Raw genomic sequence first — 144,179 nt, 5'->3', positions numbered from 1 at the left:
AAACCAGCTATTTTAAAGGGACCAGGGTCAATATAAATGAAATAAATGAAAGCTAAAATAAAATATGTCAGAAAATTTGCCGAAAGGTTATTTTAAGATGGCATGTTAAAAACAATAATGGGCCATTAGGCTGTCTCGTTAAAGGCATTAAAGTCACAGGCACAAAGTATGAGTCACATGGGTGAGATTTTTCACTTTATATATAAAAACTTCAATATTGAATTTCTGGCAAAAGTAAAATGTTATCATTTCTGTGTATATTATTATAAACACTTAAGTTAAATTGTAGGCAGAAGAGAAAGCAAAGTATTAATGCCTCTAGAAATATGCTATCAAAATGCTACACATTATAATTAATATTACACTACAGACTTTAATGTAATTTTTCTTTATAATTGAGTATTCATCTAAAGAAGTCTTGTAGCTGATCACTTCATAAGCAGACTTACTGCTTTTTATAAGCAAGCATCTCCTTGTCAAAAGCGTTAGTCATTAATTTATTTTTAAGACAAACTTTGAGCACCTCCAATGACTTAGATGAGGTACTAGGTAATTTAATGATGTATAAAAAAATGGTTACCTCACATTCTGACGTGGAGTTAGAGACAGGTCTTGACATGTGAGGCATATGCCCCATGAGCTCGGCTTCGTCTGTTTTGTGCACCGCCGAATCTCCACGACCCACAAGAAAATCTAACCCATAGAAGAAACCGAAAATGTATCTGTTCAAAGAAGAAATTATCAATGAATTCTTATTGTTTTGAAAATTGCTTGAACAGTAAATTCTTCCAGCCCTTTTCTGACTGTTACCCTTGGTTTTGGAGCCTATACCTGAACTTATTAATTTATTTTATTTAATTCTGCAATAATTAGCATTGAAGAACTCTTGTTCCTCTTAACTCTTTATGGCTGTTGATAGTAAAGAAAAGATATTTTTAAGGGACGTGGAACTCTGAATTTGTTCGGCTAGAAAATCGCCTTTGCTTTTTTGAATTTATTCATTTGCTCTTTTGTTTGTTTACTTATTTTCAGTTTCAGACTGTTATTGGCCTGGCATCAAGAATAGAATAAATTAGGCACAGGTACTGGCACAGCTGTAGGTAACTCTCATTTAGGTATAATGCTTCATGAAACTTAGCCAAGCCACCAGGTTCTTCCTAATGGGAACTCAGGATCTTTAGGTGGTTTTGGTGATTTTAATTAAATATCATATATCAGGGATACCATATGGGAATTTTTTTTGCTTACCATATTGATAACTGCCATGCACTGACTATTTAATCACTTTTTGAACATGCTGCATTGTCATTTTTTTTAATCTTTAAAATTAACTGAAGAAAAACTTCTTTATTTTCCATCCGGCAGTGCTCAGGAGTTTTGAAAGGCGCTGTCTCCTGGGCCCTGTGCTGGGACACTTCTGAGTCGCAGTGGGCTAGCTGTCCTGGGCGTACTTTGGAGCCATAACACAAATTTGTATCTGAATGGGGTGCGGGGAGGGGGAGTTTGGAGGGTAAAAGGAAAGAAATAGAGTATAGCAGAAGTTTCCAGATGTTAGCGCTTACAGATGCTTTCATTACAGGACACTCATATAAATGATGACTGTGCACAGAATGAATGTGCAAAGGGAGAAAAAGATACCAGATCACAAGGCATGCATCTGTACTCAGAAAATCACGGGCGAGCTTATGGAAAACAACTGTTGGGACTTTTGCGATTTAATCCCATTGACTGGATCACTGAGCAGGACATTTTTCAACTTCCAGTTTTTATGTTTTTGGCTGACTTAGGAAATCTCATAGTTTTGCTTTGTGACACGATGCTTTTAGGAAAACCTGTTATTTCTGCTGCTCTGCACTGCCCTGTCTCTAGTGAACTGCTGGGCTTCGGTGGAATTGAGAGTTTCAGTGCAGAAAGCAAACGCAGGGAAATAATACCATGTTCTATAGCTGAAGTACTGGCGATGACAGTCCATTCCGGTGTTGGTGGCTGCAAGGGAGAGGGACTGCCACCCAGCGTCTCACTGTGCCTCTCTCAGGCAGCTTCTGAACTGACAGTTCGGAGGGAGGGGTGAGAAACAAGAAAAAAGAAAGATTCCTTTTCCTTGAGGGGGAACAAATAATTCAAAGTATCTGCGAAAACTTCGGTATGGTAATTCCCTATTCCAAACATACGTAAGTCACAGGCAACCTTATTCTTTGGTTTCTAGGCATATTTTTGAGTTTAGCACAATAGGGAGAAGAAAATTGGAGGTTAGTGAATCCAGAGGGGCAAGAGGTGAAGAGGACTAAATTTCAGTCAAGACAACAAGGGAAGTACAAAGAATACAGTTTCTCTTTCATGTGCTTTGATCGTCTTTCCGTTTTTACCCTTAATGAATACTTTCTCAAAACTAAAAATCAAACGCTGCATTCTATTAAGTTGTGCTCTTCCTCCTAGAGAATTCTAAACGCGTAGTGCAAGTTTCTCATCTACCAATATGACTCTATATTTTTAGATGTATAGTTCACACCCATATACGTGAAAATGTATATTTTGCTTATGCTGGGAATCAGTGATGGGCAAGAGAAGAGGCAAAGGAACCCCATACTGAAGACCCAAAGGCCAGTGTTAAGGTTCTTGCAATTGCTTTTGCAGTTCTAGTGACTGCAACTGACCCAACTCAGTGTGGCATATCAGAAGGTTTGTGGTGGTGGCATGAAATCACATGTGTGCCATGAGAAGCTGGGAAGAGTAAGGCAGGTCCATGTTTGCAATTGTCTGCCTGGTAGCACAGAGAAAGCGTCTTGCCCAGCTCCTCACAGCAGCTCCTGGGAGGTAATGGGCTGAGAAAGACACTTACTGAATGGGAGAGAAGTATATCATGTTAGCAACTGAGGTACACTGTGTGTGCATGCTCAGGGTGAAAGCTGGCTTTGCATTCTAGCTGATGTGCCTACAAGACCTCTTATTGTTCTGATTGGAGAATAATGAAATAAAAGGAGATGTCATCCCAGATGCCTTGATTTGATTTTACTAGCCTGCTTATGCCTTACACAAAGGCCACATACATATGCCCTCACGGTACATGAACACACATTACTACTCCAAGCTATATTATCATTCTTGATGCTAGTTACACCTTGCTAATTTACAGATGGGACCTTTGGCATGATGGAAAGATGCTAATGTATACATGGTCAGCGACTGTACTCACTACAAATTATCTCTCTCCAACTAAATGATTTAAATAATCATATTAATAAATACATGATACTCGTACGTACAAGTCACCTTTTCTCCCCGACTGATGGCTTTGATTAGTTTGACAGACTAAGATACGCTAATGATACAAATTAGGAGCAAGAAGAATTAAAAGGGTGTTTAACTCTGATGCCAGGCTGTCAATTTCCTATAGTGCTACCAACTTACAGATAGATGATTAAAATTGTTTCGTTTAGGAATTTTGAATATTTTAAAAATTGAATGAGTTTCTGGGGGAGGAAGAATAATCCACGCTTAGCTAATTAGACAACCTATTTGATTTAACAATAGACCAGGATTATTCTTTGAGCCTAGAGATCATCTTGCATTACTCTAAGAGCCTGATTTTACAACTGTTGCTCACTGTGTTTGTCTCTTCCTTAAATTTGATAATATTGGTACATTTTCTTTAATTACAAGTGTATAAAAGGAAGTGGTCATTTACTTCTTAACTTGTTTCTAAAGAAATTATTTCTAAAACATGATGCTAGTGCCTAAATCTAGATACATGAAATATGGTTCATTTCACTGAGGGGCTAAGAATTTAGCAGAACAAAGTGATACATGCACACAACCAACAATATTTGCTTTTGCTGCAAATCATATATATATATATTGTAGAATCTTGTAAGTGAACATAACAGTATACACAAAGTACTCTGATTGCATGGCAGCAATATGGAGCTTGGATTTTTCAGTCAGGCAGTGTAGTTTTGATCCCCAATTTGATCACCGTATTACTCCATCTTGAGAAGTTTATTCAATTTATTTGGGTCTCCATTGTAGTATCTATGTCACAAGGAAAATAATAATATTCTCAGACATGTGTGACTATTAATTGAGCTAATGCATATGAACTATTTAGGACAGAGACTGGTGCATAGTAAGTGTTTTTATGATACTCAAGGGTTACTCTATCAAATGTATCCTTCTTAGTCCTGTCCACCAGACTATAAGTAATTTGAGGTCAGAGATTATTAACCTCACTAATCCAATAAGAGTTGAATAAATATTTATTAAATGAATAGACAAATGGATGGATGAATGTTTGATGACTGGTTGGTTAAATAATGTTTAGTTGTTTAGAGGTTCTAGAAAGATCTGCATTCTCAGCTCTACGGGACGGTGAGCTTCTTTATCTGAGGATATAATATTAGAAAGCATGCAATAGGGGCATAGAAGAAAGCAGAACCTCTATCTTGACTGTCCAAGTAGTTGAACCAGTTCTGAGGGTTACTGAAGTGACACACCTTCTCATTTCTAATACAATAAATATGCAGAAAATAAAAATGCTGGAAGGAAAGAAGTCAGTAATAACAATCTACACTTTCTAAAAACAATCCGAGGCTGCCTAAGTAAATTAGCCCTCATCAGTGGGCATAGCTGAAGCAGGATGGAGCAATGGAGAGAGCTCAGTGCAGGAAGTCAGAGCCTTCTCACTCGATCCCATATGATAGCTCCATGGGCCACGGCAAGTTGCTTCTCCCTTCCATCATTTGTAGATAGGAAATGGAGGACTTAATGATCTTCAGTTTCTTATAAGTATAAAATCCTGAGCCATTTCATTTCATTTTCTTATTTATTTGAGTTTTAGAGGAATGCATTTGCTTGTGTCCTTCTACCACAGGTAAAGGATTGTTAAAGTAGGTGGGGTGGACTTGAAGAAAGAAAGAGCGGATGATATTTACAGCCCAGATGGAAGTTTTGTTTTTGTGTGAATTTTTTATTTACTATAAACCAAGTTTAGTGAGTAATTATAAAAAAAAAAAAGTTAAGATATTCTGAACCACCATACTTTCCCAGAAAATATAACTAGAACTAAAATTTTGTTATTTAGCTGGACAAATTGCAGATTGGTGTTTTTTTGTAAAAGGAATTGCACTCTGATTCAATCAGTTAACATTTACTAAGGTTTCAAATAACATAAAATCGTGGATACTCTTATTCATTTGAGTTCATACTTTACCAGGCACATTTACATTTGTGATCTCATTGTTTCTCACAGCTAAACAAAAATATCGATACGTTTAATATGTTTATTGCACCTCCAGATCAACTCTCCACTGTTCTCCACCCATTTTTCTGCTCTAACCCCTAGGGACCATATGAACTGACTTCTCTGCTCTGTCAAAGGTTCGCAGAAGAAAGGACGGAAAGTAAAATCAGATTCCTTATTTCCATGATTCTTTCTTATAGGGTCACCTACAATTGGCTGGGGTCTGTTTATAGACTTTCTCCTCTACCAGGTTCTTCAAGCCTAGCTGTGGCAGGAAGCCAAGGAGACAAAGTTTTTGTTGAGGCTTCAGGAATGTAGAGGAATCACAGGGTGCTTGAGGTTGAAACAATGTAACGATGTATTCCCCCCTAACAGGGATTCAGTGGAATGAAACAACTTGTTCATCATAGACATGGAAGCCCTATAAGTTATAGTAGGGTATCCAGGTAACCTTTACAGAGATAGGTTAAAATATAACTAGCATTCTGGCTACACCTATAGTGACCTAATAGCTCTCAGTGCAACACTTCCTGGGTATTGACTCCCCTCTAACCCTGTAGTGAATGTATAAAAGCCACGGCCCTGCTGCACTCGGGGCTCAGCCTTTGGATAGGAATACGCTGGGCCAGTGGCGGCCCTAATAAACGCTGCTTCTCGCCAAACGTCTCTGTGCCCCGATTCCTTGTTTGTAGTTCCTGCAATTCCTGCAACATAAGGATGGAGAAAATTCTCATGTTCTTTCACTATTCCCCGAGGTTCCCCTATGCCCCACCCACACTTGTGTGATTAATGTGTTTTTAAATAAATTGTAATCAAGTTATCCAAGTCTAAGCGTGCCATCTCCCATGTCTTGTACACTAAGGAGGCAAATTTCAGCCTTGCCTAAAGCTGTTTTTTAAAATAGATTGTCTTCCACAGAAGACATGACTAGATCATTCCAACATACAACCTTTCTACATGCTTCTGAGCTTCTGTTCTTGTCAATTAAGCACTTTGTTATTCTCACCATGTGTCTTCTGAGAAATACATTGGACATTCTGAGGACAAAGAAAGCAAGAAAAGGTACCTCCTCTCACACATCTCCCAATCTCATACAATAATACACACATGCAGCAGCAATATTTGTATTAGAAAAGTACTCCAAACACCAGATTTGAAGTGTAAAGACCTACATGAGTTGAAATCTGGGATCTATCACTTACTAGATGAGTGACCTTGAAAAAACGACTCAAAGCTCTGAAGTTTAGATGTTTTTCCACTATAAAATAAAATTACTTGCTCGATGTCATATCAAGTGGACATTTAAAAAGCATTCTTAAATACTCTGTGTGTGTGTTTATACATTAATTAGGTATATTGTAAGGTTTTGTCACCAGAAGAATATGTAATGATCAAAAAGTTTTAGAAAAACAAGTCAATACACATTAAATAACAACTAATACTGTCAGATTCTATGTGATAAATAGCTACAAATGTCAGGTACAAGCATTAGCATTTCAGTGGATGAAAAGTGATTAAAAACAAGTTTGAAGTAGAGGTGAATTTAAGATCAGGCTTATAGAGTGGGAATAAAACTTAATTAAAGCTGCAGAATCAGATGTATTGTAGAGAACTCCTGAATGCTACTTTCCCAAAAACTGAGAAATGGGGTGATTTATCTCAGCTACCTGGGCCTACTAGTCAGAATTTAAAATATTGTATTTGGATATCAAAGGCATCCTTAAGTTCTTTGTGTTGCTACTGGAAAAGCCCTTATTAGACAGAATTTTAAATGGCTTCTGATGAGGAAAGTTCTTAAGGAGTAAGAGAAATATTCTTCTTAGGTGTACTTATCCAATTGATACAGACTATTGATGCTATCAAGGACGATCTTACACTTCAAAAATTTGTCATGAAAATGGCATCCCTCACAATACATACAAATAAGCCCCTTTGTCCTGATCATGATGATGAAAAAGATTCTGATAAGGGTGATGACAAAGAGCAATATTTAATATTCAGTAAGTGGTTTTCTCAGCAAATGGCATATTGACCAATTTATAGGTCTTATTTAGTCATCTCAGGAGCCCAAAATATGACAATGATATCTGTACTATAAATTACCCTAATTTTTAAAATGAGAAGACAGAGGGCACAAAACATCATAGTAAGTCATATAGCAAATGAAAGTTGGTGCCATATTTCAAGTCCAGAATCAAATCCTGAAGCTGGCCAAAGCCTTGTAGTCCTTTATTCAACAATGTTTAAATGTTAATTCAACATCTACTATAAGCCAAGTTTTATTTTAGGCACTAAGAATATGGTAATGAATAAAGCAGAGAACACCCCTGCCCTTAGGGAGTTCACAGGAATAAGAGACTGACTTATAAACTAAAAAACATGAGTATAATAATAATGTAGCCATTACAACCAGGGACTTGAAATTAGAAGAGATGAATTCAAATTATCCTCCACCACTTTCTACCAATGATATTTAGAAAAGAAACTGAATCTCTCTGAAATCCAGTTTCCACATCTACAAAATAAAAATGATAACTAATTTCAGACAGGTTTGTTGTAGGATATGAAGTAATACTTATAAAGAGGCTGGCATGAGGCTTAGAATAAACACTTGAGGAAGTTATTTTTAAGCACATTATAGCTATATGCACAAAGATATGAAAGCAAAAGTGAATACATATACACACCCCCAATTTCCCCCTCCTTAGTTCATCCTGCTTATTTCCTGTATTCCTAGTGTCTCTTTAAAATATGATTTCCTGCAGGGAGGCTTTAAATACTAATTAATTCAATTCCCACAAAAATTCCTTCATTATGCTCATCAACACACTAATTCTTAACTCACAAGCCTTACCATCCGCTTCAATTCGTTTTGTTCGCATTCGGTGATTGTTAAGCATGCTCTTTTATATTGGCTCAAGAAAGAACACCTAACTCAATTAGGGCAATGAAGTTTTCTGGTGGATTCTGAGAAAGAAGCTAGCCTTGTGTCTAATTCTTGACAATGGTGTGGGAGAATGTGAAGTTTAAATCTCTGCAGTCATTTTGCAACCAGGAGAGAAGCCTGTTTGAAGATGTGGCTGAACCTGAACGAGGCACGCGGAGCGACAAAACCCTGAGCAGTTAAAGCAAGATAATCCTGATTTCCACCCAACCCCCAGATCTTCCGGTTATTAAAGCCAAGAACAAGCAAAACCCACCCCTTTATGTGTATCATTTAAGCCAGTTTAAGTTGCTTTCCTTTTAACTGAAACATAAAGAATACTAACACAAATACTGTTCCATCACTACAGGGTAGTGACATTGAGGAAGAGTATATTTCTCATGCATTTTATTCAGCCAAGCAGCACGGTAAAGACCAGGTTGAAGCCCATATATATGCTGCAACCTGTACTCTGAGCTGACAACATCTGGCTTATGGCATTAACAAGGTACAAACTTATAATAGCTCGTGAAATAAGAATACCGATCACTGGTTATGAAGTCATTGTGGTGTCTAAACACCGCTTACTAATATTTAGAGAATCAAATGCTGCCATTTAAAGTCTCAATCTTGAGGTTCCTTTGCCTTTTGCAAATAAAAATCAGGACGAGGAAATAGCAAGATAGCACACTACCAAAGAAATGGAAACAATTTCAGAATGTTTTGGCAGAGTCTGATTTCTTTACAATTTGTTATTTTTATTATTAAATTCTTTGTTCCCCCTTTTTTCAAAAGGAATATATTAATCATGTTATGGAGTTGGCATTATGTTTCTTACCTGCAAGGGAGCTGTGTGGTGTTTGTGGGTACGTTTGTTTTTGCTGCAGTGTCCTAAACACACCAAAATGCAGTTCTGATATGGGTTGATGCACCTAATTGTGAAAGTTGTTAAATGCATTTTTTTTTCAGTTAAATATGTCAGGGAAGAAATATGCAACAAATAATAAAATGGACACAAACACTCATCAATCAAGAGCTACCTGCCACTTCAGTGCTACCAGAAGGGCCCTGAGGGTGACAGAACAAATACGTGTTGGCAGGCCAATCAAAGCTTTAGAAATAAAACAAAATGTTTCATGCTGGCCCCTCAACTCTCTAAGGCTGTGACAGCCTGGCTGCAATTTCATTTTTTGCATTAGTTTGGAGTTTCTTTATTAAATCATTTTCATTCTGATCCTTCGGCTGTCACATACATGTCAATACTGTTGATGGCTATAAAAAGCCGTGTATCCGTAATCTTTGGAGAACAGTGGTTTTTAGACATATTTGAGATTTATTTTAAATCTCAATGATAATATCGGCATTTTTTTGTTACTCTTTCAGATGGTAAATTGTATAATCACAACATAAAAAAGTACTTAAAAACCAAAGAAAAGAGACCAGAAAAAAGCAATTTTTAAAACTCATTTCACCTCTATTCTTATGCCTATAAGCTGTAGATCTTTTTAAAAGTTGTATAAATATAAAGAGGTATAACTCAACAAAAATGCTAAGATTAACATCTACATGGCTCTTAATTTGCTTTGGTTTTGGTTTGAGAGTCCCAAATGTTCATGTCGAATTTATTTACAATGGAATGGCTTTCTTTTATTGGTTCAGTCATAGATTGTCATTTTAATAACAAAAGCCTCAGCATGATTTGTAAAGTTTTAGATCTGCCGTTGATCTAGTTTAGGACATATGAAGCATGGCAGTGAAAGGAAGGGATCTTGTTAATGCATAAGGATGAATAGAAATTTCCATTTCAATTTTCATTTCAAGCTGGGAAAGCAGATGTATTCTAAGACACAGCGCCACTGAACTGAATTCTTCTTTGCACCCAGCATTTTTCTCTGGAGGCAAATATCCTTTTCCTTTTTTCCTAAATAATTCACAAATTGCTTCTGCATGGAGGCCAAAGAGGGTCAGAACAAAATTCAATTACCTCATATCACTATATTCTCCTCTTACAAGGGAATACTGAGGTATGAGATCTGCTTACTTAATAGTACATATAAAGGTTACATGCCAAACAGATGATTATAAAATTTGGAGTCATAGGAGAACCATCAAATATTCTGTAGGTTATATTTTATTTAAAAGGGTGTGTTCATTCTTACCTTTTATTTATCTAACATAGCATTTCTTCATCAAATCCCTCCAAAACTGCTCTTTTCCAGGGTTTTCCTAATTATCTATGGCTACACACTGAAAGTAAATCATGCCCTGTGTCACATTGGGTCTCATTGACAAGTCACATCGTGTCCTATCACTTTAAAGAGTTCAGTGTGACAGATCAGATTCCAGAGTGAAGACTGCATTATCTCGTGGCACAATAAAACATGAAAAGAAATAGATTTCTTATCTGAGTTTTCTTTTTTATTTGCACTTACACACACCATACGGATTTTTCCATAAGATTCTCGAAGTTTATTAGAGTGAAATAATTCTATGTATACATTCTTCTAAGCATTGACTTTTCTTTTTTCATTTTTTGGTAAAATAAATATCAGTGATTCTAATATACATAGAAAATATACTTACAGTTGGATTTCTGGAGGCATTACCTTTAAAATTAGAAGCGGGATGTCTCTATACATATTGTACTGGAAATCCCATTTAGTACAAGATAATAATAGAAAACTGAAATGGAAGTGAAACACACCCATAATCGTTCATAATTGATGGACAATACAGTTAATCAAGTTTGATGGAACTGAGAAAAATTTCTGAAATCAATAGCATTATTTTACCACAATAAAATAATAAAGAAGTACCACTTAATCAAAATAACATTAAAATCATCCCAAAGTGTAAGATTTCTGGGAATTAATGAAAACAAAGAAATGCAAATTCTCTATGGAAATAAGTATAAAATTTTATTGGAAGGCATTAAAAAAGGGCAAATAAATGGAGAGATTATAACATGAATCAGAAGACTCAAAATTGTAAAGATGGCATCTTGCCCAAATTAAATAAGAAATTAAATATAATACAATTGCAATCTATATGGGAAGATTTTTAATTAGATTCTAACTCATACCAACATGTTAAATTCCAAGTGGATTAAAGATGTAAATGTTAATATTACTGCAATATAATATAGAAGACATCTTTATGACATCAGATAAAGCAATTAAATTTGATAACATTGAATTTTAAATTTGTATATTGTGAAACAATCATGCAAACAAAAACAACCATCAACCAAATGAAAAACAAAGGAAAGCCTGGGGAAAAAATACTTGTAACACTTATACTTGATAAAAGTTCAACGTTTGGGGAATATAAATCTCCTATAAATGTATTAAGTGAAAAAGGAAAAATAACCCTTGTCAGAAGCAAAATGAGCAAAAAATATGGAAAGGTAATTTATGGACTAAGATAATCGAATTGACACTATGTCAATGTGAACATAGTGTCAACTTCACCAACTTCACTAATAACCAGGAAATGCAAATTAAAATTATGAGGTACCATGAAAGCTGTATGATCAGGAATAGTTAGGAAATTTGAAAACACTAAGTGTTGATGAAACTGCAGGGAAAAGAATCTCTTCTGCATTGCTGGAATAGAGCGATGGGGTGCAATTCACTTGGAAAGTAATCTGACAATATGTAATAAGGTTATAAAATTGCATATCCCTTATTATTTAGTAATTTACATTCCTGGGTTCATATGGAACATTGTTCGAGGGAATGTATCTCAGCACGCTAATTGCGTGACTGTTTATAATAGGGGCAAAATGGAAGCCACATAATTATTCCTCTGTAGAGGAATATGTAAAAGAACGATTTAAATATATGCTTTTAACAAAGTGCTGAATAATAAAGAATAATTAAAATAAATGAGCTAATTCCGCATTCTGTATAGACAAATCTTAAAAATATATTTTTGAGTTCTAAAAAGAAATTGCAAGGTTGTATTTACATTATACCATCTTTCAATATTTTAAACCACAAAAACAATAGCGCAATTGGTATGAATGTGTGCATATATCTTCCAAGTGATCAAAACATATACCAGATTGAAATATACTGATTTCAGGTGAGTATTTCCCTGTAGGGACTGAGGAAGTGGGTAGGGATGGAAGATGAAATTTACTGTACCTGTCAAATTTGATGTCTTTGCATGTAACAGTAATGACAAATGTTAACATCTATTTTATTGTGCTTTGGGGTATATTGGTAAGAGGGTACCTGCACCCATTTCCAATGTGTGTATGTGTGTGGAGCCTTCCCCACATCAACAAGTAATTCTCAGGGTGTGTGAGAATTTAACTCAGTTAAGACACTATCTACCCAGAGATAGCATCAGTAAGGGTTTCATCCTCTATGACACTCCCACTCTCTCCCTTGGCAATCTGCATGCCTGTCACAGGTTGTTACCTGCACTTCTCATCAATCGGCTATAGATCAGACGCTTCCATAACTTCCTCCTTGGACTTTATATGCCAGTCGAAAGTTCAGAATGTTATCTATACTTAGGACCAAATGACTATAAATCAGAGGTTCCCAGGACCTCCTCCATGGGTTTGATTAATTTGCTAGAACACCTCACAGAACTCAGGGAAACATTTTACTTGCTAGATTACCAGTTTGTTATAAGAGTATATAGCTCCGGAACAGCCAGATGGAAGACGTGAATAGGGCAGGGGATAGGGAAAGGGAAAGAGTTACCATATCCTCTCCAGGGACTCCTGTCACCTAACACCTCTACATGTTCACCAACTCAGAAGCTCTCTGAACCCCATCCTTTCGGATTTTTATAGAGGCTTCACTACACAGGTATGATTGATTAAATCATCGACTACTGGAGGCTGAACTCAATCTCCAGCCCGCTCTCCCCTTCCCCGGGATTCCAGGATGGGACTGGAAGTTTCAACCTCCTATTCACAAGGCTGGCTCCACTGACCACTAGCCCCCATCCTCAGGTGCTTTCTGTAAGTCATCTTTATCCCTCTCAGCACTTAGGAAATTCCAGGGGTTTTGGTAACTATGAGCCAGTAGCCATGAATGATTTCCAATATATGGAAAATATATTTTGATCATCTGAGTGGCCAAATATGTACATATATTTTATAAATTACAGTATCATAATTAAAATAATGTTTCATGGTCATTTGAAATAATTTGGAATAAAAAAAGTATGTGTGTGATAATGCAAAAAATGAATTAGTGAATTGCTAATTAGCTCACATATGGCTTATTGTGCCTAGACATTATTCACTTATTTTGGTGCAATAATTTAAGAGATATTGACCATAGACAAAATGGAGTGTATCTACATGTGTATGGAAGGGAATGTGATGGTGAATTGAGAAATGTATTTAAGAGTATTTCAGTACCTACAGTATACAGATTTCCTATATAACTGTGCCATTAATGTGCACATATGTAGAAATCAAAGAAGTCAATTACTATATACCAAATCAAACAATGAAAAACACTGAAGCTAGCATTTAACCTAATTATCTTCATTAAAATACCCATGGTCTTTCCTTTCATCCATATTTCTTCCCTTAAAGGATTTGAGGTAATACAGTATAATGGAAAGAAGCTGAGGGATTAGAATTATACAAAACTACACCCATATAGTCTTAGCAAGAAAATTCACAAACATTGTTTTGAAAACCTTCTACAGTAACCAAAAATAAAGAAACACAAATTCAACTACTGTCTGTAAGACACCTAGATAGGATTCACCAGTGAGTAACAGTTGCAATGAGTACAAGTTAGTTTCCTGTGGCTGCTGTGATAATTAGCACACATTGGGTGGCTTAAAGCAAGAGAAATCTATTGTGTCACTGTTTTGGAGCCCTGAAGTCTGGAATCAGAATCCCAGGCCCATAACCAAGGTATGGGCAAGCCGGTGCTCCCTCTTGAAGCTCTAGGAGAACCCGTTCATTGCCACTGTAAGGTTCCGACAGTCGCCATTATTCCTTGGCTTGTGGTTGCATTGCCCCATCTCTGCCTCTCTGATGCAGCACCTTTTCCTCTTCTGTCCTGTGTCAGATTGCTCTCTGCCACTCTCGTATAAAGATTCTTATGGTTGCATTTAGGGCCCACTGGGATGATCTCTCCATGTCAAAATTACCAGCTTCATCATGTGTAGTCCTTTGTGGTGACATGAGTAACACTCATCAATTCCAAGGATTAGGGTGTGGATACCTTTCAAGGGCCATTATTCAGCCCACCACAGGTATGAAAAGACATTTGGGTACCTACTGTTTCTACTTGCCCATCATCTCGTCATCCTTGTCACGGTCATTCCCATTCCATATAACACTTCCTCTCCCCTACTCAATATAAATTTTATGAACGGAGTCCAAACACAGCTCTATGCTTCTTGGGCACAGGATTATACCATGACTTTGGTTTATGCCACATTTTTATGATAGGCCACGTTTCGTGAGTCCAAGTTCTAGACTCATGACCCTGTCTCCTTGGGCTTCACTGTCTGATGTTTTACATATGGAGACAGTGAGAAAGGCCCTCTTTTCCTGGAATCTGGAACTAACCCTTAAGCCTTGACGCTGGCAGTAACGAATTTCACCACCACAGGGAGGAAGCATATTTAGAGGAGAAAAGAATGGAACACATGCTTAGAGAATCTGAACAGAGAGATCTCCTGATGTCCACTCTTGCATCTGCCCAGCTCCATTCCTGACTTTCTTAGCTCTGTGAGAGGATCAAAATCCCTTTTCTGGCTTCAATTAGCTGAATTGAGTTTCTGTCCAATACCTGTCATGGACAGAGTTGTCCATACTGTGGTATAAGGAATGGAATTTCCAGTGAATATACAACTGGATGAGAATATCGCGGTGGTCCCTTCAAATTCTGCAATTTCTGGCTTCCAAATAAACTAAAAAAAAGACCTTAAAATATTTTTAAAAATTGGTCATTAAATATTGGTAATGACAGTTCTAACACTGTAAGTGCATATAAATTTTCTGAAACAGTTGAGGTTTAATATAGTTGTTACCCAGTCATGACTGAAGAAATAGATACAATGTCAAATATAGAGGAATCTCAGCATATTTTTGCTATACACAATATTGCAATGATCATTAGAAGCTATCTAAATAGGCATCCATAAACCAGCTTCCAAATAAATAAGCAAATAAATAACTAATATATGTTCAAACAAAATCCATCAGTCATCCTTGAAATTCCTAAAAATAGCTTAAAACTTTTGCAAAATTGCTTCAAAAGATTGATTTAAACTCTATGTTCTTGATTAATACTTTCTTTAAACCTCTCATTTCTTAAAGTAAAATTAAAAGAAAGTTCTAGAATTCTATAACAGAATTCATAAAATTTTCTGTGCTTGGGTACTATGTTGTCCAATTCAATAAACATATTTGTTTTATAAGTATATATTTTTTATACTTGATTTAAGAGTTATTAACATAGTTAATTTGTAGCCATTTCTAAAATAAAATAAAACTAAAAATGCATCAGCCCTTGGTCTGCAACACAACTTCTTGTCTTAAAATTGTTCCTGCGGGAACATCAGATCTGATATTCATCATTTCAACTTAACTAACTTTTCTGGGAAAGCAAACCTCAGAATATTTGAAAAGTGATCAGAAAATATTACTTTTAAAACAGTTTTAGCAAGTATGAGTAAGATTCCACATTATGAATGAAATTACTAGAAACCCACCACTGTGAAGAAATTAGACAAATAATCAATAGGTCTTAATAAACCAATAGTTGTTCTTAATCATCTAATGGATCACCCTGGAGATAATTAGTCCAAGAGTTTTAGTATGATGCTAAGGATCATGATATTGAACTAGATATATGCATGTAAGATTTGTAAAGGGGAATAATTCCCCACACTAACACACAGCAGCTCTCGTCCTTTACACAACATGGAATAAAACTGCTTTGATCACTGAGAAAGGACACTGGACAAAAGATTTTTTCAAAGGTGGATCATTGTGTCAGACAGTTTGACCACTCATGCCACCTCTTCCCCTTTACTAATAAAAATCTTGATTGGATTAAGATATCCAAGTTTTAGCGCACAGCTAAGCCATGGTTATACTCAATCATACACACAGTTCCTAAAATGGGAAATATTTGGCTTAAATTTATCAGTGTGTTCTCTTTGCATGACTACCATTAGGGTACATATATGACCCAAACACTCCAGTTAGTGAATCTTAGAGTTTTCCTGGCAATGCTAAGACAAAAGTATTCATCTCTTTCTTTGCATGCTGAAGTACGTCAATGTGAAAATTGGAGCTACCTGCCGTGAGGAATGCCGCTGAGGTTTAAGCTAACATGCAAAATTAAGATACACAAACACACAGACAGAAACGGGAAACTGAAATGTACTAACCCTGCCATTTTTCCTCTTTGGACAACCATTTATGAGCTGACAAATGAGTCAGATTTTCCATGATATGTAGCTAAAGCCATTTTATCAGTTACAGTCACCAACAATTAAGTTGCTAATAGCTTTATCTTTAGGGTATAAAGAATAAAACCTAAATGGATCATCACCCACTGTATTGATACCTAAACAATAGTAAAAATATATCAAAAATAGGAAAAAAGTTGTATTTACTAGAAAGTCAAGTAGGGGGTAGAATACAGAGGGAATTTATTTTATGAAATATTAGCCTTGTTAATGTATTCACAAAGGTTCCAAATAATAAGGGTCTATTCCTTAATAAAATCTCTATGCTAAATCTCTGGGAAAGGCCCCCCCAAATTAATAAACAGAGCACCTTTGTTTTACCTAATGTGAAGGTCTTCTAATTTAAGGACTATTCGTCAGGTCTAAGGACAAAGGTTGTCAGTTCTTAGAATAAAAGAAGAAATTTATAGATTCCTTTAGAAAAGTGGTCCCTTAGAGTTTTAAGAACAGAAATCTATTAAGACATTTTACTGAAACATTTATGTTGGGATGAGACAGAAAGAGTAGAATCACAGGCATGTGTATAAAGAATCGTGTATTTTCAAGCCTCAGAGGATTATCTGTTAACATCCCCTTTGGTATAAATATTCTCGTGATTACTAGAAACTGCATGTATATCTTATCTCTCAACTTTGAACAGGTAGCACAATGTAGAAGGACATGTCCTTTCTATTTTCTGCATCCTTTTCTTGGTCCATGAAAAATGAATCTTTCCCAATAACCTCTGCTGTTCCATGGTACCTTGGATAAAAAATTTCCACCTTTCCCCAGCTTTTACAAGCTTTAACCCCTCCCCTAGGTAGCAGTAGTGACTTACCTACTTCTCCAAATCACCATAGAAACTAATATTTTTGGGCCATGTCTGAACCTGTATTTATTTTTCAATTCTTTCAGAATTCTTAGAGGCCAATTCACATCTTCAAGTTACAGCAGAGAATTTAAATACACTTTGGATCACATAAAACTTAGCACTTAAATGTTCACATTCTAAATACTAAATGAACTTTGTTGATGAATAATAATTTGGAGAGAAAAGAGATATCTTAAGAATATTGATAAGACAAAATGATTATTTATAGGAAATAAAAGATAAAGATTAAAGAATGTCTAAAGAGAGGAATAAGAGGGTGGCATGATTTTAATTCAGTGATACTGTATGATGCTATCTTTGGCACAGCATTAATAGTGTTGAAATTGATCTCTTTGTGTATACTTTGTTGTTAATTATTTAGATTATTATAGCAGCTCCTATGTATTAACTGCCTATTCTGGTTCACACATTTAATTCTATTCAAATATTTCATTTAAGTCTTACTACAGCCTACAAAAAAGATATCACTAACTACATTTGCTAGATAAAATGTGAAGGTTCATTTTTTAAACTGTGTAAGTTCTAAAGAGCTAGTGGGAAAAAAAGGCAAGAATTAGTTTTCAATGCATAAACTGTAACTATAAATTATACATTTTACTACTTAATAAGCACTTTTAATATCCCATGGAAAAGAATTTTCAGGGTTTTGAGAGATTCCTTGCAAAAATGGTTGAATGTTCCCTTGGTACTTTAAATTAAAAGATCCCTGTAAAATGTGTATTTTTAATGAAAAAGCATTACTTAATAGGGTTTTTGCCAGACTTTAATTATAAAACTTGAAAAACAATGAACATATAATTTAATAAAACCACTTACTCTACTATTACCAAGAAGAAGCAAGCAATCCATGTTTTGTCTGTGTTTGTTTCAGTATTTGAATGGTATTTGTGGAAAGAGATAATATTGAATCATGAAAATGACACATTCATCTTGCCTGAGTCATTAAATATTCAGTTAGATTAGCAAAGAAATGAAACATCTTTTTCAAATTTGTCAGGCTTATTTGGCATAATTTTCCAGCCCAGATTCCATAAAGTACAATAACACCCCCCATAAAGCCATGGCATAGAGGATGTGTTCTCCTCACCTTTCTCCAAAGATTTCTTATAAAATTATAAGCAGTTTCAGTTCACGGTCTTAGTACCCTAATCTTTAACTCATCACACTTACTTATAATATTCCTTCATTCTGCTGTGCCTCCCTTTTCCTCTCTACTTATCCAAAACTTACCCACTTGTCAAGTTAAGTACATGCCATGCCTGGAAAAATTCCTTAATAATCCTTGCTCAGAACTACTCTTTTACATAATTTATATCATACATAATAACACCTTTCTAAATTAGAACCATTGTTAAAAACGGGCTTAGTTTGGTAATGTCTTTAACAATGCTTGTGTTGACAAAATGCATCTTGATCACTATTTTCAGGCCACAGTTTCTTCTAAATGAACCTCTCTGATCAATAGCTATGGTTTTCCCATTTGGGAATAGCATAGTAAACGGTTTTATTAAATTATATGTTGATTGTTTTTCAAGTATTATAATTAAAGTCTGGCAACATTCTTAAATATTTATGAGAATCTTAAACATACAGAAATATTAAAAGAAACATACTGTAACACCCATAAACCTAACATCTAGATTCAATAATAGCTAATTTTTCACTGCAAAATTATACACGTGTATAAAAAGCAAAACTTATTTCCTAAAACATTTGATAATAGGTCTCAGATGTCAGATATCTTTTTCCCTACATCACTCATCATGCACCTTCTAAGAGTAAGAATATTTGCCTACATCAACATCCTATTATCATACCTAAGAAAATTAGTAACAATTTCCTAAAATCATCTAATATCCAATTCTTATTCAAAATTGTTTATGCCTAATCATTTAAAATAAAATGGATAGGATTGCAAAATAGAAATAAGCAAACCCACCATCATGATAGAAATTTGAAAATACTTTTTAGGGGACAAATAAACAGCAAAAATCAGTATGAGTTTAAAGTATTTAAAATAATCAACAAAATTGACTTAATGATCTACAAAGAAAACTACAGTCAATAATGATTAAATTTACCTATTTTTCAAGCACTCATGAAAACAGAAAAAAATTTATCATCCACTACACAAAAAAATAAAAAATAAAAAATAAATCCCAACAAACTTTAAAGAACTGAAAACATGTACACTCTCTTGCTGATAGAATGGAAATTTGTAGAAACAATAAAAATTCATTGATAACCATTCTAAATATTTGGAACCAAAGAGACTCACATCAGTACATTATCTGACAAATAAGAGATAACTTTGCAAAGCAGAAAATATTTTGAAATGCATATGTATTGGAGAAATAAAGAGCATTGAAAAGTCAATTATTTAAGAGTTTCTGTAAAAAGTTGGAACACATAATTAAAATCTCCAAAAAGTCAAAAGAAGGAAACAATAAAGCTAAGGGCAGAAATTAATGAAGAGGAAAATAAAAATAGAAAAAATTCAGCAAAGCCAAATTCTTGCTGTTCGTTTTAGGAGATTTATGACTGATAAACCCACACAAAAATTGACCAAGAAACAGAAAAAAGGGCACGAATAATGTCTATGAAAAAAACTGAGAACACTATAGTTTTGGTAAAGGCAAAACAAAGAAGGTAAGAGTGTGGCAGATTGATTGCAAAAATGCCTTCTATCTCCATTTTTCCCTCTGTCTTTGCTTTTGTTGATGCGACATTGCATCTCTCCCTATAGAAAGGTTGTCTATTTCAACATCCTTTAAATTGGGTCTTGTCTTGTACTTTTCTTAGCTAACATAATGTGGTGGAAAATGATAGCATCTGAGTTCTAAGCCTCAGTCTCAAGAGGTCTTCCCTGATTCCACTCTCTCTGTGGGTCACCACCACCTTTTTCCTGATGAACTAGCCCAGCTGGTCTGAACAGATGAAAGACTGTGTGAACCAACGCTGACGAAGGCTTAAGACACAGCCCAGGCCCCAGATATATGCGAGGGTCCAGTTAAGATCAGCAAAGCTGCCCAGCCTAATACAGCTGGGCCCACAAGCATGAGTGACCCCCCAAAGTGGTTTAAACTATAAAAAATATGCCAGGTTGACATGCAGAAAAAGAAAAGCCAATATAAATAAGTGAATTAATTAATTGAATAGATAAGTGGAAAGGCAGAAACAAAATTCTGATTTGCAGATATCACATTTTTACACAGAAAATACAAACAAATCTACATTTAACTACTAAAATTAATGAATTGATGTATTCACTGAACACAAAGTCACTGCACAAAACACAATGTTTTTGTTTTTAGGCCAATAAGCCTTAAGGTAACTTGTTTCACAGAGCTATTGTGGGGATATATTACCAAAGAAATTTGGATTTGCAAGCAGCTTTTATGCAAAAAAATTTGAAAATTTAAGTAAAATTTCTAGAAAAATACAGTTGTTCAAAATTCATAGAATAAAAAATCTATTTAGTCCTATTGTAATTGAATCTAACTAAAATAACCCTCCAGGTATAACTCCAGTTGAAAAATAAATAAATAATTAAAATATGCCAATCATAAATCACTTTTTCCATAAACGTGAGTGGGAATGTTCTGGCTCTTTTTATGAGTCCAGCATAATTTGATACCAAAACCCTAAAAGATCAACATCTCTCATGAACAGATACAAAAATGTTGAAGAAAATATTATCAAAAAAAATTCATCAATTAATAAAATAGACATTATGTCAAAAACAATCATATTATATTTATTCCAGGACTTCAGGGTAGATTAAATTTTTAAAATAAATCAATGTAGTTTTCTAAGTTAACACAAAACAATGAAATGAATTATAATAATCATCCCCACACCCATTCATAATTTAAAAAACAAACAAACAGAAAACTAGAAATAAAATAAAACTTTCTTATTTTGGTACAGGGCTTCTATTTCTTAAAAAAACAACAAATTTAGTGGTGAAAAGAAAGATTCTGGGTTGCAGAGAGAAACAAGGATGCTTCCTGGGACCTGGGAATACATCTTCCTGGAAGTCCAAGCCAGGGCAATAATCTAACTGATAATAATGCTACTGATGATGTCAGAAAAAAAATCTCCTTATGTGTAGACAGCATGATTTTTCTTATAGAAAATTCAAAAGAATCCACTTCCACACTGTTAGAATTAATGGACTGAGTTACTTCCCTGGACTGAACATGAGGTTAATAAAAAAACTGGAGTCACATATACCAGTAATAGACAATTAAGAATTAGTTTTAAAAATTATACCATTTACAATATTGTCAGTCTAACGTAGGTTAGGGGAAACTTTGTGTAGAAAACTTTATGTAGAGATGTTAGGAAATTCTCAGATTTTATATTTGATGTAATAAAAATCCTTGTTGGGTTTTTCGAAGAGGGTGGAAAATGACAAGATAATTCTAGAAGCTATGTGGAAATGCAAAGGGGGAAATATAGTCAAGGGACCTCCGAATGAATGCTAATTGGAAATTTTTAACTATGTTTTAAATGAAAACGTAACAACTCACTAAATAAACAGTGTACAATTGGAACAAGGATTGACATATAGACAATGGAATAGAATAGAGTGTTTAGAAATAAGCCTATAGAAATCAAGAAAATTTATGACAAAGGAGATACTGAGATCCGTGGAGAAAACTCAATCTTTTCAATAAGTTATGCTACCTAAACTGTACATGTATATGAAAACAACAAACTTTGACATTTATATCAGACCATATGCAAATTTCATTCAAGATGGACTGCAGTACTAAATGTGAAAAATAATATAAAGGTTTTAGAAGGAACCAAGAAAGAATATATTTATGACTGCAGCAGATTATGATAGTGTCCCATGCACATTCCTCAGCCCACCTCTGAATGTACCTATACCTATTTTTGACTGGTTCTATACACACTCAGGACTTTCTGCCTTAACCACTGTGTATCCTGTCTTCCCTGAGTCAGGGTTCTCTCTAGCAATGTTGTGCAAGGTGATAATTCTAGTCCTGCTATTCTGGTTTTTTTTGGCTAAGAAAAATCATATATGAACCTCACACTTTCAATATTCTATTGACATTACTTCCTAATTTACCAACTGAGTATATAACTTAATGCACTGACAGTTAATTTCAAGTGTCAACTTGACTCTTTCATAGGGGTTCCAAGGGTCTTGAATAAAACAAAACAGGGAGGAAGGAGAAATTCATGCTTCTACTTGCTGTCTGTCTGCTTTTGTTGGTACATCAGTCTTCACGGGTTCCTCAACTAGGATTACACCATCAGCCCCTCTGGTTCTCAGGCTTTCAGATTCTGGCTGGACTTGAGCCACCAGCTTTCCTGGGTCCAGTTTGCAGATGGCAGATCAACAGGATTCTCAGCCTCTATAATCACTTGAGCTAATTCCTCATAATAAATCTATCCATCTACCTATCTAGTCTATATCTTTCTGCTTATACAGCCACCCCCCCATATATATATATATATATATATATATATATATATATATATATATATATATATATATATATAGTAGTTTCAAAATTACATGATCAATATGGCTATTAGCAGTAAACTATTAAGTGTCAGATTATTTTGCAGATGAAGAGTACTCTGGTGCTAATACTAGAATTAGAGCATGATGTGAATCCACCTTATGTAAGTGAGGCAGAAAAAACGATCTGCAAGGAGAATAAATAATGAGGCAGATTTAGAGCTATCACAGAGCATATCCTTGGTTCATCAATGTCTTTCCAAGTTCTTGTTTCTCAGTAGCCCTCAGGCCTATTGCTTGACTTATCCTTGAGTATTATGAAATATACATTTTAATATTCCAACGCCACCCTACTTCATTTTCACCCATTGCTTGTTTTTATTTTTGCTTGAAAGCACTCAATTCCTTCATAAAGTAATAAACTCATTTTAGTGTTGAAAAATCTAAGTATTAAGGCTGTGTGAAACTAGCACAAGTGTCACAAATAGCACAAGTATGAACTAAATGGAGGTTTGTCTATGAAGTCCTCCCCGTTAAGAACTGTACTATACTGATGTAATCCTTTAAAACATCTGATATTTCTTATTTGCCTGCATGATCTCAAGAATTCATTTCTAAGGCTTGATCATCTTGACTCTGTGGTTTTGAGCTAAGGTCAGTACCAGAATTTTCTTCCTGCAAAACATTACTTGACCAGTTAGGAAAACATGTCTTATGAGCAGAAGTGAGTATGTTGGAAACTTCAAAATAGGTCTGTTCCTGATAAGACCAACCACAGGAGTTATCAGAAAATGGCTAGATTTTGTATTCAGAGAGAGTGAGAAAGAAGAAGAAACAAAACTCTCCTATATTTGCTTGATTTTACCCCAATCTCATATGGGAATTTTAGCAAATTTTTGTCTCTGGATTGTAAAATCAGAAATCTGGTTATGGTGCATAACTGAGAGTCTATGTAAGAACACATAAATTATAACAAACTGAAATGTTCCTAATTTAAATCTAATTCTAATGCATACAGTTAGTCCAAAACTTGTATAGTGACCATGACATGAATAGGAGTCAAACATTCCCTCTGAAATAAATCTATGTTCAATATTTTCTAGCATCTCAAATACTAACTTCTAAGGGTTAATTTTACCAGTGCCCCATTAGGTCAATTATCTCATTTTGATGCAATTTTATAAAGTTATTATAATGCTGCAGTATTTAGAGAAGTATTTTTCTGATATTTAAAAAATTGCATTTGCCTTAGCTAAAAAGCAACTTGAAAATACTTGTCCACAAATGATTCTTTAAAAAAGTTTTAACTTAGATAGAAGTAGTTACTAGCGAAAAAAACATTTAAAAAGCATGCATTTCTTTCTAAGAAAGAAAATGTATGTAAAGCAATGGCCAATAAGAGCAGCTGTTACACAAAATATGTGTGCCTTATTTCCAAAGTCCATCACTCACCTTTTTCTGCAGCAATTTCTAACTTCATTCAGTAGATTTTTTTCTTTACTCTCAAACTGCCTACTCTACTTTATCCCCTAATAAATCGTGAGGTTCAGGCTCAAGGCAGATTGATTAAGAATTAGAATATACTCATAATATTTTATTATTAAAATTTCAGCAAACAATTAAAAATACTGACTTTTAAAATAATTGGAAATATGAATTTTTAGTATATAGTAACCATAAAGAGTATATAAAATACAATCATATGATTGATATGAGATTGATGACTTTTGAAAGGGAATGACTACTTCATCGGCAATAAGAACCAAATTTTGTGGATTTATTCCAGGATTAAACACCTGCAACATATTCTGATAACCAAGAACAGAACTAGGCTGAAGCTAAAGTGGAGCCTTGTGTGATCATTTTCAGCATTATAATTTCCTACAAAATTTGAGTGATTTGCAGAACTGTGACAGATTTCCCATGAATAGGACAGCAGCAAAAGCTTTGTAGATTCAAAAATAGTTTTGCTGAGGCAATGAGAAGTAATATACTATCAGATTAGAAGCCGCTCATGTTTTACTAAACTCTTCATATTTTAGAAGCTGAGAAAGAGTTGGTCTCTAAACATCGCAAAGTCCTGCTTCCCTTATCTTACTTTTTAAAATTTTGCTTGCATCATCTTTTAATTGTCTTAATATCTCTCCTTTGACCAAAAAACGATCATTGTCTTTACAATTTAATAATTAAGTATTGTCTATTACACAGCAAAAGTTTAAAAGTGTCATTATCAAAATTTGTGAATTTGCCCTTCTGGGATGATTTGAAAAAAAATTTCTACCCTCGAATATGAAAGAATCAGGAAGAAAAAAATTCACAGAGCCCTAGAGGGGTATCAAGTCAGCAGATGGAGACCTGAACCATCATTTTGCTGAAGGACTATGGGAGGGTTTTCAAGTATGTTTCATAGGTTTAATCTAACAGGACCATTAACTGAAAATCCATATTGACTGATTTCACACAGTATTGTTTGTATTCATGGACTCTGATATATATCAGTATCCCACTAAGACACCATCTTTAGGGGACACCAGAGTCAGGGTGGTTTATGTTGCTTAATCAGTAGCAGTATGCTGACATACAGTAGTTACTGGTACACAAGTGCTTACTTAATGAAATTATTAAACTGTGATAAAATGTTGAAGAAAAAAGGTGATGAATACAGAGTATTCTTTATAAAAGGATAGTAATTTATACGTTAATCCTCTGAGTAATGGTATTTCATAATACCATCTACTATTTCCAAATTAACATGTTATTCATGATAACATATATAGCATGCTTACACAATGAATTTTAGAACATTGCAAATAAACACAAGAAGGGAAACTAGACTCGAAAATCCCTGTTTCTTCTTTAATTTTTAAAAACTGTTTGTAGCAGCTGGACTTTTGAATACTTACCACAAGGCTACACTTTGTAAGTATGTTTTGCACCTCTGTCAGATGTTCATAAGCACTGCTTAGTTCAAATTTTCATTACTTAATAAACTTAGTGATGAGTTTAGTGTTACTATTTTACTTTTTTGTGTGTCAATGGTATTTTTGTTCCTTTATTACTTCATTACTGCTTTCTTTTGTGTTAAGAATTTCACATTAATTAATTTTTTGTTTTCTATTAGAATTTTTTTTGTTAGACACTTTAGTTTTATTCTCTTTTTAATTACATTGAAATTACAACAAACATTCGTAACTTACTATTGTATAATACTACTTTTGCTGTGTCCCAAACAATGCAAAAACTCTTAGGAGAGTTTAATTTCATTTGTTATTGTATTATTGTCATATATTTTATTTCTTCATGTGTTTTAAACCTCATAAAGCATTGACATTCATGTTTTAAAGTTAGTTTTCTCTCATATTTTCACATACATTCATTCTATGCTGCTAATTCATTTCACACATCCACGCTTCTATATTAGAGAGTTATTTTAGGCTAGAGAACTTTCTGAATGTTTTTTGTAGTACAGGTCTCTTGGTGACACATACTTAGCTTTTTTAAAAAACATCATATATCATTTTCATTTTTAAAATACATGTAGAAGAATAGGGCAGCATTTTTTTTTTCCTTTACCATGGTAGAGATGTCAAGTGTCATTGAAAAGTCAGCCATTTTTCTTTTGGTCTACATACATAACATCACCTGAGAGTGTCCTACAAATCCCTCTATTTTTCCATTCTTCTTGTTCTTTTTCTTCCTCTGTGCTTAAATTAGATATTTTTAGTCACCTGCATGAATTTGCAAATCAGATTACTTTCAGGTTCTAGGCAACAGTTAAAGCCATCCAGTGGATTTTAAAAATGGAAATATAATTGACATATACTGAAATATATAAATATTAAGTATACAGGTTAATGAATTTTGTGTATATTCATGTAACCATACTTCACATCAAGATATGGAATGTTTCCATTATCCTGGAATATTCCTTCATTGTACACAGCCTTCCTTCTCTTAGCCCTTGAAAGATAATCATTTTTATGACTTCTATCTCTAAATCAGTTGGGTGCCCCCCTACCCTGCTTTTTGCTTTAAAATAAGTTGAGTCACAAATTATTCCTACCACCTGGAAAATTTCAATAACTATAGTGCTTTCATTATCCAAGCTATTATGTGTAGCAATATTTCAACCCTTTTTATTTTTGAATAGTATTGCACTGAATAAATATACAACAACTTATTTATGCAATCTAGTGTTTTTTAGTTTTGACCTGGTTGTTTTGAGTAAGTGCTCTATTGTGAATAAACTGACCATGAATTGGAAAAATGCGCTTATTTTTATTAGGTACACAACTAATAATGGAATTGCTGTATCAATTTATAAAAAACTTCCAAATATTTTACAAATTACTTATACTTTAGAAGTTTCCACCAGTGATGTATGAAAGTTAATGTGGTTCTACGTCATTGCCAACCTTTGACATTTTTCAGTCTGTTTAGTTGACCCAGACTGAAAATATGTTTTAAATTGTATTTTAATTCTAATTTATAAATTTAATTTACATTTCCCTGATGATGAACGATGATGAGGAATAATCTGATTGGCAATTCAGATATTCATTTTTATTTTTTATTTCTTTTTCTGTCTATTCAAAATCTTCTGTGCATAAAAAAAAAGTTGTCTTTTCAAACCATTTGGTATGAGTTGTTTATGTACTTTGGATAAAAGTCTTTGTTAGATATGTGTTCTGCAAATAGTTCTAACAGTATTTCCCTTGAATTTATTAAGTTAATGGTATTTTGGATGAGCAGAATTTCTTATTTTGATAGTCAAATTTATACTTTTTCTTTCTATTGTTTGTATATTATTCAAAAATATTTACATTCTCTAAAGTACAAAGGTATTTTCATATGTTTGCTTACAGGAGTTTATTGGTCTAACTTTGGCATTTAGGTTTTTGATCCATTTCAAATTGGTTTTTGTTTATGGAGTGAAATAAGAGTCGAGGTTCATGTTTTTACCATATACTTATGTACTTGCTATAGTGCCATTTATTTAAAATACTTTCCTTCCCCCATTGAACAGTAGTGACACCTCCGATGAAAACTGAGACCTATCAAATGAGTTCTTCATTGCAGATACTGTATTTTCCAGTTCTAAAGTGTCCTTCAGTTGTTTTTAATGTATTTAATTCTCTTTAATTACTCCATCTACTAGTCTATTGTGTTCATCTTTTTTCTCTGTTTTATTTACTATAAAATTTACATTTTATTATTCATAGATACTAAAAACTACTTAAGATGTAATTTTACAATTAAACCTGTATAAAACAGAAATTGATTCTGTTATCATTGACATTAAGTTCTTTCTGAATCTGAGACTACAGACAGCCTTCTCTCTTGAATATCTATCACTTGTTTCTTTTTCATTCATATGCGCAGTGTTGTAGGGTTGTACATAGTGTTGTACTGCACGATGGCTGTTGTTAAGACTCTAGGTCATGTTATATTCCTCTAAAGATTATTTTGTTTTCCAACAGGCAGTTAAATTTCCTCAAGGCTTGGTGTTAAGCTTCTTCTGGAGTAGGTATACTTGAATTTTGTCCTTACCTTTTAGGCATAGCCCTGGTTCCAAGAGCTTGACCACTTCATCCAGGTCATTGCACTCTGGTTGGGCTGGAACTCTATCTCCACAGCAGTTCACAACTTTGGAAAGCTCTGTTCAGCTCTGCTATGCCTCCCGGAGACCTGCCTTGTATACATACAACTTATCAGTTAGCCAAGGATCTGCCGAAAGTTCTTACACAGAATTTTGAGACATAGCCTTTGCAGCTCCCTTCTTTTTATACACTGCTCCCCAATTTAGCTGCCTTTAGAAAACCTGAATAGTAATCTCTGCTTTCCCATCCAGTAAGACAGTTCCTCTCAACTTAAGCTCCCTATCCAACTTGGAAAATGGTTTCTTAGAGAAAGTCAAGGTAATTGTGTGGCTTACTTTTGTGCTGTTTTCTTTTCCTCAAGAATTGTAGCCTTCTGTCATTTGCTGACTAATGCGTAAATATATATATTTTGCTTTAAATAAATGAATATATGTATTGCTTTATATACATCTCCAGTATTTATAGTTGTTTATAACAATAAAATGAGGCTCCTGTAACAAGGATAGTACCACCTACTCCATTATGACCAGAACCAGAAGTCCCACGTAGTTTTTTTAATAAGAGTAAAACATAGTTCTCTTTAAAGTTTCATAGCTTAATCCATTTCTAACTTTTTTATAATTCTAATATACTAGTGGAAAATCTTGAGTTACGTTATTTGTTTCTTTCTAGAATCCTTGGAAACTATGGAAGAGAGTAATAGCTTTCCAAATGAACTAGGACTTCCACATACACCCGAGACTCGGTGTGCCTCATTTCTTCACCATTTATTTGTAGACCCAGCTAACCTTGCAAGCAGACATAGTTTCACTTTGAAGTAATAAAAACACCATGTTCACTAGAAATTACATAGAGCAACTAAATCTTTTGTAGCAGTTCAAAATAGTCATGAGATGGAATAATACTTGGCTACTGACAATGGACCCTGGATTTAAATGTAAAACTCAGAGGTGGTCTGCTACATATTCCTTTATGTGTTTCCTCAGCCACACAACTGAGACTTTCTAGGATTGGAAATATAGAGATTTCAAGCTTATTAAAAAAGGCCCAAGTGTAACAGTCAGTGAAATGTAACCGATTTGGAGGAAACAGTCACCCTTTACAAATGCTGAAGGGTTTAACCATGTCTTTAAAATTTACTAATATAGGGGATGTCTGTGAGGATCCTGCAAAACATATTCAGTAGGTTAAACTACTGCTTATGGTCGAGTGCCAGTAAAGGATTATTTTTGATGTGGCAGGATGCTGTTGTTATAAATTATGTGCTGGACAGGGAAGAGGTTACAAAAGTATAATTATTTTTCTAGCTTAAGAGGCTGTAGGTTTTTCTTGCTAGCATGAGCAGTTCAAGGATTCAATACTTTGGCTGTGGTTTGAGTTCTTCATTTCCTGCCAAACTTCATGTTCAGAACAGGCAAAAATACATCTATTTTGACTGTAATTATGCCAAGCATTTTTAACAGCCTATACATGACACATAAAGAAAATGTGAAAGGGAGATGCTTACTTAATTCAGTTGAAGACTTAACTAGGAGAACAATTCTATCAGACATTTAATATTGCATTTTATTCTCATTAACTCTTTTTTTTAATAGAAAATAATGGCACACCAATTGTATGTGATTATGAACAGCTATTTGTGGAACTGCATCTTGCCTCTATACTTAACTACATTTTGTTTGGAGGTTAATATTATATTATAACTGTAGCTTTTATTTGAATCCATTCTTATAGTTTTCATCTCTCATTACGACTTAGATTGCTTGCTCATAGATTCTGTGTTTGTGATTCTCTCTACTTCTTTTTCTATTTCTAGGCCTATTCTCCAGTGCTGCATTATTCTTTTTGATGACTTTAAAGGCATTTAGGGGTAAAGGGATAGAAATAATTCATGTTTGCCACATGCTGAAGGCATTGATAAACAATGTATTTATAAGCTAAATAAAAACATGCCCAATATTTTGTGATTCCTAATGAGTACATTTGATTTTTATTTAATTTGCCTCTCTGTCCTTTATACTCTACCCTGCTATAAGATCACTGTCATTACTCTAACCTATCCAACTCAAATACTGCAAATATGCATTGAAATATTTGTCACAGATATCCACCATCTGCATTGTTCAGTATATTTCATCATGTCATGTTTCTTCCTATTCTGCAAAAGAATATAGAATCATACTTTTACTTACAAATGTCATAGAAATAATGCATTTTATGTAACCAATAATAAGGCTCAAGAAAGATGTGACTAGATTCATCCTTCCATTAACACTCTTACCTGATAACAGTATGATTTCTTTAAAGTCTAGCCCTATTCCTGGCCTAATTGTTTCAATTATTTAGTCATCAATTGCAAAGTATTTTATAGAGTTAATTTAAGTTATATCGGCTAAGTCTATTTAAACTAATAAATCATATAGTTGTGTTTTTATTATTATTCCTTTTTACCTAGCAATGAAGTCAATATGATACTTCATAAATTGAAACCATGCTTTCCTAACATGTTCTGATATGCCAACCAACAAATGGATTCTTATTTTTATTCATGGGATTCTGTGACCAATAACTGGCTGGTAAAAAAATGTGTCGAAATCAATCAAGTTGTAGATACATGCTCAATAGATGGATAGAGAGAGTCACTAGTTCTGCTCATAAAATTGGGCTTTCCATCTAAAAACGGGGACTGATTTTCTCATTAGAGTTCCAACTATCTCCGTGTTTGGTGAATCCTCCAGGTAATATATGCAGTGAAAAGCATTACTAGGCACTAGGAAACAATAGGCTTCTATCAATCAACATATATTTGAATATGAACAGCTTTTAGGAAAGCTTTAGGAGATTTTTTTTCACTGACATTGATGTTAATTAAGTATCATAATTTAATGAACCAAAAAAAGATTGACATTTGTACAATTAGTCTTCACATGGCACACAAATTTGATACTCTAAATCTGAATTCAGACAACTGGTACTGCCATTGTGCACATAGAACTATGACACCAGCCTCCAAGTCTCCCATTATATTCCTAACCATGGTGGTATAAAACAAACGAAACGAGATGAGGCTTTAGGCACAATATTCCTTTTACTCAGTTGAGAGCAGTATATAGAACGAATAGGGACACCATCAGTGCTGGCACGGCTTACTAGAAATCCAGGGCATCCATAGTGAGATAACAAAATAATTTGTAATGTGTGTTCCATTATATTTGCAAATGTTTTTACACACCTTCTCATGTATTTCAGATTCTGGCTGATTTCTTTGCTTTTATATGTCCCAATTTCCACACTAATTATCCTAGTGGGGGACTCATTCCCTCTGAATTTTTAGTCTGCTTTTGTTTCGAGGGGTAAAATGTTTAGCTTTGTTGCAACAGTCTCTAGAAAGGGAATAGAGTCACATGATTGGCTTATTCCAGGGTTCTTCCACTTCACATGGTAACACATAAATTAGTTTCTGATATCAATTTGTGGAAGTACAACTAACATTTGACTGTGGAGTGGAATAGACTAGACTAGACTAGGACAGAATAGAAAATACTGCAGTGATAATAATACAAAATAATACAAAAATAATAATGCTTTGGTTTAGACACTTAATATGTGTGTCTCTACCTGCAATAGATTGTAGTGCAACATGTTTATGCATTTATCATCACATTAGAAATGTTTAAAAGGCATTTCCTTATTCTAATCAGGGCTTACTCCAGGAGACAAGTAGTGTTCCCAAACTGTATGACTGCTACATCAGGGAAACAGCTGAAACAGGTAAGGAGAAGACAACCCACAATATTAACTGTGATGAAATTGTAGCAGGACTCCATTTTATAACCCCTTCCCTTAAATCATGGCTGAGACAAACAAATACACCAAGATCAATGCCCTTAAATCATGGGTGAGACAAACAAATACACCAAGATCACCACAGAAATTAGGTTACTTTCTGTGAAAAAGATACAGGGAATTTTCAGATATAAATAAGGTTTCTATTCAGTTGAATTTGTGTTTAAACAGAGTTTATCTTGGGTGGGTCTGACCTAATCAGGGGAGGGGGCATTTAAATGAAGATATAGAGGTAAAAGATAAGTAGCAGCAACAGATGCTCTTAGGTTGAAGAAATCAAATTCCCATGCTGTGCAGAGGACCATGTGGCAGAGAAAAATGAATGGCCTCTAGGCTCCAAGGGTCTCTATCCTACATCTACAATGAAATGAATTATCTATTTTCTCACTAAATTTCCCAAATCAAGAAGAAATCCAATTTGTTTTACCATAAAGCAGATTTTGAATTTAGAGTAGCTGTGTGATTTTGAGCATGTGTGATTTTTGGCATGAAGTTCCTTCACCTAGCTGAGCTTCTATTTCTACATTTCCTCAGTGGGCAGAGCGGGGCTGTGCCTGAGAAAGAGGGAGATGTAACTACATTCCAGAGTGGGAATGAGGACATGAATATAAATTTATTTTAAAATTACTTAGTAGACTGTTCTAACTTTGTTAGCTCTCTTTATCATGTAATAAAACAGTTTACAGTTTAATTTCTAAAGTAAAATGGACCAATACTTTCAAAAATTCAGTAAATCCTTTGGAATGCAATTTTTCACTAATTGAGGATTTATGATGATTTAAATACAATGAGACCTGAAATAAATGGGGAAAAAAGAATATGTTATGAATACTAATAAAGCAAAGAAGATATCTGGAAGAAATTCAATATATTTTAAAATAGATTTTGCTAAGATAAGGCATTATTTATAATAAAGTAATGTTATATAGATCAAAAGATCTCTAACTAGCAATTTTTCATTGAATATTATTATGGAAACTTATGTACCTATCCTTGTATTAAGAATAACTTTTAGTAAGTCTAACTGATATTTCTTCCATATAATTGATTTTCCAAATTAATATTTTTATCTAATGTAAAGCAAATCAAAAGTATTTAAACATATTAAAACATCAAAATGTCTAAGAAATTTTTGAACAAATCTATCTCTAATCTCTAAATAATCTTTTGCCAGATTAAAAAATCATATTCAGAAAAGTTGAACTCATAGAGAAAGAGAGTAGATTAGTGGTTGCAGGGAGCTGGGGTGGGGGTTGAGGGGTGAGAGAAATGGGAAGATGTTGGTCAAAGGGTCAAATTTTCATTTACAAGATGAGTAAGTGGGATCTAATTAACAATACCGTATTTTCTACTTGAAGTTGCCATGAGAATAGAGCTTTAATGTTCTCATCACAGGAAAAGACAATAATAACTATGTGAGGTCATTACTTTTTGAGTTAATCACTTCACAATATTTTTTGTGTATCAAATCATCACATTGTACACCTTCAACTTACACAATGTTATAAGTCAATTATATCTCAAGGAAGCTGGAAAAAAATCAGTTCTCGTGGCTTAAAATTGTATGTAAAAAAGCATCTTCTGATAAACAGTCTGAATTTAAAACTAGAAACAATCCATGATTACGGATCTCAGTAGAAGTTAATTATGCACTTACATTGCACATCTGCACTAGATGAAATCTAACACTTCCATTAGTACAATAGAAGAGGAAATGCCTGCTTTTGCAAATCTGAATCAATGACATCTTTTTGACACTATGTATCTTTATGCATTATATACTGCTTTTATTTTTCAGGGATCATGGTGATAATGGCCACACAATTAATATTCCCTGTCACATCCATGAGAATATTTCTTGTCAAAATTTACCACAGTATCTGTTGTACAAAAAAAAGAATTTACTTCATAGAACCTGCTTTTAAAGCACCAAATGACAGGTATTTTTTTCAATAACCTGTTACATCTACTGTTTCTATATTACATCATAACAACATCTATGCCCATATATTTTTTTTCATATTTTACCTTATTTTGAATTTGCTTTCTTTCCTCTAATTCTTTAACAGTTATCCTTCATAGAATGAATAGAGAATATTTTTAACCAAAGGAAAGGAACAATTTTAAGATATTTAAGAGTTGACCTGGAGGGAAAAAATCTTGGATTTCTCTACTTCTAATTTCTCCACTTCTAATTCCAAAGCAAGGAAGTCCATATTAAAACATTAAATGGAAAAAAAAAGGTGGTCTGAAGAGCAACAAGGACTATACTGCAAATGAATTCCAATCACAGGAGATTTCAAAATAACTCACAATTGTGTGATTTTTGAAAATTTCTAGCTGCCTTAAAAAATTATTAAATAGGTGTGCAAACCAAATTATTCACTATGGTGTCTTCCATGGCCTGGGCTGCCTTCTCACTGGAATTTTTCTGGCTGCAGAGATGAGATGCATTCTGAGAGGGGCAGTCGAAGATGGGCTGAGCGTGGGCACAGGGTTGCCAATGACATCAGTGGAGGTTTTACGCCTGAGGGCTGAGATGACTGGAGCAGAAGGATGTCTACAGAATTAGATCTGGAAAATACAGAGGATGATACAGTGGAAGAGAAATATAAAGGGCAATAAAGAGAAAACGATAGGGGCCAGGAGTGAGAGTCATGTTTACCTTTGTCCATATATATTGTCCATATATGTAATTATGTTGAAATCTCTTCTTCTTAGGATGTCTCAAATGAGTTTAATACTTCCCAAAAGCAAGTCCTTGGTTGAGAACATTCCTTGGATCACTAATGAATTTTGGATGTCTGAATCCTCCACGAAATTTACACTATAAAATCCTTACCATGATCAATTACAGAACACTGGAGTAGACTAGAAAGAAAAAGAAAATTGGAGAGAGAAACAGAATGCCACGTTATTTTGGGCACATTCCTATATTGACTTGACTCCATTTAGTAAGTAGGCTTTGTTTTGACATAACTGCGGGCATGTTGCTCACACTCGAGTATTTTAATTTTTATTTGGCGACTTTGGATATTTGTTTCAGAATGGAACCTCTGAAATACGATTAGTATCTAACCAGATGATAACATATTTTTTTCCAAGTGAACAACAGCTCCATAGAGGAGCATATTAATTGCTATTTGTCACAAAACCTGTTATATTTACAGCAGCGGTTCTCAAACTTTTTGGTTACTTGACTTCTTTTTCTTCTTAAAAATTAGTGAGGACCTCAGAGAGCTTCTGTTACTGAGGGTTGTTATCTATGAATATTTCCCATAATAGAAAAAAATAATGGAAAAAAATTTTAAATATTGTTTCAAAAAAATAAAACAAATTACATATTGAAATAAACATTTTATGAAAAACAACTATGTTTTACCTAAAAATTATGAATGACATTTGCTTTTCATTTTCACAAATCTCTTTAAGTGCCTGATGGATAGAAAATAACTGGCTTCTCATACCTGCTTCTGTGTTCCGTCTGTTGCAATATGTTGTTTGCTTGAAGATTAGGAATAAACGCTGACCTTAAACAGATATGGAGTGGGACAAAGAAAAATGTTGAAGACCCCCGAAAAGGTCTCAGGGCTCTACAGGGGCCCTCAGATCACATGCTGAGAACCAGTGCCCCACAGCTATCCTTCACTTTTCTCTCTTTCTTAACCCCTTTACGCTAATTTCCTTTCCTGTCATACATATTTTTCTTTCTCTTTCTCTTACCTAGTGTTTCCCATCTTATTATCTATTTAATCACCCCTTCCCTTTCTGCCCTACACATCCTTTCTTTTATTTTTCTTCCTCCCCTTGAACTCTTTCTACCTGATTCTCTGCCACTGATCTATGAAAATGAAGCATTTCTAAAAAAGAAATTATCCTGGGGTATATTGGAAAGATGTACAGTATTTCTTACTCATTCCTCCATAAATGTTCTCTGTAAATGGCAGTATCTAGTCTTACATACAAAACCTAAGGTAAGTCATCCTTGATCCCCATATTCTCTCAATTTCTACAGAGAGTCTCATTACTCTCCTTCCAAAATATATCCTAAATCTCTCTACTTTTCTTCAGCTCTGCGTTTTCTCAGTTCAATGCCAGTTTCATCCTCTTGCACCTCATTTGTGATATCCAGCAGTGGGCTAACTGGTTTTCTTTCTGTCCATCTGCCTGTTTCACCACCACCACCGTCAGTTCTCCACTCAGTGGCCAAAGTGTGATCGCAGCAGATATTCTTGCTGACCCATGTCCTTCTCCTTTTCCAGCTGTTGTGAAGATTGGCTGATAACAATATGAGCTGACCCTTTTACCCTCTGAAGAACTGACTGACAATAAAGAGGAGTTGCCTTCCCGAAGGCTCTACCCTCTTACAGTCCATGACAGGAAGTGGCATGTAGGTGTATATGTACCCGTGACAGTAGGGTAAGAAAGCCTGGCCCCCGAACTCAGGAAGTAACTCTCGTGCAATGTGTGCCCAGAGCTCCCCTGTGGGGTCACACTAAAGCTAGGGACCACTGAGACCACATTCTTGCTTCGCTCACTGCCATTCTCCTGAGACTCCTAAGGGGCTCATGCTTTGCTTCTAGGGAACCCAGCCTAAGACAGTAAAAATCCAATTTTCTTTATCAAATTATGTTCTTTCTGCTTAAAACTTTCCAATGAATTCAAACATCTTTGTTACTGCCTACAAAATACTACTTTAACTGGTGGCTACCTATGTATCTCTGGGGAAAACTGAAGTTCCTACGGACGGGATCCTCACCTGAACCTAAACTACTTGATGATGTGATTGTCCTACCGCTAGGTTGCTGCTTCCACACCCGTAGCGACTAAGCTGTTACTGACTGAGTCACTAACAAAGCGCTCTGCCCAGGGCTCTGGGTGGAGGCAGACACGGAGGTGGATTACAGACCTGCAGACTATTGGATGCAGAGGTGATTCTAATGCTGGGAGAATGAAACTGGGTATAAGCCCTTTGACCACCAGGATATTCCATTGTCATTCATTGGTCTCACTGAATCCACAGTGAACTTGCCCAGGGCTGAAACCCTCAGGCAAGATAGCATCTGACATCCTTTCCTGTCTGCCAGCTAAGGAGGAAAATCCTTCCTCTAGACGTTTGCTCTTGCTGCCTCTTCAACCTGGAATGCTCTCCCCTGGATCTTTGTAGAGCTGGTTTGTCATGTTCAGGTTTCTATTCTAATATTACCTTCTCCTGGAGGTTCGCCTTCCACCTTCCCTTCCTCAGTCATTCTGTTAAGTATTTTATATTTCTCAGAGCATTCATTACTATTGGAAATTCTTTTTCACTTATTTTTTTATTTTATCTCTACTAACTAGAATGTGAGAATTAGGTTTTCTCTGTGTGGATCACTGCTGCATCCGTAACGCATAAAATGGTGTGTGTCACATCGCAAATGTTCAACAATGATCTGGCTTGAATTCATATCGAATGTAATATTTACACAATTAATTTTAAAATAATATTTTATTCTATGATAAGTCATTAATTTACTCACCCATTCATTCAACAAATACTTTAGAGCACTTATTTTGCAGAGCACTGAATTAAAGGTTATAAAGTTTAGGAACTTGTGACAGACACCACTCATTTTCTCTAGGATTGGTTCTCTTCTTCCTGGGAACAACACCAAAAAAAACACTATCTTTTTTAGTCTCCTGTGTCACTAGAGGGATCCATGTGATCGAGTTCTAAATGGAATGAAGTGTGAATGAAAGTGAAATGGATTTCTTCCATTCCAAAACATTAAACGGCCGGGGTGCCTCTTCCAGCTCCCTTTCTGCTCCTCAGCTGTCCGGGTGCAGGGAAAGAAACAGCCATCTCTGAGGTGACTAGGAAACAGTAGAGCCAAAAGATGTCAGGAGCCGAAACACCTGGGTCACCGCTTGGAGAAAAGATACCCATCTTAGATTTGATGTCAATAAAAAATAAACTTTCATTGGGTGAAGCTTTTGAGATCTGTTTTATAGCCACAGGTGTATATATATATATATATTGGTATCATTAATCTACAATTACATGAAGGACATATGTTCACTAGGCTCCCCCCCTCACTGAATCCCCCCCACATACCCATTCACAGTCACTGTCCATCAACATAGTAAGATGCTGTAAAATCACTACTTGTCTTCTCTGTGATGCACAGCCCTCCCCGTGCCCCACACACACACTATACATGTTAACAGTAAGGCCCCCTTTCTTTTTTCACACCCTTATCCCTCCCTTCCCACCCATCCTCCCCAGTCTCTTTCCCTTTGGTAACTGTTAGTCCATTCTTGGGTTCTGTGATTCTGCTGCTGTTTTGTTCCTTCAGTTTTCTTTTGTTCTTATACTCCACATATGAGTGAAATCATTTGGTACTTGTCTTTCTCCGCCTGGCTTATTTAACTGAGCATAATACCCTCCAGCTCCATCCATGTTGTTGCAAATGGTAGGATCTGTTTTTTCTTATGGCTGAGTAATATTCCATTGTGTATATGTACCACATCTTCTTTATCTATTCATCTACTGATGGACACTTAGGTGGCTTCCATATCTTGGCTATTGTAAATACTGCAGCGATAAACATAGGGGTGCATCTATCTTTTTCAAACTGGAGTGCTGCATTCTTAGGGTAAATTCCTAGAAGTGGAATTCCTGGGTCAAATGGTATTTCTATTTTGAGCATTTTGAGGAACCTCCATACTGCTTTCCACAATGGTTGAACTAATTTACATTCCCACCAGCAGTGTAGGAGGGTTCTCCTTTCTCCACAACCTCACCAACATTTGCTTTTGTTTGTCTTTTGGATGGTAGCCATCCTTACTGGTGTGAGATGATATCTCATTGTGGTTTTAATTTGCATTTCTCTGATGACAAGTGATGTGGAGCATCTTTTCATGTGTCTGTTGGCCATCTGAATTTCTTCTTTAGAGAACTGTCCATTCAGCTCCTCTGCCCATTTTTTAATTGGATTATTTTTTGTTTGTTTGTTGAGGTGTGTGAGCTCTTTATATATTTTGAATGTCAACTCTTTGTCGGATCTGTCATTTACAAATAAATATATTCTCCCATACTGTAGGATACCTTTTTGTTCTATTGATGGTGTCCTTTGCTGTACAGAAGCTTTTCAGCTTAATATAGTCCCATTTGTTCATTTTGCTTTTGTTTCCCTTGCCCGGGGAGATATGTTCAAGAAGATGTTACTCATGTTTATGTCTAAGAGATTTTTGCCTATGTTTTTTTCTAAGAGTTTTATGGTTTCAAGACTTACATTCAGGTCTTTGATCCACCTGGAGTTTACTTTTGTGTATGGGGTTAGACAGTGATCCAGTTTCATTCTCTTACATGTAGCTGTCCAGTTCTGCCAGCACCATCTGTTGAAGAGACTGTCATTTCCCCATTGTATGTCCATGGCCCCTTTATCGAATATTAGTTGACCATATATGTTTTGGTTAATGTTTGGAGTCTCTATTCTATTCCACTGGTCTGTGGCTCTGTTCTTGTGCCAGTACCAAATTGTCTTGATTACTGTGGCTTTGTAGTAGAGCTTGAAGTTGGGGAGTGAGATCCCCCCCCACTTTATTCTTCCTTCTCAGGATTGCTTTAGCTATTTGGGGTCTTTGGTGTTTCCATATGAATTTTTGAACTATTTGTTCCAGTTCATTGAAGAATGCTGTTGGTAGTTTCATAGGGATTGCATCGAATCTGCATATTGCTTTGGGCAGGATGGCCATTTTGATGATATTAATTCTTCCTAGCCAAGAGCATGGGATGAGTTTCCATTTGTTAGTGACCACTTTAATTTCTCTTAAGAGTGTCTTATAGTTTTCAGAATATAGGTCTTTCACTTCCTTGGTTAGGTTTATTCCTTGGTATTTTATTCTTTTTGATGATATTGTGAATGGAATTGTTTTCCTGATTTCTCTTTCTATTAGTTTATTGTTAGTGTATACGAAAGCCACAGATTTCTGTGTGTTAATTTTGTATCCTGCAACTTTGCTGAATTCCAATATTAGCTCTAGTAGTTCGGAGTGGAGTCTTTAGGGTTTTTTATGTACAATATCATGTCATCTGCAAATAATGACAGTTTAACTTCTTCTTTACCAATCTGGATTCCTTGTATTTCTTTGTTTTGTCTAATTGCTATAGCCATAGGTATATATTACCGTGACTAAAAATAGAATATCAACAGTAGATATTCTTGTCTCTAACAGTTCATCATTTAGTAAAAGAGAAAGTAAGGAAATATAACTGAATTAGCTATCTACTGATGCAAGAAAATTATCTCAGATTTGGCAGATAAAACAGGAAACATTTATTTTCTCTCTCACAGTTTCTGCGGGTTGGGAATTCAGGTGGCTTAGCTGGGTGGTTGTGCCTCAGGGTCTCTCGTGAAGTTTCAGCCAGGCTATTAGCTGGGGCTGGATTCACATCTCAGGGTTCTGTGGGAAGAGTTCCTCTCCAAGCTCACTGATATTGGCAGTTCTCAGTCCCTCACTATGTGGGCCTCTCTGAAGAAGGTTGCCTGAGTGTTCTCATGATAATGGTTTTCCCCCAGAATGAGTGATTCAAGAAAGAACGAGAAATAACATCCTGGAATAAAACCACAAGTCTCTGTAACTTATTCTTGCAATTGACACACCGTTATGTATGCCGAACTCTATTCACTAGAAGAGAGTAACTAAGTCTAACCCCCCTCTTGGGGAACTGAATTAAGTGGCGCTTGTTTCAAGGACTATCATGGAATTTATGCACATATTTTTAACTACAGCAAGGTTATGTATGAACAACTGCATAATAGTCACATAGGCAAAACATTCTAAGGATTCCTAAGTTTATGAGAATAAGTGATAAGCAAAAGTTTCAATGAAAAGGTGGTCATTCATAATTTTTGATGAATGAATATTGGAATAAAGTCACTTTAGGCAGAAGATATGTTGAAAGATAAAAAAAAAAAATGCAGACTACAATTGAAGGATGGATAATAGTTGGGCCAGGACAAAATTATATGTGGGGGAGGAATATTTTGATTTGTGACCTGGTGCTGAGGGTAGAAAGCCACCCATTCCTGCTCTTCCATGATTTACAGATGGCCAGAAGAGAACAAAGAAAATCTCTTCAAAAACTCACGGCTTAATCGGCAGAGCCCTGCTCTTACAGCAAGTGAAGCATCTGTGTGAGATGTGAGTTAGGGTTCCACCCAGCCGCCTGCTTCCCAGCGTCTTACAGCATGCATGGTACTAAATGTGGATGCATCTGTCTCACCAGCAGAGAAAAATCACTACTTTCTCTTTGGAGCTTGCACTCCATCTACTATAACATCCGGTTACATTTCAATGAGTAACTCATTTTATTGACTAATACATATCAAAAGTATGATAAGTACTCTTATGGTCGCTCCTAGAAACAAATGCTTTATTAAAGTGCAACTATGTTTGGATAAACTTCTTCGCCAGGACTATGCTAATACAAAATGAGGCTAATAGGTTACTCAGATAAACAGCTCAATCAGGGGCCAGGGGTGGGAAAGGGGAGGTGGACGCAAACTAATTAACTGACAATTTTCAAACTGATCAATCCATTAAGTCAAAAGCCCAAACCAGTTTATCCCCCAGATTGAAGTTTTGTTTGAACTTCATTAATTGTAAACTTGGAGAACAAAAGAAGAATGACCACTACAGTTTGGAATTCTCAAATTAAATTAAAATTATTCCTCATATCTTGGGAGGAAGAAAACATATTACTTTCATCAAAGTCTGTACAATGTATAACCCTCATGATGAAGTTAAGCTCCTGAGACCTTTTATAGAACAAATATCTCCAGCATTTAACTTGCTGTCACAATGGATTCCTCACCATCAGAATACATGTTATAAGACGCACATGATTCGCTGTTTGCAAACAGGAGAACCCCCAAGTCTTGTAATGACTAAACTGGGAACATTTAGGTCACCATATTAGATTGCTTACCTGTTTATGTAATACACAGTCAGAAAATATGTTCTGACAGTTTCAAAAACAATACCATTATTTTTGAAAATTGAGGATGACATACCATTTTATGATTTTATAAATGTAATAAACTATAAAATCTATCTAGGGTGGGATTCTGCCTTGATATTCAATTAGCCTAACCAAACTGGGTAAACGCAATTAGTCACAGTTTTTGCAATCTCAACCATTATCTGTCAGACTACGTTGGGGATCATTTCTGCTTTTATAGTTGGGATAAATAAATGTGGCATAAAACACAGCAGGGCTTCCTTCTGTGCTAGCTAGACTTGCATCTCCCATGCACACTTTATTATTTAAACTGTAAAGGCCTTTTGTGTCTTCTGTATAATTTTTAAAGATGGATGACAAATCTTTAGCAAGTAAAGGAAGGTGGAGGGAAGGAGAAAATGTGTGCCTATATTTAATAACAATCAGGTGAAGTGTTCATTTAGAAAGTATCTGCTTTGTAATGCTAATCAGGAATGTGTGTGGCCCACTCATTATCAATGTCTGATGCTGACTAGGCACAGTCCCTAAAGGTTATCTATCTACTTGTAACAATGGCTACATTCTAGGGAAACAGTGTTTTCTCATAGTTGTAAAACAAATTACTATTGAGTTTATTTGTGTTCCTTTTCCTCACTCACTCACAAGTTTGAACTGATAGCTCTCACCATTAACTTTTGAGAAGTAATAATTAACCCAATGATCTAAGACCATCACAAGGGTCTCTTAAGATGCCACGTCTCTCTTCCCAAACTCACACTGGTTTTTTTTGCCTCATGTTTTGTTTGTTTCTTTAACAAATTACCCATCAGTTTGACAGCACTGCTTAGGAAACCATCCAACACTCTTTAAGTGGTTAGAGCAATTGAATGCAAAAAGCACAGTTTAAAATCTCAGATTCTATTTTAAAGAAAGGAAATATAACTTCCTAGGAAGAATAATATCCAATAAAGAGCATATAAATGTTAAGATAGTTAGTGGTTGAGAGCTTCAAATATAGTTCCCAAAACATCTTTCTTGCATACTAACTCTTCTTTTCTCCAAGTTGCTCATTTTCTCTAAACACTTTCTCATTCTCTTAACTGCTTTAAAAACTTAGTTCATATATCATGTCAATTTCTGAAATGAAGAAGACATTTCAATGATATCTTACCTTTAGTTTTACATTATTGCTTTGACACAGCCTATTCCTTGTCTAATTTAGAAGTACACAACCACCCTGTGGAAAAATCTTTTGGTAATCCCTTCATATTCCCAAAGAAAATGAAAGTCACAGCTATTTCCTGACTTGTGCCAAGTCCCACAGGCATTCAACCCTGTGATTAGAACTCAGCCCCTGGCCTCTTTCATTTCAGTTCAGCTTTTCTCATGACAGTGTGTGCCAGAATCAAAATGTTTCTTCACAATCTGGAAGACTAATTTTTCTGCTCATGTCATAATGTTTCTTTGTGAATAATGCGATGGACTGAATTGTGTCCCCACAAAATTCATAGGTTGAAGCCCTCACCTTCAGTGCAGTAGTATTTTGGAAACGAGACCTTTGGGAAGGAATTAGGGTTACATGGTCTCATAAGGGTGGGCCCACACATGAGATTAGTGGCTTTGTACGAGCAGCAAGGGAGATCACACTCTCTCTCTGCCATATGAAGATGCAGAGGGGCCATCCATGAACCAGGAGAAGGGCCCCCCCTGGGAGTCAAATGTGCTGGCATGCTGATCTTGGACTTCCCAGCCTCCATTACTGTGAGAAATAAATGTCTGTTGTTTAATCTATGCAGTCTATGGTATTTTGTTACAGCAGCCAAAGCAGACTAATACAAATAGTTACATAATTCACATCTTCACAAATATATTAGTTTAGAGATACGCTCCCTTTTACCCAAATTTTCCTAAGACTTGAAATTTTGTACAATTATGTGAGATTAATTTCATGCCGCTTATGCTGATCTGTCTCTCCTTTTGTCTGGCTTCCTGTTGATGTACTATTCACTTTATCTTTTGTTGTTCTAGTGGTTCCTCAGGAGGCCTTCCATAGGATTGATGTAAGTATTACAATTTTTGTAGAAGTAACTAAGTAACATTGAGTCAATAAGGCCTTGGCTTAAATGCACAAATGCAAAAGAATCATAAAAATAAAATTAGTTGGTTTTCTCATTTAATTAGGAAAGTTATTCTTTCCAGGAAATTCAGTAGAAGTTAGTGTACAGAAGATGCATTAGACTTTGCAGAAGAACAAATGGTGTTTTTAGTTAAAAAGCAAAAGAATGTTGTCATACCTGAGGGTTTTGGCCCTGGCCAAGTTCACTATGGTGAGACTGAGGAATGACAATGGAACATTCTTGGGGTAAAAGGGTTTATTAACCCGGCTTTATTCTCACAGCAGTAGGTTGAGCACTAGAATCACTTCTGCATCCAACAGTCGGCAGGTCTGTAATCCTCCTCCATCTAGGCCTCTGTGCAGAGCACTGGGCAGAGCTCTTTACATAGTGGCTCAGTCAATAGCAGCTTATTGCCTATGGGTGTGGAAGCAGGAACCAGCAGCAGACCAGTTACATCATCAAGTAGTTTAGGTTCAGGTGAGGATACTGGCCATAGGGAACTTCCATTTTCCCCACACTCCACCCACCCAGGACTCTCGCCTCACAATCTACATGCTGTCAATCTCCCACAAAGGTCCCTGGGAGGGAAAGCTGGAGCAATATAACCGGCTTCCACACAGCAACAGAGGATAACAACAACACAGAGATAATAACAAAAATTATGATGCGATAACATTTTTATACAGGTAACAGAAATTATTATATTCCTCAAGCCTGAGGAGGTCATTCCAGCTGCATTCAAAACCAGTTCTCCTCACATGAGTTCATGACTCACACTTAGTAGTGGAACTGATAGGGAGCTCCATGCACCCGGCAAGTAGCATTTTTTTGCTAGAGTGTGTGCCCAATCCACAAAGTTCTTACGGGTGATAAGACACATGTTTTAATGACACCAACATAGGCAAATCTTGTCCATTAGGTAGGATGCATGCAAGAGATGGTCCTGTGATAGGACTGTGGCAGGAAGGGGAACCCATTCAGGTCTAGCATTCTGAACCTTTACTCCTCTCCCTGTGGGGGTTACTGAGGGGTCCATAAATAGTGCTACTGGAGGTGCATGCACTGACCATATGATAAAACAAAACTCCCTGGGAAGATGCTCCTACATTCTGGCCATTTAGGATAGACTACTGTAATCTTTGGAGGCCACTCTGCTGTTACTCCAGGAATACACAGGGGGCCAGCTTCCAGGCCTTGTACTCAAGGTGTCAGAAGGGCCAGCCATCTCTGATCCAAGGGTCAAAATGTCCAGGGCCATGTCCTCTCAATGTAGTCTCCAGGGTTTAGTGCAGTTGGTACAGACCCAACCTCAGTTTCAACAAATCCTCCTTAGTTTGTATGTGCAGTTGTAAAGGGAGGCATTCTTGTAATGCATATCCAGTAAAGTACGTACCTTGATCACCCTCAATTACCTGTGGTCAACCATAGGCTGCAAAGAGATGCTCCAGGCTTCATTTGGTCATCTGTTGGCCTGCACAACACATAGAAAAAGCAACCAGAGGTCCAGTAACTGTGTCCACACAAGTCCTAGCATACTGGTACCCTTCTAACACAGGCAGAGGCCCAATATTGTCTATCTGCCACTTGACAAGGGATATCAGCACCTTAGCTATAGTCCCATGTTGCTGTGAAACTTGGTGTAAGTCCCCTTTAGAGCACACAATGCACTCCTGCTAGGCTCTGCTGACTTCTTCAAAGGTTAACAGCAAGCCCCACCAATTGGCTACAGCCCAAATTGTTTTCCGCCCCCCATGCAACAAATAATGATGTAACCATTCAGCCACATGAGAGGCAGAATTTCCTTCTAGCCAATGCACCTGGGTCAATGTGTCTGTTTTGTCATTCCCTGGGGATACCAAAAGCAAATGGCCAGTCACATGTTATATGGTAACAGTCTGACCAGAGGCCCATAAGTCTTGCCACAATTCTTGCTTCCAAAGGGGTCAGTGACCAACCAACCAATTGGCATGGTGCCATGTCAGTAGCCACAGGGTCAAGCCCCCATAGACGGCCCAGCTGTCAGTGCAGACAACTACAGGGGAGAGCTCCTGGCCGATCACAAGCCACTCTGCCTGTAAATTTTCCCACTGACTGCTCTTCCTCATCACCTTCCATCTATATTATCTCAGTATTAGGACAAAAAGTTATAGCCCTCCATTTCAGGTGCTGCCCAAGGCTGGAGCCATCTGTATACCATGCATCTTCAGGTATAGGGGCTCTTCTCCCCTGACAAGGACTCTCTGCTAGTAATGGCTTTAAAGTAAATTCTTCATGCTTTTCACTAGTATATGTCATTGGCCTTAATAAATATTGGAGTTTTTCACTCAAGGAACTAGTAAAGAGGGCACTATGCTAGTGTAGGTATGTACCCCACTTGGCCAGTAATAGGCATCTGTGCCATGCCACTCCATGGCTTTTGGATACAGTCTTGTACCCAACCTGCAGAGGATAGGTGGTTATTAACTTTATCAGATTGATTCCAGTGATGGGTTCTGTAGCCAGAAATAGCCAGAAAGGTGTGGTACCAGGCAGCCAATTATTTTTCTACTAATGTGTACTGTACTTCTGCTTTTTTCCAGAGTTGTGACCAGAATACAATAGGTTGGTGCATTCGTTCAAGCCACTGCCAGAGACCTCAGCCATAACCATCTTTATTTACATGAACATCCAGCTCACAGGGCCTTGATGGGTTTATCACACTCAAAGCCTACATGGCCTTGACTGTCCATTTTGCTTTAGTAAAGGCAGATGTACATGTCTCATCCCAGGTCCACCTCCTGACACCCTTTAGTACCAAACGGCATAAGATCTTCAGAATTTGTGCTAAATGCGTAATGAACATTCTCCAGCAGTCTAAAAAACCCCAAAACTCCTGTAACAATGCCACAGCTGTAGGGATAGAAAAAGCCTGGACTTTATGTATGACTGCTCCTGTTTAACTTTAGTTTTACCAGACCAGATGACCCCCAAAAATTTGACTGACAAACCAGGTCCCTGAAACTTCATGCTTTTCACAGCCCATCTTTTCTATTGTAGATGTTGCAGCAGTATAGGAGTTGCCCCTTCTAAATCTGCTAGAGAATCAGATGTGAGCATGATATCATCAATAGAATGGCACCACCACAGCACTAGCATTTTCCCCCGTGCTGATAAGTCCTGGGCTACAAGTCCATAACAGGTGGAGGGACTAGGGAGGGACCTCTGTGGAAGGACAGTGAGAGTCCATTGCCATCCCTCCCATGTAAAGGCAAATTGTTCCTGACTTTCCTGTTCTATGTCAATGGAAAGAAGGCATTAGCAAGATCTACAACGGTACCTTGCAGCTCACATTCTTACACTGCCACTTGTGCTCTTCACAGAGGTACATCCTTCTCCTTCATGGCCTTTACCTCTTCCACAGTACCACCACTTCATTTTCTAACAAATCTTTTACTTCCTCCATAGTACCTCATAGTTTGTGTTCTTGTGTTGGCTTCTCTTGTATCAATGCCATTTCATTCTTCAACAAATCCACAGCACATAGCAGCTCATGTTCTTGTGCTGCCATTTCTCACGTCTCTTGCAGGAGCACACTGTAGACTTTTTTAATACTATGAGCAATAACCAACCATGGTTCCCGCTGCCTCACATGCACTCTATTTCTCAAAGGACCTTATCATGCCATGGGCTACCTCTATACCTCAGGTGTCACCTCTACCTGTGCCCAGTACTAGGGTGAGTCCCAGCCCTCTAGAACACCAGCCACCTCAGACCACATGCCCTCTGGGGTCGCTCAAATGTTTCCCTATCCATAGGGGCAGCTGCCAAAGTACCCCTCCCACAAGGGCAGCCTTTCCTGTTCTTCAGTCTACAGTGAATCTTGCCAGCTATGCCAGTTGTCTTTTGGCCTGAGGATTTTGGCCCTTGTCAAGTTCACAATAGATTCAGTGAGACTGAGGAATGACAATAGAACATTCCTGGGGTAAAAGTGTTTATTACCAGGCTTTATTTTCCCAGCGATAGAACAAGCACTAAAATCACATCTGCATCCAGTAGTCTGCAGGTCTGTAATCCTCCTTCATCTCTGCCTTCACCCAGAGCAATGGGCAGAGCTCTTTATGTCGTGACTCAGTCAGTAATAGCTCATTGCCAATGCATGCAGGAGCATTAGCCTAGCAGTAGACCAGTTACATCATCAAGTAGTTTAGATTCAGGTAAAGGGTTAGAATCAGAGTTAAGAACTTCAATTTTCCCCACAAATGTTCAAAAACTTAGATAAGTCCTAAATAAAAGCTAAATATATAAAAGGAAATGGAATATTTTCTTTACCATCATCGCTACATTTGATCTTGCCTTATAATTTATTTGAATTCTTATCTCATTATGAGAAAAACGTGATCATATTCATAAAAAGAATGGACACCTCTGAAAGATTTGATTCTCTAAAGCAAACACTGAAACCGACTTTGGGATTCAAGATGTTCATTAGGAATTGACACCACAGGGGAGAGAAAGAAGTCAGACTCTGATGCAGGACTCACCAAGTCGCATCAGAGCTGACCTGCCTTAGGCCCAAATCGCCCAGCCTTTTGCCCTCATCTCACTTAGCCTCTAGATGGGGGATGCTCTGGGAAGGTCAGAGTAGCTCTCTGGAATTAAGACACTTCCTGGAAGAGCTGACTGCTGGAGATGTCTGCTGACTGCAGCCCCACCCACAGCTGAGCCGTATCAGGCTGGTACAGCTCAGGCCTCAGATTTTACCACAGCACCTAGAGAATTAAGATGACCCATTGCCATTACAGTGTGGGTGAAGGGAAGTTCTGAACATCCTACATGGTGTCTTGTCTCAGAATATCCTGAAAAAATACACTGATCTTGTGGAAACCACTGGGATGCTCCGGCTGCTTGCTGCCATGTCCACACCAAATCACCCAGCCTTCTAAGGTCACCACCTGACTACTTCAGAAGAAACTGATTCATCATGGAAGACCACACTAGCATTCTATCTTGCCTGCTCATCCTCTGGTCACAATGTGTGGTCAGTTAGGCGCACAATATTGTTAATTCCCTCTACCACACACTTTACCTGGGGTGAGCATCACAGGGAAAGAATCTTAATAACCAAGTGTTCACGCTCTCCTTTGCAGAGAGTAACTATGTTAGGAATTGCTTGATTACCAGCAGACATAAAAGATGAAATACTTAGAATATTTTAATCCTAAAATATTCAAAGAATAACTTAAACTGAAAAGCATTTGAGAAATACAAAATACTGTTTTTCTTTGTTTCTTTTTTACAGAACCAAATCTTTATCACCAACTTTCCTTTGGAAGAACATCAATTAGCATAACACCAGTCCTCTCTCTAACTCTATACATTCAATCCTTGGCAGATGGAGTGATTTAAGGAATCTGTAAATTTGGGAAAGAACAGCTACACCAATGTGGCTCTACTCTGCTTTTCTCCCCCTCTGAGGAAGCTGCTCAAAGAGAGCATAGATCATGCTGTGCTCTTCCAGGAGAGGCCCTCCACAGGGGTCTGCCTCTGAATAGAGAGTAAGGACCGACCTGATTCTACAAATGTAATCACATCCTAAACCTGACCATATCCATCTTGTATAATTTCCTACTATTTCAGCATGCAAATATGAAAGAAAGTTCTCTGAGAGTCTTCCTCCAAAACTCCCAGGAACTATAATAAGATACACAAAACAAATGCAATCCTAATCTGTTTCATCACAATGAGTTAGAATTATTTTTAACGTCAATAAAAGAAAAACGGAAAGTAACAAGGAGATTTGAAGGGAAAAAAATATTTTTTGATCCTGCCGTTCTGAAGCTCCTTCAAAATCTGCTTAGACTTCAAGATAATTGAGATTCTTATAAATAGTATGACTACCTGACAATAAATAATATAAAAACCTTAAGTTTTTCATTCTCCTATGCCAGATATCATTCCTCTGGTTTCTTTTTGTTGATTTATTCGAGAAAATCTTTTTAAAAACTGGCTTAACCAAATGGGCATTGTACAGCAACAGTTAGGAACATGGAATAAATAAATTAATACTATGGAGTTGTGTATTAGAAAAAACAAGCAGGGCTTGTCCTAAATGTTTGCCCCATAGCCAGGTTTACTTTAAGCCAGCATATGAAAGATTTTGTGATGAGGCCCAAAAGCACAAAAATACCAATTAATTATGATGATTAGATATGTCTTCATTAGTAGTCTATAAATAAATCATGCACAGCATTATGCAGTCAGCTATCCTGGAAAAATATTCTTCCAGAGGGCTGTGAAAACAGCTTAATTAATTATAAATGCTCTGCAACTTATCACATATTGTATTTTGAAATGTTAAAGCATACATACATATACGCATGTTATAAGTGTGCAGAGGTATCTGTCAAACTGTTTCAGTGTTCCTTTATGCTACTTAGCACCAAATGCTTTCCAGAATCAAATGGAAGTTTGTTAAAAATCTGTATTCATTGTTGAAAATAAAAATCGTACTTAAAATGCTTATATTTCCAATTCTTTTCATCTTGTGAAGTGGCAGTGTTTCTCTTTGATATTTCACTTCTGTGCTTCCAGAAACGTTTTGTGACTGTGCTCCTCTCTTCCCACGCCGCTCCCTCTGTGCCCTCAATATATTTTCTTCATTTATTCGAAAGAACTTCCTGAACATGTGTTACTGTTATTGAAAACATTTTAATTACATTTGCAGTTAACCTTTTTGTGCAGGATATCCCCCAGTTCCTCCTCCAGATCCCCCTTCTCTGCTTACTAGATCCCCAGGAAACTGACCCCTCTGAACCACTTCCAGCAATCCCTACCCCTCCAGTTTCCTGTTGAGCTCTGCTGATGGGGATCCCTGGCTAATGGGGATCCCTGGCAGGAGATCAGAGGTGGCTAGGGGAATTTACTCCCCTAGCACCATCCCTGCAGGTTGACTGGTACCTCAGCCAAAGGTCACAGCTCCTAACAGCTGACTCTTGCTGACAGATCTCTCTATGGCTTTAGTTCTTTCAGAACTAAGGATGGTAATAGGCCTTTCCATGCAACTCAGTCTGGGAGCTACATTATCCCTACTGGCTTCCCCGTACACAACCCTAACTTTTGTAAATAGTCCTTTTATTAATTCATCTCGAATACCCAATTTGAATATGTAATCTGTTTTCTTCAGGAACTTGATTGATACATGATTCTTCTTGTAAATTATTCAAACAATGTAAAAACAAAGAAAGTAAAACATGACCATCTTCATTATATTTGTTGATTGTGAATGCTGAAAATACAATTCAAATTGACTTCAGCACCCAGATTTCTCTACTCTCTGAATCAGTGCATCACATGAAGAAACAGAAGCAGAAGAGGCCCTTTTCAGAGCTAGTTGGGATTTAAATAGGCCCAAACAGGACTTCAGGGTACCACTGGGGACACTTTCACATCTACTACCCTGGGAAGGAGTTCATTTCAGTCAGGGTCCTGTCACTAGACAAAGTTAAATGGATTATTTTAATAGAAACAGTGTTACATAAAAATCGTTAATTAGATATTGAAGAATTAAAAAGGCAAAAGCAAGAATTAAATTATTATGGGAGGACTGTCTGCAGGCTGCAGCTGTCATCATAGGCTAGCGGTGCAATGGTGCAAAGTTGGAGGAGAAGCCGCACGGAGCTGAAACTTAGACCTCAGAGAAAGAGGTCTGCTTGCTAGATCCCCAGGAAACTGACCCCTCATAACTTGACCTATGCTAGTGTCTCTTAGCTTGGAGGAGAAACCTCATGGGACTGGGACACAGCCATCTGAAGAGGGATACTGCGCAACAGCAGCCAGGGCTTGAGTTTCTACAGGAGCGCATCGAGGCTGGTTCTGCAATTGTTGAAACACTGAAAACTCCATCATATTTTACTGAAACAATCTCCTGTTGCCAGGAGGAAAAAGTGAGAGGAAAAGAGGGTGATGCTGATAGGGACCAAGAGCAAGCAGACAAGATGCAGCAGGTCCCTCCTCCTGCGCCACCCTGACAGCCCCCTCGACCGTGCTCTATTGGCCAAGATTCACAGAGAGGCAGCTGACAAAGCAAAACTATGATTTGCATATTTCCAGCCCTAGCACCACGGAATGGAATCTGGAAGAGAGAGTTTGAGCTGAGAGGCAACGATACAATAACTGGCCGAGTAAATGGCCAGAAAAATCAACTACATTCCTTTCCTAGAAACACGGTTTTAGAATCTCAGCTTTATACCAGCCCTGTGGGAGATGAGACTGTCGTAACAACAGAAAAGTTTTAGTCCTATTTCTAATAGGGAAGTTAATGGGATATAGAAAGCAATTGTAATGTAATACAAGGAATACCATGATAGATTAATAATATGATGCTTTTGGAGTGGAATTTAAGTTAGCCATGTACGGTCAGAGAGTGCCCCATAGGGGGCGATGTTGAGATTGGTGTTCCGTCAAACCCGGAGAAGCATGTTTCGGCAAATAGGAAGGTCAAGCATCAGGAGGCACAGGTAAGTTCCATCAGAGGAGTTTGCTGGTTCGAACACAGGCACCACAGGCCCCGCTACCCCTGCTTACCTCTGTACTAGACCTGCTGTCCCTGGGCCCTGCTGCCATGGAAAGAACTATGGTTAATCAATTTTTGACAAATCCTTCTTATTTGTATTGCTTCTCCAAAATTAAACGTTAAAAATACAGCCTCCACTTGGTGGAACCTAAGTCGGTTGCCGTATTCTAGATGCCTAAGGAAAGAAAAAAGGGTATTTGACCCTATTTTTTTGATCTTGAACCATGGCTCCTTCCAAGATCCTCATAATAGGAAGTTTCTTCCCAAAAAAGGTAATCATTTGTTTCATGATCCCAACATATGTCCACTGGAAATTGTCCCTTTGGCAATCTAACATTCACATAAAATCTTTTATGACAGAAGAAAAAATAAACCTCCTGTCTAACACAATGCAACCTTCTTTCATAACAACATTTTTCAACAGTACCTCAAAAGGGGAAAATTCTTAAGTCTCTTCAGTCACTGCATTTAGCTCCAAGACCAGAATCCTTAAGGAATATATATATATTTTGGTTCTAGTTTTCTTGGAGCCAGTCTTGATATTCACCAAAGCACATCTGAAAATACAAACTGAACCATCACTTATTCCTGTCACAGGAGTGACTGAAAGGAAAAGAAATGAAAAGAGAAATAGATTATGTGCCCATATTTCAAATAATCCGATTTGCAGCGAACATGTGCGTGTGTGCATCAAGATAAGACAGTCATCAAGATAAGACTTTATTTTCACAATGGTCACAGAGTTTTATATATATATATATATATATATATATATATAGACAAATATGACTTCTATTTTTCTCTACACATTCTGTATTTCCTTTGGTATCAGCTGTTATGGAGTTCTTTAGCTAGTAGGGTACTCAGCTGTTCATTCCAAGGAATTCTGAGTCTTGCTAGGCCTGTCTCCGTCTTTCACAACTAGACATGATTGCATAAAAATTCTCCAGGGACCAGTTGGGTACCCATTCTCCTTGATACATCATTAACTCTTTTTTCCTGATTTTCAGGATCTATTACCTCATCCAATAAAGTAAACATCTCCTCTTTTTTTGCCTGTTCATTCATTGTCATAAGACTTTAATTTGTCTAGACGACATTGTTTACTTCCATGTTACCATGGTTGAATTCCCTGGTAGAACACTTCTCCTTCGGTTATTACTAATTTCTAAACTAGCAGCACCCTCATGATTTCAGGGCTGGAAGGAAAAAAAATGTGACTGACTGATTTGGTCTATCTGGGAGAGGTGCTAATTCCAGTTTTGTTCCTTAGATTTGGGACCCAGCATATCAGCTATGTAAGGAGTAGTAACATATATTGGTCAGTGTTTTGAATCATAGGTAGCACCCTATGATCTGGTGCCATAATCAATTCTTCAATAAAGTATGTGACAAGACTAAAGTAACCTAAGGGCATTATCACACTGTTTTGCTTCTTTCATGGGAAATTGAGTTCCTTGCATGGAAGAAATTATGAGGGATACCAATGCTGAATAAGACATTCAATTGTCTAAGATACTCATGACAATGAAGATTGAGGTATGGTGGATGAAGAAATCAAATCTAAATCCAAACCCAGAAAAGGTATATAATCCACATTACAGGTACTCTCTATGATAAAAGACCTAAAAAAAAAAAAAAAAAGCTATCAACCAACACCCAAATGAATGGTACAATATTATGGGTACAGATTTACAACTTTAGGAAAAATATTCTCATACACTGGTAAGGGGGATCCTGTGTTGTTGCACTCGTGCATAGCATCTAACTTTATCACCATAGCTACTTCTTTCCCTAAGTAAGTTCTGAATTTGCTGTGGAAGGGAGATAAACATTGAGAGATCAGCTTCTCTGGTCCACTTAATTACTGTGAGTGGAACTGTCCTTTGAGTTAAATGTAGCGTAGACATTCTTTATGTTCTGAGCCCGTTTCAAGAAATTCTCTCCTGACTCTGCCTTCCCCAAAAATCATTGTCATTAATCCCCCAGTTCAGTTCCTTTGAGATTCCTTATTCTCTAGGAAAACCAAGAGCCACTCTCCATAAATCCTGGCAGATCTTTTCTTGAAGCAGGGTGAAACAACTGTCAAACTCTACTGGATATACTAGCATTAGAAAAAAAGTATTTCCTATGGCATTATTTTGCTCCATGAACTCCAAAAGAGGTCTTGTAGGTCATAAAGAGAATCCTCCCAATAGGCATGATGGATCAGTATATACCTAAGTCCTGTGGATAGGCATTCTCCGAAGAGTTGGGCATTTCACTTCCCCAGGAAACCTATATCCTGGGAATTGGATTTAGGTGTCTCCAGAGAGAGGTATGAATAAGTTTCTTTATGTTCTTTAGTGTCAAGGGACTATCAGAGGGAATTAGTGTTTAGAGTGCTAACAAACACTTTTCCTCCCAATTCTCTCATTTTCACATGAGAAAGAAAAGTTCTCAATTCAACTGACAGTCTAATTTTACTATCTCTAAGACCACATTTTGTTTTTTACCCGGCTCAGTCCCTGCAGCAACAAAGATAAGAGATTCTTTTATCTTGATCCTAGAAACTCCCTGGATTTGAGAGAGTGCTATGAGCCTAGAATTCAAGGATTTTAACTTGTCATTCACTTTCTTTAAGCTGCCCATTGATGTTCGAAGCAGCTGCCCCTTTTCTAAGTCCATAAATTCCTCATGTACATCCTACTGTTCTGTGGTAGGAGCAACTCAATTCCCAAAAGTAAAGCCTGCAATAAGCGCTTGATGCCAGGTGACCACAGGCAATGATTTGATTAGCTTTTTCACTGCTGCTCAATTCCCATCTTGGCATTTAAGCAAGATTTTGACTGGTTTCTGACCTAGCTGTGCCAGATAAACAATTGATGGTCTCCACATCCCCTTGCAGGTATCTAATGCACCCCATTTCCTTGGTAATAATTTCTCAGATAGGGTTCTCAGTTGTGAGCAGCAAAAACAGATCTAGTTAATAACAGAAAAAAATATATTTGTTGAAATAATGTTGGATAACTCAGAGAATTAGCTGGCAGGATGGAAGACCAGCTAGGAAAATGGGCAGAAAACCACAGAAGCTTTGTAGGAAGAACCACAGCCAAAATTACTGAATAAATGAAGTTGTCTGGATGCCCCATAGGTGCCACTGATCGGCTGCTGGTAATTACCAAGGCCGCACACACCAGAAAATGAGTCAACATATCCAAAGGGCATAAATCTAAATACAGATCATTGGTAAGCATGAGAAAGAAACCACAACAAATACAAGAAAAGCAAAAGTTCATCTCTGTCTGTAATACACAAGGGTGTGACGCAGGTTTCATTTGAGATTACGTGGAAAGTGGTATTAAGAGATAATTAATTAATGTGCCATCTTCATCCGATATCTTCCATTATGGTCAATTAGTTGTATGATGCTGAGAAAGTCATGTGTCCTTCCTATGACTTGCTCATTATTTCTATGATGAAGGTAAACGTAATGGCTACCTCCTGAGAATGTCATGAGGGAAAAATGAGTAATATACACGAAACACTTAGAGTTGAATCCAACACATAGAATGCATTTTATGGGTAGTTAGTTAAGTAGTAGTAGAAGTATTGAGATAGGAGCATCATCAGAATCATTCTGAATTTGAAGAAGAAAATACTAGTATGTAAATACAAAGAGAAAAGAGCATTTGGGAAATTGTAACTGTAATTTAAAAATGCCATTGGAACGACGTGGACAATTAAGTCCCTCCCACTTTTCATCTTATATTTAGCAATTAAGTCATAATAAGTAAATAAATATTTCGGGTTTTTTTGAGCTGATACACTTGTTAATTGAAGTTTCTTTATATAAATAGTTAATATGTTGGGAATAGAAAGAAAATTTAGTTAAGCATATCTAATAGGAACTGAGCTAATAAATACTTGATAAAATATTAGTGGCCCTCCCACTAAAATGAGAAGCAAGATGGCACTATGACTATTGCTTGGGTTCCCAGGTAATGTAATCATATGAAGTGATACACATATAAGATATTTGAGTGGCAGAAAAATATGAATCTAACAAGAAAATGATTGTCTATCTCAAAAAGCAAGAGAATTAATAAAACAAAAATTTTTAAACTTATACCTAATGAAATAGACCTAAAAAATGATTGAATACATCCACAACAATAAAAAAATTGATGGCTTCCTTATTCATATACACAAGATAAAACTACTAGAAAATACAGTGGAAATATGTAATAGAAAATATCATGTAAAATAAAAGACAAATTCCATACATAGTGGTAGGAAAACCTGTAAAGTTCCTATGCATAATCTAGCAAGGATGTATTGAACATAAGCAGAAGAAAGAAAGAATACTTTTCTGAAGATATGAAATAAATGAGAACTGTTTTTTCTGGGTTATCAGCTTCAATCTTAATTTCTTATTTCTCCTTAATCATTCCTCTAATCTAAATTAGTCTATATGTGTAAACAAATTCCAAGCCAAATATATTTTCCATAAGTTGAATTTGACCGACTCTTTCTAAAGTTTTTCATCTGATATATTTTTGGGTTTTGCTTTGTTTTATTTTTGCCTTTCCTGGTGCAGTATTTCTCAAATAGAGGTATTGCTGACATTTTGGTTAAAATTCTTTGTTAATATGTTAACCTCTCTGGCCTTCACTTAGTAAATGCTAATGGCACACACCTCAGTCATTGTAACACCTTAAAATAGCCCCCCATATTCCAAGCTTGAAATAGATTTTATGTATATTTACAAATCTTGCTTATCTTAAGCATGATCTTTAAAACCACTGGGAAAAAGATATACTATATACTGAATAGTGTCAAAAACAAAATCAAGTCAGAGATCCACCTCACCTCATACCAAACACACACACACACATAGTGTGTCCAAAGGTATTAAAACATTCAATAAAAAATAAAAGAAACACATTTTTCATTTCTTTCTTTGTGCTTTTATGCTTTGATAAAGAAGTTCTGCCTGACCTCTTACTAAGTTGACTTGGAAAGAGCAACTTCCCTACTATCTGCTCAAATTGTTGTGTTAAAAATGCAGGAAAAAAAATAAGCACAGTGTTTACTGTGTTATTAATACTTTAGAATTGCAATAGCCATTTCTGTTTTGAAATTGGATCCAGAGAGGAAACAGCCCATCCACCAGAGAGGAAAAGTTTAAAAGTTCAAACTATAATTTTTTAAGTGACCACTTCTTTCTCCCTTTTCTATGTCTATTGGTCATTTATTAACTTCAAAAAGGAAAGGATTAAAAAACTACAAAATGGACTGGGCTGGGAAACAGGAGACCAAATACCAAAGGGTCATTTTTAATCATCAAAACTGGTCTTCAACTAATGTAAATTGTTGATTTTAATGCATACAAAATATTTTTCAGTAAAATATACATTGGATTGGAAATTCAATACTGTAAAAATGTCATTTAACAGCAGATTAATTGATTTTCATATTACCTGAAGTAAAGTCCTACTGTGTGTGTGTGTGCATGTGCGTGTGTGTGTGTGTGTGTGTGTGTGTGTGTGTTTTAAAAAGTTCTCAAACTGATTCCAAACTGTTTTCATTGGATTCTGTCACTATTTCTTTTTTATCTGGGATTAATCTTTTTTTCTTATAATTGTACAGAAGCACTCACTGGTCCAAACTCAGTAAGTGGACATGAGACAAAGAGAACAGCTGAGCGAGGCTTTAATGACGGTCTTGCAAGATCAGGTGTCTGGTGGGCATGCACACCTGAGGCTGCTGGCTCCAAGTAATTTATTCCTTAGTATGCGAGTCCCTCCCCTGCTTCCTCATTGGCTGAGTACTACAGAACTCACATTCTTTCCCGGACGTCACCTAAGCCAATTATATCCATATTGGGCCTTCTCTGACATTTGTCTTAATTTCATTGATAAGTTTAAAAAACTCAAACAGATATAGCAAGGTCCTTACCAATCCCCCCCAAACCCCTCTCTCAGCCTGAACAGGATCCTGGCATATTTTCCACCACAGGGCCCTTTGTTAATATCTTATTGTTAAAATGTTTAAACCTCTTGGTGGGAATAAATCACATTTAAGTTTTATGCTTTTTCTAACAATATTATGGGTATAATTGTTTGTTCATTTCCTTCTTTCTCTGCATGCTACTTATCTTTTACTGTTTTATAGCTTGGCATTATACAGAAGTTTTAAATACAGAACTATTATCATTTCCTAATTTTTTCTTCCTGTGGAAGATATCATCTCTATTAAGGTACTATAAATACTCTCCTATAGTTTTACATGCACATATTATTTAGATAATTTCAGCATTTTATTGAGTAGATCATTTTGCAAATATAAAAAAAATATTTCTAGTAATACATATTGAATTCCTAAGTATGACTATACTCAGTGGCATGCTTAAACATGGACTCCATATTTAACTTGAAATGTTTTAAAAGCATTTCTTTAACTTTAATTTTTTTATAACAAGCTGTTCTTGAGATACTCAGCTATAGAGTTGAGATATTGAAGTTACCATTGGGATTATATAATAATAGACTGAGTGTGAGAATTCTGAAAAATGTGATGTTTCATGCTGAACCACCCACTGTGAGACTAGGTCCCATTTGAAAACAGAAGCTTGTATTTGCAGAGCATTTTCCCAGGTTGGATTTGCACTCTGTGACTCAGGATTCTTAATTCTCACCAAAGATGACTTTCCAATGTGGGAGAGCACAACAGAAAACATTTTTAAAATAATACGTTCTAGCAAATTAAGTTAACTGACTTGCATGTCTCATCTTTCTTTTTTAAAATCAATTTTAGATCTATTTCTTTGCAGAATCCTAGACTGTGTTTAAATGTTTCTCAAGGTCATGCATATACCTTGAGGAAGAACTTGGACTCCAAGTTCACAGAGAACTTGACCTTAGTTGTGATAATATCATTCAACAGGTTTATGCATTCAGGAAAGTTACATAACCTTCTAAACTTACATTTTCTCATGTAATAGAGATAATAGATAGTAATATCCACCTTATATAATTGTGGTGAGAATTAAATCAGACATTGCATATAAATGTTTATCTCATGCCTGATACCTAGAGAAGACTGAGTAAATATTAGCTATTACATTTGTCAATGCAACCTCCTCCTTCAGTGGTTTCCCTAAAGATATTGCAGATAAAATCCAACTGGATGCACACTCCTAGCATTCAACGTCAGTTCCACCATATGCTCAGGTCTACACAAAGCTACTGATAGAGTGAATTCCAAAGTTGCAATTTAAAACAGATCTGCTTCGTTGTGTGCATGACAATATACACAAATATACATAAATGCTTTTCCACAGGCCTACCTTCCAGATGTGTACAGCTGCTGCAATACAGATAGAGACTGGATTTTGTTGCAAGATTGACTGCACAGGTGGTATGGTTTGAGGCAATCACAGTAGCTGGCTTCTGTGAAAACTAAGCACAAATTAAATATATTTCATTATGAGGCTATGCTTGAGATTTTAGGAAGACTAAGTGTCAACGTATTAACTTCTGCCTTTGCTCCTTTTAGATCTCAGCTTCAGGGCAGCCCAAGATGAGAATATTAACAAGGCATGCCCATCTATGTGTACACCCTCTGTGAGACCCTTGACCTTACAAAAGTAAGCTTATTGAGAGAATTATTAAACTGGCCCTATTCAGTATCTTTTGCACATTACATGTGTGCATTTTTACAAAGGGAATATAAAGCCTGACTGCAAAGCATAATCATCAATGGTAATAGTTACATTTTCATCATATTTATGCAATAAATAAGTTTGTCAAAACTAGAGCTTGAAATCTGTAGTGTGTTTCCCTCTTGTATTATCTCTTCTGCTAATGAGGCTGGCTTTAGAAAGCTATGACTATCAGTCTCAAATAAAAATTAAAAGTCAGTATATTACATTTCTCCTTCTTTTCCTTCTGCATATTACATTGCTCCATAAGCTCATTAATGCTGGAATCCTCTCTCTCCTTCGGTACGATTTTCCTCTGTGGTATGATGCTATGAATATTTATGGTACAATAAAAATAATATAATAATAGGCATTTTCTCAACTTGTGTGGCGTGTATCTTCAGACAGAAGCTGGGAGGCAGTATTTGGTACCTCCCACTAGAGAAGATCTTTATGTCCTGTGAAATAGCTGGCTGTCCCAAAGACCTTCACTTCCAAGTAAGTTGAATGGCTCCTGTACTGAAAAATTCTGAGAAGACTTCTTTTCTGCCTCCATATATAGTTTTGACTATCATCATCTCTGAAACATTGCCAGATTTTTCTTGCATTGAGTAAGTTTTAATTGGTATCCTTATTCATCCTTCTTATGTCAACTACTACAATTCATTCTTTTATAGCCACCTTAAATCTTTAGTCTCTAAAATTCCAGGGTCCAGAACACTCCGAGCAGACTATTATCTTGCTCAGTGAAGCAGGACCGCTTTACCCTCACTCCTTCTCCATCACCTTAACTGACTGGATTTCTTTTCAATTATAAATTTAACTCAAAATTGTTTTTTTTTCAAATATTTGCCAAACTTTCTCATTCCAGCCTATTTCCTAAGCCTGATGTCTGCTTCACTACATATAATGCTCCTAATTCTATGACTTTCAATATTGCCATATACCACCCTCCCATTTATTCTTCACAGCCATTCTTCTTATTTTATTATTATGCTTAGACTTTGTTCTATTTCCCATTAATAATTACTGAAAAGTAAGTTTTTTTTTTATCCTCACAACTATTAAATAAATTCTTAAGTTTGCATCAAATGAACATCTTGGCATTTTTATTGTAAAAATCCCAGGAATTATTTTAAGGTTGTAGGACATCTCAAAAACATGTCTTCATCATTTGCTCTGTGTGTGTGTGTGTGTGTGTGTGTGTAGGAGCAAGAAGCGAAAAAAAGGGAAAGATAGGGTCAAAGACAGACACAGAATATGCACTTTAATACCTTTTTACAAGGTAATGTTGGGAGAAATTCTGCATGGGTCTCACATTTCTGTACATCTTTGAAACAGAGGCACAGACCTTTTTTCTGGACTATTATTTCAAGGGTGTTAGTATAGAAAACAGCTGGCTATTAGCTCTCCCTCTGGAACTGAGAGCAGAATTTTTTTTGCTTTTTGTTTTGTTTTCTTTATTTTTTTGTTGTTCTTGTTGCTGTCATTGTCACTAACAGTCCAGTATAATAAAAACATGTTTCCCTTTGGGTAAAAATCAGGCATGCTTTCTACCTACTGTAAAAGGTTTGGTTTCTCTAACTTCATGTTTTCTCTCTTGTATCATAACCGACTACATATATGGATGGTGCCTGAAGCTCTTTAGGCCTCCCTATGGGAACTGGAACTTGGGGAAATAGTGAAAATACTGATACTCTGGCTATTACAATCATTGGAAATAATAAAGTCCTTTATCTTTTATCCAAGGGGTTTATTATTGATTGACTGGTTGTTTTCTCTGAACATCCGTGATACAGAAACAGAATAACTTGTTAGGTAAAATCTCAGACCTTTCCATTTTTCTGAGGCATAGAATGCGGCTGGAGGCACCGTTTTCGGCATGTGGAAAGATTAGGGTCCCGTGGGCCGATTAACAGGAGCAGAGGAAAGGTTCATGTAGGTCAGGTGGGTAATAAAGAGTCTTCCATTTTGTTGCCTCTTAATTAATTGAAGAGATGGTTTCTGGAAAAGCACTAAAAAGTATGTGTAAAGACAAACTACCCAAATGACGCCCTGGGTGTGACTGATTGTCTTGTAAGAGGGGAACTGGGCTGCCCTCTAGCTGGTGATCATTCTCAGGTCTGCTGCTCTGCAGTGACTGGTACTAAGAAATGAACTCTTTTCATTCAAAAGAGATGTACTTAGGAAAAATAATAAAGGGAAATTCGTGACCACTGTGGACAGAAATCAGGCAAACCTTCAGAATTCTAGTTAGTTGACTCAGGAGATGAGATACAGGGAATATAATGCTTGAGTTGGGGCATATGATGCCTGTTAAGGAACAATGGCAAATAGATGACTTTTCTTACGTCTTAGGCCCTTCTGTAGCCTAGCATGCCAGCACTTGATCGTTTCAGAGATGACAGTAAATTGTCTCTGAGTTTTTGCAGTAGATCCTGGCTGTTATTACTATAGTGGTGCTCTGTCCCTTCCAGGGACACTTCCATGAGGAAGACAAGCTCCTCTGAGAAATCACAGACAGACATTGACAGGTGCTTGGGCTCTTCCTGGATAAGCTTTACAATCCTGATGAAAATGACCCAGAAATGAAATAAAATGGACCCAGAGAAATCTAGATATACATATATTCAGTAAGCCACGCCACCTTGGAAAACTCCCACAGCCCTTATGTTGAAACCAGGCAAGAACTTAGCTGTCATTTTGGTAATGGAACTGTAGATGCCCCAGATGAAGGTGGAATCCTTTAAAAAGAAATTGTTACAGTGTATGTCAAATCCAAATCAGCCAAAGGGAATAAATCCCATAGCCTCAAGCAGAAAGCAATGTGGCTATGGTGGCTGTGTCAGGGAATCCCCAAATGTAAAACAGAGCATGTCAGGAAGGGCAATCTTGCTGCTCATGCAGGTCTTTGTCGGACTGAAAGCATTGGAGGTTCATTTGGTTGAGCTACACACAGTGACATTCTGCACACAACTGAAAATAAATAAGCCTCACCTCTGACTCCTTCCTGTTTACTACCTGGCATTCAGCTGCTTTGCGAAATGAATTGTAGGTGTCCCTGACCCCAGGAAGAACCAAAGGCCATATGTACCCATCCAGGTGTGCTGGGAAATTTGGAGGAAGAAAGAAATTCAAACTTACATAATTCTGTTGGAGAAATGTACCCAAGTCACAATCCTCCCTGGTTCCACTCTGGGGTACTGAGATTCAGGTAGTAAGATTTGGGCTGGGTACAAGCAGGGGAAGGGGACCTAATACGTCCTTGGGAATGAGGCCCTTTGGGCAAGTTCATTGTAATATTGTGGTTTCCACTGTGAAGGTATATTAATGTTTTATATGTGCGTATTGTGAATGCTTATAAACTCCAGAGTGGGTTATCCCAATCGGCAAGTGCTACATGTAGAAAATTGTTAGTGGGGCACATAACCACTTCCCATCTTGTCTTCCTGTCCCTTCCAGGGTGGTCCAAGAGAAGCAAAATATAACCCAAGGAGAACGAGTGGAAAATCACAACCTTGCACCTTAAAGATAACAAGAGTAGGTTGTAATGTCAACACAAGATGGCAGATGGAGGTTTACAATGGATTACTGCCAACAGAATCCAGTTGTTGCTGCAATAGCCCCATTAATGAATTCATTGCACAGACCATTGGCACTTGGTATGCTCTATGAACACGGCCAATGCCTTCTTTCCTTTCCCATTGGTGCCCAAGGACCAAGCATAGTGTGTCTTCAAGCAGAAAGGCACTTAATGCCCCTAGGAGTACCAAAGCTCCCCTGCCATTTATTGACAAATGGGTGAGTCAGGATAACTCTGATTCTGCCTTCTGAAGTCTGAAATTTTCACTAAATACATGATGACCTGTGTGTCGTCAAGTCGGAAGCCTCAGTATCAATGGCCTTGACTGTAGTGCTTTCTACTGGCGAAAGTGGCTGATAACCTTCAACAGAGTTTAGAGGCCTGCTAGTCTGTGTAGGTGTACATCAAAACTTTCAACCCTTCTGTCAAGGAAAAACTATGTTCTCTTTGCCACTCCCTAAGGAGATATAACAATTTACTGACTTCTTTGAGTATTGGAGACAAGTGGTCGTTTTACTTGGGACATAATATTGCCTATTACACAAATAAGCATTATTTGAATGGGATCCAGACCAAAAGCGTGTGTTGAAAGCTATTCGGTGAGCTTTGCATGTTCTCTGTAGTTCTGAACTCTTTGAGCTACAAGCCTCTGTGACTCACGATTTTACTGATTCTGTCTCTGGCAAAGGAAAGCTCCCTGTATTCAGAGATGACCCTTGGGGTCTTGGATTTGTTACCTCCATAACACAGTTACTAGGCAACTCTTTGGGGAAATCTTTACCCCCCAACTCTACCAACTGAGGCAAAACTACTGGCATAATAGGGCTCTTGAGTCACAGGGGTTGCCCTAAAAATCCTGTGCTTGGTTCACTGATAGTTCATCTAAAACGAAACCTCATGTTGTCCACTGGACTGCTGCAGCTGCTCAATGCAACACAGCTGAATACCATGCAGAACTGAACATGGACATGGTTATTCAACTCAGTAGACCAGTACTCCCCTTGATGAGCATTGTTTTATGGTTACTGTCTCTTGAGCTGTTGCCAGTGCTTTAAACTTTATTCTGCCACCTGGTAAACCACAGACTGGCAGATTAAAGACATCTCTCTCTGGAACCACAAACTATGGAAACAAATCATGCTGCCTACTGAACCATCTGGGTTAATCATGGAGATGCCCACAGTGAGGGCCTCTGCTCTAATGAGACCAAATGGAATCAGTCTGCTCACTGAGACTGCCCTGCCCAGATTGCCGCTGTTTCTGCCTAGATTCGTCCTCAGACTAGACATGGCAATGCATCTATCAAGGTAGATTGAACACCAAGTAAAGGACCCTTTATTTTGATTTATTTTATGATTTAGTTTATGATGCACAGTCTACCACTGCATGTCCGATGTATGAATCTGACCATAAGTGAATGTGTTTTCTTGCAGGGGAAGTTACACTGGGTGTTTCACTCCCCTGCTCGTAGCACATGGACTGGATCAGACTATGACCCCGTTAGGGGAGTTGGCAGTACCTCCCAGCTGTGGCATTTTTCATATTATAGCACTGCTGTTCCATGGTCTGATCAGCCTAATACGGAGGCCACTGTCACTCTTCAAGTAGTCTATGTCATGTGTTCAGCTTTATGGGCTATACGTTCATGCCTAACATTGGTGCATCTTTTATCAAAAAGTCAGACAAGAATGGGCTTTGCCAGTTTATTCAGTGGACTTCTCGTGTTGCATAACATCCCCAGGCACCTGGTATTGTGGAACATTGGAAAAGCCTCAAAACTTGACTCAGAAAGATTTCTGTCTATTCCTCCTTCAACTCTTCCTCATCTATACACCTTATAAAGCAGTTTGGACACTGAATACACAGTCCCCAGAAATGGATCATCTCTTTTTGGTTGCTTCCTCCTAAAAGGATAAGGAGATCATATATATCGCTTTTGAAATTTTGGGATTCTGCCCTGACCATCATTGAGTGTGATACTTGTTACTTTTCCCCAATAGCAACCCCAAGCCAGCTAGATTTGTAAACCCTTTGGGTAGCAGCCTTAGTCGAAACTTAAGGAGAAAGACACCTGGATTTCTAGGGTAGATTCAGATGCTTTATGAGATTTACTTAGCTGGTTGGCTCTGGGACAGTTGATGTTAATACTGCATATTGCCTCATCCTGCTACTCAAAGTCCTATTGATAGTAACCTTAATTAAATGTAGTATGAGACAAATTTAACAGATTTTGTCCTAATCTTGGGGTCATATTAATCAGTGTGTCTGATAAAGTGGTGTACTCAAGAAAATTTTCCAGACACCAGGACAGTGTTGAATCAAAGGATGAATACCATTAGAAAATAATTTTCCATGGGTCTTGCATGTTTATTGTCCAATATGGCAAAGATAATGTTTCCCTTTAGAGCAAAGATCAGTCAGGTTTACTGCCCATTGTAAAAGGCTCAGTTTACCTAAGTGTAGAATTCCACTCCTGTAATACAAAGCACTGTGTGAGCAAGCACTGGTCCCACTTAGCATTGTTCAGTGGGCCACCAGCATAAGTACTGATTCTCTGACTACTGCTATTGCTGTAAGTGATAAAGTCCTTTGCTTCTGACTCAGGAGTCTTGTGTCTTCTGCCAGCACCCATGAAACTGTGACAAACTAACTGTAGAGTAAAATGTCAGACCCTTGTAAGTTCTTGGCATATGGATTATTAATGTATACTTATTATGAAGTCACTAATATTAAGGAGGAAACTTTAAAAACCTTAAGAGAATTTTAAGAAAACTTTTGTCTATAGATCTTATAGGTAACATTTTCAAGGGATATTGGACTTTAAAATAATTAAGTGAATGAATGAATGTGATTACACAGAAAGTAATTCAGCGCTACCCTGAAAACAACTTCTGGTTTCCACTAAGGAGATTTATTTTAGTATTTTAGAGAAACTGATGAAAGGTATAGAAAATACCCAATGACATAAATTGTGTTTTGACATTTGTAGGTAGTTTGAAGTCTATGGATTGTTTAATTGAGAACTGTTCCTCTAAGTAAAAGTACTCCTCCTGTGGAGTAGAAGATGAATATTCTGCTCCCAGGCTAACCTGTCACCTTGTAGGAATGACCCAAATATCCTCTCCCTGAAGTCTAAGAAATGCAACATAATGATAGTCAAAACACTAGAAGACTAGAAGAACTACTACTGAGTAGATGGGTATAAGTTGATATATATATATATATAAATATATATGGAGTCATATGACTCAGGTAAATTTTGAAATAAATTTTAGCTTCATACATTAGAAACAGGAAACGAAAAAAGCTTATTCCAAAGTTTAAAAGTGTATACAATATCTGACTAATGAATTTGCTACTAGTTGTTCTTTTCTATGGACATTCACACAAAATTTCATAGGTCCTTTTGCATGAAGTTCAAAATATCAGGTAGCAGACAAATAGAAAATCAGTATTCATTTGGAGTGAGTTATATAGCCATTCCTCAGGCTTGAGAGTTATTTAATGAAACACAGCAAAGTGTGGTTGGTCAAATCTTAAGGAAACATCTTTCTATGCCTTATTTCTACAGCAAAATAGGTCAACATTTGTAATTCTAAAGTTCCATTCAGAAACGTGGGTGGGAGGGAGACTGTTCTTGGAAAAAATATTCAAAATTTTCTTCTTTGCTGGTATTAGAAAAGGTAGGCAAAGGTTATTAGTTTGCTGTTACTCAGTCCCTGCTGAGTACAGTCAAACATAAAAAAAAGAATAAAGAAAGGAAGTCAGCTTTCGATCCCAGTTGCATGCTGATGAAGCAGTTAGTGATTAATTGTTGCTCCTAGTAATTGTAATAATCATATTTCAAAGAGAGAGAGAGAGGGAAAACATTTGGACTTTAAAATGTTTTTGCCTGAAAATGTAATTTCTGCAATATTTTTGGACTTCTTGAAAGGAGATATAAAGATCTTAATGTAAAACTAAAAGAAATATGAATCCCAAGATTGGCTCAACATCTGGTATTGGTTTTAAAACCCCTCCTCTGGCTGTCAAAAATCAGCAGTCTCCCTCACACCAGCCCTCTAATTTTCTGATATATTTTTCTTTACAATCAAATTTGCTTTATAGCGAAGACAGCATAACACAGAATCCAAAATGACAGCAACAATTTAATATGCATTGCCTTATTTTCAATAAAGCCAGTGAGTTCACATTTACTCCCCCTAAATGGTGTTTACACTTTTTAATTAAAGGTTATGTGTCAATCAGCAGACTTTATCATATTCCAAATTCTAAATGTGTATGGCCCTATGCCAAGGATTTGGGGCATTACTGCCTTCAAGGAGTGTACTTTCTAATGGTGGAGTTATAGCATATACAGAAAATGCTAACAATAAACCTGGTACACATAATGCTACAGAAAGGCTTCATGAAGTTGTAAGTTTGCATTTAGAGAGTACTTAACATGTTCAGGCCCTCTACAAGGTTTATTCAAAAGTAATCTCTACAATGACCCTGAGATAAGAGTACCATATCAGTAAGAAATCAGGATTGGTGATGGAGGTATGGCACTCCACCGCATTTCATTAGATGCATAATGAAAACTAATAATACATGAGCAACTATATTTTTGATTCTACACAATCAAATGAGGCCACTGGGAAGTTCAAATTCTAGAAGGTGTGATGAATAGTCAGCAAAAAGGGCTGTAGCACTTCCTTCTGTGCCTGTACATATGTGCAATTCTTCATGATAAAAAATGGAATCTGTTTCTTCTCCCCTTGACTCTGGGTTGGCTTTGGACTTGATTTGTCCAATAGAATATTGTAGAAGCTGTACTAGACCGTGGCTTTATGAGACATGCAGCCGCTGCTTTCTTTATTTTACTAATGAGGTTCCTGGTAAAGAAGTCCAGGCTGTCCTTCTGGAAAAAAGAGGACATGCAGAGAGAGGAGGCCCAGCCAACAGCTTAGCACTAAGGCCTTCTACATGCATGTGAGGCCATCCTTGATCTTCCAGCCTAACTACCACCTGAATGAGAGAGTTCTGGTGACACGACACAGCAGAAGTGAGTCACCCTGGAGGAGCCCTCCTAAATTCCCGAACATCAGAACGATGATCAATAAACCTGTTGCATTTTATCCGCGAAGTGCTCCAGCACTGTTGTGCATAGCACTGCTAAGAGAGAGAAGGGGACTGACATAAGTCATTGCACAAATATTTGCTTTTTCTTCCTGACAGGTAATGAAACAGTCTTTTAAGAAATATATAACAGGACTTATCAGGATAGAGGACTATGGAGAAGGTGATAGAGAAGTATTTGCCCTGGGTGGTCAGAGAAGGCAAGCTGAGGTGACATTTGAGCAGAAAAGGAAGTGGGAGAACTGAAAGGGTAACAGTGATGGACCAAGGACATCAGGTAAAAAATAACCCCCAAATGTTTTATATGTTGCAAGCAGCATATCCAAAATTAAATTCAACACCCTTCCCATACTGGTATCGATATAGAAGTCCCTCCCATCATCTCTTCTTTTGTCTGTATTACCATTTATCTTTAAAAATCAATTCAGATGCCATTTTCTCCAGAAAGACCTCCCTGGTTTCTCTAATCTGATCTATTGTTCTCTTCTGTGTCATCATTACCACCTGTATTTTCTTGTGTGAGAGTATGGAATACATCACACGGCTTATATTATTTTTTTACTCAAGCCTCACATGATTAAACTTAAAGCTCGTCTTGACTTTCCTAACCTTGCAATACGTACATTTAGGTGAGACGGCAGTACGTTCTTGCCCCATACACAGTATCCACTATCCATTCTTTTATTCTATTTTAACTCCCATTGGATCCCCCTTAAGCACATCACCAAAATTTAGATTAAGTCAAGAAAAAAGTTTTGACCAATGGCTTCTTAATCTGTCAGTGAAAAGCAGCAACAAAACAAAGCTTTTATCCACCAGAAAATGTACTGAGCTTCCTTTGGGAAGGCAAACAAGACAGCAGATAGAGAAGCCACACTTAAGGGAGAAAAAAAGAAAGCAAAGGATTTTAAGAGTAACACCTGTCAAATGGAGCAGTAATGTGTACTGTTTGACAAAACAGGCTGGTGACTGTCAAAATAAATAATAAACCTTCCAGCTCTAATGACGGAACTACACTGAAAGACTTCAGGGAAGCATCCAACAAAATGCAAAACTGAAAGGAAAATTGGAACGGTCGGCACAACCTCCCAGCAGCTAAATTTTAAGTAGTTTTGGAAAAACTCAAACCATTCACCAGATTTCATGGCAGAGGGGAAAGTTCCCCAAACTCTTCAGATTGAGCATTCCACTTCCATTAGGAAATCACGTCTCCTCTGACGGAGTGCCAAGAAGCTGGTTTCTGCTTTTTCAATACAGAAACAATCCTGCCGTGACGGTGGCATGCTCCGTGCAGACTATTCAGCGGACTGACAGTAATTTCATCATCAGGACGAGCAGCCAGCGCTGGACCCCTTTGGACGCAGAGCGAGGCAAACTGCAGAAAAGGCAGAGAGAGATCCACACAAGTTTATTTCTGATACCTTTCTACTTCCATTTTTTCCCCGTCGAGACACCTATTTTCCTTTTCCCATAGCTCTTAAGAGGGTCATCTTACAGGCCTTTTCCGGCAAGCAAGATTTTCTAACATGATTATAAAGAAAATTGCCCGAGTGTCTGCTGATGATGTTCTGATCCTTTCTAGGGGCAGTTTCATTTAAACAAATGGGTTTTTTTTGGAGGCTCAAAGACCTTCGGTAAATTCCTGCTCTAAAATTCAATAATCCCTCACAAATGGAATAATACATTGTTAGCGGAAGAATTCTAAGCATTTGCAAAAATATAGTTCTGTAAAAGCTGTCTGGCTTCAGGAATTACCCACTTACGCCTTGAGTTGTAAGCAGCAGAGGTGAATACGGGTTTGTCCCTCTGCCTGACTCCTTTAAGGGCGCTTCTGTTCCCAAACACAGCTATTCTCTGGCTTCCCTGGGTCAAAGTGAACGCGAGGAGAAAAAATACTAAACAGACGATCCACTTCTAAGGAGGCGCCATGTCTAGATATTACTTAGCCTTCAGTAACATGGCTTGCTTTCTCATTTAATTTTATTTATTTATGCCCTTGTATTATTTATTCTTCCTTCATCTGTTTTGTGCTTTATATTATATCGGCTCTAGTTCCAAATATACTTTTCATAAGGACTTGCTTCTATTATATGCAACAAAAATTTGAAATGTGAGATAAGCAAAATATCAAATCTGAAAGCATATGTTTAATATTTGCTGCCTTCTAGCCAAAAATATTTGAAAAAAAAAATCTATTTAAAAAAATATCCTGGCCATTTTGTTTATTCATTTTAAGCCTTATCTGGAGAGCTATGCTAGCCTAAAAACTGCTTTGTACATAATTTTGGCCACCATGTTTATTAAAGCAAGAAACCAAGACATATTCAGATTGCAGAATGAATATCTGAACTTAGGACCATCCCAGATATATGGGCAGCTAGTGACCATCCGTATGTGTCATAAGTGAAATATCCATGACTCACAAATGGACAGGAACCAGGGTGCCCTTGCATCTTACTCAGTGATTTCAATATTCTAGGATGATTTGATTCACAAACCCATTTGGCTGATGCATCCTGCTCTGATAGAGGGGAATCCAACCCCGTCACTATCATGTCCAAAGTATCTTGCACTTCCTGCAGCAATTATTTCTGCTTGGCAGGACTCTTCTCTAAAGCCTCCTCTGCTCGTTACTCTTGCTGCCTCTGCAGGGTCAGTAATGTGTCTGCCAGTAAAGTGTTGTCTCTTTCCATTTCCTATTCCCATAACCACACGGAGTTGAAGCAGCTCCCCCGTTGGGCAAAGAGCATTTGTCCATTAATAACCGCACTCGTCTAGCAGCCAAATCCCTCGTTGAGGCTCTGGTCATTTTTAACTTAGACTACTATAACCACATTCTGTGCTGTCTCCAGGCCTTTGTTCTTCTTTCCAGCTTTAAGTGATCTGCGTTCTGCAGATCAGATCATTTTCTAGATGGATTTAAGTTATGCCTGAGGGAAGGAGAAGCCCGGGCTTGGCTCTGTTGTGTATAGGGAATTACGCTGTGGACTGGGGAGATGTGTGTCCAAAAGCAGCATTTAAGCACACCGTAAGATGACAGAGACCCAGCTTAGTAGTTTTTGGCATTCCGGGAATCAGGAAATCTTAAGATCTTCTTACAATTTTAACAACTACGTTTGACAAATTGTGGGAATTTGTTCTGCCTGTGTCCCACCTTATTACAAAGCACTGAAAAATACTTTGTGTAACTTCTGCAAGCTGAAAAATTCACCAAGGAGTACTGTCATGCCGTCGTTCACTAACTTTGATGCAACCGAATCAGCAGAGAGAATTCTTAAGAAGTTTCTCAAGCAATAAGTCCATGAAAATCTACAGATAAGAAAGGAGCAAAAGTAGGAGGTGTGTGAGTCAGTAATAGAAAAAGAGCAATTTTTTGCTACCGCTGAAAACTCTGTTTAATTTCCTGGCATCCTAGACATTTTTGTAGCTTATATTTTGGAATTACTATAGCCCTCTGTGAAAGCATTAATTCGTTACCAAAAGGTGAGCCATTTCCTGTCTACCCAATTGTAGAATCAGACTAAGTACTATTTTATCAAAGAAACATTGGCTATCACCCAGCGTTAATCATTTTCAGAACAATTATGATTTACTTTAGACATGAGGCTGATGGATTTCTATTTCTAGATTTCATTTTGGCAAGTTTAAGCCTTACATCATATGTAAGATTATTGCTGAAAAGAGTGTTCCTACAAATTGTCTTCCTGCATTCCTTTTGTCTTTATGTTTAAAAAAAATACAATTAATTACAGTCATGCTAGTTAGCCCATATATATATATATATATATATATATATATATAGGTGACTGCCAATGCTAACTCAAATATTGTTTGCATATAATCCTACACAGGTGTGGAGCCAATAGGGAGCTGGTGACTATGTGCTTTTACACGTCTTTTAATTAAATTAAAACTCCAAAAGCTAAATCTTGTGCTCTGGGACAGCACATGAATTTGACATTTCTTGGAAGTTAGAACCATAAACCAATGAATAGACTGTATTCATCCATTTAAGTGGTTTGAGACTATGAAGGACTAAATATTTACAGTGTCTTTTATCCTTGGACACAATATAATGGTTTCATCCTCCAAATAGCTCTTTACTCCCAACGTGGCTGCATCCCACTTAGATTTTAGAGCATGCATTTCAAATAGTTTGTGTCTCAGTAACTACTTGAAAGACCCAAGAATGACAAAACATACAGCAAGAGTTCAAGGCATCGAAATCATGATTTTAGTGTTGATTGATGTCTTCCCTCCTGAATCTTGCTTATTTACCGAACTTTTCTCTAAATGTTCAGATAAGAAGAGGTATTTGTACACAAGCAGTTGTCAGAAGGAAGTCACTAACAGATCCCAGGCGTCTGCTTATAGAGAAAGGGTTATGCTCACAAATAGAGACTAGACGACCGACCTTATGTGAATGAATCAGGACAAAGCCATGGCAGCCACTATAGAAGCCGCTGAAGCAACATGCCCACTGAAAACTGCATGAATGGTTTTGTTTTATATACTAAAACAAAAATATTCTCATAAAATCCATTATCTAGTCATTTGCTTTTCTTTTTAGAGTCCTTAAACTGCCTAAATGTTCTTCCTCTCATTATTTCCCTATCTACGGTCTTAAATCTTGCTGTTTGCTGGAAAGAAAAATGAGTTGGTATATTTGGCTAATGTTATTCTTCCCCTCTCTCTTCCATGTAGAATGATAAATGAATCTAGTTTATTTTCAACATGGAAATACAGGAACAACATTAACTAGTTCCTTTTGCATTCGGCTCTACTTATCACAGATTTTCCCTTATACTAATATTCAGCCTTTTGCATAAAAGAAAAATAAGATATACTGACATAGACATTATCAAAATAAATTTATGGTTACCTCCCCTAAGGTGCACAAAAGGATATGATCTATGAGAACTTTTGTGCTAAGACTTCTGGAATGCTCTGTTCATAGTAGTTGACCTCAACGATTATTTCATAAATCATTACCCTAAAGCACCTATCTAAAATGTTTTATAATGCCTTAGTTGGAACATCTGTCAAACCATAGATTATATCATGATGAGGTTAGAGTCAAAATGAAAGAAATAAAGGCTCGGGGATTTTTTGATTTGTAATATACTGATCCTTAATGAATGTTCAATGAAAGTCATGTACATACAAACACGTAATTTTTTTTCTATCCTATAACAGGGAAGGGGGGAAGGGGGAAGAAACACATACCACACCACACACACACACACACGCATACACAGACATATCACACACACATGTGATTAAATGTAATGTTTATATAAGAAAGACTATGATATGCTGGAGAGATGGTGAGCTAAAGTAAAACAAAACAAAGCAAATATTTAAAATGAAACTAAAACTCTCAATTATTTGTTGGCTCTAATATTCAATTTCCTTATCTGTTATATGGGAATAATATCTGCTGTGCAATGCTTTACAAACTTACGAAAAGCATAAAATGAAACAGTGGGCTTGAAATAATTATGAAAATCAAGATCATCAGGTAATGAGAGGATATTAATTTCCTGAGAATGCTGGCACGTGAGGGTATATGGGGTAAGACCCTGTGTCTGCCTTTGAAGAGCCCTCATATAGGAGAATCAGATGCATAGAATGCCAAGGATTAAATAGCAGGGAGTGCTCACTGCCTTGGGACATACCAGAAAACTACACAGAAGAGGTAACATTTGGATTTGCTATTAGAGGTAAAGTATGGGTTCTTCAAGTAGAGAAGAAAGAGAACTGTTACTCCAAACAGAGGGAACACACACTGATAAGCATGAAAAATCACAATGAATTCATCAAACTTGTGGCCAAAATGGGGGGATAGAGAGGTAGTGAGTGAGTATTGGCTAAAAATTGACATATCAGAGTCATGTATGTGTTAATCTAATAGTCAAGACTGCATTGCCTAATTGATGGAGAGCTCTTGGATTTTTGAAGTGAAAAATGTATAAGATGATGTGTGTTTTTGAAAAAGACATTCATCTCAGGTCAGCCTTGTGGACCTATTGTGGACAGGATTGGTAGAGAGACCAAAGAACAAGAAAAATGGCTAGGAAGTCATTACAATATCCAGAAAGAAAAAAATTACCGTCTATGTTAATTTGGCTTCCCTGCAAAAAGTAAAGAAGGCATGTGTTTCAGAGATGGATACATGGTAGATTTAATAAGATCCAGTAATCATTTACAGTTGGAGAGGAAGGAAAGGCCATGGTATGTTGGTGTATTAGGAATGTCTGATATATAAAATGGGTATAATTCTCGAAGCACGTACTTAAAATTCTACCATTATGATAGGAATCCAGTGCTCTACTGTGGTTCTCCATGTTTGCCAATGACTAGTTAACATCCTATTTGACCCCTGTTCCCCATAGCATATAAAGTATTTTAAAACTACACAGAGCAGATACAAGCTGGCAATCCCTTCCCTTTAGTAATATCAGAGGTGGGATATGGAAGCTTTAGGAAAAATCCCACTGTGCCCACCCTCTTCTATTCACACTCTCACATGAAGCGCAGTCAGCCAAGTCCTAGGATTTGGGCAACAGGCTTTCTGACATGATTGGTGGAGTGGTTGTGAGTCACCATGACATACGTCTCCCGAAGGTCTCCTTTTTCACCCAACTCACTGATATACTTTGCTCAAGGGTGCAGATGTTCATGGTAAAAACTTACTTAATTCAGCTCTTTCCCCGTGTTTAATCTATGACCTTAAAATGCCTGTGTTGTTGCTGTGTGGACATCCTACGCTCCAACCTACAACAAGGAAGGAATTGAACCTAATTAATTCCTGTTTTTAACACTCAGCACTGCCTCCTAAAAATATAGACATTTAATAAATGTTTTGGTGATAATGGAATAATTTATCTCTTCCAGGGTGCATCCCTTTCAACTGAACCAAGCACAGCATGCATTATACTGATTTAGGGAGGATAAATGTAATTCCATGACAATTAAAAATGATAGGAGGAGTAAAAACCCATCCATCTGCCTAATGACTAAACTTCAGTGGTAAAGAATTAATAATTCTAGTGGAATTTGTTAGCGGAAAACCTTTTATTTTAATATATGTTACAAATTCAGGGGAGGTTGACTATCCCTGCTAACGTAGTGTCAAGACATTTGAGACAAACTCAAGTAAAGGAGAGGATCAGTATTTTCACTCTAGACCAAAGGAAAACATGATTATTTCCTTGCTTAAATTAATTTGAACCTTTATTATATTGTTTTTAATATGGTATACAAATCATAGAATTTGAGCCACACATACACAGTTGATATATATAAGTGTGTGTGTATGTTTTATCAGGTGTAATATATATATGCATATATTCCCCTGGTAAAATAGTTACTTTTCATTATGGTTTGTTACTGAGAAGATCATTATATTCAACTTTCAAGTCTAAAAGTTGCTTACCAACTGAAATGTGTATATAGAGAAATTAAAACAAGTTTTTATTGATACAGACTTAATAATTAGATTGTTTTAACTGATGTGGTAGTTTGTGCATGGGTTTGTGTGTTTTTTTATTTTATTTTTTAATACCTGCACAAGTTGAACCATGTGGTTCCTAGAATACTGTTTGCTGGAAACGCTGCTGGTTGGTTGGTTAAGGCTTCTTTTGATAGTCATATGATCTGTACTGTAGGCTTGAAATAAAGGGGAAAACATCTCAAAGTGAAGAAAATTGGAATTCCTCATTCTTACTATAACACATTTTACAAATGTTCTATTTCAGTTACTATGTCTCACCAAACAATGGAAAAATTAAAATACAGTCTAATACTATGTCCTAGTTTACGGAATAATTTCTGCTTGTTCAGTTCTCAGAGCAGAAGCTGTTTTGGTTATTTCAATGACTTGGAAAAAGTGTTACCCACATATTTGCAAATCAAGCCTATTAAAATTACTACTGTGATTGTAATATGCTCGTTATTAATATATAATACAAATTCCATTGAAGTCTTTTGCTGTAGCTATTGTTGTGGTAGATATCTCTAAAGAAGAAGCAAAATATTCAAGTCACTAGTTTTTCGTTTACATCAGAAATAGGATATTTAAAATTTCATTTATAGAATTTTAAATCATGCAGTTGATTTTGGAGATACCACTGAAAGACTTATTTAAGAGAGACATTCTTATTTTAGAAAATGCAGTTCTCATTTTATCATTTACAGTTGTGTTCCAGTAAACTTGCTTTCTCCTGTGATTTAATTTTATCCACAGAAAAATTGCCTCTGATGTGTCTGCGTTTCCCTCCCCGCTCCAGCTCTGTCCTTACGTGTTTCACAACCAGCAGATTTACTCTAGTGCTGTTAGCAATTTCTGCCACCAGAGAAAGTTATGCTTTTTTCCCCCTGTGGCTCCCTTGCAAAGGTTTAAGAGAAACTGAGCTACATTTCAGTTCAACCTGACATTTCTGTCTGGTGAAATTACTTAGTTGTTTCTTTTAAAATTTAATTTTTATGCCTGAAAATCAATAGCCATTGTTAGTTCATATGGACATTCGAGACAAATTTTACTGTTACTGGTAGTAATTCATTTGAGTTAACATTTTTATGTATACACTTGATTTTTAAAAGGTTTTCTGAATTCATTATTAGAGTTATCATGCCATCCAGTGCAATGACCTCCAAAGTATTTGTTTCTACTTTTATACTGATAATCAATAGGAAAATAGTATTGAAAACATAAAGTTTAATCTTTCCCACTGATGGGACCTCATTGGATCCAAGTGTTGCCACTCAACCCCCTCTGACAAGTCATTTGAATGACTCGGGTTTTTCCTGTTTGTGAAGATAGAATCAAAAGATTTGTACTTTATTGCCTTAAAACTCATTTAAGAGAAAGATATTGACTCCTTATTATGCCCCCACTTTGGGGATACAAATGTTACTATAATAAAATTAATAATAATGATAATAAGAATTCACCAAGTGCTTTCTGGGTATCAGACATTGTGTTTCAGTAAGGGTAGGGCAGGCTATGCCATTGTAAAATGATCTCCAAAGCACGGGTAACTGATCTGCAGCTTGCGACCACATGAAGGCCTAAGGTGAAGGAGGCTCCTTCTCAATAAATGTTTCCATAGTCATTCCAGCAGGGGGTAGGAGATACGGCAACTCTTAATTGGCTCACCTTTGTCCGGCTTTGATGAGTCAAAGCAAGCCACCAGGCCATGCCTAACTCCTATCACACATCAAGAATAAACAGAATATGTGTGAGATTTGAAGGTCCTTTTCAACCCTCAATGTGAGGACTCTGCCAATTCCTTAGTGTGTGTGTGTGTATATATATATATTTACTCCAAATATTTTAGGACTAGGGAAATAACAGAAGAAACTATCTTGAATAATTTAGTATGAGATTGACCTTGCCAAGATTTCGTCTCTCACCTGCTCTCCATTAGTCCCTCACTGACCAATGGATTACATGGCTCCTTTCAGACCTGAGGTATTTAGCAATCACGGAAGGTCTGCTTATTTGATTTTTCTCTGTCACATTATTAAGGGATAATAGCCTCTGGAGAAGACTGCGAGCAAGATTCACAGTGAAGAGCTGAGGCCCTTTCTCAGGGACTTTCCTCAAAGGTGGGGTGGTCTCCTTGCCAATCAAGTCATTGTGGGTCCATCAGATAATTTAAGTTTTAAAATTGAATAAGAGGCCATGAAATCCACTATAGTTCTTCAAGTCTTATTTTTGTTCAGTGGTCCTGGAATTGCTCTGCCTGGTCAAGTGAAAACAGCACATTAAGGGGCTGCTCAGCTATTTCATTTCCAGTGCCCTGGGAATAATTAGCCACCACTATAGACCTCTCTGGCTAATTATGGCAGTTGTGCCCACCATACTTCAAAGGTTACATGCCAACATCTGACCCCTACCACTCTGGGATCCCATCATTTCCACTATGGAACCTCATTCCATTGCAGCAGACCTGTCTTCTCTAGCCCATGGAAAACAACCACTGTAACCCTTTTTACAAATTCTGATGATCCGTTGGTAATGTATTCCTCAATGGCTTAGTGAAGAGAATTTCCTACAAGCTGACAGCTCTCTTGGTATAGAAGAAGTTCCTTTCTGGAGGAGCCCCTGAGTTATCTGTCTGTGCTGTGCTGGGACCTGATTCTCCCTTGAGGCATGGGGTCAATGAGGGATGTTGGGAGTGGATACTAAAAAGAATCAGCATCTTGTTGTGAAGTATTTACACCAGGTAACATCATTGATAGTTTTATTGGGTTTTTTTTTTGTTTTTTTTACTGTGAGTTCTCTTTTATTTGCATGTTCTCTTAGGATGACAGGAGGAGGCATGTCCAGGTAGATTTGAGGGTTCAAATTATCAGCCTCACCTGTGTCTGTCTAATAGAAGTCAAGCCACATCTTAGGGCCCAGCCACCACTCTTAATTTATCATGAGTCCTGGTGGGAATGTGCAATTTAGTTTTGCAAATCTGTAACTTTCAGAGTCAGGCTTTATTCTTCTTTACATAGTATCTAAGGAACCATCAAATACTGCCCAGTTTTGAAACATGATTCCAGGATGTAGTGGAAAAATATGTACTGTAGATTATGAGAGATCTGAGTTCAAGTCCTTCCTCTATTAGAACTGTTAGTTGTCTAGTTACTTAAGCTATCTGGGCCTCATTCTTTTAATTGTTAAAATGTGAACACTTTCTTTCTCCATGGTAAGTGTGTAAGGAGCAAATGAAAGGACACATGCAATATGCCTAGTCAAACACTAGTCAAAATCCTTACTGTGAATTCCTGTTCTCCCCCTTTCCACCTTTTCCCCTTGGTTTCCCCTCTCCCTTTCTTTTACCTGCCTCTGTGTAATTTTCCAAAACATTACTATCCCCATTTCACCTCAGAATTCCAAACCTTCTAAATGCCCTGCCTTTAAGGAAATACAAAAATGCTGGAGGCACCATTGTATGTCCTTCTGGTATCCCCAAACAGGGAAAACATTATGAGAGAAAGTATTAATAAAGCTTCGTGAACATCTTGGGAAAGCAGTAACTCCAATATTTATGCAAAACTTTGTAACATTATCTATGTAAACAAAATGAAAAGTTTTATTAGAGATAATAAATATTACACATTTCAATTCTGTTAATTTTTAAGGACACCGTTTCTCAAATATAAAATAGGAGTTAGAATCCTCTAAGAATTTCAGTAATTGAGAACACTGTCTGCCCTTTGGGGCTAATTCTGATTCTGATTATGTGGGTTTTTTTTTTTTTTACTTCTTGTTAATATTCTCATTAATAATTTGTAAAGAATTAACAGTGCCGGAAGGGAAAGATCTTTCCTTTTGTCTTATTCTTATTTACTATACAAACAGCCATTTGTTTGATTCCAATTTTATTCAGTGATTCCAAATTGGTCAATAAAATGCTAATGATTACCAACATACTATATTTCTCACTTGGAGATCATCATTTAATTCTAAGAAATACCAGTTGGATACTTGTTAAAACAGCAGGAACTAATTCACATATTCAAGCTAAGTAAATAAAGTTTGATTGCATATTTGTTCCACTCAGCTTTGATAACCAGCACTGTGAGAGAAGTGATCCATGTAAATTATCTTGAAAATGCCTGGTAACCAGGTCTCAGTGATGAAACTAACATGTCAAAACAGTGTTATGGGTATAAATATCACTTGTGTGTGTCCACTATAAATGGACTGTAGACTTGAGACTCACATTCTGAAATTCTAGGGCAGCTCTATTAGACTTAGCAATAATAGACCCATAATAGAGACTTTCCAGGGCTTATAGACAACTCAGTCTTTTCCAAATGCTCTCCTCTGTGTGTAAGCTTACACCCTGCCAATATGAAAAAATCCTCCTAAGCATAAGAATAATTCTAGAACTTCACAAGATGATTTCCATTGCCTTAACATAAGGATGGGTTGAGGGAAATACTTAATGTTCACTTTGAAATAGACTTCCATAGGGCCTCTACTTTGAAATTCTTTTGATTTCCTGGGGAAATCCATACTTTCAGAAATTCATCCTTGAATTGGTTCCTAATAAAACATCCCTCAGAGTTCGCTTTGGGGAAATATGACCACAGTCTTTTTGTGATAAACTCATGTGACTAATACCCCAATACAGTTCCTATCTGCTATTTACATTGAGATCAGCAAAGTGTCTATGTATTTACCCTACTAGTGGTTTATTTTGTAGCTTTCTTTTACAATAGTGAAGAAAGTATGGAACACCAAAAGTTCAGCTGCTTATATTGATGCTTTACCAAATAGCACATAGTAAATAATGTGAAAGTACTAGTTTGTTTATTTTTAAAATTTAGTGTAATCCATTAAAAGTAATCAGGATCTCAGCAGAGTCAAAAATTTAAATGTGAAAGTGACATGCCGTGAACCTCTTACTAGGAACTGAAGAGAATAGTAAAGGAAGTGAAGATGTCCTATAAATAATTTTAATAGGCCCAGTAAGGTCATGGAGTGGTTCTCTGGTTACTGATTATTTTCTGTTTGCAGTTGCCAGATCACTATCTTTATGTAACCCTCTTTCTTCAATGCCATGAATACACAGAGAAAATATTTTTAAAACAGGTTCTTTAAAATACAGATTCCCATTTAGCAATCCTTTTGCCTAGATACTTTGTGCATTTGCTAGAGATCAGTTCCCAATGTCTGAATGAAATCTCAGAAGGATAGAATAATTGATACAGGGTTCTCCTTGACATATAAGAAGTAGATACAAAGATTTTAAAGTTGCAATGTTGAAAACAAACTCCAGTACTTCCTACTGTTCATAAGGCTTTTCTATTATTACTAAGAGTATCTGATTAAAATTTTGACTGTATTTCTAAATTCCAAAGTGCCAGTGTCAGCAGTGTTACCACATTCATATACTTCTACACAGAATGATTCAACTCAACTAAGGTGACTGCCTGGGTACTAGTTTGATATGTATTTGCGTAGAGAAGCACTATAACTTATTTCTCTGGCATAATTGGAGAGGACATAGTGAGCTGTCTTTAATATGTCTTAACAACAGGGAGGATCCTGAAATAGAGCTGAATTGGAAACCATCAGTTTTAAATGAAAAAAAAAGAACACAATATTAAAGTGGATAAGAGAGACTCAGAACCCCAAGAGAAATGTTAAAAGGCTAAAATCTGAAAAATGTTTTTAAAAAGGTGATAGCAAACTAACAAATATATATGGAACATCTGGTGTATGCAGAACACCATGCTTGACACCAGTTCAATAATATGTTCTTTACCATTTTGTGTGGCTGTGCCCAAGAGATAATCACTTATCAATGTGTCAGCAATTTAGTTGTTATTCTGTGGGATTTTGAAAAGATAAAAATAAAACCACTTTTCACTTGATACTCTGTATAATGAAAAGTTAAAAGAAAACTATCTCATTATGTTTCCTATTTGTACAGCCCACATAAGGACTTGGAGCCTGAACTCTATTCTACATCACACAGATTTATGCACTTACTATGTACTGAGAGCTGCTCTATGCTTTAAAAACTCTGCCATTAATTGAGTACCTAATAGGTGAAGACAGTGTTTAGTGCTTCATATATATTAGCAATTCTAGAAGCCAGTTATAAATATCCCTATTTTATAACAGTAGGACTCCCAAAGTCAGAGAATTATGCAAATTAACTGAGCTCACCCAGCTAATGAGGGGGTGGGGCAAACAGGGAATCATTGTGACCCCACCGTTGATACTTGTTCTGCTAAATTTTAGAGCCACCCTCAGAGGCATTGTGATGCTCATGACAAAAATGCACCATCAACGTCTTGGATGAATCTATACCTACAATCTTATCACAATATTCAATAAACCCATCCACGCTTTTAGTTGACTAATCAAATTGCAGTACATTGAAATACACTCTTTTTCATGTCTTCAAACAGACATGATCATGTTAATATAACAGGAAAATTGCTAGTTGCTGTTCTTTCTATGTATACAATACTTTTGTTTTCTGGGATTTAAGAGCACCTCTAAAACAATAGCTTATTCTTGTTTAATATCTCAGTGATATAAGTGCACTGTTGATAAGAATGTTTAGTTGTAGTTCACTGTTTCTTATCTTCCTTTTATTCCCATTCCAAAGAAGGCTTTATACAAATTTGAAAATCCAGTTCACTTAAGATGCTCTATTAGAGGTTAAAAATCACTTGGGCTAAAATCCAGACAGTAGTAATGGCAAGAAAGAATATAAATAAGTAACTATAAAATGTTGACGTTATAATTGAAGGAACATGACACAGTAGATATCCAAGCTTCCTGGAAAATAATTTATGCCCAGTTAACATGGGAGAAAAAAAATTTTAAGTTTTAATTCTCTAAAAATATGGAATGTCTACCATGTGCCTTGAGCAAATAGTGTTGAGTAAATAAAATGGGTAGAGTGTCCAAAAACACAGAGCTTACAGACCTTGAAGTAGAGCTACACAAATAAGTATATAATTATACAATATTACAATTCTAGGAAGATAAGGAGAGAATGCCAAAAAAATTATAATGAGGTATTTAACCATTACAGATTGAGAAATTACAGAAAAACTCATAGAAAATAGCATTTAGGTAAGCACTGGAGGTTAAGTAAGAACAGACAGGAGAAAAAATGGAAAGGGGAATGCTCTAGGCAGACTGCTACAAAGTGTTTAGCGCATTTAAAGAACTTAAATTATCCGTTGAAGCCTGTGACCCAGTCAGAAGCTGGAGCAAGATGATATCTTTTAAATAACAAATGATTCTGTAGATGGTAGGCCTAGCCTAACGTTAATTTATATGTTGTACTAAGGGAAAGACATTAAGGTTTTTAAACATGGGATAGAGATCATTTGATTGAGATACAGTGGGACCATTAATTTAATTAAAACAAGTTGCAAATGTGTATAAAAATATATGGATTATGTTGCTTGTCTGTAAGTTTTCATGTATGCCTTTAAATTCCTCCTATCTCATCACTTGCTGATTGTGAGTTGCAGGGGAGTGGGGGGTAGGCAAACTTTTGATCCCGTAAAGATTAATCAGACCTGATAGTTACAGTTCCTTTGATATTTAATCTCTCTTGGATAAAAACATCCTCTCTCTCACCTAGCTACCTACCTACCTCCCGATTCTCTCTCTAAGTTGTCATTTGGATATTTCCAAGGTACAGGGTGAGTTCAGGGGCTGGGAAATGGAGAAAACAGTGTGGATATTTTCGGATTCTCTTCTTTCTCTGGCCTTCTCTGTCAATTCCTCTCCCTCCACTCTACTCCCTATTCCCCAAATCAGAAAGGGGAAAGTTTTCAGGTCAGTTCCCCTCTGCAAAATCCTCCTAAAGCACCTATTGCTTTAGGAAGCAATGGTCATTGCCACACATGGAAGAAGAACTTTTTATCAACAAGAGAACACACCATAAAATGAGCCCTCATCCCTTGACTCTTATAAAGATGAAGGTGAAGATAAGAGAATTCAGATTATAAATTCTCAACAAAATTCACTACCGAGCAATTGTCTCACTGCAAAATGCCCTCACGAAGATTGGAAGAGGAGTATGTTCTCCATAATTTCTCAGTCTTCATTCTGCAATAGATCCTAATCTGCACAGCTCACTTCCTAGATGTTGTGACACTCTGGTGCTTCTAGAATGCTGGGACAAAAGTAATCAGAAGGCAAAAGAGAAAAGCTCTTATACAATTTTTAAATTATTACATGAACCTTGTATAATTTGTGAAGATTGTCTAGAAGACAGAGGAAGGTGGTTCGCCCTATAATGGTGGCAGAGGAGATAGTGAGAAATGAAAGAGTAGAAGAGACAGCAATACACAACAATAGCTAGCTAAGAGGCAGACAGAGAGAGGAAGAGGCTAACATTTTACCATAAATCTTAACCAAAAAGTTTACTGTACCCCTCAGTTCTTAAAAATTTGCATACATTTTAAGTGTTTGAAACATATTTGCATTGACATCCAATATATCAGGAAGAGGAAGCATCTTCTTATCACTAGTACAGTTAAGAGAATTTTCTTATATTTCTTAAGAGCTTTGGAAGGACTGTCCTCAATGTTATTCTTCTGATTTTACTTTTTTTAAACCTGCAATATTTAGATAATACATTCTTCCATGGCTGACAAAAATAAAACTGTCAACTTTCAAGGCTCAATTACTATTAAGTCCTAATCCTAATTTGATTTTATTTGTAACCATGTTTCCCCATTGCTGCTTATGTGGGCCATGATATCAAAAATATACTTTCTGATTTGCATGTAAACTTAATAACTTTGCATTTGAAGAAATAAACATGTTTTTTATCACTTAATAATTCAAATTCTCAAAGAGAGAAATTATGTATTATGTGTACATTCAGATAGATTCTATAGGATGCAAACACAGTTAATGGAAGGTTAAAAACTTCTATATTAGGTCAGTCAAAAAGTATTTTGTAAGCACTTACATGTCAGGTACTGTTCTAGACTCTTGAATTATAACAATGAACAAATTCAACCAAGGCCTGCTCCTCATAAAGCTTATAATCCAGTTTGTGGAGACATGTAATATAGTAAATGAGCAAATTTATTTTCCATGTTGGAGAGTAATAAGTGCTTTGAATATACATAAGCCTGGGAGGATGGATCGAGAATTCTGGTTAAGGATTTAATTGCAATTTTAAACAGGCGAGCTCAAGGAAGATCTCATTGGAAAGTGCCTCTTATGCAAAGGGTGATGTATCTAACAGAAGAAAAGTCCAGAAAGATAGAGCAGCATGTACGGAAGTCATGAGGGGAATGTGCCTTGTGTATGGGGCAGTGAGGCCCGTGGAGCTGGGGCAGAGTAGCAGAGAAGTCAGCATAGTGTGGGGAAGCCAGACCGGGGCCAGCCGCGTGCACTGGACAGGAAGTGGCCCCGCAAAGCTCATCAGCTCTGCCACCGCCTCAAACACATAGACATGTTAAGAGAGTAACTGTCAAAATCTAGCTATGCGATTTGTGGTGACTTTAATAAAAATGCCTTTCTTCCAGAAATGAGAGGTTTCCAGTTGTCTCATCTTTTAATTCAAATACTTTTTAATGTTATCTATGTACCAGGCATTATATTAGTCTCCTATTGGGGAAAAAAAATACATACTTCACGCCTGAAATGCAGTTACTCTCAAGTTTTGGGTTATGGAAGCACCTGGAAGACTTGCTAAGAATAGATTTATAGCATTCCCCTCCCCTCCCCAGAGATACTGATTCAGAAGTTCTAGAGTGCAAACAGTATCTTCATTTTAGTAGACAGGCTCCTTCACTTCGATCAAGATAGTCTAGGGGCCACGGGTTGAGAATTATTCAGATGGTGTGTTGTAGCTTCAAAACAGTGACAGGTAATAACATTGTCAGAATTGTGCTTGGGAATACATGATTATAATTAAAGGACACTTGGGTCTTAATTGAATACCCATCCTCCTAATTAGGGGACGTTGGACTGACAAAGTTTACACCTGATAGATATTTCTCTGTGTTGCAGAAGGCAAGATGATTTGCTGAGAGTGAGAAAGGAGTAAATGGCTGAGAGTAAAATTTAGGAAATATGCGTGGCGTAGAAATCAATGATGCAAGAAGGAAAACTGCAGTAAATAACCTTGTTGAACCGACCATCTGTACTAGGCTCTGTTGCACAGGATTCTCATAAAATCCTTTCACATCTCACAACGAAGTGTGTACAGCCCTTTAATGAGTAACCAGAGTCTTAGACAAGATAATAACTTGTTCTTCGTTATTCAGGTAGAAAAAAGGATTGTAAAGCTGAGCTTCAAACCCACATCCCTCTACTGCCAAAGCCATGTCCTCACACTCGTACTGTCTGCCTGCCTAAGCAACAATAAAATAATTTTCAAACAGCAAGAGTGACCCAGCTGTGTAAGAAAGCTTTTACATTGAATTTTTAAACTCCATTGTCCATCTTCCACATACTGGTCTTCGCCCTGTTCTTTTTGAATCCCATTTTCCTATCAGTCCTTTAAATATGAGTGCCATGTGGGCTCAAATCTGTTATATCCAAGACCAGGTCTGAAGTAGTTTGGGCTACTCCAGCTGCCATTAAGTCCTTGCATAAATGCCCAGATTTTTAACATAGTTGGTGCTCATTTATTTATTTTCTCCATCTTTAAAATGAAAATAGAACTGGTGCTAACTCACATAGTTATAAATATAGAGAGACCCATATATATTTGCTCTCTATATATACACATAGCTATATAAATAACATGTATGTGCACACACATAAAGACACGTGTGTGTGTGTGTGTGTGTGTGTATATATATGTAAACTGCCTACAATTATGTGTGGTGCTATGTAAGCTATGTGTTTTACCATCATCATCATGAGCATCATTGTTTTTGCCACCAATCATCTGGCTTATAATTGTACTGACCCCTCAGCATTTGCATCCCTTCTTATTTTCTGAATTAAACTACTTTAAGTATGAATTTATCTCTTCCTTATTTACAAAATATAAAAATAAAGCCTATGGATACCATCCTCACACTCCTACAGAGAAGAGCTAGCGCCCAATACTTACAGTGAAATGAAAATGTTTCTACCTTTCTACTTTTATATGGAAAGTATTGCAGTTTTTGTACTAATTTCTTTATGGAATATAAGGTATAAACCCAAAGAACTAAATAGAGGCCCTAACTCATTTTCCTCTTTGATAATTTACAGTGAGGCCTTTTAATTTGTCTTGGACATTTTTTAAATGTGTTAGTTTACATTTAAATCAGAATGGAGCACAAAGATTCCTCTCTCAGAAAGTAGAGACGAAAAGCCTCCCAGACCTGGGGAGCATCCCAAAAGTGATAACCTTCATCCCCTGGCCAAACAGGGCTGAGGATGTTTCCCAGCCCGGACTGATAAACGAGGATTGCCTTTTTCTTGGGCAAGTGACTAGTCAAGTGGCCTATAGGACGAAGAATAGCTGAAGTTCACTCCAGTTAGGAGAGGCTATTTGAAAAGGTAATTTCTTCAACAGCAGGATGATTTGTAAGAGTTCTGCATAGTAATAATTCTATATAAGAACTGAGCTCTAAAGCACTAGTGCAAGAAATATTTAAATAATTCAATAAAGAGGAAAATTACATCTTAGTCTAAGTGGTACCTATTTTTAGATTGGCACTGATGTTGAACTTCTAGAATACACCTATACATTCAAATAGTTTTGAATCTTGTTAAATTCTTTCTAATGAGGAGGAGTACTCTGAATCCAGAGTAATGTGTTTCTTTCTATGTTTAGATGGGGATGATATGACAAAGAAAGATAGGAAATCATATTTTACTCTCTTTTTAGCTATTGAATTGAGAAGAGTTGTCAAAGTAATGAATTAAAATGAACATTTTCATAAATTGAGCTACATTAAATAGACTCTTTAATTCTCAATAAGCAAAATTATTGATTTTTGCATTTTAGTTAGTGTGCTATGTCAACATATATTGGCTTCAACTGGACAGAGCCTATATGAATATTGATTCCATCAGCAGCTTTCTGGATGTAGGTAAGTTATTCAGCCTCTATGAACTCCAAATTCTGTATTTATAAAGTGGGGACAGCAATTTCTTCCATCCATGATTATTTCAAGACTTAAATATGATAATGCATGTGATGTGCTTATTACAGCACTTGGTACTTTATAAATATGAATAATTGTTACTACTGCACTATAGGAGAAACAGAAAAGCAAAAGCAATAAATGAAATTATTTTTATTGATATGCAATTTAGGAAAATATTTTTCAAAAAACTTAGTGCCTTCCCACGTTTATTGTCAATTTCACCTTTCTTCAACTGTGTATGGTAATTTCCAATAAGGAAACTGAAGCAATTTTGGTTTAGATCTGTTTTCTGAGTTTTATTGTAATCTTTTCAGACCCAGTGGGGCAGAATCTTTACTTATTTACTCTACAAGCCTACTTTCATATAGTGTCATTTCCAAATCCAAATATAAACCTACAAAGCTGTAATACAGTGTAGGATATGGTATACACCTTGACTTCTGTCTTTACTCCATCTGACTCTATTATTCCCTGGTTAGAAATAAGAAGCCTAAGATAAATCAGCTGTGATGGCCCAGAATACTTCATTCGCAGGGCCACGGTCCCTTGCTTCCATTTCCAGTGTAGATGAAAAGTGTCTTAGTAATATTTTCTAGTCATTGCATTGCCTTGTGCAGAGTAACTGAGTATGGAACCAAGGGGAAAACTTAACTCCCCCAGGTTCATGGGCAGACTTGTGTTTGTCTGCTAAGCATTCGTCCACCATGCTGTCAGTGTCCCGGCTACGCTGGTTCTCAAAGTTGACTGTAAGTTGGGTCCAGGAATCTCATTATGAAAGAAGGAAGATACAAACATGGAGTGGGAAAAGAAATAGAACAGTTCTGATGGGTAAAATTAAAGATGGAAATACCAGCTCTGCCTGACTGAAAAGCCAAGAAGTAAAGACACCCATAGCCATGAGCATCTGGGAGCACATTTTCATTCCTGACATACCATTTCTCACTAAAAGAATCAAGGAGCTGTAGAGAAATGGCTAATTGAAGGCTATGGAGGGAAAATAGAAAATCATCTAGAATATTCTATTGTGTTAGAAAGTTGAAAGTGTTCAAAAAATTATGGAGACATCAAAAACGTAAAGGGCTCTCAGAAACTAAATGAATTGCAATGGTAATCAGTTTTGTTTTAAATAAAGAATCTATGTGCCCATGCTGATAATAAATAAATAAAGGAGGAGAAAGATCTTCCTTGTAATAAAGTAGAGAAATTATTGTCATGAAATCTGTTTGTATGATCACAGAAATAAATGTAGGGAAAAAAATCATCAGTGTATGCTAAAACTAAAAAAATGTTTGATGGCGAATAGAATATTTATACTGTCAGTATATATCATTGCCAATTACTTACTAATCACAATGAAAATGATAACTTTTCAGTGGAGAACCCTGGTAAATGATACCTTACCTAAAGTCACCAAAGTTGATATTAGCAAAGAATGGGATAAACTGACATCACATGTCTCCTAATGTAGTGCACTGAAAAGGACAAGAAATCACTTGTATTTCTAACAAAAATGCATGATCTTCGTCTATTTATGAGGAAACAATAAAAAAAATTAAAGAATATTCAGTAAAATCACTGACTAAGTACTCTTAAGAAATGCCAATGTTGTGATGACAAAAGGTGAATAACCATTCCAGAGAAATGAGACTTAAAATGACATGAAGATTGGGTTAGAAGAAATTCTATATTCTATATATAAAAATTCTACATAGGATTTCATTGAGACAATTGGCAAAATCTAAATATGGATGGTATATTAAATAATAGTATGTTAATATTAAAATTCCCATATTTTTAAATTGTACTGTATATAAAAGTATATCCCATTTTTTGGTTGATATATTCACTGAAATGTTTAGTGGTAAATGTTCATGATATATTTAATTTACTCTAAAATTGTTCAGCAAAAATACGTACACACACACACATAGTAAATGTGATAAAAGCTAACAATTGGTAAATACCAGAGACGAGAAAAGGAAATTCATTATTTTTTCAAAGTTGCAGCTCATTTGTAATTGATTAAAATTGAAAGTACTAAGAAAGATAGAAAGAGCAAAGGGTTGGGTAGTTCTCATTCATCCTGAACCTTACGATGGTGTATTGCCCAAGGGGTAAAGTGTGTCTAATGAAGAGAAAATTATACATTTTTTAATTGAGGCACATAAATGCTTTCTGCCCATCTCCCTAAAAATGTGTTTTAAATAAAATGCCCTGTATATAGCAATTGCTTACAAAATTTTAAACATTTTGCTATTTGATGAACTCTGTTTTTGTCCTGAAATAGTAATAATTACTTTAAAAATAATGAGAGTACGTAAGAATTCCCCAGAGTTTGTAAAAATTAAAATTCTTATCCACAATTCCCAGAAATATTGATTCAGTAAGTGTATTGTCAGTACAAGTATCTGTATCAGTAATAAGCACTCCAGTTATTTTGAAGCAATTGCAACTACCTGGTGAGATACATGGAGGAGCTTTAGAGCTTCCTCTTAGTAGGGGCCAGAGAGTTGAGTTTGCTTTAACCTAGGAAGGAAGTACAAGCAATTAGCTGAGTAGTAAAGAAAGGAAGTTTTCCCTAAAACCCCGAGAGCAGCCATTCTGCAGAAGAAAGGAAGAACATATTTAAGTTTGGTTTTATTCTCTGGGACTCAACAATTAACTGCCCCTACTGTCAACAAACCATTTTGAAAATTCCTTACTAATTCCTTATTATCTCTTTTTTGTGGCTGCACGTAAATGAGTGTTGAAATGTGTATTGGATATTAGAATTTATAGACATTCTATGCTTAGGAATTTAAAAAAACAGAAAATTACAAATCATAAACATCTCTGAACTTCCATTTTATTTAGTTATCAACATTTTTGTGATTTTTTTTTTCTTTTTCATTAATTTTTGTGTTAAACTTGAATTTCTTATGGTTTGACACTTCAGGTCTCATTCCCATATCTCCTTCCCATCTCCAAAAGACAACCATTATTTAGGATACAATGTAAATCCTTCTCATTTTCCTCGGCTCTATCTATCTGCCTATGCTCATAGAAAATACACAGCATTTTGAGTGTTTTTCATTATTATTTGCATAATACATATAAATGATCTTGTGTGTTTCATTTGGCTATTTGATTTTGTCAGTCAAAATATTTTTTAATCTATTAATGTGATAAAGGTTACTCTAGTTCAATACGTATTTAAGATAAACATAGCTTAAAACAACACACTAAGGTTAAAGTAGCTTAAAACAGTATATATTTATTATCTCACAGTTTCCAAAGGTGAAGAGTCCAGCCATAGCTTAACTGGATGCTTTATTCAGAGTATACAGGCTGGAATGAAGGTGCCAGTGAGGACTGTGGCCTCATCTGGAGATTGGGATTCTTTGCCATGCTGATGAAGTTGTTCAGTTCAGCTCCTTACAGCCAGAGGGCTGAGGCCAGCAGTTCTCTCCCTGGCTCTCTCCGTTGGCAGGTCATAACATGGCAACTTCATTCTTCATAGACCAGTTAAGAGTGTCTCTAGTGTGTGTGTGAGATGGAGTCTTGTAGATGCAGGCAGTTCTCTCTTTGCATGGTATTGTGAGAATATAAAAATGATGGTGCAAGCTGAAACCATACAGAACAATCTTAGTCAAGGAGAAATTACAATTTTTATTACTATTTTTTCTGTAACTTAAACCTTTTTATCAATAAATTAACATTTCTCTCACTATAGTTTGAAAATATGTAGAAAAATATTAAGTGGTAAAACTAAGATATATTTAGAACTATAATTTCAAAGAGTAGAAACATAGTGTTTGATTTCTTAATAAAAAAATAACTTATCAAGAGTAGTTTGAACAGTGCATGCCTACTTCTCATCATATAATATAGTGCTTCTATGTTGTAACGCTTTTGGAGTTTGAGTCAACCTCCAGCATGTTAATGCTTGTGTCTTCAATATCATGAGATGTTTCCAAGAGTTCTTTTAATGTAACATGTTCTGCCTGTCTCTCTTCTGGACATCTTCATCCTTTTTATCACAACAAACTCCATCATTTATGTCACCTCATTCACTTTCACTAAGTTCTTCAGGGTGCACATATACAGCCTCTGCTTTATGGCCACTTTGCAATTCTGTATCATTTTTCATATAAATTCTTAATCGGGTGCCTCCCAAAAATGACTTGTCTCATCAACATTAAATAGTTGACAGTCATTATTATATTTAACTCTTTAGTAACACGAGAGCGAGGGGCACTGAGCCCCCACACAGTTCAAAATTGATGTATAACTTCTAACTCCCCCAAAACTTAACTACTAATAGCCTACTGTTCACCAGAAGCCTAACTGGTAACATAAACAGTTAATTAACATGTTTATTGTTATATATTATATTCTTATATTATATATTATATTCTTATAATAAAGTAAGCTAGAGAAAATATTTTTTCAAATTATCAAAAATGTCCAGAAAATTTTTCAATATATTTGTTTATAAAATCTGCATATAAGTGAACCCATACAGTTCAAACCCATATTGTTAAAGGGCCAACTGTATTTGGAATTTGGGTGCAAATTTTGCAGCTGTTTTGTTATCTGTTCTACCAGCTTCACCAAATAACTTAATGTTAATCAGTTTACATGACTTCTGGAACAATGAAACTAGGTTTTACTGGTAGTAAAAATGACTCCTTCAGCCTCAGTAATTATCTTCTGTTTTCTTCAATTAGATAACTAAATTCAATGTTTTGGTCTAAATATTAGACAAACTTATTAGGATTATTATTACTATTATATTATTACAGTCTTCAGTGGAAGTAAACACTCCATTCCTAGTGCAAATTAAACTGAAGATATTGAAACAATTTTGCCATTAAAAACATATTCACTTTGATTTTTCAATATCATTCAATATCACTGAATATTTCACTATCATTGAAGAGGTATCTTCATGCAAACATTTTGCTTTCTTTATATTCACATATTCTTATGGAGCTTTGGCCTGGCTCAGTGGCACATGGATGTGTTGTACTTCCCCAAGCCTGGAAGTTCTGTGAGTACAATTATAATGATTTTTTAAAGTAGCCTTCCAAATGCCCATGATACAATCTTAATATTTAATCTTACCAAGTTATAATACTGTCATTACACTATTATAATAACTGTCTTTTGATTCTTTTTTTCTTTCTAAAAGCTTCTGGAAAAAATATTCTCTTGTTTTTAAAATAAGTTCAACTTTTTTAATACATACTGATTCATATGGAAAATATGCACACCATTGAAAATCCATTTCTGTTATCTATGTACTCAGAATCAATAGGCAACGAGAACCCTGTAATTCAGCAAGAATCTTCACAAGGATCCTGTTAACAAATCTAGAGTCTGGATATCTTGTAATATAACCAGAGCTGCAGAGTTGTACAGTCCAACCTCCTGCTTTGTGGATTGCAGTTTATTACCTGTAGGCAATATATCAACATCTGAAAATCTGAATGAAAGTTTTCAAAGAAAAAAATTTTTCATACATACGGACTTCTCAGTCAACCTGTGGGTGGTTTCAATATTTTAAAATTCAGCCTCAGAAATTCTCTGTAGAATTTTTTATCTTTTTAATTATTAAATATCTTTTTAATTATTTTGTCTAAGAAATGTTCAGTAGAGTATTTTCTATTGGCTCTGTTTGAATTCCCTTTTATTTTAATAAGCAGCATTTAATAATGACCAGTTATTTCGAAATCTCATTAAAGAGCAAAAAGTGCAGGTATAAGATCTCTTTTCTAAATGTACTGAGTACTGAGAGACAGAAGTGTCTGAGGAATGAAGAACTGCAACAGAAGTATAGTAGTCTAGGGAACGGAGACAAGCTCACTTTACTTGGCCCTCCAAATAAATTTCCCCTCTTCTCCCTTAGGGGCTGACATGAAGGGACTAACCGGGTGGGATCCTATGCACTTGGACTACAAGTTGTGTTGGGCCAGTGCAAGACCCAGCAGGAGATGGGAAGGAGAGGACAATGTGTTCAGGGTAATTGCTTCTTTGGCTCTCTTACAACACTTGAGCAGAAGTCTCTACTCCTGGTAAGATGCCCAACTTAACTCTGGTTCTTGGAACCGCCCTCCCCACCCCCTTTTAGACTAAGGGATAGTGACAGATTGGCAGCTTCTAGCTCTGTTATCCCACTATCCTTTGTGGTTCCCCTACACTCACCCTTTTGAAGTAAATTGCCTTTTTGTAAATAAATTTGTATCAAAGGATCCTATTTTAAATATGCCATGTTTTTATTGGGATTCCTGATGACTTACCAAAACAAATTAATCATGAATTAAATCAATGATTCTGCAGACTGAATTATAAACATATCTTCTGTGCAGGAAATGGAACTTTCTGACCAGGATTCCCTCCTGGCCTTAATAGTGCACATTGTGTGTATAATAAGAGCCTGTTTGCACATTTATGGGATGTTTACTGGAGACAGAGATGCTGGTCAGTCACAGGAGTACCAACCCACAGGAGATATCCTCCCCTCAGTTCCTGGTATGTAATTGGTCAGCCATCTGCCAGTCACCAGAGACAGGTGCCAGGGGTGAGGGAGTTGCTTGCCACTCGGGAGGGCAGGGAGCAAGGAGAGACTGAGACCTACTGGCATGAGAATAAACTCCCTGTACACCCCCAACTTCTTGCCTTTGCCTAAACTCTGTCTCACCATATTCATAGCTAACTTGCCCCGAGTGGGGAATCCCCTCCTCTTACAGCAACACATATACCCCACACACAAACAATTTTTCTAACTCATTCATTCAGTGGCCATTAACATTATGACATTTTTTTAAATTGTCTTAAAGGAACCTTGGGAGATTCATATAGTCTACACCTGGTTGTGCCTGGACCAGTCACATGAGCTAAAGGGACTCATATTTTCTCATGCACATTATAGATTAGGGAAAGAGCATGTTCAGAAAGTGAAATAACAGGGACCAGAAGAAATATTTGAGCTGTGCTTAAACCATTCACCAGAGGAGCTGCAGGCATGGCCAACCCTACAAAGGAGCAACAGACATTACATGATCAGAAGAGAAAGGATGGCTCTGAGACAGGAGAATTTCGTAGAGTATTTTACTCTGATGCTGGAAAGTACTGTCAGATTTCCTTGAAGAGTCTGGCCCAAGGGGTTCAGATCACTGTGTGAGAAATTTATGTGGACTATGGAAACTTATGTGGACTATGGAAATGTATATGGTCTTTGGAAGTTTATGTGGATGTACTGCTGGAAAAATATCCCCAAGGACTTATTGAGCTTTCATAGTTCTGAGAAAGCAGGAGGAGGAAGATGAGAAGGTAGCCTGTACTTTCTACATGGTAAGATCTGCCTTGATTCAGACTTGGTGAGCAGAAAGTGATGCTTGAACTTCTCTTGAAGTCTGGTCCTCCACAGGCAAGGATCTTCAGTAGAGTAAGATAAGCACCTACTCCTCCAACATCTGATTAGGGGCCTCATCACAGACTCAAATATTGTTCTAAAAGGTGCTGGACTTAGTTAGAAAGCAAATACCATCTCCCAGTCCCCATTCTTCTTGAATCTTATTTCCACTACATTCATCATACTGAGTTGAATGACACAGGCAGGATCAGATCTAGCCTGGTTCTTTGTGGGATGGGAGATGGGAGCAGAGTGCCTAGAAGCAGCAGGAGACATGAACCTTCTCTGGGTAGAAATCATCAGCCCCCAGAGGGAAATAGTCTCCCAAGAATGGCATCACAGCCAGCATGGCCCACCCTCTTAGGAAAGAAAATTCAGGGTTGTGTTAGTGGAAGAGCCTTTGATTCACTAGCCAGTAGAGGCTTGGATACTGCTAGTAAATATCTTGTCCATCTTCTCACTGACTTTTTTAAGAAGGAAGGTATTATTCACTCACTCATTGAACAAATATTAAAATATCATGTAGGGTCACTAGGAGTCCAGCACTACACAGTACAGACAAAAAAAAAAACCCTTCTTCATGGTACTTATAGTGTAATGGGGAAAAAGAAACAGTAAACAGTATCAATGAGATAGGTATGTTGCAGTATTTAATGGTGGTAAGTGCTAATGAATAAAACAAACTAAGAAGGGGTTTAAGGAAGATGTGAAGGAAGGAAATATGTGGACAACTTGGAGAGAAGGGTATCAAACATAGGAAGCAGATACAAGATCCTGAACAAAAGTCCTCTATTTCTGGGACAGCACAGAGGCCAGTGCAGCTGGAGTGGAGTGTGCTAGAGAGAAGACAGCAGAAGAGGTCAGAAAGCACAGGGTGCCTAGATCTCCTGAGGCCATTGTAAGAATTTGGGCTTTTATACGTAGTGGGATGCAGGCAGGAGAGGATGGTGACAAAGGAGGGACATGATCCGATTTGAGTCCGGACAGGACCGTTCTGGCTACTGTGTGACTGATGAAGAGCAAGGGCTGAAGCAGGAGGTTAGCTAGGAAGCCACTGAAATAGTACCTTGTGTCTTGGACAAGGGTACCAGCAGGGAAGGTAGTGAGACCTGGGCCAATTCTGGGATGGCCCAGCCTCTGTTACATTACACTTCTTCCTACACCAGTGGGAGGATGGTTGATAATGTCTGACCCACAACTTGTGGGAGAGCCACTTATGTAGACCTCCTGAAAGCAGCAAGTATCCACTAGTTCAGAGGAGCTATTTAATATGGGGAAAACCATTTTTTCTTAGAGGTAGCATCATCTCAAGCAAAAGATTTGCTTTTATCAAATTAATATTTTATTATTATGTTGAGGCACATGTGAAAATTTTATATGTGTTTATCTATCCATCTATCAACTATCTATCATCTATCTATTCATCTATCATCTATCTATCATTTATCTAATTTATCTATCTGTATCTATCTATCTTTTATCTATCTATCTATATCTATCTATCTATCTATCTATCTATCTATCTATCTATCTATCATTTATCTATCTATCTATACACTGTTTCAAAGAAGCTAGGGATTGCTAATTATCCAGGTTTTGTTTTCTGAGTATGTGATGCTAGTTGAGCATCAGGGCTAAAAGGAGGAGACCTCTGAAAGGATGTTTCCTAGTAGTATGGACATTTTATCCACTAGCACTAGAAGGCTTAATGATGAGGAGGTACAGATCTACAGGGCCCTCTGAAAATGTATCAGAGTTAAGGGGGGCATTGGCTCCAAAACATGGAAAAAAATACATAGTGAAAAATAAATATTTAAATGAATAAATATTTAATTAAAGTTTAATTAAATGTCTACAAATGCATAAACTTACGTCAACATCATGAATTGTTAAAATTTGAATTCTAAATAAAACTTATGATATATGAGATTACATTTTCTCATGTTGCAAAAACTCCTTGAGAATCATTATTAATATAGTACAATTAGAGCCAACTATAATCTTATTATAAGTCACTTCTAGCTAAATAAATTCAAAAGAAAAATTATAACAATCCTTTCAAAATTGTTTACTGAAAAAAATCATTTAATGTGTTATTTGGGTGTTCCATTATGTCTGAGAAAGGGGAGATAACTTGTCTAATGGAAGTTTTAGGGGATCTTTGGGGAAAACAGCGACATCAACCAGGGGGACATTATTAAATTTCTTCATTCCCCCATGGAGTCCTCAGTGAAAAATCTACTATCTTACAGATTTAGGATCCACCAAAATGCCTATTCTGCTTCAAGTAGGATTGAAGCAAGATCAGAGGCTGCCTAGGGGGGGAAAGAAAGAAGTCTGGATAACACTGAGTCATGCTAAATGTTGATTCTGTGTTTTAAATCAAACAAGTTAAAAAGAATGAACATAGATATGATTGTTTTTTGATTGTTCCTATTTTTTCTTAAAGTATAGTTGATATACAATCTTATATTGGCTTCAAGTATACAAGAGTAGTTCAACAGTTACCCATGTTATTAAATCCTCTGCTTCTTGTCGTCACAACATTGCTTTCTCTGTGATTCTACAGCATCCTGCTTATAAGGGCCTGTATGATTACAGGAGGATAATTCATTCATCTCCAGACCCTTAATTTAATCATTTATATAAAGTCATAAATTCTACCAGATAAAGTAATACATATATATATATATATATATACAGGGCCTATGAATATAGTGACAATATTCATTAAGGCATGGACATTTTGAGGGGAGCCACTACTTAGCCCATCATGTTACCAGGCCATAGCCTGGGTTCCAAGCCCAAGTTCAGCTCCTCATGTCTTGAAAGGCCAAAATCAAGAGACGGGCGTTGGTGAGAAGAAAGGTACTTTATTCAGGAAGCCAGCATCCCAGAAAAATAGTGGGCTAGCACCCCAAGACCACTTCCAAAGTGCCATTCAGAATAAGTGCATTTTAAAGGTAAACCTCATGGGGACAAGAGGGGGCTAGCAGCTAATGACTCACAGGAAGACTTGCTGGCACTGAGGAGGCTGTGTGCTTCAAAACCGCCTGGAGAAAGGTTGTGGAGAAAGAAATTTCCTCCATCTTGTGAGGTTCTTCTAGCTGGTCTAAGAATCAAATTGACATGAAACAGATTAACAGGAGGAAAAAACGAAGTCTGATTATGTATGTACAGGGAAGCCATAGACATGGATTCCAAAGACAGGGAGAATGAGGCATATATGTCATGAACCAAGGAGAAAGGGGTGGAGGTCTGAGACATCAAAGGAAAAGGCAAGAAATTCACAGGAATATGAAAGAGCAAAGGTTTGGTGAACAAAGACTTCATGGACCACACAGAAACAAATATGAATGGATTCAGTCCTGTCCCTCCCATCTGCCACCTGTAGGTCACATTGCAATGGAGCTCTCTATGGTGACAGCCCTCCACCTGGAGGGATTTCTCCATCTAAATTCTTTTTATGCAGTTGGGAGGTCAGGATGATCAAAGTTTCTTCTTGAATCTTTTGGGCCTTGATTGTTTTCAGCTCAAAATAATCTGCATGTCACAATGGCACATCTTGGGGAGGCTCCTCCTTGGCCCCTGCACCAAGCAGTCCAGTTAGAAATGGAGCTGCACATGCCACGGGTGTCTCGCACAACGGTAAGCATCGTGTAGAGAAAGTGAGCCTTCTTACTCAGAAAGCAACAGACGTAGATCAGAGACTTCAGATTCAGAAGTTCAAATAATATTCCTTCCTTCCCCTTCTTGAATTTCTTACTGGTTTTAATTCTGCCTGGGATATCTCCATGTGAAAATTAAAGTTCAGGAATAGTTTAGAGATCGGGGAATTCACAGGATACAAGTGAGAAAAGACTGCTAGAATTGCAAGCGAGAGAACAAGATGACTTCTAGTAAAATGCAGGTAAGATATCATTAATACAGCCTTCAAAACACCAGGAAATTCAGGAAAAAATAACAAACATCCCTTAAATGTTTAAGTTAGCTTTTGAGAAATTAAGCTAATTTGCACAGGGACCAAAAGTAAAGAGGAAGCTGAAAGCCAGAGAATTAAGCTGACACTTTTGCTTCCCTAGAGGCACTTGGTTTTAAATGTCTTCCTTGACTTTAAGCTTGTTAACTCAATTTTGCATGTAAAAGTTTTGAGGATGAAATAGCCACCAAAAAGTAGAGCATCTCAACCAAAAGCAGATAAATTATATATATGAAAAAAGTGAAAAGCAGGACTATTGAGAGGGACAGCCGAAATGCTTTTCATCTTGGACCTAGCATATCTTTTCTGAGCAGCTAACATTAAACCTCATGCAACATGCAGTTTTGAGTGGGATTGTTGCTCCGGGAGGAGGGGGTTCCCCACTCCAGGCAAGTTCGCTATGAATTCAATGAGAACAGAATAAAGACAAAGGCAAGTCGGGGGTTAAAAGGGGCTCCTACCACGTTTATTTTCACAGCAGCCGGTGTCAGTCTCTCCTGGCTCTGACGCTGCTCCCCAACATAGGGCTCTCTTCTCCCTTCCTGGCACCAGGCTCCCTCTGCAGCTTCTCTCCCCTTATTCCTCTCTCCAACCCTAAGCTCTCCGCTTCTCCCAGGGCACCACTCTCTCCACTCTCCCCCACTCCCTGCCTCTAGCAGGAGGAGGAACTCTATGCGGGGGGTCTCTATGATGACTGGTGGACACCCGACCAATTATGTCCAGGCACCCGTGTGTTTCCTCCCACCCCTCCCCTGGGCCAGGTACTCCCATGACTGACCTGTGACTCCGTCACTGGTAAATATCCTGCAGCCCATACATATGCAAAGCAGGCTCCTCTGTATATACAGTGGGAAATATTAAAACCAGGTGAGGATCCTGGTCATAAATTTCCATTTTCTCTATTGGGATGAAAATAATGTTTCAAAGCTTTGTTTATGCTTAAATTATATTCTGCAGAGTTGAGTGGTACTTATGATATATAAGGATCTGTCTACAAAACTACTAAGTCTTTGGTAATATTATGACTCCATCTCTTTCCCTCCCTTTGCCTGCCTGGGTGAAGGGACACCTATGTCTCTTTTCTTCCTCCTTAACCTTTCTCTCATCCTTAGTTAATAACAGTATCTGTTTAATAAATATTATTGACAAGCTTGTTTCCTAAAACTTATATGTGGGTCTATTACTTCCTCTCCCATCCCACTTCCAGCCTTTCTTTCAGAGAAAAATAATATTCCCTTTCTTTCTATTCCATTGTCTATTTCTTTATCTCACTCTCTCTCCTAACCTCTCTCTCTCTCTCAGTCTCTTCCTCTTTCTCATAATTTAACTTTGCTAATTCTCTCTCATTATTATAAATAAAAATAAACTTCTTCCTCAACATTTCAGTTTTGCCATTCATGTTTTCCTTTTTGCAATCAATAAAACAATATTCCTGGAAGTGCAGCCTACGTATATTTTCTGTGCCTTTCCACTTCCAAACTCCAAATATCCCACATATGCCATTACCCCCTCAGTCCCAACTATTTGGCTAAAATTTCTCTGTGGGCAGCAGTGACATCCCTGATGTTAAATCCATGGCAAGTTTGGCTGTTGTGCCTGTCTTGTCTGCGACTCAACTGTTGCTGATTCACTTTCTCCGTCTTGATCACTTTCTCCGTCTTGAAGTTATTTTCCTTTTAATCTAGGCAATACCACTTACCCCTGCCCCTCCTATGACAAGAGTTCCTCAAAATCTATAATGAGACGCTCTTCCATGCTGATATTCTCCAGCAGTTTATCTTATTCTTCTCATATTATCCCTGGATGATCTCAGCCTTTTTCATGGTTTCAGCTGTCATATGTAATGCTGATAAGGTCAATGCTTGATTTTTCTCCCTAACTCAGGTTTATATATTTTATATCCTATTAGATATTTCCAGGCGACTGTCTCATAAGCACTAGGTTTCCTATGTTTAAAGATGAGTTCCTTATCTTTCCCATAAATTTCTCTGTTATTCCTTATATCATAAAGAAATAGCACTTTTTACCTAGTTGCCCACATTAGAGATCCAGCTATCATTTTCTACTCTTTCTTCTCTCTCAACTGTGCACCCACTCACCCACTGAAAAGCCACCTGACCGTGTGCAAGTCACTGACTATGATCTGACTTTGAAACATTTCAAACACTCTTTACCATCCTCTTCACTAGAGTATTGCTGGAGAGATGTTGTATAATTATTAGCTATCAGATACATGATACTAAACATCCATAATTTTCTCTATCCAATTATTAAGAGGTATGAAGTATAAGCATATATTCTAGTATAAACATTAAAATTTTGAAAACATGAGGGCATATTTATTAAACCTTTGTTAACCTTAACAGTAAAATAGTTGTAATTTACTAGCAAAAACAGGTTTACTTGGGAGGAACAATGAATTGCTATCTGAGACAAGTAAGCTATGGAAAAACCTTCGGCAAGTCCAGGTAGCAAAGGAGAGAAACACTCTTTTCTAGAGGAAAGACCTGGGTTGGGAGGGCTATTCTAAGCAAAATTCCTTTGGCATGAACTGGGAGGCCCACGTATCCTGGTTTCCCATTGGCTGAACTGTGAGAGTCTCTCATTGGCTGGGCTGTTGTGGGGAGTCAGAAGTGGAAACCTTCCTTCCTCCTGCTGAAGAGTAAAGTCGTTTAGCCAGTGTGGTTGGTGTCCATCTCTTCTGGTGGGGTCTGAGGTTTATGAGGAGTGGTGGGCATCAGAGCTTCCCCTGAAGACCTCCATGTTAGTGAGGGTTCCCTTAATTAATCTGCACACATTAGTGTATAGATTTTTTTAAACATTTGACTTGAGAAATTTCAATCCAATGTTGGAACTTTGTGGATGTAATTTTTAAAGGTATAAGTTGACAAATTGTAACATTATTTAACTGAAATAAGTGTCCTCAGTAGAATTACAATCTAAAAAATGTGAACAGAATAATGTTAAAATTAATAAAATTATGCAAAAAGAGAGCATGAAAAGAATAATAATCAAAACTTTAAATGTATCCATTTTGTATTCATACAGTGTTTCTGTTTGTATCTCCAGGCCTGAGGGTGTTCCCAGCTCTGGGCAAGTTCACTAAGGATTCAGTGAGACCAAGTAACAGAAGGTTGGGGGTAAAAATGAGGCTCATACCAAGCTTTATTCTCATGGCAGTAGGTCAGGCGTTAGAACCCTGTCAGACCCGTCTCTGCCCCTGACTCAGCCTCTGCTCCCTCTCTCCTGCTCTCTTACCCTCTCCTCTCAGCTCTGCCTTCCTCCCCAGGCTCTCCGCTTCTGTTTAGGGCTATGCTCTAGCACCCAGTGGAGCTCTTTATATATTCAACTATGCACCTGTGCAGTAGGCTACCAACTACATCCTTGCACATATACAGTGGGCATGTGGTAAGGATCCTGGCCATGGAACTTCCATTTTCCCCACACTGTTACTACTCAAGAGAAAGAAACTAATATGGGGAAACGTATACTTAAAAATATTTTTTTTTCCTTTCATTGTTTATATTTCTTTTATTTTTCAAATATACATATGAATTTTACTTAGACACATTGTATTCAATAACAATGGGGACTAATAACAGACAGATGATTCTACTGTTAAGTAGAAATTCTAACTTTATTTAGTTATCTTTTTTCTATTGGAATTTAATTCAAAAACCAAGATGTATAGAAAAGAACAAAAATAGCAAAGAATATTTTTAAGAAGCTTCATTATATTAGTGTATATTTGTGTATTGAATAGTTCCAGTTATATTAAAAAGTATTTAAAATCATTTTATTTTTGATAAATTTATTTTTCAAATTTTTGAGATATATTTTTGAACTTAATAAGGTATAACTAACTTTAAAGCTTAGTATAAATATACAGTAATGTCTCCTATTTTTAATATTTTCTTGAAGTCTCTTTTAACAACAGAATAGGTAGTAGGAATAAATTGGCATTTAAAGATATCAGCATGGTATAGAAAACAACAGATGTTAAAAAACAATAAAAGTGGTTTAGGGAAACAAATGCTTAGAAAATACTCACTGAATGCCAAAAGAAAGATGAATGAAATGAGAGAATCTATCAATAACAGTAAAGAAAAAAGTGGCAATCCTCACCCCATCGAAACCTTAAGAAAGAATTTCCCATCCCATTAAGAAAATAACAAAAGGCTATTGGGGAATTCTATAACTTCACAAACATTGACAATCTAATAATGATTAAGAGACTCAACTTTGAAATCACACATAGCAAAAATACTTATGTTTTCTGTTTTATTCTTTTTCTTCACTGATGCTTTCATTGTCCTGAGTGTCATTTTTGTTTATTGATTTACTTAAGAATAACTTCATCCCCCTCTCACCCCGTTCCCAGTACAGGGCTCTTAAAACCTGCATAATTTCCTGAACAATGAGGGGTCAGACAAACATCTTTTGTAATTCATAACAAGCTCCTCTCAACCGTACCTGAGTTTATACAAATGAAGTAACTCTTGGAGAATGGAGGCTGGTTGCCAGAGCAACCAACCAGGTGATTAGCAGATTGGAATATTCAGCCCCACCCCTCAACCTCCAGGGAGGATAGAGGGGCTGGGGATTGAATTAATCACCAGTGGCCAATAATTCAATCAGTCGTGCCTACAAAACCTCCAAAAAACCTAAATGAAGGGTTCCTGAAAGCTTTTAGGTTGGTGAATAATATACCTGCATGCTGGGAGGGCAGCACGCCCCAACTCCAAAAGGAAAGAAGCTCCTCTTCTCAGGACCCTTCCAGATCTTGCTTTATATGACTCTTCATTAGGCCATTCGTCTGTATTATTGTAATATCCTTTATAATGAGTTGGTAAACGTAAGTCAAATGTTTCCCTGAGTTCTGTGAGCCATTATAACAAATTATTGACCATGATGGGGAACCTGGGCTTATAGTCAAGTTAGACAGAAGTGAGTACTTTGGGCATTCATTATTTGTCACTGTTCTCTGAAGTGGGGGCAGTCTTGTGGAACTGAGTCCTTAAGCCTATTGAGTCTGACACTAACTCTTGGTAGATCAGATATTTTAAGTCAGGAGTAATTCTTTGATACAGGGGACTTGAAGTCATAATATGTTGCATATAAATATGCACCGCAACCTGCCATTCTGTTAGTACAAAGATTAACCACTGTGTTTAAATGGATCTTTGGAATTTCTTAAACTCCAATTCAATCAATAAAGGATCATTAATCAGACTGTGTAAGAAAACAGCAGTAGGCTCATGAGTTTTGATGGTCCAACAGAAAAGGACTATGTTGATATAAAGTTTACTGAGACCTTCTGTTTATCCATGGAAATGTGCTCTGCTAATATGGAATTTTAATTGAACCCTGAATTTGGTGACAAACTAGGTCCTAGTTGGAAATTATATTGCATACACTGAGCTGTGTATTGGTGGTTATAAATTATTTAAAGGGAAACAATATCAAGAACTTAGTGTGTTTCTGATTTGATTCCAAGAAACAGAAATTATTTTTGTAAATGAGTATCTTAACCTCTTGCTACTCCAGATAATTTCAATTTCTCTTTTATTGCTTGACAGTGTTTGCTTAGACAAAGTCAAGATGGCGGGACTGAATTTGATGGCATATCTCATGACAAAGGGATGAATTGCAGGGTTCTCAATGACTCAACTAAGGCCCATGAAGAAAGCTATCTTTCTTTTTCCCTGCACTCTATAAAACAAACGGAATTACTCCAATGAGCATGGCGAGCGCCTAGCATTAAATGTTGACCCTTTGCTTCTTACAGAAATCCATTAAAACTTGAAGAAATCTATTGCTCTTAGAACTAGTCTTCAATGGCCCTAAAATCTCATGGAATTGCATATAAAGTCTAGCAAGAACCAAGTTTAAAAATTCTCACAAGCTGACTCTCCTCCAACTGCCAGCTAGAGAAGCCAGAATGCCAACTAAACACTACCTGATTACAATTGCTTTGAAAAAAAAAAGTAATTAGTGAGAGACAACATGAGAATGAGGAGAAATGAATGAGCTCATTAGCTGAAACATGCTTCTGCTAAAAAGAGCAGGTATCCTAATCCCATCCTATATGAAAAGGTTGGGATATTCAGTATCAGAACCTAAACTGGAAAACAGAACTCTACATTAAATTATGAAGAATAAGGTATTTAGCATAAATTCATTCTATGCCTGCTGCACTATAATGATAGCGCATTAATGGGGGCACAAAAGCATATTTTACACAGCAACTGACCTCAGGAGGCTTACAGTTTAGTACAGGAAGACTAATAATACAACTGAATGAAAGAAGTGTTACAATGAAACAGCCAGCAAATTTATTTATCAATAAAGAGGAAGGAAATACTTTCAACAAAGTAACTTTTGAGTGCAGGAACCAGTCAATAGCAGTGATGTACAGAGTAAACTACAATCCAGTTGACTGAAAACTAAAGAAAATAATATATCTTCAAATGTGCTTTTAAAAATAAGCAAGTGGGTCCAAATACATAGATTATCATAAGTGTTATTCTAATTTATTTTCTAGTCTATCATCTCTATTGTTTCTCTCATAGTACCCCCAAGAAATGTTTTAGGCAGTTGAATATATATTGTTCAATTAGCAAATGTCCAATTCTATTTTTTACTGGCTCTCTGTGATGTCCTTAACCAGCAGTAGGTAAGCAAAGATCTTCTGTTATCCATTCACTTATTCAACAAGGCTGGATTGCATCTCTACCATATATCATGCAGAATGTGAGGAACCAGAGATATAGGAAAATAAATTAATTTCCTTCTGGCAAGGAGGAGGGAAAGATACATTTAAATATTTGCAATAAATGTTTAACTCTAATAAATATAATAAAAATCCATACAGATCATAATGGTGGCACAAAGGATAAAATTGGAAGTGGGTCAGACAAGATTTCCCCAATTCTGTGACATTTTAAGTGACTGAAAGGGTGAACAGAAGTTCTCAAGAGAGACTAGAGGTACAGGGCATTTCTAAGATGGGGCCGATCATTTGCAGGGTTGGAGAGGCAACTAACATCAGGAGGTCTGTAAGTGGTTAAGAGGTGAGTAGGTTGTATCTGGTAAGTGGTTAGCAGTTAGAGAAGTAATTACAAAGCAGAATGTAGAAAGTTAAATATGTTGTTTCTAGAAAATTAGGAAGCCATTGAAGATTTATAAACAGTAGATTAGCAATTTTCAAATACCCCTCTATCTAAATTCCAGCACGGATTCTTCTTCTTCTGTCCTCAGGTTTTGTATCTGACCTTTCCCATCCCACACAGATTCTACTCATGTGAAAGAACTGAGCTTCACTGACCTATCTACTCTCTGACGTTGCTCAAGAAATTTGGACTTAAAAGCTTTGAAACATCATGTCTCAAATATCATTTGATTTCTTTATTATGCATGTTATTTGTTTCTGCTTTTATTTTCTTATGGTACAAACCAATTTCATATAATAACTTTAAGAGCTGGGACTCTTCTCCAATGTGCATATATTCACAAAATATCTTCTGTGAAGATTGTATACAAAGTATCTAGTAATGAACATTTTTATGGCCTTATAAATGACTGGAGTCTTTGAAGAGTTCACTAAGTGATTTTCCTTTATTATTTAAAAAAATGGCCTTGGGCTCTTTTGTCCCCCAAATGTAGCCTGGCTTCAGAAGTTGGAGTTAAAAATCTTCATTATACCTCTTTCTGGGATTTTGTATTTGACTATTTCCTGTTTATCACACAAGGGTGGTATCAATCTTCCATTTAATGTGTAATTGGGATGTACGCAGAACTACAGCCTAAGTGTCAAGTAATTTACAATTAGGAGAAAAAAAGATGAAAAAATAGTGCTTTTGTTAACAGGGACCTGATTTCTTAAAAATTTAAGACTGAAAATTTGATCAGCAATTTTGATTCTCAGATATAAGAACAATATAGGGTTCTAATTTACAAACCACCAGAATTCCTATTTGTACAATAAATGTATTGTCTCTTAAAATGATAACTTCTTGCATTAATAAGGAAAAGAAGTAACAAGAAGAAATACACTTTGTGTTATGTTCATTGCTAACTTCACATATCATATTTCATTCATTATTTCATAGCATTGGTATTAAGATTTTTAAATTCCCAAATTACATTCCAGAAAAGCTGATTTATGTATCTTTATTACTGATGGAATAGTGTGAAATGTCACAGGCTCTAAAACCTCTTTCCCTTTTATATCTCACTTCACAACTTCAGGCTAATATTAAAATATTTAGTAGAGTCTGATCATTTCCTGCTGGTTGGATTGTATTAAAAATATATGGCTTTATGGACATAGAAATTAAATATGTGAACAATCAGGCTTTGTAAAAATGGACCACATGTTCACCTAAGTTATAGCAATGAAATATAAACAAAATGTGAAAATTTAGAACATTCTCATAATGTATGTTCATTTTATAAGCTAACTGCTCTGTTGTGGGTTGTATTGCACAGACCAGAGAAAAAGATATAATTTAAAAGATCTTTTCATATAGTTTTGAAAATGATAAAAGTAATCTTTAGTTGGGTATTTTAATCATAAATCACTTTTAAGGTTAGTGGCTATCTAATGTAGAATTCTGACACCTCAACAATAAAGAGCTTATGACAGTCCTTAGGGATATTGTTTTAAAGTGTTTTCCTGCAGTTAAGCTATAAATCAATGACTGACAGTTTTCCCAACCTGCCACGTTTTATCATGGTTACATTAAATTTACATTACAATATAAAATGTAATATCCCCCAATCCTGAAGAAACCCTTCTCCTAGAAATCTGCATTTGAAAATCGTAGATGAGGTCTTATTTGCATGCAACCATGTAATTTCTACGAGAATGCTGCCACAATTTCAATAATTGCTTACTAAAGGCCCAGGAAATGTTATTCCAGAAAAAGAAGTGGTAGGGTTGATTTTTTTTTTCTCCTTTAATGGATGTGTTTGTTCATTTGCCCAGACTTTTGGGCAAATGAACAAATTTAATAAATCAATCCAAATAATGAAATTATTGTACTAATTTTGAAAGGAAGTACGATATAATACTTCAAACATATGGTAACCTTAACTATGTGAATTATAGAGTAATACAGTAATGAGTATAAGAGAATATGGGAACTTTATTTAGAACATCCAAAATTACCTGACTGATTTATCTGCAGATTCACTACAACCTAACCATTAAACTGAATTTCTTGCAGAAAAACTGTGACCAATTTCAAAGGAAACTGAATTATGTTCAATATTTTCAAATGTCAGTCATGTAACAGCAAGGCCATATAAGCTTTCCTAGAAAGTTTTACTTGTAAAAAAGTTAAGTTCTCTTAAATTAAAAATAAATAAATAAATAAAGGGAAAGAAAATTCAGGCATGTACTTTCACCTGGAAGAATTATAGAAAGAGAAAATGAAGACACCCTGATAGTACCATGCTCTTTAATATCAACATAGCTCCATGATATGTGACCCATTTCGGGGATACATAGGTATCAGGTGCTTTCATTTTCATTTCAGTTTATTTCCAAAGTTATAATTAGCACAAGGTGATCAGATTATTCATTAAATGTCATTCATGAAATGTCATTGCATGTACTCAGTTGCTGTCAATATAACATACAAATACCTGAAATGTATCAGGTGGTGGACTGCACTTGACAGAGTTTGTACTAAGATTTCGCAAATGCAGAGCAGTCTTCAAACATGCTTTAGCACTGTGCTGGATAAGAAATTTTAGCAGAAGCCTTTATTGGTTGGTGTCTTTCTTCATCTTTTTAGTCTCAGGGTTTAAATGAGGTCAAAAATCTCTTAGGATCACAGAGCCTGCAGTTTTTCTTGGTAAGGTCTGCTACAGAGAGGTGCTATAAAAGAGACGTTTAAAATTAAATTGGTTTTAATTTTGAAATTTAATTTGCTTCTGAAATCAGAATTGAAGTGGTAGTTTAGAGTCATTTATCATACGGAGAAAGTAAGTGCTCTACAAAGACACAGGTTCACCCTGGGAGAGCTGCTTAAATCCCAATCGCTGCCTGCATATTGAGCAGTAATATTATTCCATTGTAGGATATGATTGCTCTTTTTATTTTTGAGTGTTATTTATTTATTTATAAGAATTATTAATAAGCATACCTGACTCATCTGGTCCATCTTGGTAAAGTGAATAACAAATTGGTGTTTGGGGGCCAATGTACCATGCAAAATGCAAATGGGATTCCTGAATGGAAGACATCCCGCATGGATCAAGACCTTGCCCATATGTGGGGTTTTTGTCTAAGCAATCTTTTTATAAGCTTTTTAATGCCTGAACAGCTACCGAAGCAAACAGAGACATATTATTTATTAATTGTGCACCGTTAATAGCAAGGTCTCACCAACTGCCAATCCATATGGACATAAAGCCCCCAGTCCTAAATCTGCTCAGATTAATTTCTTTCAACGGCATCCAACTGCGTGAGGGTGAAGCGAGAACCAGGTTTTCTCCTGCCTTTTTATGCTATGCTTGGCAGATTAGTTCACTAGGACTTCTTTGCAAGCAAGGAAAGCTGCCGTTCCTCTCTTCCCGGCCCTGTGCAGGCTAGAGATTTACTGAGATGAAGATGAAAGGACGTTAGATCTGCTGTGCTCTTCCCAGATCCTCTCCGAAGCCTGCATAATCCTTTTGTTACCCTCCCCCGACAAAAGGGTAATAAAAAAAAAAAAAGAAACATTCTTCAACAAACTCAAACAGGTACAATTAGCTAACCATACGAAGGGGAAGGCTTGAAAAAAGTTCAAACTTTAAAAAATAATTAGGCTTACTTGCAGTTTCAAGATGTTTGTGTTTGTGATTACCAGTTACTCGAGTAATCCAATTCTTTATGCGAAATGTAAAAACTGCCTAAGCTAATGTCAACGCCCCCACACACATTGTGTTTCATTATGTTCATTTTTAAAAATTGGGACACACTCAGGTCTTTTCTAAATTTGCAAGCTAGCTCAGTATTGCTGGATGGATATCAGCTCAGAGAAAGGATCCACATTTAGCCCCTTCCCCGCTACTTTCTGCGGGATGCCCACTACCATTCTTAAAAATCACACGGTCAGTTTGAGGAGCTTGCTTTTCCGCGTCACCCCCTCCTACGACCCTGCCTCTCTTGGGTTCAGCCCAATGTGAGTTTTCAGTCTTCTTCCTCTTGTCGTCCTGTCTCAATCTGCCTAAATGACTTAAACACTTGGGTGGTGCATTTCCTCATAGAGATGCTCGTATGACAGAAATCAGGAGAGTGTTTACAAATTAAACTATAAAGAAGGGAGGTTTTCAGGTGTGTGTATGTGCTTTTATAATGAATTCCACCACAGCCGAACTGCAAGCATTTTCATCACGCCTGATGATAACGCGGCAGCATCTTTACTGCGTTAACCAGTTGGTCCAGTAAACTTGCACAAGGCAAGCTGCTGAGCTTATGGGACTGCACTGTTCAAACAGGAGCTCTGCATTCTGACCTTCGCTCTGCTGGGAAAGAACGAAAGCAAGGCTCCCAAAGGAAGGCCACCTTGAGAGAAGCTGTGCCTCAGTGGTACCAATTATAGATGTTTTATTTTCTTACTCTAGAAGGTTAGCTATTTTAATCTTTCCTATCAGGTGCTTCAAGTAGTTAAATAGGCACATATGCTATAAGAACTATGCTTGAAGAAGCCTTTATTCAGAGTAAGAAGGAAGCCTGTGCCTTTATAGTTACCCTAGCTGCAAATAGTGAGCACCAAGCCAGGGCATTTTGCCCAGTCCCTGCGTGGACTCCCGGAGTGAGAAAGGTAATTTCCCCTTAAGTAACAGCCAGGTCTTCAAGGCAAGGGCTGGGCTCAAAGCCTATGGAAATCATTAATTTTCCACTGAAACAATATTAACAAAAGTGTTTACATTTGGCAGCGGTAACTCGCGCTCCCTTTGTATTACCCTTCCTCCGTTCTCAATCAAGACACCGTAGACAGTCACCACTGCTTCCTGAAGAATAACTTCATATTTAAAACCCATTCACTTTTATGACTTCCCAAGAGGGCTCACCCAGAAGCTGACAGCCAATGCATTTCTTTACTTTTACTTATCTTTTCTCTTCTTCCACCTTCAATTCTTAAAGCCAGACGGCTCCACTAACATTAGTCTTGAAGATTTCTTCTAAACCTTTTGAGATGGATCTGTCCTTTGACTTTTAGATCTCAGGCAGCAGCTTGCTGTAGATCTAATGAAAATCTGTCTGTGCATATGCACAAATTGACTAAAGAGAGTACATTAAATGTTAATTCATAGATGCAGAAGTAATATGCAAATAGAGATTCTAAACTTACTGTGCCATCATTTTTAATGAAATAAGTTATTCAGCCCTTACATTTAAATAAATAATAAAATATTGCTTTGGCTCAGTGCACTGCAATAGTCTCTTCCTCTTAATTCACTCGTTGCCAATTCACTGCTCTTTGCCACCAGATGGATTTGAACTTACTGAACTAAAAGGACTTTTTTTTTCGTTTCTCTTAAGTTAGGTAAACTTAACAGTAAAGATGCCTAGTTGTGTACAAATTGTGTACCAAGTACCAATATGTTTTTACTCATATGTAAATAAGCACATGAACATATACTCATGGAACAGATTGCTAAATATTTTATCAATGATAAAATATTGATATAAATTCAATAAATGTATTACTGCCTCTCCAAGAGGAGAGCTACAAAACAGATCAACCTCACTTGTACCTGTAGTGTTTCCAAAATTAAATACTTACATAAGATCATGACATTTATCTGAATTAAAAATTAATCATATATATTTATCATAATTTTATTATATTATTTTCAGCTGAAGTTTCTTACTGCAGAGAATGGATTTTACTTAATTTTAGCCTAATTGAGAATATTTAGTATAGCTAGAAAATATTTATTAGCAACAATTTTTAAACTGATTGTTTACCAGAAAATTTTGAAATCAGAGAGACTCTCCATTGAGCAGCAGTGCATTTCTACACAATTCTACCAGAGATACTTTTTCCAATAAATTATGTAGACCCTTCATTATTGAAACAGTTTTTACCTTCCAGACGCAAAGTGTCATGACAATGAATTTTTTAAAAAAGCCAAAGCATGATCGTGGGGTGAGCTAGCACAGATACCTGGTCAACGTACACAGATTCTGTCCATCCCCTTCATCATCTCGATGTACATGTTAACATGTATAGATTTGCTGCAGTTTAAGAAACACAACTATCAGAGTGTAAGGGTAGAAGGGGTGAGATAACAAAGATAATATGTGAATATGTGATAAATAAAAAAATAGGAAAAATTCAGAGAAGAACAAATCTTGGAAACTTAAGACCTTATCTGATAACACAAAATCTCAAGAGAAATAAATGAGCAGAAGAACTTTTCCACCTAATAATACAAAGCTAATCAAACTGCCCATGGCATGGGGGAAAGGAGGACTCATTTTGTTTGTTTAAAGAGCAAAGCTTTTGTTATTGATAAATTGGTTATAATATATAACACCCAATGGATGATAGATACGCTAACCTATCTATATTTTCATTCTTCCATTACACTCATTCTTCAAACAGGGAGGCCAAGAGCTTTATGGATCAGATGCTCTCCTAGACAGACATTCTACTGGTAGAGACAGACATGTTAACTATTGATGATATAGATTAAGATCACTTGTTAAGAAAGGCTCCACATCCATAAAACAGTGACTAATAATCATCCTGAGGTTGTTAATGTAAATTTCCTTTGTGAATGATGCATGTAAAAATCATAATGTAGCCTTAATCTCAGTGATTTAGACAACTGAAAGGTGACTCTTGCCTAAGTAAGATCTATAGAAGTTTTGTAAGTGAATATTCAAAGAAAATAAATAACAGCAAGGCATTGCACAAAAGCTTTTGGAGGAATGAAGATATTAGGTTAACTACATTTTTTGTCATTTTATATTGGGAGTATTTCAAAACCTAGATTATTGTATCAATTTAAGATGTTTCCATTTAATAATATGTTGCCTGTATATTTAGATGCATTAAAGCATAAGATATTACTGTAATAAAAGTATGAATTCTAAAGTCATGCTCTTTTCTGAGGTATTAACTTCAATTCGGTAATGGGTTTTTAGCCTGTCAAATTTAAAAACAACTGAAGTAAGAAAGATTAAGTGAACAATACACATGAATAGAAGTTTAATGGAAATTAAAAAGTGAGAAATTTTGGTCAATGGAAGAGAACAAATAAGAGTCTTGGAAGAGGAATAATTAGAAAGTAGTTCTTTATGGCATGCTTATGGGACATAGCAATTTGTGAATACACAAAAAGCCAAATATAGTGCCCTGTGCAATTGTGCTGGTTGTTCTGGAAAGGGAATGTGCTGTTGCAATGTGTAAACACAGAAATAGAATGTGTACCTTGTTGATGCAATATTTTATAAGGGTGTGATAATTTTTAATAAAATTATAAAATCATTTCCACTCAGTCTAAATATCGACCAGATATAACTCCAGATTTTATAAAGATTGTGTGTATGCGTGTGTATGAGTGTGTGAGTGTGTGCATGAAAACAGAGAATGGGGGAGAGAAAGAGGGAGAGAAACAGAGAAATTCAGAAAGAGGAAATACCTGAAGTCAGAATGAATAGGATTGGATTGAACCAAACCTGGGCATAATTAGATTCAACAACTCTGAAGTTTCTATTGATTCTAATGTCCATTTATACTCCTAAAGAAGTAATAAAAACTGCATAAAACAGTTCTGATTTTGTCTGAATTCCTCGTTTTATTGGGCAGCACTAGCTTATCCTATTATTTGTCTTCCACACTATGTTCTATTCTGGTCCATCCCGGCTTGGTCACCTTCTTCTTTTACAAGACATATCATCAGTCTTTACTTCCAAATTTGCTAAGTTTTCATCTTAAGACATGTTGTTACTGCCAAAGAAGCTTTGCTTCTTCACAGTACACACAGCAAAAGTCCAATGGCTTGAATGCTTACTTAGTCGATGGGTGGCTTTTGTGTTACCTATTCAGTCAGTCATGCTCTCTAACCTGAGAAACCCCTGCTTGTGTTCTCTATGCTTGACTCTCTGTCAACCTTCAATAACAGAGTTTGAAGTAACTTGGACAAAGAGTTGGGGTGGGGGCGTGGGAGTAGGGGAGAATTGTCTGATTAAAACCTATAGAAGATATATTCCTCCTTCATAACCAAATTCTGATTTTGTTAGATTCAATCTTATCTTTCTTATGTTTTGTGGGAGATGGTCACCATCTTCAGGCCCAAGAACGAATCATTATTTGTCTAAATGGATCCTGGTCGTCTCATTCTCTTTGCCAATGATTATTTTTGGCCCGGCATACAGCATGGCTCTGGACAATGTTACATGAGGGAACTCTGCTAGATGTCATTTGGGAAAGATTTTCCACTCCGATAGAAACTCTTTTTCTGATTTGAGATGTTATCACGAGAATGGAATCCATAGCATCTTGCAACCAAGTGAAAGGCCAGCCTGATGATAGTGGAGCAGAAACACGAACAAAACCTAAACCTAGGTCCACATCCATCTGTGCACCACTTGTTGGGCAGTTTAACTAACCAGTCCTCCAGCTGCCCAGTGTCTGTCCCAAGTCCCACAGAATGTGGAGGTTAGTAAAAACAGATACTATCACTCCATTAACTAGTACACTATCAGTTTTCATAAATGACGCAAGGGAGAGTGGGGAAAGAAAGAAAGCCTTTTTAGGATGTGTTATCAAACCGGTCACCACTTGTAACAAATGCGGCTGATCGCTCCACCAGGGCTACTATCTTACAATAATCCAAGTAAAGGACTTTTAGGGCGGTTCTAGAATTGGTTGTTGTCTTGTCGACTGGGTAGGAAACAAGCCATTAATCGAGTGGCTCCTCCCTCCATCATATAATTTGGGGTTCTAGAAAAGGGCGGAGCTTTGCCTCTGTCCCCTGCGCTACTGCTTATCGCTCCATTTATACCTTGTGGATGAGAGCGTTTGCTGTCCGTCCGGGAGGCTTAAGGGTTTGTTTCATATGACAAAAGGGTCCGTAGGAAGGTGCAGTGTATGAAACATCCATCAATCACCTCCCGCATGCATGCTATCATCACGGGGAAGCTCTCCCCAGTCTCCTAGGCTGCTCCCAAATTGCACCCGTGTGTTCCAGGTATAAAGTGTCCCAGTACTCGCTGGTTTAAAACATTGATTTGTTAGATTCTTTCCATGTTAGCCAAAGAAAGATGGTCAGTTTGTCAATTGCAAATTTTTTTATTATTTTATAACAACTATCAGTTATATGAGCCTCATTTTATGACTATATGCACACACACACACACACATCAGGAAGTCGTAGATTAATACTATGTCAGATCACTCCCTTAATAACTGCTATATGTTGCATAAAGTGTAGCATTTAACTTCTATTTAATTTGGTTAAATGGATTTCCAGAGATTAATCTGCTATAGAATTTTGATTCCCAAAGATTGTTTTAACTAATCCAAATTTTACTTTTCTTTTTACTATGCTGATTTCTAATTAACCTCCATTACTCAGTTCATCTAAATAATGACTCTAATTTTGTATCACTAGGCCATTTTAACAGGCTGAGATTATAATGGTAGTTGGTGAGTTTTTTTATTTTTTACTGCAAATTTGCTGGCTCTTTGCCTTCTGAATCATCAGGTTGCTAGCTTTTGAGCCACATATACATTCATAAAAATTTCAGGAGTAAATTGGACAGGTAATGTAAGATGCTTAATTAAAAATACAGTATGTAAATGTTCTGCTTTCAAGAAAATTACCTAACCTTTATGTGCCATCTTTAAAAATAGAACAAAATAATTACCCTGTATTATTTCATTGACATGCTTTAAGGGGCTGTTTAAAGAATCTTTTAAGTTGCTGAAGGCCTTCAGTATGTTATAGTTCAATTTAGAAGAACAGAAGAAAATGTATTAACAATTCCTACTTTCAAAATAAAGCAAGACTATTACTTTCAAAATGCACACATTGACAAACCATACACTTTCTTATCAAAGTTGGAGAAACCCAAATATTTATCACGCAATATTTATTCAGGATATCAATAAATGAGTACAATATTAAAATCTGTGTAGTTTATATTTAAGGAAGTTATAATCATGCAGGCTAATTATAGATATAAGCGATATATAGAAAATAAATATTTGAAGAGTCAGTATGAGAAAAAGAATCATAGATCGCATGTAATACATCTTGTAAGGAATTACTGAATAAGGTAACACTGCTGGAGAGTTGGAGGACTCTTTTTATTGTGAAGGAAATAAAGACTAAACTTTTGAAAAATAGAAAATAAATAAGAAAATGACCAACAATCTTGTACCCTCCATGAATTACCTGTGTCCTAATCTGTAAAGTGGGGAAAGAACACTACCTGCATTATAGAGTTGTTCTGAGGATTAAATGTATTAATGTCCCTAACAAAGTGCTCTATAAGAGCTATATCCAAATTGTTAGCCATTATTATTATCATTATGCAAATTAATTGCTTTTAAAAAGTGGTTGAAAGTCTGCTAAGTGTCAGGCACTAGTATAGTCCCTGAATATATACAAAAAAATTTTTTAAAGTTTAACAGACTCATATCTTTGCCTCATGGGAAAGATATCCTAATGGGAAGAGATGGAAAATATACCTAAAAATTAATGGGTATATTGCAGGTTAAAAAGTGATAAATGTATAAGTAAGGCAGAGTAAGGGATAGGAACTACCTGAGGAGCAGGTAGTATACTTTTAAGATCTAATTGAGAAAATTAATTGGACCAAAGACCCGAAGGAGTTGGCAGAGCGAGTCAATGCCAAACACGCGGTGCAGAGGCACTGAAACACCAGTGCGCCTGCGCGGGTCAAGGAGCGGCACGGATGCCTTTGACTAGAGGGAAACCGCAACAGGCATGTGGGCAGGCAGCCGAAGAAGGAGCCCGTCGTGCAGGGACTCATAGGTCTCTGGCTTTTAATCTGTGTTAAACAAGGAGCTATTAGAGGATTTTGGGTAGACGTGATCAGATGGCTGTTTCTAAAGGATCTTGTTTGTAGCTTTGTTTGCACTAGAGCATGAGGAGTAAAGGCAGAAGCCAGGTGGGAGGTGCCAGCAGTCCAGGAGACAGGTAATTACGACCTGGGCTAGGACGGCAGCAAGACACAACTGTGCTGAAGGAAAAGCTGCTGCTGCAGGAGACAGAGAACAGAGTTCTCAAGGAAAATTACTGAACAGGAAAGAGGAGTAGACAGATCTGCTTTTGACTGGCACACAGACTGTAACAGGAGGTGTGGCCTTGGGAACTTGAGAGATTCTCTGATAATACACTATTGTTACTGTCGTTGCCAACTGCAGAGTTAAGCATCATTAATTCTTGATGTATCCGTGTCCAGGCTGTCCTCTCGACATCACACGAGGAGAAGAAGGCAGAGACAGGGGTGATGTACTGTTAAACTAAGAAATGCCAGAGATTGCCAGCAAACCACCAGGAGCTTGGGGAGAGGCACGGAACAAATTCTACCTCAGCCTTAGAAGGGATTAAACTGGCTGACGTGTTCCTGTACTCCTAGACTCTCGAACTGAGAGATGATAAATTTCTGTTGTTTGAGGCAACCAATGTACTTTTGTTGCAGCTGCGATAACAAGAACTATTACACTCCCTTAGCCAAGGGGTCAAGGTCAACATCGACAGTAATGTCATGTTGATGGCATTGTACCCCGGTATGATGCGATGAAAATGGCAACTGACCTCAGTGGCCTTCCTCCCAAACACCACTACCCCCAGGCAAATCATGAGAAAAATATCAGATAAATCCAGGTTGTGGAACATTCTATAAAATACTTGACCAGTATGTATCACAAATGCCAAAATCATCAAAAACAAAGAAGAATGTAAGAAACTACCACAGCTAACAGGTGCCTAAAGAGACAGGATAATTACATGCAGTGTTGGAGAGAAGACTGGAATCCTAAGCAAAAGAAGGGCATTGGGTAAAAAACTAAGGAAATCTAGATAAACTACGAATTAATAAGGACCTATTAATATCAGTTCACTAATTATAATTAATGTTCCATACTAATAAGCTCTCCCATATCTACCATCTGTTGTATTTTTATGCCTTTTGCAATTTTTATATAAAGCTAAAACTATTCTATTTCCTTCTATTAAAAAAACTCTGAAAATTCATTTGTGGTCCTCTATGCTAACTTATTCAGAGCAGAAATCCTCTCTGACTCTGCTGTGCTTAACTGCACCTAACCTAGATGCTTTCCATGATTAGTATTAAAATATATAGGTATTTTGAGTAGCTTAGTTTACAGTGACATTGATAACAAATAGTGGGCTCATGGCCTGATGAAGGCCATGTTTGTTTTCCCCCCCTCAATAGAGGCTTGAAGAAAGGGAAATGGAAAAGGCTGTTTGACAGTGATAAAATTTTTAAAAATTTTTTGAAACAATTTTAAGTTCCAGTTTTCAATTCTGATAGATACCTAATCAAATAGAGGCAGAGATAAACAAGATTATAAGGAATACCATCAATATGCAAGTATTTCTTCAAGAAAACCAGAGAAGAATTTTATATATCATAAATTTTATGTCATAAATTCATAAATGTTATATGTCAGAATTATTAATTGCATGACAAACATGTTACTCATAAGTATGTTAACCACAAAGAGAAAATTCAAGAAGTTACACTGCAGCTTTCCACTATATTTTTAAAGCAGTCAAATAGATTAAATAAAAAGTCTGAATTTTTAATATTCCAAAATAATTGCTTTCAATAAAGAGCAGTATACAAAATACTCTGACATTGAAATACGCAGAAAATATTTTAAAAATTAGAAAGCAAAAAAGAATTCCATGATGGCAAGGGATTCTATAAAAAAAAAAAAACAGAATGAAACAGCAAGATCTACTTATCCTACTTCTAAATAGAAATGAAATATATTTAAAAACTCATTTTATATGACTTTCAACCATGAAAATAATCTTTAAATAATCCCAATTTACTTTAGAATGAATAATTAGATTTTATAGTCTCTTTGATCAAGGCTAGTGATTTCGTGGCTCAAACTAAAGGGAAAATAAGTGAGATCTAATCAAAACTGAGCTAATACCCTAATTTAAATTTCAGTATCCAAAACCATGCTAACATTTTAGAAAAAGTTTTATAATATAAAGTGTTTTATTTATCGTAGTTATCAGTTATATTATTTAATTATAGATGTTATAAGATGGAAACTAATATTTTAAACTGCTATAATATTCTTATCTTTAAATACATTCCTTTAGTTTAATTTAGAAACATTTAACTTGACATCATGTTTTATTGAAAGTTTTATATTCTCATTTTTTTAAGAATTCATAGTGAAATTGGATTCCAAATCAAACTGTTTACAAATAAATGTGGTGTTGCTGATCCTTGTCCACGGAGGGTGATTTGGGGTTGCTGTTCTCACAGTTCTGTTCTTTCATCTGGTCTCTTAGGAACAAAGACGACTTGCGAGGGTTGGGATATGAGCTGTGACCACAGGTTAGAGCAAAGTTAATTATTCTGTGGGAGCATCCAATCCAGGACTATGACCTCGAGAACACCATGCTTGAAGCAATTGGACTAACTTGGTCACAGACAAATTAGTTCAACACTTTAAGGCAATATAAAATTGCTGATTAGCTGGCCTTTGAACCCGGGGTGGTAGTGTGGGGACGGGAGGTCATTTTCCTCCATGTTTTGATTTTACCTTTGAGTAAATTAATCCATTCCAGAGAGGCTGTTGCACTTTCACTGGCTTTCCCTCCTCTTTGTTTACTTTTGTTCCTCCTTGCCCACAAATCCCCAAAACCCGAACAGGGTCCTAAGAGAGTTAATAGAGAGGATGAAACAATCCATCCTTTCATCCTGAATTCCCAATCACCTCTATCCTTGGCTAGTCGTCAACCAGTTAAGTTCTTCTACCAATGGGATGGTTTCCTAATCTACATAATTTGTAGTTTAAAAGGAAAAACTCAATTTTAGGTTTGGGACACATATGTGTCTTAACTTTAATCTCTTCTTCACTTCTCCTGCAAGGGAGATTAATCCAGATGCTGTGCCTATTTTCTCCTACAAATGCCTCTTGGGTTTTATCCCTCTCTGCACTGATATAGCTTCCGCGGGAGCACATGCTCTCTATGGCTGCTTCCCAAGGTAATGAACACCTTCCTGACACCATTCTGTATTCTCTCCAATATGATCTGCTTATATCACTATGATATTCTCCCTCAGACCCCTACATAACTACTTACTCCCCAGCACCCACAACCACCTCACATACAATCCACTCCACACGGAGCTAAGGAGCCCTGACTCCCTCCGGTCATACTTGCCGTGACCTCTTCCCCATGCTCAGTCTGGACTCTTGTGTCTTCTATGTTTTCAAAGTTAGATCTCATGAATTAGAGCTACACACAAAGCACTGATTAGTCACGAAATTCTGGGTGAAAAAAGGTAGAAGAATGTGCGTAGTCTGACATTATTTATGTGGAAATTTTTAACACAGAAAACAGTGTCATAGAAATGTTATACATTTTTCATGGACATATTAACGTATGATAAAAATATAAAGAAATGTATGGAGGTGGTAAATCTGTTAATTCAAGGATAGAGGAAAAGCAAGAGGAAGAGAACTCTTGTTATACAAGAAATGTTTTATTTCTTAAGCTGAGTGGTGAATACATTTATGTGTGCTACATTGTTTTTTCTTTTTGTATATTTTGTTTTTTATACTAATTCAATGAGTAGACAGTATCTTTAATAGTAGGCCTGAAACTCATAAATACACACATGCATTATTCTCTCAAAATACCTGTAAGTTAGGCACATAATTAGAGAGGGTATTTATAAAGTTATCTATTCTAAACTCCCCTCAAATTAAGAACCTACTCCTTGATATTTGAATCATTTAGTTATTTGGTTATTCATTAAAAATTAAAAAACATACATGTTAAAGGAACTCTTTGTTATAACCGCCAGGATGTTAGTAGAAGACACAGGGGGGAATAAAAAATCTGCCTATTTACTATGGTAATTTAGATTGTAGAGAGAGAGACAGATCTGTAAAAACTTAAGTGAAATGACTTGTTAGCTGCTTTGACAAAAGGTTCTAGGCAGAAGGCAAAGCCTGATGATGTGAAACTGAAGGTAGCCTAGGAGATGGGATGGGGGATGGGGCCCAGAGAAGAATACTTAGGAAAGAATTATGTACAATTAATTGAGTTTCGAAAGTCTGATAAAAGATAGCATGTGGTCATATAGACTTTCCTCATAAGCAATTTGAAAAAAAAAAACAATGAACATTTTTTGACTGCTGATCATGTACTAGGCACTGTTAAGAACATTATATGAATTACCAATTTTAATTCTCGTAACAACCTCTTAAATGTTAGGATTTTCCACCCTGCACTCTTCCCACCCTGTAGTCATGCTCTGTACATGTGACATTTATAATACAAATATATTCAACTATATACAAGATGAATTTAATAGTCCCCCAAAAGTTCCAACTGCTAAGATCTCCAGCAGAGCTAAAATGCATAGCCTACGTGTGTAGGAAAAAGCCAAGTTAAATGAGGTGAGGCAAGGACCCAAAATACAGGAAGAATCAGCATAAACTGAAAATTTAATTCTAGGGAAAATGTTGGAAACATTTCTTTTGCTCTTTGGATTATATTTTCATCTTGACTGCAAATATCGGTTTGTTTAGTAGAGTGGTTACTTTTACCTTTATTTAAAGTGTGGTTAGAAACACTGGTCTTGGCATCCGAAAGACTGTCCTAGCCTAGCTCTATGTCCTTAGGGAAATTTCATACCCGAAGACCTTATTTTCTTTTATGTAAAATAGGATGATAGGAATATGGCTCCCATATTGTTATGGGAATTAAATAGGTAATTCACATAATGTTCTTAACACTTTGCTTGGCACACGATCAGTAGTCAAAAAAATGTTCATTGGTTTTTTTTTTTTTTTTTCACATTACTTATGAGGAAAGTCTATATGGCCATATGGTATCTTTTATCAGACTTTTGAAACTCAATTGTACATAATTCCTTCCTAATCCCCTTAGTTCTTTGAATGTATGTTTTCTAAGATGAGACACTTTCAACTCTATATAATGAGAAAAGCTACGAACTAGAGACTTATGAATTCTGCCTACTACTCCAATCGGGAATTGTCTATGTGGTTTTCATCAAACATTGGCATGCATTTGCTTCTTTCTTTTTTCCTTAGAACAGTTGATTTTAATTTACAGCACTGAACAGTTGTGAGAAATTAGGGAAATTACTGCAAAAATCATGGCATCAAATTACAAACCAGTAAGAGTGACATAACATCTAATGGCAATTTAAATCTTGGTTTTATCTCCAAGTGTCATAATAATTGTTTGCTAGAGAATTCAACATAATTTGTATTTAAAATATTTGTATGCTAACACTAGTATTACCTTAGGTTATTTTGTTTTGTGAAGTTCACCTTTCTGTAATTTGCAACTATGTTAAAACTAATTATTAGAAAGTTGGAAGTCTTCTCTGATAGGTTTATTCCTTGGGAAGATTTAGGAAGTATAAGAGAGTGATAACAGGTGGCTATTCACAAGGGATTATTCTCTTCTATCCTGTGTATTACCTGCTGCAAAATGCATGCCTCACAAACATGTTTCTTATTTGTACTTTCACAGTTCACACAAACAGTTACTACTGAGGAAGAAATCAAAAGTGTTTTTATAATTTTCAGAAATTCACATTTGAAGCCCTGAATTCCTGTAGTTCTTGGGAGGTTAAAATTAAGGAGGATATAATTCTTGTGCAAAATGAGATACTGCAAGGAAACTTTTACCTACATGTTACACTTATATAAAAATATTTAAATATGTGGGGTTTTGGGGGAATACTATTAATATTTTAAAAGAGGTTAATTTACAATGGGAGGAAAATTCAATTTATATATTTTAATGTTTTATAGGTTTTTTAATGACAATACCCTAACAGGACTGCTTTAGAAACACTACAAAAAAATTTCTGTAACCATTTAGCACCAGTTGTGGCAACCTTTTAAAAAAATATAAAATGATTGGTGCTAAATTAAAGGCATATTTTGAACAAAGTGTGATATGGTCTATGGTAGTATTTCTTGTAAGTGATTGGCATATATTAGCCTTTTGTGGGAATGCAAAATTTATGACATAATCTGGGGTTCTAAAGTGGCAATATCTGAAATTATGGTCAAGAGACAGTGTGTGGTAAAGAACAGGTGTGACCCATTTATCTTCATTTTCTCTCTCTCCTATGGGTTAACACCCATTTAAGGTTTTAAGGTGGTGGTGAATTCCATCCCCACTTAAAAAAAAAAAGCTTCCTTTTTCCATTAATAAGTAAACCTTTGATTTTTAAGATGACAAGGTTAATAACCCTTTTAAAAAATTGCTCTAACAGGAAATCATATGGAGTGCATGTGGAATGTCTGGAGAGGTTAGTGGTGGTTACAGCAGAGTCCTTGTGGCTGATAGACAGGTCATTGGAGAACAAGAGGCCTTGTGCTTTTCAGAGCCCAACAGCCTCCAGGAAGGAGAAGGCCTCCACAGTACTCAGCCCAACACTTGACTGGTGTGTAGTTAGACACAGTACGATGATCACAGCATTGGACGCAGTCGGAATGTAATAGCCTGGCAGCTGTGGAAACAGTAAGTCGATCCAGCTCACTACAGTGGGATTGAGTAACGTTCACAGGCTGCACTGGGGATTCGAAAAGCCCAGCAGTGCCTGATCCTCCGAGCTTCTTACAATTCCCTAGAAGTTTGAAATTTTTCTGTTACCAAAGGGACAGTAACTGAAGGTCATTTCTCCTGACTGTGGTTTCAGGGATTAATTTCATTTCCCTTGTTCAAGTGGCCTGTGTATACCCCACAAAATTGCATCAACAAATTGGGTTTGTAGCCTCTTAGGCTAAGAAAAAATAAAATTATCGCTTTCTCGTCTTTTCTGTGTGCTGTCTACTGCAGCACGAGTGTGTCTGCCTAGGTCCCGGAAAAGGTCACAGAATAAGAGTAACTTTAACAGAAAAATTGTAAGCAAGCAGAAGAATCCTTCTCATCTAGTTTTCCTTGAGTGTGAAATAATTAGAAATCAGGGAAATAGTCAAGACTTCATTTTCTGGATTTATATAAGATAGTTTAGGAATCCAGCCATTTATTTTGTTTTGTTTTGTTTTGTTTTTGGGGGGGGGGGAGTTTAAATTGAGATATAAATTGACACATGACATTGTTTTAGTTTTAGTTGTACAACACAATTATTTGACATATGTGTTGGAAAATGATCGCCTGATAAGTTAACACCCATTACCACACAGTTACAGATTGTTTTTCTTGTGATGAGAACTTTTCAGATCTACTCTCTTAACATGTTTCAAATGTACAATACAGTACTATTAACTACAGTCACTGTGCTGTATATCATAACCCCAGGACTAATTTATCTTATAACTGTACAGCAAAGCCTCTTGAATTACAGTCTTGTTCAGTTCAATAGGACATCATGTCTCTCTGGACCCTTGTTTTTTTCTTTGAATGAATGCGACCATTTGTTTACAGTGACATTTCCGTAATTTCTGTTCTGTTCCAGATCCTAATAGTAATTAACACCTTCATTCTGCTCAAAATTCTAAGAAATGTTTTAAAAATCCCAGTCATAGAACTAACTCTCAGAAGAGCAGAATAAACTTTGTGCTAAGCATAAAACAAACACAGAAAACCACATCTCTTGGATCAGGGGAGGGATGCAGGCCGGAAGAACGCATGTTGTGAGGGGGTGCAGTGTGTCGACGTGCACGTGTTTCCTTGCCACTGGTATGCACACTGCATCGCCAGAAAGCAGAAAATGGGGCAGTGAGAGGTGTGGATGGGGAATTTTTCAGAGGAGCAGATGAAGAAGAATAGAGCTGCATCAAAGTTAGTAGAAAACTATTAAAAGAAACAACAAGCAGCTGTTTAAGATGAAAAGAATACAAATCTGAGCTTACCATTTAAAAGAACTTCTGTCTTCCCAAAGCAAGTGTAGCAATTCATTTCTCTTTACATTTCTCCCCCAAATTAAAACTAGAAAACATGTTGATTTTTTTAAAGATTTGCTTGATACAGGTGTCCTGGAATCTTGGTTTGGTGATTTGGCTGATCATGAATCGCACTGTGTTTTATAACAGGGGTTGAGGCTCAGAGGCCAGTGAGACACTTGTGACTAACGGGCACATTTCCTTGCTTATTTCAACGTGAGGTTACTTAGAGGACCTACCTGGGACATTTGGGGCTTCTGCTGGAGATGGAAATCAGTGCTTCCCAAAGGACTCCTTCTACAAAGGAGACAGTGTAAGCAAAAAGAAAAAAAATACAACTCACTAATGATTTATGTCAACTTAGATAAAGAAAAGAGCTTTTTTTGGTGGTGGAGGGCTGTTTTTGTTGTCTGGGGAATGTGTTGATGTGATTGTTTGCTCTCAGACTCGGATATTGTTTGCTCCTATATTCTCCATGCAGGTATCAGTGACTTGAAGGGATATACAGAGGTATGTTTGGCTTTATGGGCCACATACAGCCTCTGTTTCTGCTGTTGGTTATGCTTCTCCTTTTCCCTCCCTTCATCTCCCCGTTCTCCCTACCCCCTCACTCACCTCCCTAAAATGCCCAAATTGTTCCTCCCTGTATGGAGAGAGTAAAGTAGTGCAGCTCTGTGGAGACACTTATTTAAGAATATTAGACAGACACTAGCCATAAGATCATGGGCCATCATTACCAGAAATGACCTTAAAACCATTCTATTTAACACAGATTTGTTTCTGAAGTTGTTTTATATTCCTGATGAGGAAACTTACTCAAAGAAAAGTGACAATATGTTGTATTCTGTAATTCCCTATGAAGATACCAAGTAGGTTTTAAGTCATAAATTTTAAATCCATGCCACTTTTCTTTTTTCCAAGATTTCTAAAGTGTTTGCATCCTACTGAAATACTAACTCTGTAGATGTGGTAAGATTGAAAGTCAATGGTTTGTGTCAAAGCAGCATCAAACTACGTGTTTACATAGTACAAATCATAACTAGTTTTAAATGTGAATATCTGTATCTTTCAAGCAACATATTATAAAGGGCCTTTTACTCTACTTCTAATTCCAAAAATGTCTTTAAATTGCAAACGGGGGATTCATTTGTCACGAGTCTTCAAGGATTCCATCTGTTATTATTTTTTTAACTTTTCATATATTTATGGAATGATCTCTTCAACACCAATCATTTTTCTATCTAGCTTTCCAAATCCCTGCATTTCTAACTCCAGCCCTGACTTCTAATTTCTCTCTTGATCCACATATCTAATTGCCGGTTAGACATCATTTTCTGGAGCAACCACATGTGTCATAAATGCTACATGCTCAAAATGTAACTAATTCTTATTTTTCCCAAACATCCTCCTGCATCTACACTATAATTAAAGTTCCACCCTAATTCCCTAAGCCTGACTGCTGGGCATCCTGCTTGGTTTATCTGTCCTCTTCTATTTGTCCCCATGCCAAACCACTTATTGAATTCAGTTGATTCTATCTCTTTTGTATCTTTTACATCCATCTCGTTTCCATTTCCACCACTACTGACTTAGTGCAGGACCTCATTATCCTGGCTTATACTGGTTCAATAATCTCCCTGCCATCAGCCTTGACCCTCTCTAATCCATACCTGACACTGCAGCTAGAGTAATCTTTGAAAATGCAAATTTAATCATCTTATTTCCCTGTTTAAATCCTTCAAATGGCTTCTCATTTCCTATAGGTTAAAGTCCAAATGCTTTTTATATGGCATACAAGGCACTTCCATGATCTCAAATCAAACTCATCTCTTGCCCCTCCACCTTCCTTCCACTCAATCTAACCCCCAGCTTTGATGGCCCGAAGTTCACTTCTTAGAGTTTTGGCACAACCCAATTCTAATTTCTCATATTCTACTTTCTCTACTTATAAAGTCCTTATCTCTTCATCCATTTCTCAAACTCTTACTCATGCTTTAGTATTTAGTATATATGGTATACACTGTATTAGAGCTCTCAAGAGAAACAGAATCAATTGTATATGTGTGTGTATGTATGCATATATACATATTTAAGATCTGTATTAAGAAATATGGTTGACCCTTGAAAACCCTGGGTTTGAACTATGTAGGGACACTTATATGTGGATTTTTTTCACTCACTACATTGGAAAGTTTTTGGAGGTTTGCAAGTTGAAAATACATTTTCTTTTCTGTAGCTTACTTTATTGTAAGGATATAGTATATAATACATATAACACATAAAATATGTGTTAATAGATTGTTTATGTAATTGGTAAGGCTTCCAGTCAACAGTAGGCTATTGATAGTTAAGTTTTGGGGGAGTCAGAAGTTACACGTGGGTTGGTGCCTCTATTCTTCATGTGGATCAAAGGTCAGTTGTGTATATAAGGAACTGGCTTATGCAGTCATGGAGGCTCGTAAGTACAAAATATACCGAGTGGGCCAGTGGTATAGGAGGTCCAAGGAGAGCCATGGTCTAGTTCGAAGGTCATCAGGCAGGAAAAGCCAAGTCATAGGTGAGGTCCAAAAGAGGAAACTGGAGAATTCTCTTACTTATGGAGGGTCAGCCTTTTTGTTCCATTCAGGCCTTTGATGGACTTGGATGAGGCCCATACACAATGGGGAGGGCAATCTGCTTTACTCACCTCCACCAATTTAAACACTATTCCATCCCAAAACACCCAGAATATTTGATCAACTCTCTAGGTATCCTGTGGCCCTGCCAAATTGATACATAAAATTAACCAACACATGCTCTATGAAGTAATTCTTCATTTCAGCAAAGGTTAGTTGATTATTCTCTCAGTGTGGAATAAACATCTATCATATGCCTCTATTTCTATTTACAATTTTTTTTACAATTATTTATGTCAATCTCTCCTATCAGATATTATCCATGAGGAAACAAATGTGATTGATATGTATATATGACAATTCAATGTTTAATAAATGAATGAATGAATGGATAAAGCAAAAGATGTATTTGAGAAAAATATGTTAAATAATTTACATCAATATGTATTTTGATGAAACCAGATTACACTGGCCAGTAGTACTGGTCATGAAGCTGATAATAAAACTGGACCTTGTAGAATTCTCTTGCATTTTCAAAATCTGTTCTCTGTTCATTCTCACATTAATCATTCTCTTATACAAACAGCTTAGATTTTTCCCATCTATTAAATGTGGCAACTGAAGTTCAGAAAATAGGGATTTGACCAATGTTACAGAGTTAGCAGCTCTCGCTGCTAGGACTTCTGGATTCTCTCTATTTAGAACGTTCCCCCTCAACAGTCAGGTTTTAATAAAATTCTGTCCCAGTCTCTTATTTTGTGATTTTTTTTAGCTGTGTCTTTTACTTGGTTATTAATTTTCAGACTCCCACTGTACATGGCAAAGCGATGTGCTGTTACTTGGAGCCATATGTTGGAACATGCTACTGCTTGACTCATTTCCAATTTTCAGTATCTGTAAAAAGTGGAAGTGGTTCAAATAGCTGCAAATTAAAGTACAGTTTAAAACCACTGTATCATATCAAACCTATCTGTGCTTTGGTTTATAAGTGCATGCTGCCTGTGCATGGATAATCCATCACAGCTTAAAATTAGAAAAAGACTCACAGCAGGTCAGTGATTTTTCTGACATGACCTTCTAAATACTTCTTAAACTAAATAGATGTTGTTTTCCTTTCAATGTTTTCAAATCCAGATACTTTCAATAGAGGCTCATTTCTGTCTGGGAAGCCCATTCAAGCCCATCATTTAATTAAACTGGTATTTGCATTTATAAAGCAGAAATAACCAAGGGCACCTCCTCGGATCCGTGCCCTAGTTCTATAATGGAGATGTGCACATCTGTCAAGGTTGTTGAAACTGAAGCCCTGGGTCTTCTGATGTTAGATGGTATTCTGGACACATTGCTCTAGCTTGCCTGCAGAGCAGTGTCAGATTTCACAGACCCTCAAGGGATAAAAGGAATCTGTACTGAGATGTGGTCGTATTGAATGTAGTCAGTATTTCTCATCTCCCTTTTTAAAAACCATTTTTACGATGTTTATTTTCAGTACATACTTAGAAAGTCAGGCGATAACTATAAATGTAACTGTTCATAATAGCCATCCAATATCAAAGAAGCTGCTAACCCAAATAACCCAGCTAACATGTGTCTGACTAACTGTAGTTTTGCTCCTCACAAAGATATTTGGAATTGTGCAAATACCACCTTCTTTCTAGACTCAATCTCTGTCATCCCATTAAACCTATTTTCCTCTTTATGTGCTGGCATTCCAGATAATATTCTCCTCAGCATGCATTATTTTATACAACTACTTCCCCAAATTTGTATCTCCTCTCCTCCTCCCCACAACAATTTTTAGTTTGCATAACATTAAATCAAAGACATAGTGGATGATATTTTATGAGACATTGTGGGCTTCTGTCAGGACGAAAGTTGTGATCATATTTCTTTAGTCAGGATCACCTATGAATGGAAGAAAGCTTCTTTAGGATGAAAGGTGGGGGTTCTGGGCTGCTGGTGGTGGGGAGGATTTAAAATTGTTGTAGCTGAAGGAGGACACTTGAGGCTTTTTATTGGGAGCTATTCCAGCAAGTTGTGCAGCTGAGGTGGGGGAATATATTAGTGGGCTTCTCCTTACAGGGAGGTGGTGTAAAAATGCGAGATCCAGAGTGGAATGAGGGGTGGGTGGGAGCCTGCCACAGCTGCGGAGAATTGCAGACTTCGTTTTGGCTAATGAGATGGATCTAGAAGAAGCATCTGGCGGCCTAGAGGGGGCTATGTTTTATTACAGACAAGAATAGAAGATAAAACAATATAGTAGATGGAATATATGCACTTCAGTAAAGTATTTGATACAGTGTCTGGTGAAACTGCACTTTAAAATGCTTCTAGTAGATATAACTACCCGAGCAGGTGAGAAGCACATTAGAGCTCCACATAAAGGAGAGGCCGGCACAGCCAGGAGTGGCTGGCATGGCTGGAGGATGCAGAGCGGCTCTGCGGAGGCCGGTGGGGAGCAGTAGGGCCCCTGGTTCATCACCTGCCCTAGAGACTGGAAGGGCTGACCGAAGGGGCTTTGCACGGAATTCTTGGATGAGGCTGCCTGGGGATGCAGTATGTGCACGTATAAATCCCACAACAGGACTTAAGAAACTAATGGATGTGAACGTCAGAGCCTAGAAGGTCATGGGAAGTAGGATTTGTGTTCTGAGCAGCACCTGGCTCCCTTTTGTGATTCAGCAATCATTCATTCAGCCCAAAGTGTCAAAATCAGTCCTGAATAAAGGCATATTTTTGTTAATTCATCTTGATAGAAACAGCAAGAGCTAATAACAGCAACCAGAAACTACTGCTCCTTTCATATGAAAAGCATAATAAACCAAAATAAATAAAGAATAAATAAGTTAATATGAAAATAAAAGCTGCAGAAATGTAAATGTCTATAAAATGCAATAAAGTCATCATTACGTTACAGAATAAAAGTTGTTTTATTTTTAAACTGTTATTGTGAAAATTATATTCCTATCTTTAGTAACTAGAATATCTTCTAATGAATAACGGAAAAGACACAAAAGCTGAATATAAGTGAGCAGAAATTACGTTTGTTACAGTAACAATAATTTAAAATGCAAAGATAATTGTAACCTTGAATAACTGCAGAGGATTTTTCTTGCAAAGAATAAGTCGGTATATGCTAATGAATGAGATAGAGTGATAAGATATTTCAGTTGCTTCACAAGGCTAGGACAAGGGCCAGGTGATAAAATCAATATATATCTCAGTTTCTAAATCTTGTTACATTTAAAAGTGATTTGAAAATCATATGTCTTATAACAAGAGACATGCTCCTTCAGTGGAAAGCAGTGTGCATCTGAGCACAATTTGTGATTTTAATCTGATTGCCAATAAAAAGAAAACTTTACATAAACATAAGGCAAGTAATTGATGAGGAAGAGATAGAGAGAGTCAATGTAACACACATTTTTTCTCGTTTAGCCCTGGACAAGAAAATGTGCCGAAGTTATCAAGCTGCATGGAAGATGTTAGGAAGGCAGAGTAAGGCTTCATCTCTAATTTACAGAAAGCTGTCATGGATGAGACTTGCACTCAACCGACAGAGCAAAGCAACCGATGGATATTGGCCTAAAGCCCTGGAGGAGGGCATGCACTTTGAAAACATTTTAACTTTAATTTAAAATATGCAAGATGGTAGAAAGAGCTACCTACTCTAAACACAGTGTAAACTACTACTAGAAGAATTAGTTATTACTAACAATTAAGGATCAAAGTAAAAATAATAAAATTGTATTTAAGTTTTGGTTTTGGTATATAAAAACGCTGGATCCTTTTCAAGGCCAAGAACTATATTCTCATACTTATGCTTCCCATTTAAAGCAATCAGTGGACCTTCCTTTCCCACCACCAGCCCCAGAAAAAAGATTCTTCATCAGTTAACTAGTTCTTTGGGAAAGCTTCATGTCCCAAATACTAGGGTATGCCTGATGAACCACTGCTCCCAACGTGCCCCAGGTTAATAATTTTAGTATTGAATTCACAATGTTAAATGTGCAAATGATGATACATTGAAGCTACCTAGATACAGAGGGTTTAAATTTTAACCATAGCAGGAAATTTTGTGATTAAAATTACAATTGACTCTTAAAATGTTATTTATTCTATCTTTTTATTTACATATTCTATTTACCTGTTTCACTTCTTTCATTCTTTATTAACACTTATTATTATTTATCATTACTTTATTCTATCTTTATTTTGTTCTTTTATTGCTTCTGTCTCTGGATGGAGACTAAGCAAAGTGAGTAAGTCAACTTTTGAAGTTATGTGAAGCCTGATGTGAGCACTCACTGACTGCCTGGCTTCCCGCTCACCGGATTTTGCTTCTGGATTCTTCTATTCCATCCTGTTGGTCTCCCCTCTCCAGAAGATGTCGCTGATAACATTCACCCAAAGGTGCTCCCTACTGACTCCTGGCAATTATAAGACCACATTATTACATTCTTTTTTGCTTGTTTTTGGTTTCCATTCTATTATTAATAGTTTATATGGGAATTCAAGATTTTGAGAGTATGGTAAGAGGAGAGAGGTAAGTGACACAGAAAAAACTAAGGCATTTTTTCTGACTGTTACCTAGTCTCATGCCCTTCTTCAAGCTGGCTAGAAATCAGGTTATCCTGTGAATGAATTATCTGAATACTTTTCTGCTCTAGTGAAGCCCAGTCTGTGTAGACTTTTTTCTGACATCTCTATTTCTCCCATCCTGGAACATTTCATATCCCTTTTGTATTTACATTCTAAAAGGAAAATTTTTAACTAATTTTAAGAGAAATGTCTTGATTATCAATTCAATTTTATCATAGCAAATACCCTGATGAAATTAAAATTGTGTAAATATGATGTATATTCATATAATATTTATGTAATCTTTACTATTTGAAGATGACATTGTTGGTGATAGATAAGGTTATTACCAATGATGTATTAACTGGAAATGAAAGCACCTAGAAAGAGCAAAGAGAAATGAATCATTTTCATTCAGGTTCTGTGAGTTATACAGCACAATCCACATTTTAATTGTCTTTTGTATAAAACATTACATTAACGGAAAGTGAATAGATTTAATATTGGATTGTATCAATTATTAAATGATAATATTGCTGGCATGACAAAATTTTAGCCTAGAATGTTAATCTGGGAAATAAAGTCAATTTTATGTTACTATTATGTTCTTGAACAATATATGTGTGTATGTGTGTCTAGTAAAATAATCTAATGTAATTACTTCCTGTTCACACAAGACATTTGATCAGAATTGTTAATTTCTTTGGCAATAATCTTTATGATTCCCACAATTTCAAATTGTTCTGGAAACATACTCATTGTGAGATAAAAGAATCCAACAGAAACAAACAACAAAGTTTTCTGGGATTCAAAAGACTCATCAAATCATCCATTAATTCAGTAAATACTAAATGATAACCTACCATATTCTCAACAACTGTGCAAAGTGCTAGAAATTCAAAGATAAAACATGATTTTTGCCATCAGTAATCTGGCCAGATAAAGCCTCTTTTAGCTACCCTAGCTTACTTGGTAATAATAGAAAGGTGGCCTTAATACTCCTTAGGAAACTAAGGTCTTGGTTGGGCACTGTTGTTCCTCTTTGCTTTTTTACTCTGATCCCTCCGTCTCTTATATCCTCTAGACTTGGACTCTGCTAACTTACTTTCTTAAGTTTATCTTAAGTTTCAGCCTGAAAGATAGCCATTTTTAAACTATGTATCCAACCCACCAACGTTCAAGTTCTCCAACCAAACAATCATTGAAGTTCTCCTTCTTCTGTTCTGTTTCATGTTTCAGCCATCGAGTAAGCATTCCTTTTTGTTTACCGGGTCCCAGCCCTGAGATCCTCCTAAATACTGCACCTCTCCAAGGTGCTCTGTCATCAGATCCTTGAGCAAGACTGGGAAGTCCGACAAGAGAAACAGACCTACGAACAGGTAGTGAAACCATGTCATGTGGGATGTGATTCCATAGAAGTTGACAAAAGTACATTTATGGCACAGAGAGAAGACATACATCAACTTTTTTGGGAAAACACGTAAATTAAGATAATTTTGTCATAATTTTTAAAGTGGTCTTTGCCATAATTTTTAAAGTGCTCTCTACATGTAGAACATAGTTCTTTTTTATCCACTTACTAAGGAAATACGTATTTACTTACTGTAGCTCTGGGCATGCAATAGTGAGGAAGTCCCTACCCCTGTAGAGGTTACAGCTAGCACCAAAGACAGACATTGAACTAGAATCACAGTAGGTTTAGTGCTACACGGGAGAAGAGCTGGGCCAGTTGGTACTTATGATAGGTAATCTTTACATGGCCAGCTTTCGGGGAAGAAGTAAGGATCAGAGAATTCATGCAACAACATGCCAATTTCTTGAGCACCATAATCCATTTATATAAGCCTACCTGAAATTCGCTGGAGAGGAAGTAATCACCATGACCCTCATTTTAATTCTCTTTTAGGACAAGGCACTCTTATTATTAAGAGTAAATATATTTATTGTTTGCATTGGTTAATATGTAATATTTTTCTCTTGCCGATTATCTTCTATCACCATAAGTACTTATGGTGACAAACACAGATGAACCAATAAATTAATGGACAGAAATGCATTCAGCTTTTTCCATAACATGTTCCCCAAAGCACTGAGGAGGTAAATAATTTGATGTTACAACAGAAGAAATCCCTATACACTTTTTTGTTTCATGTAGATATACTTAGGAATTAGTGTATGGATACATTTATTCAGGTGTCCAAGATGTTATCTGCAAAGTGTATTGTCGCAATAAAGTACTAAGTCCCTCAAATTCCACCTTTCCCTTCAACTAGCACTCTACCTGTACATTTATATTAATCTATATTCAATTATTTTTATCATTTATTGCATGCATATCACATTTTCTCTCTGTATTGCAGTTTTTTCTTAGATGTAGATCAGTCTACACAATTGGACTATTCTCTGCTACTGCATGTTTATTGCCCTTATAAGTTTCCACAGGATATGTAGCAGTGTGTCTAATCTATAGTCAGTATTCAGCAAATTTTTGGTACGTAAATGGAATGTAGTGGAAGTGAAATATCTATAAAATCAATCATATTAACAGTTTTGAAGTAACTGATCTCAAAAACATGTCTGAACACTGAACAGAAAGTCCACAATTGTGTAAACATCCTAACCATCATTATAATTATTTTTCTATAGAACAAGGGGACATGAAAAATGGAAATCAATACATTATTTTTTTTCAGTTCCTTTTTCATAACCAATGTTTTATTAGAATTGGTAACTAAGTCTGATTTGAGAATTTCTTTCCTCCAACTAATTTATGTTGTAAAGGTAACAACATCTGTGGAATGATTAAATACTGAGGAAACAAAATACCTAGGCAGCCCCCGGGTGCCAAGACCTGGATTATCATCCTTTTCTTACTAATTGCAGCCCAATTACAACAGATTGAGATGTTGCTATGTCACAAAGAGGAAAGTCAAAAACTAAAGATCTTGATATTAAAGAGGTAGAAGAACACACCCAAGCTTCAGGGAAGACCCTTATCAATGAATGCAGTTTCCTCCCCTGTGGAAGACAGTTCAGTACAACTAGCATTAGCCTATAGATAACAGAAAGAACAGAATTCAAAAAATACCCCACACTAAGAAGGACACTAAATTTGATGAAGAGGTCATTGAGCAGAGTTCAAAGGAAGTCTGCAGCTGTTGTATTTTGGATGTCCCGGGGTGTTCTTTGATGTCTATATAACTGTTTGTACTAAAATCAGAGCCTCTTGGAGAAAGAGCCACGCCCATTTCTCCCACCTACGTTGAGACTTGGGTAAACATCCAGGCATATTGGCTATTTAAGCATTTCAAGTTACAGGAACATTCGTACTATAGAAAAGTGTGGTAGATGACTAAATAGAAAGTGTACACAAGTTAGTTTTTTAATTTTAATTTTTAAAATCTTTCTGTGTTACTATAATATTTCATAAGTGAGAACCTCAGACTTCCAGTGATGAATGTGATCCCTCTTCTAAGGAGCATGTATAGTATCTTATTACTTAAGAAATGATCTAATCTTTCTTTGGATATGTTTAGACATGTTCCTAGAAATTATGAGGTTAATGTTGAGCTAGCTAAATTAAATATATTAGCCACCATTAATGCTATATGTTATGCTTTGTCTTGCTAACATTTTATATATATATTTTAGTATGCAGCAATTACTTCGTTTAGACATATTTTTTTGGTAATGGTCCCTAAAATATGAAAGGCTTAATTGTGAGCAGAAAAGAGTACCTACACCAGGGACTTAAGGATGAATTAAAAATCTCCTATTTTCACAAACCAGTTGAGTACACATTTCCTGAATCGCTCACTAAGGCAACCATGCTGGTGGTTCACTCAGACCAAAATGACAGAAATCTGGTATCCACTGGTACATTTTCCTAGCCAAAATGAAATTAAAAGTAGTTTTTGAATAACTCAAGCAAGAAACCCCTATCCCACACTTCCTTTAATTATTTGGCTAATAGGTTTCTGTTTGAGACATCCCGGTTAATTACAGCACTTCGCACTTTAGTCTGACTGTGGAGACTTGCCAATTCAATGACATTAGTCTGTCCTCTTTGTGCACAAATGTCGCCATAGCGAGGGATGTGCTTTCTGAAGACTGACTATTCCAGGTACTTTAGAATGTAAGTGAGGCAATCCGAAAAATAGTGTTGCAAAGTGGGTCTGTTTTATTTCTGTTTACAAGCCAAAGAGACTTAGTACCAAGAAGCCAACCTATTTCTGCAACTGGGAAATTTCACAGAATCTCTCTAACACTAACGGAATATAGTATTCAGAAAGTGTCTGATTAAGGGAGCAATGAGGATCTCTGATACAGACCAGAAAGAAAAAGCAGACATAAGTGACTAAGGGTGAAGTTTGCTCTGAAACTCACTGTATTGCCATTTATGTTCTATGAGCAAAATCTGGCTGACTGGATAGAGAATATGCAGAAGACAGAAACAGTATTTGCTGTTTGATTGAAGACTTTGAGGATCAAGAAATAGACATTTTAAATATGGCTTTTTTCATCTTTATTACAATTTAGGCATACTTCATTTGCTAATCATGAATTACAAATGTCCATTTTATGACATAATTTCCGGACAGACTTTTGTTTCTAGAATAACAAGAAAAACAAAAGGTTTGCTTCGTTTCAGCTGGGTTTTTGTCTTGTTTTGTTTTCCTCGGAAAGAAAGCAAGAATATAAAGTTGAAGATTTCAGGTTCCTAACAGCTTTTGATGCATTCCATTTCCTTTCAAGGTTTTATTTTGAGAAGTTATTTTAGGGGCAGGAAAATTAATTACAATTACAGCAATTACAAAACAAGGGAAAAAGAGACTGTGTTAATACATCATATGCAAAGCGCAGGGCCTGGTTTATGTAAGATTTTTATAAACATTCTTGCAGTACCAGTCACACCATGCCGAAGGAGCTCCCGGGTAACCAGCAGAAGGGATTTAGGGATCCAGGCATATTCCATTGCTGCGAGGTCCAAAGTGGGGAATGTCTGTTACAATGTTGCTTTTGCTCTTGGGGTCAAGGGGAACCTTGGCACAGAGCCCGCCCCTGAGATGGTACTGTGGTGGTGACATACTGAACATTCTGGCTCGTGTGCTCGGTGTCTCACGTGGAAACTAATTGGGTGACTGTGCCCACACCATTCTCTTGTCCCGTCGTCCTCTCAATCTTGTCCCTGCAGGGACGGAAGGTGAGGGCGCTGAGGAGGAGTCCCCGGGAAAATCGAGAGACGCCTGAAGAACACAACGCACTGCAGATGTCAGTTTGGGCACCAAACACTCATATTAAAGCAGAAAGATAAGCCTTAGCAAGCTGTGGGCCTTCCCCAAGTGAATTTCCAAATTCTAGCCTCCTTCTTACAAAAACAGACAAATAACACTTATGTTCATTATGCACATCTAATAAAGAGAAAAATTGGCACAATGATGTTCCACTGTTTCATAGGTTATTTCAGCCCTTTCATACTCTCACGCGTGGTTTCTCCGAGTGTGATATCGGTGTTCGTTCCGACATCGATCACTGCCATCTGTTTTTTAAATTACGAATTGTGGTCATGGTTTAACCTCAGTTTCTAATTCCATTTAATGGCAACATTTTTTTTTTCTTCATTGTGTGCTCCCTTTAAAATGTCCAAAACATAAGATAGAATTTTTCCAGATGGATAGAAATTAAATTGTAGTGTTTCAGTGAAAAGGACATCACCACCCCCACCTTCAATCGCTTCAGGGATATTTGGGGACACATCAAACAGCCCACCTGTTGCAGGGCTGGGAAACATATCTGTTTACACAAACCTTATTTGAATCTTCACTTTCAAATCAACCATCTCCACGTTGAACCTCTGAAAGTACAGGCCACAGTACTTGCTGCAGTTTAACACGGGGGTATCACTGTTTCTCTCAGTCTCCTAGGCTGACAATAAAGACATTGCGTTGACCTCTGGGACACTCATGTAGCATACCTTCATTCAAAAAAAATTTGTTGAATGCCTCCTGTGTGCTTAGCATTTGATGTTCCAGTTAGACAAACCTGCTTGCCATTACTCCCACAGGCCACCCACCCTCTCTAGTCTCCATTCCTTGGATTGTACTAACCCCTCTGTCCAGACTTCTCTCCCCCATTACTTCTCCACTTAGATCTCTGTGCAGATCTTACCCATTCTTTAAGGCGGGACTCAAATGCTCTTCCTTTTGAAACTGTTTCTAATTCCTTTCAGCCGGAGGTGATTTCACCCTATTTCATGTCCCATAAGACCTTTTCTGTACCCAGCTACATAATTTATGGGGTCTGATACAAAATGAAACTGAAGTGCCCCATATTCAAAACTTAATAAGGATTTTCAAGACAGTAGCTGCAGAGCTTTAAGCCAAACATGGACCCTTCTTAGTAGAGGGCCCTGTGAGACCACGCAGGTCACAGGTCTATGAAGCCAGCCCCGTCTGTACCTCCCCAAGACACTAATTGCTATCAATTTTGTTAATGCATGAGCTATTTTTACACATAGGTTGACTTTTCTTTCTGAATACACAGTAGGCTCCTTGGGAAGAGTGCCTGCATGTATTCCCACAGTAATGAAGAGAGTCTTACAAAATACCAGATATTCTAATTCTTGCTGCTAAAGTGTAGTCTATGGCTTTACATCACCCGAGAGCTTGTTAGAAATGCAGAATCTCTGACTCCACCCAGACCAAGTGAATCACATCCACATTTTACAAGGTCTCCGCATGCTCTGTATATGTATTCAAGTTTGAGAACTATTGAGGAATGAGTGAAAGAATAGCTCTCTGGAGCAAAAGCTCATGTGAGGTGGCAAAACCTCTCTCTTCAGGCTATTCCTTATTACTTCACGCTCTGACAAGAAGATGTCTGCTTTGCTCAGTAAAAGGGAAGTATTTGAACAATTCCTATCCCTCTTCAATCCTGCCAATTTCCTTCTCTTTGAGAGAAGGTGTTTTTTCACTCATTGGTGATACATCAAAGAGCCTGATAACTCTGGGAAGTTTTGCCCCATCAAAGACAGGTATGGAAAACCAAATCTGAAAAGTCCAACCTCTCTTTCTCTCTCTTTCTTCCTGTCTCTCTCCTTCCCTCCTTTCTTCGTTCTCTCCTTCTCTTTTTCTTATCTATCTCTCTTTCTCCTGTGATTTCTAGTACTCTTATTTGTCAGTAACTCATATTATTAAATAAATGGCCAAATAATCCTGTCAATGTGACAAAAATCAAAGAAACACCACAGGCTTATGGACTGATAAAACTCAGATTTCACCAGAAAACTCAAAAGGTGTCATGTGCACTGTAATGCTCTGCCTGTGATTCTGCCTTTGACTCCTATATGAACTTTCCATATTAAGACCATTTCAGAGCAGCCAACATAGCAGTTGTATGGTAAGATGGAATAGTTTGAAAATTGTCTAGAAATTCCCAGTCTGCGTATCAAGAGATCCTGGAATATATTTCCTTGGAAAGATCATAAGAAGATTTGTGTAATCACGTAGATCACACTCTCATAATGACAGCCCAGTGATTTGTATTTTAAAGATAAAGAAAGAAAGAAATAGGAAACGTGGTACTAAACAATCAATTTAATTATATTAAAATTTATACTAGAGACTCTAACCAGCTTAGGAGGAAAAAATCTGTTAAATAGTTGTTCCAGTTGCCATCTAGTTGCCTAAAAGGGTACAGGATCTTACTCAGAGTACATGCTGACATTTCCTTACAGCTATTACTTGTTTACTTCCTCCTAAAATAATATATTTTAGCAGGATTAGTTCTTAAGGCTCTTCAATCTCAAAAAAGTAATCAAAGTTTAGAAGCTCAATACATGTGGGCTTTGAAAAAAGTCACAAGACCATTACAAAGTTCCAAGTCCAAAAGTGAGTGTATGTAACTGAGCATATTTGTGCCTAAAAGTTCTCTAGGGGAACTTAGAGCAACATTTGACTTGGCTGGCCCTCAACATTTTCAGCCCTTATTTCATGGTTCATGTCCACAGATGTGACGTTTCTTTGTAATTACTCTTCAGAACCTGCTTGTGTTTTAAAGGTAATAATTGCAGATAACCTGATCATGTGTTGTGCTACCCAAGCCCTAAAATACTAAGTAGGATGTCATAGGGGCAGCCTGGTAATATTAAGGGGAAAACCCTGAAACGGTGAATATGTTGAGTTCGCTTAGAAGACACGAATTTATTAATGTCCTTCTTGGTGATAGTAGTAGTGGTAGATTCAGAGGAATCTAGAACAAGCCAAATATTCCTTGGCTCGCTGCTTTGTGCTAACCAGTAGTAGCAGAAGATAGCCACAGTTCTAATAGAAACTTTGATTCCATTGTATTTGCTCTGATCCCGAGTCTGCTCCTACGTTGTCATCCATTTCTACTTAATAAACTACACCAAGACTTAAAATAATACCCTTTTGTTATCTCACATTTTTTTATGGTTCTATGTACCTTACCCCAAACTCTTTCACGAGGTTGCAGTCAAACTGTGATCTGGAATCACTGGGGATCTTCAGACAAATCACCTATAATACAGGCCCTTTTAAGAAGAAATAAGAGCTAGAAAATGCTAAGTAATTTCTTTTGTTTTAGCCTTCTACTGACATTTTCTAAGGTATTTTTATTTGTTCAGCCCAAAGAAATTTATGTGCAACTTCTCTACCCCATCCTAGAGATATGTCATATTCTATTTAGCATGCTTTCGTTTCATGAATAGAGTACCCTATTAGCTTTGCAGGAAAGTGAAACAATTGAAAATGTGTTAATCAGAATTCTTTCATTTGTAAGTAACCATGAACCATATCAGATCAATTTAAATAAAATGTTTGATTGAACTCCTAAAATTACAGAAGTGTTTGGCTTTAGGTATGGAAGGATATTTTACCGTGTCTTTCCTATTTTCTCTCTCTGTTTTTTCCTATTTTGAACTCTTTCCCAACAGACATTATTGATGTGGAGAAACCTGACATTTCCAGACTCATGTCATTTTTATAACCAGAATTTCTATTAGAAAGCAAGTTTTTTTTTTTTTTTGCAAGAATCGAGTGTTTGTCCTAGAATTGAGTGTTTATTATCCTAGGTTAATACACATACTTAACTTAAGGGAAAGACATAGGTAAAGTATGTGAAAGGCCAGACCTGGGTAATGTGTCTGTGCTCGAGGTTGAGGGGTAGGCTCAGTCTCACTCAAATAACACATACTGAGTGTGAAGGAGGCGTAAATCCCTAACGAGCAATTGGGTATTTAAAGTTGGAATGGGTGCTGGTCCAGCAAAAAGTACATATGTCTGTTACAAATCCTTGTGTACTACAAATATTTATTCAATACCTATATTGTGCCAGGTGCAATGTTGATATTAGGTGCAATTCTACTACCAACTCATATTGTTTTCTTCAGCTCACGGATAAAGGCTCAAGAGGGCTTATTAAATGGTAATGGGGCACCAAGTCCCCTTCGTCAGTTCAGAGAAGGGGAAAAAAACGTCTTAAGTGAATATTTTGCATCACAGAAATTTCTATATGTGTGTATGGTTTCAAACAGTTGCATTAACATAACTAAACAGCTTATAATAGAGAGAAAATATTAAAGCACTAGTTCAAGGTAAAATGTAGGATCCTGCACTTCTGGTGCCGTAAGGGTGTGAACTTTTACCCCCTCCTCCTGCCTCTTTGCTCTGTAATGACGGAAGGAGCTGAAGCTGTGTCAGTCCGGTTTGTGTTTCTCTGTCTCTCGGAGCTTGGAACGTCATTCACAGGAACCCTGCTGAAGCCAGCGTGGGCCTAAAGCAACCCCAGTGAGGGGATATTATGGGGATTAGTTTTATTCAGAAATATAATCCCAAGGTAAATCTTACAGGTTTCTAAGTCTACAAGATAAATCTTACAGATTTCTAAGTCTCTTTCATCCATGAGCTGAAGAAAACAATATTTGGTAGTAGAATTGCACCTGATATCAACATTGCACCTGGCACAATATAGGTATTGAATAAATATCTGTAGTAGACAAGTATTTGTAACAGACATATATACTTTTTGATGGACCAGAACCCATTCCAACTTTAAACTAGGATCACAAACCCTCATTCAAGGATGATAACATTCACTCATGTAGTATAACAGATGGAACCTCTGTGGAACATAAAGGTGGTCACATTACCCACATTTAGACTTCCCTTATACTTTGTTATGAGATAAAAATCCAAAGGAACTCCAGAGGAATACTAAATGTTACCAAATAGGAGAGTTACTTTTCTGGTCAGTGTGTGCATGCAGTTGTCCAGGGAATAGACATGTGTTCATTTTTGTTTGCTAAGATTATAAACTGTGGGATGACTGCAGCAGTTGTAAATGATTTATGGAATGAAACACATTCCTGCTTA

General features: G+C 36.7%; 2 long non-coding RNA genes across 5 annotated transcripts; both read right to left on the bottom strand.

Annotated features, from left to right (window-relative positions):
* Positions 1-34,212: 34,212 nt before the first annotated feature.
* On the bottom strand, positions 34,213-38,351 carry LOC118915027 (uncharacterized). The gene is made up of 3 exons (XR_005025851.2): positions 37,965-38,351; positions 35,114-35,319; positions 34,213-35,022 (listed from the first exon to the last, which is right to left on the bottom strand). It is a non-coding gene; the product is annotated as an uncharacterized LOC118915027 (long non-coding RNA).
* A 30,766-nt stretch (positions 38,352-69,117) lies between these two features.
* Positions 69,118-92,794, bottom strand: LOC118914992 (uncharacterized). Of its 4 annotated transcripts, none has more exons than XR_008992883.1 (6): positions 92,348-92,794; positions 78,904-79,235; positions 76,183-76,263; positions 72,726-72,795; positions 70,622-70,861; positions 69,118-69,522 (listed from the first exon to the last, which is right to left on the bottom strand). It is a non-coding gene; the product is annotated as an uncharacterized LOC118914992 (long non-coding RNA). The 4 variants fall into 4 exon arrangements; XR_005025839.2 differs by lacking the exon at positions 78,904-79,235 and adding an exon at positions 71,242-71,349 and having other exon boundaries at positions 92,348-92,768; XR_005025835.2 differs by lacking the exon at positions 78,904-79,235 and having other exon boundaries at positions 92,348-92,754.
* Between the last annotated feature and the right edge of the window lie 51,385 nt (positions 92,795-144,179).

Source organism: Manis pentadactyla, chromosome 12, assembly GCF_030020395.1.
Source record: "Manis pentadactyla isolate mManPen7 chromosome 12, mManPen7.hap1, whole genome shotgun sequence".
NCBI classification, from domain to species: Eukaryota; Metazoa; Chordata; class Mammalia; order Pholidota; family Manidae; genus Manis; species Manis pentadactyla.
Note: the sequence above shows the minus strand (reverse complement) of the source record. Positions and strands in the feature narration are given on the sequence as shown.